This window comes from Gobio gobio (genome assembly GCF_949357685.1).
Source record: "Gobio gobio genome assembly, chromosome: 21".
In the NCBI taxonomy this organism is placed as follows: Eukaryota; Metazoa; Chordata; class Actinopteri; order Cypriniformes; family Gobionidae; genus Gobio; species Gobio gobio.
Window position 1 is genome coordinate 19687599 of NC_137117.1, and position 144179 is coordinate 19831777.

Here is a 144179-nt window from a genome sequence, read left to right on the forward strand (position 1 = left end):
CTTTAATGACATCCCATTCTTAATCCGTAGGGTTTAATATGGAGTTGGCCAACCCTTTGCAGCTATAACAGCTTCAACTCTTCTGGGAAGGCTTTCCACAAGGTTTAGGAGTGTGTTTATGGGAATTTTTGACCATTCCTCTTGAAGCGCATTTGTGATGTCAGACACTGATGTTGGATGAGAAGGCCTGGCTCACAGTCTCCACTCTAATTCATCCCAAAGGTGTTCTATCGGGTCGAGGTCAGCAGGACAGTCAAGTTCCTCCACACCAAACTCTTTATGGACCTTGCTTTGTGCACTGGTGCGCAGTCATGTTGGAACAGGAAGGGGCCATCCCACAAAGTTGGGAGCATGAAATTGTCCAAAATGTCTTGATATGCTGAAGCATTAAGAGTTCCTTTCACTGGAACTAAGGGGCCAAGCCCAACCCCCGAAAAACAACCCCCCCCCCTCCACCAAACACACACCATAATCCCCCCTCCACCAAACTTTACACTTGGCACAATGCAGTCAGGCAAGTACCGTTCTCCTGGCAACCGGAAAACCCAGACTCGTCCATTGGATTGCCACACAGAGAAGCTTGATTCGTCACTCCAGAGAACACGTCTCCACTGCTCTAGAGTCCAGTGGCGGCATGCTTTACACCATTGCATCTGACACTTTGCATTGCACTTGGTGATGTAAGGCTTGGATGCAGCTGCTCGGCCATGGAAACCCATTCCATGAAGCTCTCCACGCACTGTTCTTGAGCTAATCTGAAGACGAAGTTTGGAGGTCTATAGCTATTGACTCTGCAGAAAGTTGGCGACTTCTGCGCACTGTGCGCCTCATCATGCGCTTACCAAATCCCAAATTTACACAGCTTTTCATGTTTTTGACATGATAATCCCCCAACGACGGATTAATGATAACAAGGATAGCCAAATCCCTTACTAAATATAGTGTACATATATATATATATATATATATATATATATATATATATATATATATATATATATATATATATATATATATATATATATATATATACCGACATAACTTTATGACCATTATATAACCCTTCCTAATATTGTGTTGGTCCCCCTTTTGCTGCCAAAACAGCCCTGACACGTCGAGGCATGGACTCCACTAGACCCCTGAAGGTGTGCTGTGGTATCTGGCACCAAGATCCTAGCAGCAGATCCTTTAAGTCCTGTAAGTTGCAGGGTAAGGGCCTTCATGGATCGGACTTGTTTGTTCAGCACATCCCACAGATGTTCGATTGGATTGAGATCTGGGGAATTTGGAGGCCAAGTCAACACCTCAAACTCATTGTTGTGCTTCTCAAACCATTCCTGAATCATGTTTGCTTTGTGGCAGGGCGCATTATCTGCTGAAAGAGGCCACAGCCACCAGGGAATACCGTTTCCATGAAAGGGTGTACATGGTCTGCAACTCAGGTACGTGTCAAAGTAACATCCACATGGATGGTAGGACCCAAGGTTTCCCAGCAGAACATTGCCCAAAGCATCACACTGCCTCCACCGGCTTGCCTTCTTCCCATAGTGCATCCTGGTGCCATGTGTTCCCCAAAATAAGCGACGCACACGCACCCGGCCATCCACGTGATGTAAAAGAAAACGTGATTCATCAGCCGGGGCCCAGTTCTGCTTGATGCTCACGAGCCCACTGTTGGCACTTTCGGTGGTGGATAGGGGTCAGCATAGGCTGGTCTGCGGCCTTCTTGAGCAATTTGAGCTACAGAAGCTTGTCTGTTTGATTGGACCACACAGCCAGCCTTTGCTCCCCACGTGCATCAATGAGCCTTGGGGCAATGACCCTGTCGTCGGTTCACCACTGTTCCTTCCTTGGACCACTTTTGATAGATACTGACCACTGCAGATCAGGAACACCCCACAAGAGCTGCAGTTTTGGAGATGCTCTGACCCAGTCCTCTAGTCTTCACAATTTGACCTTTGTCAAACTTGCTCAAATCCAGAAAACCCCCCCAAAAAACAGACACTGCGCCACTGCACGTAGATTCAGGCTTTATTTGTTTAGCATTTTATTTAGTATTATAACATTGTTCCTGTTGGAAAAAATATGATAATGATACTAAATGTATATTTTAAACATAAAAATATTGTAACTAAAATATATATATATATAAAAAAAAAAATTACTTTTTTACTGTCTTATTTCAGTTATTAATGCCAATATAACTCATGACTTGCTTTTTTGTATGTCTTTCTGAGTCAAAATTCAGAGTTTTGCTCAATATTACCGACGCCTGAAGCCTGTCTGTCAATGTAATATCAGCCGTGCTCAACAAGTGACGACGGACTGCCAGGGGCGCGCGCACGTTGCCATGGAGAAGCGTCACTATGACACCAGTCCAGTAGCAGAAGGCGAGGCGTGGATTCAGAGATTTCACCAACTCCTTCAGTAAAGCACATATTCCTCTTCAAAAGACACAATCTCCGCCATAATCGACCTCAGATGACGCTTGATTAAAGGATAGACGACCAAACAACCGCATTCGCTCTCTTTTTACCGTATCGGATAACGTTTCGCTAATCGTTTGGCGTCGACTCTACAGTTGAGAGTGTTGTGTGTTGTCCTAGTTGCACGATATAATCCAGCTAGCTTATCATGTGGCTGGCTAGCCGTTAATCGAGCCATGTTATGAAGAAACTGACTGAAGAACAAGAAACTGGTAAGTAACGTTACTTTTAAGACAGTTGTTACGCGCGTTGTTGCTGTGTAACGTTACGGTCAGCGTTTGCTATTCTTTTTGTCACTCGGAAAACACTAAATAATACCAACAACCAACCATTTAGTAAATAAGAAACACAAGCAGCTTTTTCCTTGATACAATGATATATAACGTTACACGTGTTGAGATGCAGCCAGACATTGTTTGGTTTTGAATGAAGACATGTTGACCGACTTCATGTTGTTTATGGACACCTGTAGTTGGACTAACCTGAGTTCTGTAACGTTATTCATAAAGCTCTTTTGTTATGATATTTGGCAACAATACATATACTGTCTCCAACGTTGTAAGTTCATGACAATTGTATGCTATATATTTCTGAATTATAGCCTATATATTTTTAAATCACTTTAGGTAATTATTTACTCAAGTTTGAGTGATTTTATAAGAATGTCAACCAAACTGATTGACATATGTTGTTGACAAACTGGCCTGTCATGTGCAGGTGTGTGTAAAAAGAAAAACCTGGTAAAAACACTTTCTGCTTGTGTGCTATTGTATCAGCTTTATATTTGCATACGATTCCTTACCCAAAGTCAAAAGGTCTGTGGCAGAATATGACAAAATTGATTTCAATTACACATTAATTCTAAACTAATTTATTAGGGCTTTTTTTGGGCTAAGTAATAATTCACATTTCAAACAGGCCTGTAATTTGCTAGTAGCAAATATGGCTGATATGTATTTGTTGAAGGCCTTATAAAACTATATTTTTTATATATTAACTTTAAATATTTACAGATTCTGACACCTCTTAATGGATGCCATAGAAACATTTTACCAAAACAGAGGGAGGTGAAAGGTGAGGCAGTAATTGAATGTGTTTAGCATGCCATTAAGGAGTGAATTATATTATTGGCCACTTACAAAGGCCAGACTCAATCTCCATGGTGACCGAGACCAGAGAGGATATCAGGATTCTGCAGGTTCAGGGACAGAAAGAGGAGGACTTGTCAGAAGCCTTACAAAAGGGTCATAAATCTTGCTTATTTATATGACCATACGCAACAGATCTGCTGTAGTTAATTTTTGTCTTGTATCCAGCTCTATTAACGCTTTATTCTTAGTGACTCTTGGTGATTTCTGATTTGTACCCAAATTAAGAGCGTCATCAACACATCACAATTTATGCCATGATTTGGTGATGATTTTTGGTCTCGTAAGAACATATTCTTAACAAAGCCACACATCTAAATGCTTTAATGTTTGAGATTTGCTCATTCATGCTTATAATAATAATAGTTATGTACCTAATTTTATGGCTGAATACATCATATTTGTTAGTGTCTGGGCTCGCCTCGCTGGACTGTATCTCTGTATCAGAGTGCTAGTTGAGAATTAATAACACGGTACTGCCGTGAATGAGCATCTCAGACAGCTTGAGTGTTTGGTGTCTGGATTTATGTCACGATTTGCTCAAGGCTCACAGCTTGATTTGCAAACATACCGTGCCTTTTTTTGATTCGTGTGTTTGGAGGTATGTGTGCTGTTTATTAATTGTGATTGAAGCGCATAGTTCAGTCTCAGTCTGATGTTGTCTTGATCTTTTGTGAACTGTTTTGCAGGTGAAAACATGGACTTGCATGCAGAAAATCAGGAATCCGAGCACAGCCGATTGTCTCACCGTGGTGATGTGAAGATCGCGGAATCTCTTCTAGGTTCTGGGAAACAGGAGAAAAACCGGAAAGACAGTGAGAACTCGGCTGGGGATCATGTGCGAACCAGAACACAAGAGCCGGCTGGAGACCCTGACCGCGATCGGTGTTCGGATGGAGATCACAGCAGTGCCTCTTTCTACTCGGATGATTATGAAAACGCCTCACACTCGGATCGGTCTCTCTCGCCAGCCTCTCTATCTCCATACAGAAAAGGGAGATCTAGGAGAGTGTCCAGCAGCCCCTTACACCGAGCAGGTACACACACACACACACACACACACACACACACACACACACACACACACACACACACTCACACACACTTTTGAAATCCCATTGAAAATCTAGGAAGAAAAATCTAATTTAAACCCAGAAATAAAGCTTTTGGATTTTGAAAAAAACCCCAGAAACATTATGATGTAAAATGAAGAAGAAATATTTAAAGGGATAGTTCACCCTGAAATGAAAATAAAGTAATCTTTTACTCACTCTGCTGTTGTTCCAATGCCTCATGTCCTTCTATCTTTTTCGGATCTCAAAATGAGAAATTTTAAAACACATCCTGCACGCGCTCCTCCATTTAATGGCAGTGAATGGCAACCAGGCTAAAACTTTACAAAAATTATACAAAAGTATCACGCAATGATACAGTGAGACGTGTGCCATAAATGGAAAGTTTTCAGGACGACATTCTTTAAGGTTTTGCGAGAAAGAAACCGTATTATTCAGTCAAAATACTGATCTCGACTGTTACTCTGTGCACGTTCCTGTGAGTGCGTCCGAGCCGGCAGCAGCCGCTCACGCTTACTATAACTCGCACTGTTGTCATGGTTCCCAGGATAAGCACATACACGCACCATTGTGAGACATCATGTTCAAAAAAACAAACGTGAAGCTCTTCTTTTCTATAATGTAAATAATCACTTTCCATATATGGCGAGCGTCTCACTGTATCATTGCGTGATACTTTTGTATCCTTTTTGTAAAGTTTTAGCCTGGTCGCCATTCACTGCCATTAAATGGGGCACCGCGTGCAGGACATGTTTTAAAATTTCTCCATTTGAGATCCGAAAAAGATAGAAAGACATAAGCCATTGGAACAACAGCAGGCCAGGGTGAGTAAAAGATGACTTTATCTTCATTATTTGCATAAAATTATTTTCAAGTCACTGATCAAATAAGTAAATTTGTAGCATTGACCATGTGCATAATAATAATTAAATAATGTACTATAAAGTCACATGTTTCATTGAAGCACAAGATGCTCATTTAATTGTTCCCAAATCATGTTGGAGAACATGATCATCAGGTTTTGCACTTGTGGAGTGCATTTAACTCAACATTTAACTTTTTATGCAAAACCTTGTTTGCCTCTCCTTTGCACTCAATTTATTACAAGCCAGCAACCATAATGGAGCAAATTCATCAGCAATCCAGAAGGTCAAATCATTTGCCTACAGCCCTACACCTTCTGAAGCACATGGAATTAGTCTCCTCTTATCCACCAGTTACAGCTGTAACGTAATTAACATGATCAAGGCCATCAGCATCTACATCTTGTGGTGATTGTGCATGGCCAGTATTTTTTTTCTTCAGTCAATTTTCTTGAGACACTCTGATTGCTGTGAATCATCCTAATCTGAATGATGGGTGGCAATGTGATGTGCAGTCTTATAAATTAATGCTTTATCAATGAGTTTCACGAAACCTGTCAAGGACATGGCCAGGTCATATTTCAGTCTAAAAACAAAAAGTAATAAGAATTAATAATTCTATAGTTTTACTTTAATATGAAGCCTATTTTGAAGACTATGCTTTTTGCATTCTGACATTATTTTCATGACATTTTAATGCATTTCTTGACCAATTCTCATTACCATGATGATTTTGAAAAATAACATACACAAATAAAACAAAATAAAATGAGATATTATTTATAATATATTTTAAATGGTAAATATGTATACACCATAATTGTATTTGTATTAAAGTATGTTTTACTGTTAATAGAGTAAAAATACTGTATTACAGTAATGAGAATTATTGAGAATAATGATAATTACAAAAAATTCTTAAGTAAAATATCTAAATGTGCTTAATTGTCATAATTCAAAATATCCTATAATAGGTTTACATTTTTTATATTAAATGTAATTTCATGTTTCTTTTCCCCCCATTTTAATATTTGGAATATAATCTGGATATTAACCCTTAAACAGAAAAGCATCTTTTATGAAATAACTGTTATGTCCTGCAGTACCAATAATGACCAGCAGACTGCACAAGAGATATTTAGCATCAAGCATCATTTGAATAGAAAATTACTTAATTTGTTTTACCACAATCATTGTCAATATATTAATAGGAATGGTGGGTTGTACACAACTGTTCAAAAGTTTGGGGACAGTACGTTTTAAAAAAAAAGAAATTTTATTCAGGAAGGTTACATTAAAATGATCCAATAATAATGTAATAAACACTTTTACTTTGTTAAAATAAACGCTGTTCTTTTTAACTGTTTATTCATCGAAGAATCCTGAAAAAATGTATCATGCTTTCCACAAAAATATTAAGTAGCACAAACCGTTTTCAACATTGATAATAAGAAATTATTATTAAAATTTGTTTATCTTAAACAAGTATCCTTTTGGTACAGAGACTTCAGAACTCTGAAACCAGAATGAAAAATTATTTTTGCTCAAATCGTTTTTGCTCAGAATGTTGTTTCCAAACAAAGGGAAAAAAATAAATGTATATCGCTATCGGCTATAGACCAATTTACTGTTTGTAAACACACAGGATGCGCAGGATGATTTAATCAAATATTTAATCAAATTGAACTGCTTATTTGCTGAAATCATTCAACTGTTGTTATATGTATAGCCTTAAACCAATGTGTTTCATACATTATGACACATTCCAGACAGTCTTTTGCAACCGACATGTGCAGTTGAACCTGCAAATTGGTCTATCGGCCAAAATTAGTTGAAAAATATCGGCATATCGGATATCGTCAATATTCTTTAGGCTACATACTTATTTGTACTTATATTTGTTGTTCTTTTCAGGTGTACATAAAGGTGTGTCACGCCGTCTCCCACCCCATTCCCATCATCCTCAGCAGCGATCAGGAGGTATCCGATCCCAAAGTTTGAGTAAAGATGCTCCATCCAAAGAAGTGGACCCTGTCACCAAGCGCATGCTGTCTGCACGTCTGCTAAAGATCAACGAGTTGAAGAACGCATTGTCTGAGCTGAGGCTGCATGCTGATGAGCTGCAGCGTGAGAACCGTTTACTGCGACAGCTACAGCTGCGGCAAGAGAAAGCTCTGCATCGCTACGATGACACAGAGAGCGAGATCTCGCAGCTGCTGTCTCGTCACAACAATGAGACTCACGTGCTGCGCGAGAGGCTGCGACGCAGTCAGGAGAACCAGCGCACAGCTGAACGCAGCCTCAGGGAAACAGACGTCCAGCTCCAGCGCTGTCGCAGCCAGCTGCAGAAACTGCAGCAACTTGCAGATGACCAGAATCTTGGAGAGAGGGAGGAACTGACGCGAAAACTGACGTACGCTCAAGGCAAATTGCAAGAAAGTGAACGCAGAGTAAAGGTAAAAAAAATGACAAGCAAGCAACAGTAAAGGGCTCAACAATAAGGATAGCCAGCTGTCCCGGGGCGAACTGTCACTTGTTGGGCTAGCGCTATATCTTACATGTTTTGATCATGTAAATGCATTTCTATGCCTTGCAAACTTAAACATATGGTTGTGAATTCTACTTGTCAACTTTTTATCATCTCAGCTAGGTCAAATTATCTACTGGCTAACAATAAAATTAGATAAAAAATTACAAACCAAACAGTAATGTTTGACCATGTATGCAGTAAAAATTCAGTAAAAATATTTATGAATTTACTTGTATAATTGGCATAAATCTATTATTTGTTTTTTTCTTAACTTTTTTAAACAATTTTTATTTATATTTCTGTAATATGTTATATTATATAATTATTTTTATAGTCGTATAATAATAAAATAAATAATAATGAAGATAATTTTCAAATGTATACTTTAAAAAAGTAAACATAAAATTTGCAACTTTATGATTTTAAATTGATAAATGTTAATTATAACAATAATCAAGATTGAATGTTGCCCTAGTTTCACACTTATTTTCCTCAGTTTTTCCTCTTTCCATCCTTATATTGTTGGATATATGTTGGATACACAGTCTGTGTGTGTGTAATGTGTCATCAGGAATTGGAGAAGAACATGGAGCTGAGTAGCGGGAGCTTTCAAAGGCAGCTAGCTAATGAGAGGAGGAGATCTCATGATGCACAACAGGAAGTTAAAGCACTACAGGAGGAAGTGGAGAGACTTTGCACTAAACTAAAGGTACCAAATACTGTACTTGGAACACCCACAAGCCGTATGCAGTGTTAGATGTATATTAATTTAATCACAAACCCATCAAACCATGTTCATATTTGCATCTAATTTTAGGAGAAAGAAAAGGAGCTGGATACTCGGAACATCTACGCTAACAGAAGGCTTAAAGCTTCTTCCAGAAAAGAAGTAGAGAATGGCAGCAATCGGAAAGGTAGATCAGCGTTTGTTCATAGGCTCATCTAAGTCTAATAGCACAACTGTATTATTCACCTTCCTCCCAGGACACTAACTACTACTAGCAGACAAGTAATGACTCCATAACAAACATATTCCTATGGTGATTACTGTATATTCCCATGTGCTTCAGCTTTGTTTTACAGTGGTTCTATGGATGAGATATAAGAGTATTTGAAGAGATGTTGAAAGGACTGAAGGGAACAGTATTATTTATAATGAATGTGTGTTTGTGCCAGTAATCTATGTATTGTGTATCATGTTTGTGTTTGTATATATGTTGAAGGCTCCAATACAACCAGCACTAAAGCAGTACAGACAGAGGATAGAACGTCCTCATTGGACTTCCCTTCGCCACCTCCAGCTCTTACCAACGGACTCCCTCCTGACGACCAGGCCGATGACTACCTCTCTCTGAAGGCACGTACAGCCAGCTTAATAAAGGAGTGACATGTCTTTTTGTATTTGTAGGAAGCAACTCACAAATATAACCCCATTGAGATTTTGATATTAAATGGATAATAATAGTGATAGTGCATACATCACACCCAGATGTTGGGTAAAATAATACATTTGCAATTATTATTACTAATGAACTATTTTTTTTATTATTTAATTATTTCTAAATGAAACAAACAAATATCATATAAATAATAATAATTAAATTTAATGTTTATTATTGACACATCTGCCTTTGTCTGCCATTTTGGATTTTTTAAAATTAAAATAATGAAAAATAATTAATTAAATAAAATATTCTTAAATTTGATACTCTGTTATGTTAGCAGTTATTCTTTTGTTGATGTTTGATTTAGCTCATGCTTAATTTACACTTTCCCTGTCTTTCTTTCTCATTCAGGTTAGCTTTCATACCCGTGAATTTCCATGTTAATTAATCTCTGAGTAATTTTTAATTGTTGACTTTCAGGTTCAAAAGCCTGCTGTGAACCACAGAGTAAAAAAGGTTGGCATTGAAAGTCTGTCCTTCTGTATACTAAGGGTGCTCCGATCAGTATTTTTGGGGCCGATTACGATCACTGGAAGCAGAATTGGGCGATACCGAAACTGATACCGATCACCGAAATAAATAATAGGCCCACTATTTTTAACAACATAAAAAAATTAAAAGATGAAAAAGTATTATGAATCGTCAACTCATTATTCATTGGCAAGCAACAGGTGCAACATACAGTATTGAGTATTCCATTCCCAAAGCGATGATACACGCTTTTTGAGCAATGTTGCAAGGCAATTTTGCCGAGCAATGTTGCTTGGGCACTTTCCCGCTGAGAATGGCCAACAAATTTCTGGATACTTTAGATCAGTCGTGGGCCATGTGTCTCACCTGGTTGCCCGTTGGCAGCAACATTGCCCAGCAACATCACTCAAAAAGTAGCCCTGTGTATCATCACCATTAGAGGTGATTAGCTTAACAAATAACATTCCGGTGAAATAACAAATAAAAATAAAACAACAGAACAGTCTTTATCAACGGAAAGTAATCAAACGTAAAACAATATTGCATAGTCTTCACTGTATAGATTAAATCTAGATTATATATAATAAGAAATATATATTTTTTGTCTTTTGTTGTTTGATTAACATTAATGAGACAGACAGCAGCTGTAATATTAGGCTGCTGTCACTTTTAAGGCCAAATATTCAGATCCAATATACTGTTAAACTTGCAACTTATTTCCCAACTGTTTATGTTCACATAAACAACGGTGTTTAAGCAAATACTCACCAAGCCAGGCAAGTTTTTTCACGGCCTAATGCAGTTTTAATAACTCTTTTTATTATCGAGCACATCCTGCAGTTTAGCAACAATAGACTGTATTTTACAACTATCACTGATCTAGCTGATTTGGACGTTAATTTTGAGCTTTTAGCGAGGAACGAAAGTGCACCGCTGTGAAGGATAGAAATGCTTTCAAATCACACAGCCCTAGCTTCTTGCTGTCATTGCTGTAGGATTGCTGTCATTGCAATGTCTCTGCAAAGACACCTGGTAGAACTGCCAGGCATGTAAAAGAAGAAATTTGTCAGAATGTAGTGAAGAAATTTTAGCTGTGCATAGAGAAATTGACTCACAAGTTTTGGGTCATCTGATCGGCTCTTCTGATCTGCTTTTTTAGAGACGACTGATCACTATTACAACTACAGTGCATCCGGAAAGTATTCACAGTGCTTCACTTTTTCCACATTTTGCTATGCTGTTATGCTTATTTTTTTCACGATTCTACAAACAATACTCCATAATTTCCACTGATCATCCTTGAGATGTTTCTACAACTTGATTGGAGTCCACCTGTGGTAAATTTAGTTGATTGGATATGATTTGGAAAGGCACACACCTGTCTATAAGGTCCCACAGTTAAAAGTGCATGTCAGAGCACAAACCAAGCCATGAAGTCCAGGGAATTGTCTGTAGACATGATTGTATCGAGGCACAGATCTGGGGAAGGGTACAGAAACATTTCTGCAGTATTGAAGGTGCCAATGAGCACAGTGGCCTCCATCATCCGTAAATGGAAGAAGTTTGGAACCACCAGGACTCTTCCTAGAGCTGGCCGCCCGGCCAAACTGAGCGATCGGGGGAGAAGGGCCTTAGTCAGGGAGGTGACAAAGAACCCAATGTTCACTCTGACAGAGCTCCAGCATTTCTCTGTGGAGAGAGGAGAACCTTCCAGAAGAACAACCATCTCTGCAGCACTCCACCAATCAGGCCTGTATGGTAGAGTCAGACGGAAGCCACTTTTCAGTAAAAGGCACATGACAAGCCTGCCTGGAGTTTGCCAAAAGGCACCAGAAGAACTCTCAGACCATGAGAAACAAAATTCTCTGGTCTGATGAAACAAAGATTGAACTCTTTGGCCTGAATGGCAAGCGTCATGTCTGGAGGAAACCAGGCACCGCTCATCACCTGGCCAATACCATCCCTACAGTGAAGCCTGGTGGTGGCAGCATCATGCTGTGGGGATGTTTTTCAGCGGCAGGAACTGGCAGACTAGTCAGGATTGAGGGAAAGATGAATTCAGCAATGTACAGAGACATCCTTGATGAAAACCTGCTCCAGAGTGCTCTGGACTTCAGACTGGAAAAAAGTGAAGCGCTGTGAATACTTTCCAGATCCACTGTATATAAAGCTATTATCGGCTGATAACCATCGGTGCACAATCGGAGCAGCCTTACTGTATACCAGCATGCAGAACACAATAGAATAGTAGTTCATATGCTCCCAAAGCAAATATTCACATCTTTAATTCGGTATTGCATTGCTGCATGAAGTTCTGACCTCTTAACCTCTGCCAAATAGTCTAAATAAACAGAAGAACACTAGTAACCTGGCTGATTATTTTTTACAGCTTGAGTGTTCATGATTCTTAAAGGTCCCATGGCATGGCATTTTTCTATTATTTTATAATGTTTCCTGAGGTGTACTTATTTTGTTAGTATGATTTTTACATCATAATTTAGAAATAAAAGGCATTTTTTCTATACTGCTGTTTGCCCTGTGGCTGAATGCCCTGTTTCAAGAGGCGTGTCTGCTGTGAGACTTCAGTAAAAACGCCCACTGTTGTGATTGGCTGACATCTTTGCATTTGAAATGAGTATCAGATCTTGTAGCGGAGGGGGCGTGGTTTAACGAGGTCTACGAGGCACGAGCTGCTGCCAGAGAGACAGATGAACCTGAGTTCACTTCACATCAGTTCTCAGCATGTCTCAGTTCAGTGAACTGTAGTTACTAGAATATACTTCAGGTTATTAGTTTATTTCTAGTCGGAGGGGCTGTAACTCATGTCAGAAAGTTAGTAACTTTAGTAAATTATGGATCAGCGCTGACTAGAGACGCGAACCATTTAGAGCGATTCAGTCCGATTTGGTGAACTGATTCGGTTCACTAAAAAGAACAGATTCAAAAGAATGATTCGTTCGCGAACCGGACATCACGGAGACGGAGCGATTGCTAACAAAGTTATTTATAGTAACTACTGAGTTGTGAGAGCGCTGTCTGTCAGCGCGAGTTTATTGTGTTTGTATCTGATTGTTCTGAATAAACACGAGTCCCAGTCACGCCGAGTCCGTCTTCATCATTATTCTACCAACTTTGTAACACATGCAATGTACCATTACAGCTGTCGAGATGAACGAGTTAGTAAGTGTTGATTATAGCATTATTTTTAGATATGCTCCAATCATATGAAAGGCGTCAGTGACGCGCATTGAGTACACAGCGCAAACAAAGACACAACAGTAGTAATCGAATGTAATCCAGTTTATTGTGGGGATAGGCTGGCTAGCCTAGCCAGAGACCCTCACGCTTACCCCCTTCTGCTTAATCTCACGCCGCGTTTGGTGCCTCCGCTGTGGGCCAGATGCAGTACTGGGGATGTTGGGGATGTTGGGGATGTTGGGGATGTTGGGGATGTTGAAGGCCGACCGGTCAGTGCAGCCCGAGCCTCCGCATGCGTTAGTTTTATCTCTAAAGAGATGTGAGTCTGCCGATGTTGAGCAGAAACTCATGACTGTATGCACATTGTAGAACAGATAGACGCGACGAAGACGTACAAAAACACTGACTCACAAGATAGAAAACACGAAAACACCATTCTGTCGGGAGAGAGAGAAGCCGCAGTGTGTGCACGAATAATAAATAATTAGCTACACATAAGAAATCACTGATCACAGATAAGAAGGAACTAGGCTTGCTACGATAGTCGGTGTTGCCGGTGTTACCGGTGTCCAGACTCAACACCAGTTACATCACTTGCCCACCGTGGCACCGCCCACCGTCTTTTTGAATTTTTTTTTATAGTAATAAAATAATTTAGTTCAGTTAGAGAACAGACAATACAAATAAAAACTGAACGTATCTGCTTAATAAAGCAGGATCCGACCGTGAGTCTCGGAGGCGGCAGGAGTCATTCATCAGATTTAAGAGTGAGGAGCTGACGGAGATGATCGCGGAAGATTTGGTTTCAAAGCGAAACGTAAAAGCGCCTATTTAAGGGAGTTTGTCATTTGTTTTGTTGTTGTGTTTTTCATTAAAAATAATAGGCTAATGAACCCACAATTGAAGCAACCCGCAGCCGAATTGGCGCTAATTAAAAACCGAAAGTAAAATGTGCACGGCCGCACAGAGCGCGCATTGTTTACTTTCGCCTAGCTCCGCAGTGCGAGCCTCCGCGCTACGCTGACTGCGCGCATTTATTTTTGCCGCGCGCACCCTCGCGCTCGTGCGGGCGCGTCGAGTATAAACGAGGCTTTACGGGCGAACTAACAGGTGCATTCATGGCGTGCATCTCAATCATAGACTGATCAATGCTTGATCAGTGCCCTGACTACTGATTCTGAAGTAGGGAAATGATTGAGACGCGCCCATGGCCTCACAGAGCACGCATTTACAGACAAGCTGTCATTCACGGTGTTTTCAGTTCAGAACGGTCGTGTGCATGTTACTTTCGGTTAGATAGAATTAGTGATTTAAAAGCCTCCGCCGGTGACACCGGTATTACCGGTGTTGTCACACATCAATTAACCGGTGGGAAAATTTCCTCACCGTACCATCCCTAGAAGGAACTGAAAAAAGACTTCATTTGTACATCCAAACACTGAGAAACTGCCAGCATTCACTCGTTCACAAGCCATGATCTCTCGAGCGTTTGCATGGGCGTGCCAGATTCTCTGAGTGGAGGAAAGGGAGGTAACCGTTCCTGTGTGGACGTCATAACAGGAGACTTCAGGATTGGCTAGTCTGGCCTGTCATTTTCTCAAAGGCAGAGAAAGACAGCCAGAACTCGGTTTTACACCGATCAACATTTCTATCCACTTGGGGACAATATTCAGGCTAGGGGAACTCATATTAATGTTGAAAAACCTCATAAAATGAAAATTTCATGCCATGGGACCTTTAAAGATCATTTTGAATTAAGAATGATCCCAGGTCAGGTTTTAAGAGTTGCTATTGTCTATGGTAAAGATGTTTTATACAAGTTTGAAGGTTTATTTAATTAAAAAAATTTAAATTCGGTCATCATTTACTCACACTCATGTCATTTAAAACGCATTCTTTCTTTTGTGGAACTTCTCCCATAGTGTGAAATTCAATGGTGATCAGGAGCAGTCGAGCTCTAAAAATGAAATAAATAACACCATACAGCATCAAAAAAGTGGATCAAATTCTCCACAATAGCTGCTGTTAATGTATATTCAAATATTTTGTGTCTGGTTTGACGTCAGTGATGCCAAATGTTATTGGTTCTTGTGTCTTTTAACTGATTGAGAAAATCAACATCATGAGGGTGAAAAAATACTGACAATTTTTATTTTATGGGAAATATCACTTTAAGCGCATAGTTCATAACATTTCAGTGAGCAAGCCATACAGAAATTATGAACTTTGATTTTTACTCTCTTTGTTTGTCATCCATTTTCTTTTTCTACAATACATCAGCATGATCAACACGGCAGAGAGCAGAGACTGAGAGAAGCAAAGGAATGGAAGATCCAACAGTTTTGGAAGGAAAGGGAGAACGAAAGAGTCACGGAATCTGTGATGGAACAGACAAGGGAGAAGGAGAGAGAAAACAAGAGACTGCATGACAGAGAAAGAGAAACAGAGCTGCTGAAAGTCAAGGAGAGGCAAAGTCTAGATCAACAGCCCAGCTCAAATGAGAAGAACAGAGGTAGGAATTTAACCGGTCATAGATGCCATTTTGTTGTCTCAGTTAAAGGGTTAGTTCACCCAAAAATGAAAATTAGCCCATGATTTACTCACCCTCAAGTCATTTTAGGTGTACATGACCTAAATATAACAGAGTTATATTAAAAAAGCCCTGGCTCTTCCAAGCTTTATAATGTCAGTGAATCGTTTTTAAAGTCCATAAAAGTGCATATATCCATCATACAACTGCTCCACACGGCTCCGGTTAATAAAGGCCTTCTGAAGTGAAGCGATGCGTTTGTGTAACAAAAATATCCATGTTTAAAACTTTATAAAGTAAAATATCTAGCTTCCACCAGATCGCCTTCCATATTCAATTTACGGAAAAAGTGTAGTGCCTCTTGCACTTCAAAATGCTTATGTCTGACGACATTGCACACCAGTTACGTTTTTTTCTGATCTGGCGGAGGCTAGATATTTTATTTTATAAAGTTATAAATATGGATATTTTTACTTACACAAACGCATCGCTTCGCTTCAGAACGCCTTTATTAATCCCCCGGAGCCGTTTGGAGCAGTTATATGATGGATAGATGCTCTTTTATGGACTTTTTTTAATTTAACTCTGATTTTATTTGTCTGAAAGAAGAATGTCGTATACACCTAGGATGACTTGAGGGTGAGTAAATCATGGGCTAATTTTCATTTTTGGGTGAACTAACCCTTCAAGGACATACAGACATACAAAAGTTAAATTCTATTACTAGCATAACAGTGATAACCCCATGATTAAATTAAGTACTGATACTATAGCTAAAACCAGAAGCTTCCAATCATGTACAGATGTATAGGATAGATATCTATCAAATCTTTTAAAGGGTTTGTTCATCCAAAAAATGAAAATTCTGTCATCAATTACTCACACTCATGTCGCTCCAAACCCGTAAGACTTTCATTCATCTTCAGAACACAAATTAAGATATTTTTGATGAAATCCAAGCGCTTTCTGACCCCACATAGACTGCAACGTTATTACCAATTTCACGGCCCAGAAAGGTAGTAAAGACAAATAGTATTAAAGACAAATGTTAAAATACATTGCATCACTTCCGGGTTTTACACCAGAACGCCGGCTCACCATTGACCGACGATGTTCATGTGAGCACAACGACACATACGTGTGATGCTGACACAGGTGCTGGCCAATGGTGAGCCGGCTTTCTGACGTAGAACCCAGAAGCGCTGCACTGTTTACAATGTCGACAGCATAGGAGACTGGCAGAGAAGATCAATTATTGAATAAAGTTTTTTTACACACAAAAAGTATTCTTGTTGCTTCATAACATTTAAGGTTGACCCACTGGAGTCACATGGACTATTTTAACAATGTCTTTACTACCTTTCTGGGCCTTGAAAGTGGTAATAATGTTGCAGTAAGCTCTCAGATTTCATCAAAAATATCTTAATTTGTGTTCCAAAGATGAACGAAGGTCTTACAGGTTTGGAACGACATGAGGGTGAGCAATTAATGACAGAATTTTCATTTTTGGGTGAACTAACCCTTTAAGTACACTACACTTCAAAAGTTTGGAAGGGTTTTGAAAGAAGTCTGTAATGCTCAACAAGGCTGTGTTTATGTGATCAAAAATACTGTAAAAATAGTAATAGTTTCCCTATAGGTCTATTTCCTTACTGCATTTTGTCATATAATATCTATTTTAGTATATTTTAACATGTAATGTATTCTTGTGATGGCATGATTTAGTGGTCAAGAAACATTTCTTAATTTTTGATCAATGTTAAAAACAGCTAAAGAGTGCTGATTTATTATTTATTATTATTAATTATTGTGGAAAACATGATACATTTTCAGGGTTCTTTGATGAGTAGAAAGCTCAAAAGAACAGCAATTTAATGCATCTTTGCTGAATAAAAATATTAATTTCTTTCATAAAAGAACTCTTACTGACTCCAAACTTTTTGAACTGTTGTGTAATTGTTGAAATGCGTGTTTGCAACTGCAGCGATTAATCTTTCATTAATCTTCTCATTTTTCTTATTAAATAGGCCTGGACAGAGAGAAAGAAGATTGGAGGAATGGCCTGTCTATATCTCAAAAGGAGGAAGAGAGTAGGAAGCAGCGTGAACTGGAAGAGTTACAACATAAAGCGAGAAATCTGGAGATCCAGGCCAATCAAGAGTGTACGGAAGAGGAACGCCAGCGCAAAGAGCAGCTATTGCTTAAGATGCAGGAGATCGACATGCAGACTCAGGGGCAGGACTCAGACTTCTTCTCTGATGACACAGGAAGTGTCCGCTCTCCTCCACGGCTGTCCGAGAAACGTAACCACAACGGTATTTTAAAATTTACTGAGCCAGAAGAGAACACAAACACATTTGGGAGTGGGAGAAGAGGAGGTGGTCACAGAGCACAAGCACCTAGTGAGGATCTTGATCTTGCTTTTGGCAGCTACGCCCCTTCTTTCGGTAAATCTGCCCCCCGTACAGGGTTGGGCACACGAAACACAAATCATTCACCTCGAGAACCGGATGAAGGGCTGGATCTGAGTGGCCTGGTCAAAGAGAGGAAGTCCAACCTCATGCAGCAGCTTTTTGGGGCCACTGCCACTCCAGCTTCAGCTTCTTCTGATCCATCCAGCAAGATGGAGATTCTAGACTCCCCTCTTACAACCCAGTTCCCATCCGGACCAGTGGGTGGACGGAGGAGGGACTCAGACACACCAAATGGACTGAACATCAGTTCTCTTCCCAACAATAGAAGCACTCTACAGGTCTCTGAGAGCCGACCCTCGGTCAGGGCCATTACATCATTTGATGATGACATAGAGGAAGTCACACTCTGAATAGGGCACCTTTATAGTCAATATGAAGGAATCTGTTTCTTGAAAGCAGAAGGAGAGAATCCAAAACACATCTGATTTTTGTTTTTTTGCTCCCTTATGAAGTAATCTGATTAAACAGATTACTTAGTTTGCTAACCTGCTTCTTTTTTAACACTTCCGGCAAAATCATAGAGAAAGACTTTCTCAATTACGCTATTTTCATGGTTGGGTATACAAAGGGACCAAAATGAACACTCGCTATGCACCAAATGTGGAAGAAAAAAAACCTCGCCTGTTGGGCGGAAACTCTTTTTAGGACAGATGGTTAAAGTCAAACTGTTAGAATTATGTAATCAGGCGAGTGATTCAAATCAAGAACATACGACCTGTCTAGTAGGGAATACATCCATTGTGACTTGCACATCTTCTAAACAACTTAATCAAAGACGCCAAAAGGTTTTTAGGCATTTAGGATTTTACTTATCAACTTATGTGGAATTTATCTCATTTTAAGCCATCAAAAAAAATCATGATCAGCAAGGTCACAATGTGACAAAATATTTCAGGTATTTTGTTTAATAAATATAACACAATGCACCATTTGTTACATATGGGTGACTAGGTCATTTTGGATTCTACCTCTGTGTGTTGTTATTATTGCTGAGAAACTCCCATGCATACCACATGGAAAGTAGCTATAGTTAATGTTGTATTCAGATTTTCTTACTAATTTATAAGGCCGTGATAAGTAGCGATAGAGGGTGGTGTGCATTAGCCGATAGTCTTGTGTGAGTGTCAGTTTATGTGTTTGTCTGAAAGGAAAAGGCTCTGCACTTTCAGTACTGATATGACAGAGCTTTGCCATCTCAGAGAGCCACGCTGCGGCATGGCTGACTCAGGTCTGGGCTGCGTCTTCTCTAACCAGTCCTCCCACACAGCACTTTTTAGTCTCTTCCCCTTCACCTTACTTTAGGTAAATGTTAATGTCTATTATCTGGCAAAGGAGAGAGTCTGGTTTATAAAATATAGTCACTTTATAGATTAAACTATTAGCCAAATACTCCAATTATCTCTATATGGGGCACCCCAGAATTATGGACAATTAAAAATATCAGAATTTCATTGCATTAGATAACAAAATGTCCAGCCAAGTGGCATTTTCTCAGATCTAACTAACTGGTCCCAATGTGAACAATAGATTATATCTGTTGCATTATCATTTTACATTTATTTTTCTTAAATTGTACTTGTGCTACCAGATAAATGTAATTTGATTTGAATTTGATATGTTGTTATTTAACGCAGTGTTACTTATATTTCTATGTGGTATAAGTGGTATCACTGTATATGTTTTTGTTATTGTGTGCACAGTATGATCCTTGTTACTTTAACCATTTAGTAACCAGAAAACTCTGACATGATTTGAATTCCACTTAAATTTGCAGCTAATACAGTGTCTTTATTTGCCTGCTTACACAGAATGAGATGTTTTATTTTTTTTATATATGAATATGTAGGTAATGTATACTTCGCCATTTTGTATGTACCGTAAAGCCCAGGCTCATCAATGTAAAACTACTCATGAGTACTTATCTGTGCGATTTTGTGGTTGTGTTAAGCAAATTATGTTTTACTAGCTCTATACAAATTGTAGTGATTTGGTCTTTATTTATAAAAGCATTTCAGGGTTCATTTAAATCTGAGTTACTGATCTGTTGTGAAATACTAAAAACAATTTGCTTGATATTGTTGCTTACTGTGACTTTTTAATGACTCATGAAGTGGACCATAAACCAAATCAAAATTTTAACTATGTTTTAATTACAAAAGATGTTTTCACTTCAGGGCCACGTTTACTTTTTTTTATATATAAAATCTGGCACCCACTTGAACACATCAATAAGATGAAAATGATCTAGTACTCGCCTTGCATTTAAAAATGTAGGTGGGTTTTGGTGTCCCATAATTCTCACTGCTTTCTACGCTTCTATGGTTGATATTGCAATCTTTTCCAAAGCACTGCAAAATCTTACTGTAGCACTAAAATGGTTCATTGTGAAAAATTCTATTATTTTATGATATTACAATGGCTTGAGGTGGATTTTGTGGCTTTATTCTGTTTCATTTGTCTGTCTCTGTTATCAGACTTTGTATTGTACAGTTGAATTTTAAATATAAATAATCAATGATCATTCAAATACAGTTTTGATGGTTTAAGTGTCTTTGTTACATCTTTCCACATGCTTTTGAAAGTGCAAAGTCAGAAACATCATACACACTGGAATATGCAAGACCATTAGTCAGCAGCACATGACGTTGTGTATGGAGTGATCTCCAGAATCAGTGTGGCCTAGAAATGTATGCTTGCTACATGAACACCTTCTATCATTATCATGATTGTCTTCTCTTGAGTGCAGCAAGCTTCCAGAGATACATGTGTGTTGTGAAGCATGGTTAACTATTGTGCACTTACTATAGAGCGTCATCCATTGTAAGGTCGTGGCAGAGATGTGGCCTTTGTGAGGTCATTGTGGAGGGATGCTATTGTGAGCTTGCGTGCAAATGTGTTTAACCTTGAAATCACATGGCTGTCACATGTGAGTCGGTTATATCAATAATGAATCTGTTATAGGTTTATAGCATGCATCTGATGAAACTTGTCAAGGCAATGGAAAAAGTCATTTCCCCCATAATGAAAACAATTTTAGTATCATGTTTTTTGTTTGTTTGTGGAAATTATATGTATTTACATTGGTAGTATTGGTAGTGCTAATAATTAATGTCATTTTTACAGCAGTTTAAGGTTATTTGTCTTTTGATTTTGGGGTGAAATGTGACCTGGACTTTTCTGAGGTATGTATAATGTACTTTAGGTTGTAAAGTTCCAGATTCGCATTTCTTATCCAGCCACACTGTAGTAGATGGTGTTAACTGAAGTAAGTAAAGGTTATTCTAATGGAGTAAATCTTCTGCCGTTCGCTACGTTTTTTATTTATTTTTTTAAAATGGCCGCCATTTCTCTTTTTCGTGTAGGCTATATACATGTCTTTTGAGGCGCGCGCATACGTTTCCCATACAGCCGAGCGTGTGGTGTCAAGCGGGGATTGGTTTGTCGTCACTTTATCCCCCCCTCACGCGGACCTTTAAACCCATCCAATACAAAGCGCTCTGATTTGCATACAGAGAGCGCGTAACCAATGAGGGTGACATGCTGAAGAGCTTTCCTCGATTTGAACCAATGTCTGAACGCGCCATATTAACATATTTGCCTCGCAGACCAATCGCTTTGAAGAATGGCGTTTGAGTGTGGACCGAACTGACCAATGGACAAAGACGAGGGTAGCGTCTGAGGTCTGCATAATATTAACATGTTATTACCAGAGGTGTTTTAGATATTGATCCTGTATTCGGCGGTAGTTAAACTCATTCCCCCATCTCACAGGTCCATACCTGCTTTTCTAATTTAATAAAGACAAGTAACAGGAACATTTGTAAAAATGCCCAAGAGGAAGGTAAGTCAGTTTATATTTTAATTTCCTCACATATCCTCGATTTTCCCCCCATTTTTTTTTTTAAGAAATAGCGGCTCGCGTTTCAACGATGAGAACGTCGAGCAGGTAAAACGAGGATCAAGTTTTTAAAGCGTTCTATCCTAATCCGCCGGTTGGATAATGGAATCCTGCAAAAGCAATGGAACGTTCGGTCTTCTTTGCATTCGATCATCGTCGCTTGCTGATTTCCTCCATGATAGTTGGCGGGTTAATCACACGGTGTCTCTTTCGCAGTGGATTTGCCACTCTGTGCGCACTTGTGCTGAATGTCACGTTGCGGTGATGCTTCAGTCGCTTTCGGTTAGACTCAAAACCGAGCGCGTCTGACACTCGCTAACCTCCATTTTAAGATGTTCGGGTTTTTTTTATTAGCTCACTTTCGTCGATCGATAGAGGTCCCCATTATTTTTGCATAGCCATGTTTGAACCGACAGGCTCTTCCTCCACCCCCATTGCGGAGCGGCAGACCCGTATGTAACAAAGCGCTCTGTCAGTCACACTCAACTCTTTCTCGCATATGTTGAGGCAATTGTGACGGTAGACATTACAAAACTGCTAAACTGTGGAATTCTTAGGGAAAAGGACTAATGAACAATAGTACTAATATAACAGCACGTTTGCACGTAAAATAATGCTTTATCGATAGTGAAACAAAGTCCGCCGAGCTTCCAGCATCAGTGGGGGGCGTCGACTAATGCCTAACAATGTGGGGGTTTAAGCCGTTTTTCTTTCCCCCCCAAGTTTTGTGGTAATCAGACATAAAAAAAAAAAATTTTGAAATTACACTCCAGTTATCAGCCAGATATGTTCATGATAGAGGCACTGAAGCGGGAGTTTCTCTAGAGGGAGTCTCTCAATTAGTGAGGCTAAACAAACAATGGACACTTTCCAAGAATAGGGTCCAAAACTTCTCAAAGAAAAATTTAATAATATTCCATAAATAAATACAAATTCAACAAATGGCCAGTGTCAGTGAAATGAAGTACCTGTTATTTTTCAGAAAATGTTCAACCACAGAAAGTCACATTTCTATTCAGTTTATAGTATTAAAATAGAAAGTCGAAATTTATTCCAATAAATTAATTTGTCCCTTATTATAGGTTATCTAGTTTGGGACCACCAAATATTGTTTTTTAAGTTGTTATAGTAACTTATTTATTATTATTATATTATTTAATTTGTTAATTAACACTGCTTGAGTAATGATTGAACAAATGCAGCCAACACTAACATTTGTGAACAAATGTAATGATATAATTTAAATGATTTTCTGCCGTGCTATAAATATTTTAGTGCGTTTTTTCATGTTTTTGCAAGATTGTGTGTAGCATTATTGCAGCTAAAATGTGGAACACAAATAAATAGAATGTTGTGGTCATTATAATGCGCTCATAAAAATAAAAAAAAATTACTACAATGAATTGCATATCAACAGGTTTTGTCAAAACAACATTGTTGCATGATTGTAATTGTTGGAAACAGAGAAGGTCTCTAGAGTCTAGACCCTGGAAGTCAAGCTACTTTGTTAAATAATGGTTCTATCATATCGAATAGTTCTCACAACAATAAAACATGGGATGTGTGTCTATTTTTAAATAATTAAATATTTGTGGAAAGTGCTTTTTTTAAAAATCAAAAGAATTTTCAGGCTTTCACATTTGCATACATTGAGTATACTATGAAATGCATTATACACAGATCTAAATCTGTGCATCCAGTTTATTAGAGTGTGTAAATGTGGCATATTAAATTGTGCCAATAGAACGAGTAAACAAGAAGTCAAACTACCAGAGCTAAATTACCATATATATCAAAATATATATATTTATATTATATTTAAAATACTTGTAATCAGACTACAGTTACTTTTCTATTGATTATGATTACATGTTATTCTCACACTGGCAGTAAATTATTTATTGCATATTGTTTTTATTTTAAAATGTATTTATTTATTTTTATTTATATTTACATACATTTTTACTTATTTCATTAAACGCACAAACCCTAGTCTGGGAAACCCTGACATGTAATATTAAATGCACTTCATGTTGTTGATAAAGAACGGAATTTTTTTTTTCCTCTTTGTATTTGTATATCAATATGGTACATATTATCCTAATCAAATCGATGTGATAAACAAGTTAGGTCAAAAGTGATCAAAAAGTAGGCAGAAAACATTACCTAAAATGATTAATCTAGATTACATTACTAACTATGTAATTTAGAATCAGTAACTGACTACGATTTGTAAGTAATCTACCCAGCACTGACCATAGGCCTATGGCCAACGCAGTGTATCTGATTATAATGAAGTCTGACAAGCCAAAGCTACTTATTAATGAGCATTGTGTGTGAACTGAGATAAATTTAGCTGATTTTTTGCAAGTGTCACTTTATCAGTAAAAGATAACCTAAAAGGGTGGCATGTCCTCAAAGTACTTAGTCTTAGAAGTATTTTTGAAATTCTGTACCTGTCACATATGAAATAAAAGGTCTGTTTGTGTGAAGAAATGTCCGTAAATTTTGCATGTTTGTTGTGTCTGTGCAGTCACCTGAGGGAGCGGAGGCCAAAGACGCCACCAAAGTCACTAAGCATGAGGTAATTCAAATAAATGTCTTTTTCAAATGTAAAACTGCTAACAGCACAGTTGTAATAATCATATATTATGTACATTTTTGTTTGATTGACAGTCCTAATAATACCATTAAAATAATTTAAATTTTTATTTACATGGTTTAGCTATGAGTAACTTTATCCGCACACTCTCAATGTTTTTCCTTCTTATAGCCCACTCGGAGGTCAGAGCGTCTTTCCTCAGTAAGTATCTTTGCTCTCTTTCCATATGCCCAGATGTCATTTGCATATTCTGTATAAGGGTTAGTGAGCGTTAGAAACCAGTCTTAGGAACGGGTTTGACATAAACATATAGGGCTGCTATCACACGCCCTATGGGTATGCTGACCTTCAAACCCATTGATAGAGTCTATGTATTATCCACTTATACATTTTAGATGTGTTTAGTTTAATTTAAATTGTTCTTAAACTTCTATTGTGTCAGAAAATAATGTATGACTTATTGTGGCCTTTGCTTCAATCCTGTTGTCTCAGAAACCAGCTCCTAAACCTGAACCAAAGGCCAAAAAACCAGCTGCCAAGGTAACAGCACGCTCTTTCTTACGATCCATCTCTATCCTTGTGACATTTTTAGCATGTTTTTGCATGTGCTTTGCATTGTAGGTAATGTCTTTCCTCCATACATGAAAGCATTTGACACATTTGGTGGTTTGTGTATTGTGTGAACTTTTTTGAAGACTATTTAAGTAGCAGTTTTGCAGTAGAAAGAGCTGGTGCTGGCCGGTATGTTTTGGAGCAATTCAATTGGTTTAGTAAAGAATTATTGAACTCATTGTTCCATTTGTGTTCTATGCACAGAAGCCATCCAATGACAAAGCGGTAAAGGAGAAGAAGGGCGGAGCCAAAGGAAAGAAAGAGGAGAAAGAATCTGCGCTCACTGCGAATGGAGAGACCAAGACAGAGGAGGTGCGCTAACTTTTTTGGTTGCTAATATCATTGCCTAGCATTTTTAGTACTTCTCTACGTGATATTAATAGAGGCAAAAATGTTAAGGGGCTAATTGCAGAGCACACATTAAGTATCAATACCTACGTATATACACTACCGCTCAAAAGTTTGTGGTTGGTAAGATTTTTCAATGTTTTTGAATGCACCAAGGCTGCATTTATTTGATCAAACAATATTGTGAAATATTACAATTTAAAATACTTTTTTATTATATTGCAAAAAGTAATTTATTCCTGTGATGGTTACTCCAGTCTTCAGTGTCACATGATCCTTCAGAAATCATTCTAATATGTCAATTAGATGCTCAAAAACATGTCTTATTATTATCAATGTGGAAAACAGTTGTGCTACTTATATTTTTGTAAAAATTGTGATACTTTTTTCAGGATTCTTTGAATAGAAGCATTTATTTATCATTGTACATGTCTTTACTGTCACTTTTGACCAATTTAATGCATCCTTGATGAATAAAGTATTCAATTCTTTAAAAAAAAAATCTTACTGACCCCAAAATTTGAACAGTGGAATATGTCTACTTTTAAGTCCAGCATTGGTCATTTTAGTATTGCATAACGCACATCAAGTTGCTAAATCCATCTCGGGTCGTGGAAAAGGTACATTTTGCATCCATTTTGTCACTAGAGCCGTCTCCCCTTCCTCAAAAGGCTCTGAGATTACTCAAATTATCCTTCAGGACACGAACATGTTTTCATAGAACATTTGCTGTGTGAAAAAGAATGAAAGAGCAGACGTGAGGTGGGAAAGAATGACCTAGTTACAGGCATGTTGTGGTGCATTCTGGACCGTTTGTACTAAAATGACTGGGTGTGAATTGGTGGTGGCATTTATGTAAAGTTTAGAAGGGCTGACGCCGGTGACAATGCTTTAAAAAATAATACAACTTAAGGATAATATTCTTTGTTATTTTTATTAAATGTGGTGTTGTGTCAAATTAATACTGTAAACTAGCTTGTACTCTTGTTATATTAATCATAAATCTTTTACCTTTAGATAATGGTCGATTTCGTTGGATAGTCACGATTAGTGTATCTCCATCTTAATATAATTGGTCCTTTTTCCTACTTGCTTTTTTAAACCTCTGATTTTTTTCTAAACAAAATGATTTAGGAAATATGAAAAATCATTATTGTTCAGCGCTCTGTACTAACATGGATTACATTTTACTGGCCAATATCTAATGATCTTCTCCTGTATCCCTTCCCATGGCTTCTCAAACACCTGCATGTGCCCTCACACACACACACACACACACACACACACACACACACACACACACAGATCTGTGTCTCACGCTCATCTGTCAGTGTGTCATCATGGAGAAGTTCCGCTCCCTCCTTCCTGTCCATCCGAGGGCAGAGTGAGAGTGTTAGAGTAAAGGGTACGAGAGTTTGAAGAGTGCAGTGTGTGCTTGTGTGCTCGTCACTGTACAGTCTAGATCTATTCGGCCATCTCTTTATGTTATACTATACAAAAAAAACATTTGAATTACATTGTGAATGATTGGTAACCAATGTTAACCGAATGCTCAGTACATACAACATCATTTTGATATTGTAAGTGTTATTTCAGAGCCACTATCTTCACCGAATGGTACAAAACATTTTTTGCACCAAAGTGCAAAAATAATCACTATTTTCAAACAGGTTTCCTGAATATTCTTGGGTCAGATAAACATCATTGATCAGTCTATCCACGTTAGGTTGGGATAAAAAAGTATAAAAAAAAAAACAGACTTTCCTTGAATTTAATTCATTAAAATTTAAATGGATTTCCTTTGAGGAAAGGATATAAGGATGGCTCTGCCATCTTTTTTGTCATCATGTATATTATTAAGGATGCTAAAAATTTAAATTATCTCAATTTACTCACCCTCAAGCCATCCTAGGTGTATATGACTTTCTTTCAGCCAAAAACAATTGGAGTTATATTACAAAATATCCTGGTTATTCCAAGCTTTGTAATGGGAGTAATTAGTAACTTAGATTTTTGAACCCCAAAAATGTGCATCCATCCATCATAAAAGTCTCCAGGTTAATAAAGACTTTCTGAAGCGAAGCAATGAGTTTTTGTTAGAAAAATATTCATATTTATAACTTTATAATCTATCTTCCGGTAACGGCCGTGCACAAGTCTAGTTCTGGCCGAAGAGTGACCTCTGACCCGATGCATGACGTATAGACGAACGCAAAAGCGCAGAGAATAGAGCAAAACAAAACACCGGTCACAAATTAGAAGTTTAAAATGAGAATTAAAGCTTGAGTTTGTTTGAACCATGAGAGGCGTCTACTCTCACCTATGCTTACGCTACGCCTATATCATACAACGGAACTCGAGTCTTGTGAACGGGCGGCCGGACGTTACCGGAAGCTAGTGATTACGGTTTATAAAGTTATAATTATGGATATTTTTCGTACAAAACGCATCACTTCGCTTCAGAAGGTCTTTATTAACCCCCTGGATCCGTATGGATTACTTTTATGATGGATGGATGCACTTTTTTGGGCTTCAAAATCTCAGGTACTATTCACTCCCATTATAAAGCTTAACATTTTTTAATAAAACTCAGATTGTGTTTGGCTGAATGACGGCTTGGGGGTGAGTAAATTTTGGGATAATTTTCATTTTTGGGTGAACTAACCCTTTAAGTTGAATAAATCATCATGATTTCCAATTTGAGGGAAATCGTGGTCATCATTTGTATGTGGGCTTGTACTAACTGAGTGGTTTTGGATGTGTCTGTCTGACTTCCCTAACATAATCTAACCGTTTTTAGAAAAACTAAATAAATCATATCATGTCCTACATTTACGAAGTCATATACTTTTTTCTTTTGTGCTTTTTTCTCTGTGTAGGAAACTGAGACGGCCGATACCGAGGCTGAGGCGAAAGAGTGATTGAAGTTGTTTTCTGGAATAACAAAGAACATTTTTTATTCCTATTGAGTATTTTGTAAAATGCAAACTTTTTTTAGACTTACCGTACTAGATTTCCTTAGCTAAAAGTCGACTCACACTCCCCACTGAAGCACCGTACCTGTCTCCTTCTCTTTCATCCGACAGAAGGATAGATTCATTTCAAGGAAAAGCAACAATTATTCTTGAATATTTCACCAGCAGCTCGCCTGCCAAATGCAGCCACTTGGAACATGTCACATCCTATGATGTAAAAGCAACCGGTTCATCTTTTGCCACCAGAGTGCATAGCCTTAGCTCCATGTATTTGGTTACTAAGGTATAGGTGTGTATTGTCTTTGAGTCTTGTTATTTAATTGGTTGAATATCTTTAAAAAGAGAGAGAGAGAAAGAGAGAGAGGGAGCAAATGGGGACGAGAGATTTGAGTTGTAACCCTTCGCCTTTTTTTTTAATCTCCTTTGTAGCATTTTAAGATTCAAGTGTTCTTTTAAAATTGCTGAATTAAACATGACCCTTAACGGTGGCAGATATCCATAGCAATAAACAAGTGGTGCTTTGTGCTAGAAGGTTAGGAAAACTCTACAAGAATTGAATCTCAGACAAATGTAAAAGTCCACAGAACTGGTTTGAGATGCTCTCTGTAAAATGTTTTCAAATAAAAGATGAATAAACGGTCAATAGACTCTGGTGTGCTTGTTACTTGTCGTTTCTTTAATGCTCCATAAGTACTGGGTTGTCTTTATTCTCACAAAAGTTTAAAGCAGCCGTAACGGTACGGACAATATTGTTCTGTTTATTCTAAGCGCACACTGCAGTTAGCATTTGAAATGCTAGAGCTCTTTAAAGCTGGATGGATTCTGATTGGATGTCAATGATTTTATCGTTCATCCACTGGAAAAAATCGTTCTGAAAGTGATTCCAGTGATATTGTTTCTTTGTGCCGTTATCGTTATAGTTGTGGTGTGGACTCTGCCATTCTTTTATATTTAGAATGATTTTTAGAACTTTATCGTTATAGTTATCGCCCTTGGTGTGAACAGGCCTTTAGTGTTGGTATACATGTTAACCCTCTATGACACTGTAATAATAATGCAAAATGTATTTTCTTTTTTTTGACAAAATAGCTCGAATTAAAGTTTTGGGGGAAGAATATACATATATTTTAAATAAAACAATAAATATGTAAAAAAAATAAAATACAGCAATGAAAAATGTTCAAAAACTAGTACCAGTGTGTCTTTCATAAACTGATATATACATTTAAAATTAGAATGTAATGAAACATGATTTATCCTTTAATATAAAGCCATATAGTTAGCCAGTCATAGCCATGGCCATCTTTTTTTTTTTTTTTTTACATGAAATATAAATCATAATTGTGTTATTTATGCATAAACATAATTCAATTACTAAGCACATTTGCAAATAAAATAATTTCAGTAACATAACTGATGCCACTATATAAAAAAATGCAGATATGTCATCAAATTAATATTTTTCCATTGGGGTTGTTTCCTCAATTTATTGTAAAATTACGTTTGATAAACATCTGTGAACAAAAACATATAGGTTCTCGATGCTTTAAAAATCCAGGTGTAAAAGAAGCACTTCAGAATGTTTTCCTCTTAGAGATTCTATGTCTCGTGACTTAAAACAGCATATTATTGCTTTCTTTTAAGACTATACTTTTAATTCCAACAATGCGATTTGTAGTTTTCTGATTAGTGAAGAAAAATATTGACAACACTGTACCATAAAGAGTTCACTTTGTGGAAAACTCTTGAGGGTCTAGGGTGTTTAGTCCAAAGCTACAAAAGCCTTTCAGTGTAGTTCTTTATACACAGACAAGTGACCCTAAACACACACACACACACACACACACACACTAAATACAACTGCTGATGTCAGAAAGTGAAAGGTCAGCAATGCCGCGGGGAGGCAGGAACAGAGATGAGGAAATGAATGGACTGACAACCCTCGTTGGTCTGGCCTGCTGTCTTTCTGCAGGCCCAACCAATAGATAAAAAGCCCCATATAGTAATAAAACGGTTTAATGGTCACACACAAGCAACTTAATTCTGAAATGTTGAAATGAAAGCGCTTCTTTCTCTCAAACTGATAGATCCCCCCCGAGGATCTATACACTTGTCAGGAATGTTGGGCATTTTATAGATTTACTGTTGCTTATTTATGATAAGGATGTCTTTAGAAAGCAAGCACAATGAAATTCATGAACACAAATATACATTAAAGCATTGAATATTAGTCTACATAAGGTCTGAATAAGATGAGACAGGAAACTGATTAGTATATGATTATTACATTATAATTATTATCCATGCGTAAGTTCAAATAAATACCATGAAAGCGCCCATACATTTGAGTCCAAATTGTCACTAATTCTATATCAAAACTGGCCTTAATTCTAAGATTCAGTTTACAATACATATATCTATGTTGTTGATGCATTATATAATTCAGGAGTTGTATCCCTTACTTACTTAGTCCAATTGTATTCTATTTTATACTGATTATTATTAGGTTACACTTTCAGAAATCTTTTTAAATTATAAAGCTTTTGTCCATAATTACTATTATGTGAAAGTATAACAATCTGAAAGGTTCAGATGAATCTAGAATGATCCAATGAGGCAAAAACTTGATTTATTTACCCTTATAACCTTTGACCCATGTTTGGCCCCTGAACTCATCATCTGAAATGTTAGTCCTGACCTCCAGTGGCAAGAAGAAATACTGCACTCCACTGATCACAAAATAACACCGTGTTCTTCCAATTTATTATCTTTAATCCAATATATTTTTAACTGTTGTTTAAGATTTTTATTTTTAGTATTTTGTATCAAAATAAGTCATTCTTTCAGTGGGGTTTTGTCTTTGTCTGAACCTAGTTATGAAGTTTTGTGCCTACTCAGCCACTTCACCAGATCATCACCGTTTCTCAAAAGTGTGATAAGTTGCATCAGTTTTGCTTAAGTAGCCTCGAAGCCAAAGCTACTATATTCATGTACTTCTCAAGTATCTGACTGCTTTTCTCCTCCACGTTTACTCTTAGTGTCAGTAGTTTAGCAATTGTTACATCACCAAATGCAGTTAAGACTGACTGTTGAACTGGGGATTTTCCTAGCAAGGGCACATAACAATTTGCCTCATCCTTGTAAACAGTCACAGATTGTATCAAAGTCACCTTTTTAGCTCAGAGAAAAAAGAAAAGACAAACCTCAAACACTTCCCTTGTTTAATGCCTCACGTTGATGCACCCCTTAAAACAAGATACTACAGTACATTTATCTTTGTGGTTGTAATGTCAATTACAACAAAAACAAACGCTTATTTCTTTATAAGACTATAGATAATAGATAGATATAGATTATAATAAATAAAACAACTAATAAATACGTTAAGTAAGGGATCTTATATTTAGATTGTTCGGCCCATAAAGTAATAATAATAAAATAATAATAATAAGAAGAAGTAAACATGTAAATAAACTAGTATAATAGTATACATTGCAGAAGTTTAGAACTTAGTCATAGGTTTGGCATTTTTAATGTTGTATGACTGCCTCCTAAACCAGTTTAACAATTTAACAAGGTTTAATTTGTTAACTACATTAGTTAACATGAACTAATAATGAAATGCACTTCTACAGCATTTATTAATATTTGGTAAAGTCAACATTTACTAATACATTATTAAAATCAGTTGTTGTATGTGTTAACAGTTAATGCACTGTAAACATGAACAAACATTGAACAGCTGCATTTTTATTAACTAACGTTAACAAAGATGAACAAATACAGTAATAAGTGTATTACTCACAGTTAGTTCATGTTAGTATAAGTTAACAAATGAAACCTTATTGTAAAGTGTTACCAGTTTACTTAATTTAAGGCCGTAGGATGAGACTTCATCAAACGGGCTCATTTAAAGTCAACATCCTCACTCCTTATGTTGCCAATTGCTTACCATTCAGATAAAAAAGAAAGTATATGTACAATACTTGTATGTAATGAGTACGATGTTTTGGACAGAAGTATAGGAAACTGTTTTACACAATATTTAATAGACGTGGACACACAATATGCATGATGTTTATTTAATAGATATGAAGTGTTTGAGTGACATATAAATAAAATCACCAATGGCCTATTTGTCTGGTGTTGCCATTAGTCACTGGATTCCTGTAACTCACAAGGTTTAATTCATTACATTCTCCCTGTTTACTACCCTTCCCCCATTTTACTGCCCGCTCGCTTTTGGGAAAGAAATGGAGGACTTCCCAATCCAAATCACAACCAAGAGAGGGGGTGGGTTCCTTGGAGTAAGTGCGGTGTATGATTGAAATGAAATGATTTTATACACATCGCAACCACACAAATACGGTGGTTACATTCGGGTGTTTGTTAGTAAGCTTCAATATGCTGTTGTGGAAGAAACATGGTGTCAGATCCGAGCTTCGCTGCCTGCAAGGTCGACAGACCGAGGAACAAGAGGCGCCATTAAAGCTCTGGGTCCGGGATTTAGCAAACAAGTAACCGTAGCCCGAATAAATAGTTACGTTTTTTGCATAAAAACGAGCCACCATTGCCTTATTTTCCCCCTTCAGGCTTCAGCGTTAGCATCACAGCCTCCCTGACAGCACAGTCCTGCGCGTACGTACTAGACTCTACTCGTGTATTCCTGCGCAAAGGGGTTGTGCTTTTTAGAGGGAGGAGGGGGGTGTGGAGCGTAAACTGAAACCCAAAATATTCACGAACATCCTTAAGGCGCATTAAACTACATTTTTTAGAAACATCGTTTCTTGTCAACCCCAAACGCCCCACTGCTCGGGATTTTTGTCCGCATCGATGCATAGCACGTTGAGCCTAAAATGTGACTATTTTGCGAGAGCGCGGAAGGCTCGAGCGACGTGCCGGATCTACTTTCTGTGTGTGTTCGGTGAATGGAGGCGCAGCTCTTCCTGGTGAACAAACACTGACAACTATAGGGCAGCCCAGCGATACCCGCTTCCCCGAACGGCCACACACACCTTCTCCTTCACCCCCAAAACAACCCTAAACATGGCTGCTGAGCGTAAACACGTCGCGCAGTTGAAATCCGGTGAGTAAAAGGGATTGAGAAAGATGACGCTGGAGTATTTTTATATACATCTGCCTTTCCCACCACGTCCTTCTTGAAAGCTAATGTAGCTCATTCTCCCCCATCTCGCAGAACTGTACTTCCTAATAGCCCGATTTTTAGAAGCTGGACCTTGTCAGGACGCGGCAGAGGTGGGTGATTTTGTTCAATAGGACTGTAAACGACATTTCTGGAGAAGATTGAACCGTAATTTGCTATTTTTGTGCTTTTTTCAGACCTTGATACGGGAGGTTCAGGAGAAGGAGGTAAGCAGCGCGAGCCCTCCTCGCGTCGCATCTCACTGCGCTGCACTTTAGGCTGCTAATTTAACGCAGATTTCACATTTAAGGTTTAAAAACACAAACTTGACCCCTTAGAATTTACCCAAACCTATTTAACACCATTTCCCCATTGCAGCTCTTACCCAAAAGGATTGACTGGACTGGCAAAGAACACCCAGGGAGTTACGAAAATTTGGTAAGGGATCCCTATAACCGAGAGAAAACTTTTTAGAGAGCAAAATAAGAAATTGAATTTCCCGCAATTTTTAAATCAGGAAAAAACTTAGCCCGAGCACACGGGGGAAAACCAACCTTAGGGTTAGAAAGGACTGCCATCGGATGAACCCAGAGCCTGGCCTGACCCCAGGGATGTGAGTTTGGACACAGTGGTGTGCACAAGGTGTAAATAGATGTTAAATTTGATGTAGAAATAAAGAGACGTCATGAATGTGGTGCTATAAGGGGAAGGGAGCGGAGGGAGGAGGGACCAGTGCGCACAGACTGAAAGCGGGGCGGGATGGAGGCGCTCTGCTCCATAATACAACCATAGTCAGGGTAAAATACTCCTTTTACCTTACTTTATTACACTTAAACTAAGCGTTTTGAGCAGGAAACACCACAACCAGAGACCTAGAGGATCTTAAGAGGGTAATGGGACTTTTAAGTTGCCCTGACAATATTTTTTTCGGAGGAAATAATTTTTGAACAGACAGTGCTGTGAAACTTGAGGTCGGTAATACAAACGAGAGGTACATCGAAATGAGTACGTATTGATTAATTTATTAATTACGATATTTAGAGAGGTAAATAAATTATTAATCGGACTATTTACATTTCTCAGTAGCTCGCTATTCCACGTGGGAATATCACTCGGGAAGACGATTTGAATCCGCATTTGAAGTGAGAGACGCCGAAATATCTTGATTTTAAAAACTTAGTGTGTTTTGATCCAGCCCCTGTTATGGCCACCCCCAATATATATCAGTTGCGTAACTAATAGACTCAACAGTGTGTTAATCACACAGCCTGTTACCGTTGTATCTCCGTCGTCTCTTGTACACGGCGACATTCTACACACATTGTAGCGATAATCTGTTATATTGTATCCGCGATTGTCTCGCGGAGGATCTCGCGCGCCGCTACGCCATTAGATCCCCGTATTATATTGAGTGAATGCGTTTGTGTGTGTGTGTGTGTGTGTGTGTGTGTGATCGTTCGTGGATGATTTCACTACCGTGTGTGAAGATGTTAAAGCCCGTGCCTGCAGATTGTGTGTAGGAATAACGCTCACGAGACATCACCGCCTGATGTTGGCGCTGTCAATTACATTTTTTTTTGTTAGGTCTCGAGTCCCTCGATCAATATGTTAATGAGCTATGCAATCTGCATTAATTATCATTATTCATACGATTAGTTAAATAGTGCTAATAATAACAACACTAAGTGATATTTTCACGTTTGTAAAATAAATACACGTATTTTAAATAAAGTGTTTATTCAAATAATAGAAGTAATTATTTTATTTTAATTACTATTTTTTTCGCAATATAATTTAAATGTAATGTAATAATTAGGAATAATTAATTAACAAAACTGTAGGCTATATTTAGATACTGATTTTAATTTCATAATTAATGTTTTTAATGCATATACCCTGATTCACTCACTGTTAAACATGGCTTATAAAATCATTAGCTAAGCGGTGTGTGTGTGGCTAGATATGGTGTGTGTGTGTGTGTGTGTGTGTGTGTGTGTGTGTGTGTGTGTGTGTGTGTGTGTGTCGACCAATAGGATGACGCTAAATGCAATTAAAGCCACATTAATTACTGGCCTGCAGTGGAAGCTGGATCTGCTGAACAGGCTTGATAAAAGATGCCCGTACTGACGCGTTGCGCATGGGGACGCACATTTTACACTGTAGATTAGATTCATCTCTCGGGAGAATATGGAAAGATGAAGAAAACCGCAGTAAAACTGGATTGATTTGAAACGAAGTGTCGTCTATAATCCTCTAAAGGTTTTAATTATGCTATTATGTAAATGCATTGACAATGTCTGGTAAATGGCTGTATTTAAATATATACTTTTATTTTATTATCTAATTATTTTTAGTACACGTTCATTATATTAAATTATTTCATGGTGATGCTGATCATTTTTAATTAGCTACACATTGCATGCTTTGATTAAATTGGAATGTTGTTGTAGAAAATGTCATTAATTAATTTAATCATATAATTGTGATTATATTTTTAAAAAGGTATTCATGTAGATTAATGTTAAGACTGTAAATTGAAAAAAAACGTGCATTCATGCTCACACAAAAGCATGTTGGTGCTTTTTTATTTTCTACTTTTTTGTTTAAATCTACTTTCTATGCATACACTGTTGCAACACAACAATTTAGGTTATTGAACCTTATATGAAATACCTCATGTATTAAACCGATCCATTTGCCTTAATACATGTTTGTGATTGTGTGTATAGGTCAAATTGTACAGGCACATTTCTTCAGATCACCTGTTGCAGGTGTGTGAACGAGTGAGCCCTCTTTTAGAGAGGGAAGTGTCAGCCAGCGTACCTGGAGTCAACTCGCTGCTGGGAGCCGGACGACAGTCAGTGCTACGTACAAACAAAAGTGAGTGTTTCTGTTTCAATATTCATCGTCCATTTTTAAAATAAATAAATGAACCAGTTAACAGCCAAGTGAAGCAAAAAGGTATGATTTAAATAATGTAAAGCAATGTAAGATCAGATGTGTATTTTGAGTGATACTGTTTTTTTTAATGCAAAAGTTGAAGATGGCTGAAAACTTTCACATTTGTGAAAGTCATTCTAAAGGATTTAACTGGGAATATTTTTAATACTTACAAATGGCATCTCACTATTGCATCTGATGTGTATGCAAAAGAAAGATAAATGTTATTTGATCAATAATGGTGGAATTTTCCTCCATAATGCTGCCTTCAAAATAAAATATATTTCATAGCAATTAAAACTTTCGGTAACACTTTACACTTTACAATTAGTTAACTACATTAGTTAACATGAACTAATCATGAACTGTGCTTCTACAACATTTATGGTAACACTTTACAATAAGGTTGTATTAGTTAACATTAGTTAATGCATTCGTTAACATGAACTAACCATGTTGTTGTTCACCTCTGTTCAGCATTACTTAATCTGTGTTAACTTTAGTGGACAAAAATCCAGCTGTTCATGGTTTGTTCATGTTAGTTCACAGTGCATTAACTAATGTTAGCAAGATTTTAATAATGCATTAGTAAATGTTGAAATTAACATTAACAAAGATAAATAAATGGTTTATAAATGCAGTTCATTATTAGTTCATGTTAACTAATGTAGTTTACTAATGTTAACTAATGAACCTTATTGTAAAGTGTTACCACATTTATTAATCTTTGTTAATGTTAATTTTTTATATTTACTATTTACTTTATTCAAATCTTGTTAACATAGTTAATGCACTGTGAACTAACATGAACAAACAATGAACAGCTGCATTTTTATCAACTAAAGTTAACAAAGATGAACAAATACAGTAACAAATGTATTGCTCATGGTTAGTTCGTGTAGTAATACATTAACTAATGTTTATTAAAAATGAACCTTATTGTAAAGTGTTACCAAACTTTCAATAACATTATCAACAATATTTCTAGTGCCCTTCCAAGAAATAACACAATAATATATAATGCATTTTGTTTTTCAGTGTATATCTATATGCGTTTTACATCAATGCCAGTTTGTGTATGTGTGCCTAGGAATTCAATCACTTCTACAGTGTATATTTAATGACAGTCCCACGTGTTTGTTGGCAGGTTGTAAGCACGTGGTATGGAAGGGGTCCGCCCTCGCAGCCCTGCACTGTGGCAGGCCACCGGAGCCGCCAGTCATCTATGGAAGCCCGCCCAATATTGGTAAGTTGCCTTTTATTGGTTGCTATGATCATGTAATCCAGTGGAAGAAACAACATCCATCCAAATCCTTAGACCTTTATAAAAGCTCTTTTGTATGAATTTGATGGTTGAAATATGTACATTTAGCTTATATATGCGTTTTAGAAATTGTGGACCATACATTAAAAATAGTTTTTGCTGTAAATGAAATGATTATAATAAGAATGTGCTTCGGATGCTGTAGATTCAAATATAGCATATTTGCTCTCATGTTGTTTTTCTGGATATGTCTTGTGTGCTATAGTGGAAACGGTATACAGTCGGAGGCTGAATGGCTCATATCGGTTGGGTCAGCTGGTTCCTACAGCTGTTTACCAACATATGAAGATGCACAAGAGAATTCTGGGCCACCTGTCATCTGTGTACTGTGTCACCTTCGACCGGACCGGTCGCCGCATCTTCACAGTAAGACATCTGGTTTTATGACATTATTTATTTTATATGATATATAATGAATATTATTATTTTTTTTAATGTATGAATGAATCATAAAACTGAATTGTGCAGGCTTTTAGAACACTGTATGTGTCTGAAACATATTTATGAACATTTGTGTTGTGTGCCCTCCCTTGGCTGTTTTTTGAGTATAGTATTCTGGAGTGTATTACATCAGGTTATGGAATTTTAATTTGTTCGTTATGTTCTTGTGCTGTCAGACTGTGTGTGTGTGTGTGTGTGCTTGCATGTGTATCTGGGAATGTATTTGCTTTGACCACAGGGAGAAGATGCAATATTAATTTATTGTTGAGTTTTATTTATTGCGAGTGTTAATTGGATGGATTAAAGACTAAGAGGTGACTTCAATATCAGCTTATCAAAAAAGATTTAAAGAAATTGGCAAATTAATGGAAAAAAATAAAAACATTCAGAAAATGATTGCTAACTTTTGAATCTGTTTGAAAGCACTATGAATAGGAAGTGTTGTTTTTAAATCGAAGTCTCAAGGACATGGAAAATCTGGGAGGGAAAACTTGCAATTTGACAGTTGTAATTTCGAGGTCTAGATTTGATTGAATTAATATATATTTTTCTAGCTATTCTCAACTAATTGACTAGAAGTTGCTGTATATTTGATATATCTATATAATATATATAGAATCTCTCTATATATATTTAAAATCCTTATCCAGAGATCACAAATGACTAGGAAAGAAATAAAAATGTGTGTGAACCTTTACAGTGTGTGTGGTGGAGGGCAACTTCATATATCCCATATTATAAATTTGCATTTTGCACTCTTTACTGTAATGAGAAGTACCATGACCATGCGTTTGCTTTTTAACATATTTAATATTCAGTATATATAATATTTAAATACATTCAGAAATATCTATGTATTCTACATAAATGTAGTAAATTAAGCAGTCAGAACATACAGATACTGACAAGTACAATGTTTAAACCACTTAGTGGTGAAGCTTTTGTGGCTTTAATTAGACTGTATGCCTCATTAAACTGTACACATACAACTGTATGCCTACCCATTAAGGAATTTAAAGGGATGCCACTAAACTTTTTAGGGTGCTGTTAAAGTGTCATAATAAAAAAATTTAGGTCAAGAGCTTTAACATTGCAAAATCCCCCAACGAACATGACAGTCTCAAATGACCTATTGAATGGAGGGATCTGATCGCTGTTTGGTCCAGATGTTTGAGTGGGTTTGAGGTTCTGAAAGCAGCTGTGGTTTTATGAGTTGAGCAGGGACTTGCCTGTAAGAGAGTTATATGTTCACACTGTATGTTGTTACAGTGCTTCAAAAGAACTCTTCTGTAGTTTATCATTGATAGTACCATTAACAGTTAAATTGTGTTTATTTTACATGGCGAGATGCTTTGCATAAAAGCATAAAGAATACATGTAAATGTGGCGCTCGATATCGATTTTATGGCCTGTTTTGATGTGACCGAGTAATTCATCATGTCCGGAAAGTGTTTTCAATACGTTTTGATTTAAAGGGTTTGGGACCACTAGTAAAAAATATTTAGCTTTTTTTTATTTAGTGGAACATTTGTGTAAAACATGATGATCATGTTCCCTCTTGCATGATTTGAGGATGATCCAAAGAGCGTCAGTGGAAGCAAGAATATCTGAATGTCTGTCTGTACCAAGACTCACATGATCAGTCACAGTTTACTTAGTTTGATTAGTGACCTAGAAATAGTGAAGAATATTTCATGTTCATTTTACATCATAATGTTTTTTTACATTTTGAGACTTTTTAAATACTTTTTAATTGGTCTTTTTGATGCCTATGTACACTATCGTTCAAAATTTGAGTCAGAAAGATAAAAAAACGTCTATTTTCAGCAAGGATGCATTAATATGGTCAAAACTGACAGTAAAGACATTAACAATGTTAAAAAAAATCCCTTTTGATCGTTTTAATCAATCATCAAAGAATTCTGAAAAAACACATTTTCACATTTTCCAAAAATAAATTGTTGTGTTTGTTATAATTATTGTACTGTTATAAATTATTATAATAAAATAAATTGTAAACATAAATTATTGTTTTTAACATTGATAATAAAAAATGTTGGGGGGCCTAAAAATGCAAACTTTTGAAAACGTGTTTCAGGTTTTTGAAAACGATAGCGTTATTGTCTCCACGTAAAAAAAAAAGAAGGCACATTTGTGAGAATTGTGACGTCATGCGCATACGTATTATCTGTTCAGTCTATATACGCACATAGTTTTTTGTGACTTATTGCTTTAATCGAAAAATATTACTTATTTTTAACTTTTATTTTTAATCAGATAAATGCTGCCTTGCTGAGCATAAGAGGCTTCTTATGAAAACATCAAAAAAATCTTACTGACCCTAAACTTTTGAGCAGTAGTGCATGTCCTTAATAAATCGGACTCTGCTCTATGGCCTTTTGTTGGATTTTCAGTGAGTAGTTCTTTTCTTTTGTCCAATGTTGTGCTTCACTGGAAACTCTTAATTTCCTAGTGACTAAAAGGGTATTTTTAGACAGTGAGCCTTCTGAGCTCACAGAGACAGATAATGTTTTGACTCTGGGATAAGTGTAGAGGTCAAAGGTCATGTCATGTTCCATCTGGACAAGCATACTGTTGCTTTGTGACATCATCATGCCCACAAACTTGTTAAAGATTCTGGGTGTGTGTGTATGAGTGGACGTGTTTTGATTCAGGCATTTCTCTGACACTATCTCACTCAGCCTGTGGCGTGAGCTTTTGTTAACATTTGTCAGCGCTCTGGTTTTAAGCGGCCTGTAGGATTGTGCTTGTGTGTGTTTCGCTGATGTGTGTTTTTGAGTGTGCACTCTTGGGTTCCATTTTACTCTGCAAGTTTTAATGCTCCAAAAATGGCTGAACAGCAAGGATTACTCCCCCTCTTTCTCCCTCTCCCTCCCTTTTCCTTCAATCTCTCTCTCTTACTCCTGTTCTCTTTGTCTTTTCCTCTTTCAATCTGGGTCTCTCTGTGTATTTCCTCCTCTTTTTTTTCTTTCTATAGGTCTTTTTCTCCCGGCGTAGGGGGGCGTGTCTGTGCGCGCATGTTGAAAAAAGTGTTTCTTTTGTGGATTTGGCTGCAAGCCACGAATAAAATAATCTTTTTCATATTCCTGAGCCATTAGCCAGTGTGTCATTGGCATTCCGTCTGTGTTTAACAGATTTCGGGAATGTTCGTCTCTGTGTGTGGCTTGGGGATCATTTTTCTCTGCTCAATTCGATATGCATGTGTGGCCTGCATATTAACGGTTGTCTTACAGCAGTTAATTCTAGTGTTTCTGGAAACAACAGTGATATTTTCATGTTGGTAAATTTGAGTTTCACGAAATGAGGAGGTAAATGGCAAGCTGATTATTTGAGTAAAATAAGCATCTTTCAATCAAGCTGTTATTTGAAAGACTGCTTTAGGTAGCACTTGCTTTTTATGATCCTCTGCTTGTTGTCATGGAAATGCAATGCCACAGTGCTGCATTTTTAGCATGTTTGATTCACCTTGAAATAAATTCACATTGGACTCTCTAGATGTACTATTAGTAAAGAATAGTGTGTTAGAAGACATTTGTAATGTTTCTGCAGGAAGCATTCGTATGATGTACACTCTACCATTCAAACGTTTGGGGTCAAACATTTTTTTTACTGCTTTTAAAAGAAGTCTCTTTATGCTCACCAAGACTGCATTTATTTAATATATTTTAAAAGTGAAGGCCAACCTGAATTTTCAGCATAATTACTCCAGTCTTCAGTGTCACATGATCCTTCAGATTTAATTCTCAAGAAACATTTATTATTACCAATGTTGAAAACAGTTGTACTACTTGTTAATATTTTTGTGGAAGGCATAATACAGTTTTTTATCAGGATTATTTGATGAATAGGAATTTTGAAGAGCAACTTTTATTTGAAAAGGAAAATCTATTGTAACATTATAGATGTCCTTTAATGTAATTTTGATCAATTTAATGCAGACTTTCAGAATAAAAGCATCAATTTCAAAATTTAACAGCAATTTAATACTTGTCCCACTACATACTGTACAATATGTATAAATATTCAGGATCGATCAGAAAGTTTTCTTTTAAAACAATAATCAATTGTAAGTAGTATTAGATATGTTTCATAATAAATAATAAGAAATTTTCCACAGGCCCAGGCTATTGTAGAAAGCTAAATATCTAAAGTAGGAAAGGAAAGTTATTTATTTGGAATAACATGCACTGAAGAATTGTTCTCAATAAGACTAGGAACATTAATTAAAGTCATTAAGTAAATAGTCATTTTGATTTCATGTTGACTTTATGACCAAGGTAAGTTTCCAAAAGTGGTTTGGATACATAAAACAATGGGTTGTTTTAGGGTAACATCAACTTTGTGTTTGTTTTTTGGTTATTGTTACTCACTCTTAGGTAATGTGCTTCTCTTGGTGCAGACCGAGCTTGTTATCTGAGCCTATTTAATTGTATTAAGTGCATTTGACTCGATACGTCCATCTTTACAGACCCAGCGGGCATTGGTTTAGCTTCAGACAATTGGCTGGAATCTCTGCATGAGTTAATTAATTTGCAAAACACTTGATTCTACATTGGAACTACATTCTTGTGGATTTTATTTGGCTGCACAGAGACCAAACTTTCTGATGAGATCTTCGGAAAGAAGACTCCATCTGAAAAGCAGCTCATTCTGACGTATGACTTTAGCAGGGTCCGAGGGGTTACCGTTTGTGGTGTGTTTCCTCAGGGTTCAGACGACTGTTTGGTGAAGATCTGGGCGACGGATAACGGGCGTTTGCTGGCGACACTGAGAGGTCATGCGGCAGAGATTTCAGACATGGCTGTGAATTATGAGAACACACTGCTGGCAGCCGGCAGCTGTGATAAAATGATCAGAGTGTGGTGCCTGCAGACCTGCGCCCCGCTGGCGGTACTGGAGGGCCACGCTGCTTCCATCACGTCATTACAGGTGTGCAATACATTTACATTCACATTTTAACAGACACACAGAGATATGCATGAGAAATTCCCCACTATAAAGAATTCTATTTAAGATTTAACAGTGGTTTTTTCCCTACAATAACATAGCCTATTTAGATTTTTACTGTGTAATCAATTCCATTCTAGGTCCTTTTCTGCGGTTGTACACTAAATTAGTGTAAAAGACAACCATATTGAACACCACTGTAGGATAATAGTATAAATAGTCAACATTATGGTGATTAATAGTCCTTTTGGCTGGAAACTTGGACCTTTAAATTAATTATCTTCCTGCCGATATCACAGAACACAATTGGATGTACATGGAGAAAATAAACTAGGCATTATGACTGATTGTTCTGTGTTATGGTGCAAACATATCTATTATAAACAATTAATAGTACATTGTGTGAAATAGTACTGTGGTAAGAAGGTGCACTTTTATTATGTACAAGAAGGCCAACAAAATAGTATTAAAACAAAGTAGTGCATATAAATATTGAGATTATTGTAATGCAGACACATTATTGTAAGTACAGCACAAATTGTGCTTCTGTTTTACAGTCATTTCCTTGATTGTAAGAAACTGCAGAACTATTACTGCCAAAATGACTGTGAAACTAGTAGCCAGTAGCTGCACTACCGTTCAAAAGTTTTGGGTCTGTAAGATTTTTAAATATCTCTAATGCTTTATTAAAAGTCTCTTATGCTCCCAAAGGCTGCATTTATTTGATAAGTAAAAGCAGTATTATTGAGAAATATTAATATAAATTTCAGCAGCCATTAGTCTAGTATTCAGTGTCACTTAATCCTCAATTTATTGAAGGTTGTAATTTAGCAGTTCTTCAGCAGCAATGTTAGCATGTCCTTCAAATAATCTTAAACCTGTCTTTGAGACCATACCTTTTTATCTGGTAACAAATGTGCCACAAACAATAAAATAACACCCCATGGAGAGCCAATGATACTGTAATCAGATGATGACCTGATAGGACCTCTCCCATGGAGAGCCCATGATACATTGACCAGATGCTGACCTAACTGGCTTACTTATATGGGTCTTTTGGGTCACACTTCTGTAAACAAATGATTGCATTTGAGGCACAGTCACAATGTAAATGCACCTGACTAAAGATATCTGAAGTACACGCAATCTTTCAGAGGCTCCAAGTATAAATCGAAAGCATCTGCTCTGCTCCATATACAGCACGAGCTGCAGAGTCGCAGCACAATGCTTCAGAAGTCAGATGTAACGAGAGTAAGGAGAAATGAGATGAATGACAGAACAATGACGGATAATTTGGTGTGCAACAGATACTGAGCGTCATTGACAAATATCTCATCTTGTAAAATGTGCGGTCTGTACCACTGCTCCCTATATGCAGAGTTGCCTACTCGTGATTGTGAATTCGAGCGGTTTCAATGCCCCGCATATACATAGCGGCTCCATGATGTCAGCAAGTTATAGGCCTTATACGCGAGATCGCAAACTCAGTAGCGGAAGTGAAAAGTGAGTGCACATTCATAACGATAATACCAGTTTTAATATACCGGTGTGAAGATTTCCTCACCATAACATCACTAATGGATAGAATTGAATGCATCCATGCTGAATAAAATTAATTTCTTAAAAACAAAATTGTACTTTCCCCAAACATTTGAACGGTATACATGTACATTGGCAAATATATGTGCATTGTATGGTATAGTCAAGCACAATTGCACAGCCACTCATAGAGACCATGTTTAATGTGTTGCAAACCTGTTTCAGCTGTTTGTGTGTGTGTAGTTTTCTCCTCTGTGCAGTGGCAATAAGAGGTTCCTGTCCTCCACTGGAGCTGACGGGACCATCTGTTTCTGGCAGTGGGACGCATGCACACTCAAATTTGGGTGAGTTTCCTTTATTCTTGCACACATCTGTGGGACTTTAAGATTTAGAGTGTTTTCATTTGAAGCTCTTTTTGTTTAGTTGAATTAATATAAAGGAGAAACATGTCATTTTCTTTTGAACAGAGCTGAAATGTCATATTTTTCTGTGCTAAAAACTTTCTCTTTGCCCAACTTAATGTGCTGAGACTATTATTTCTTCAACCATTGTTTTTGCAAATCCATTTGGTACAGAAATGACACCCTTCACCTTTAATAAGGGTCATGAAAGACCAATAAGAGCCTATATTCTGGCACTCATCATGCTTCTGTGTGTTTTGTATGTGTGTGCAGGCAGCGGCCCAGCAAATTCGTTGAACGGCCCAGACCAGGCGTGCAGATGATCTGTTCCTCTTTTAGTGCAGGTAGGCCAGAAGTGTCAAAGCTCTTTTCTCACCTCTACCTGCTCCCATTTTATTAGGTTTCTTTTACCATTCACAGCCTCTCCCATCAGGAACCTATCTGACAAAATGCTTTTGTTCCAACACTGCACTTGCAGTAAAATGTGATGTGTTCGAAAATGAGACACTTGGGACACTGATCAGTTGTATCTGCCAGTTTTTTTAACTGCTTTCCCATATGACATGATACAGATGTGATCTTTTATATACGATAGAAAATGGAATATAACTTTTGTTTGAATTGAGAAAATCTATATTGATTACGGCTGTTAATGAAATGCACAGTCTTGTCTAAATCTTTACTGGACAGATTGACAAATTTGATTTAATGTATTACTGTGGACAGTTGGCCAGTGATAGAATTAAGCTCAATAATATGGAAATAAAACAAACAAGATTAACTTCTAAGCTTGCTTTTTCACTGTTTTTGTTTGACATTATTACCTTAATTTGTGGGTTTTTCTAATCAAATATTTATATATATGATTATTTGCAGTTAATTTGATTTATTTCACCTGCAAATCATGTAATTCAACTACAAATTGTTGTCATTTGACAGCCATATATCTAAGACTGTGTGTGCTTACATAGAAATGTGATATTAAGTGACTATTCCCATGTTTTCATTGTTCTGAAAGCTTATAAGCAGATTATAGAGTGACAGCGGATCGTTTTGGCTTAAACATTTTCTACAAAGTGAGGCTATAAATATCTTGTTGTCAGACAGATATCACAGACTTTTTTAAAAAGAGTGTTCATCGCTGCAGGAGCTCTTCAAACACACATTACTGAAGAAAAGAAACGCTCGACTGGCATTCACCCAGATAGACATGCACACACAGATTCTATTTTTTTCCTCTACATTTCTTTGGTATTACACAGTCTAAATTAGTTTGAACTTTTTGAGTTCTTGTTCATTAACACCATATTGTGGTTATTGCTTATTTGTGAGATTCCCTCTACATGAAAATGATGACAAAGCTTTTGTTAATGAGGGATTTTTTCTGATTTGTATGCACATTAATGCTGTGTTAGTGATTATAATTTATGTAATGCTAAGTGATTTTTGATGATATTTCAGGTGGGATGTTCCTCGCAACAGGCAGCACTGATCACATCATTAGAGTTTATTACTTTGGAGGTGGTCAACCAGAGAAGATATCTGAGCTGGAGTCTCACACAGTATGTAATGCGTTTGTTTGCATTTTGTGACCATTTACACCTTAATAAACAAAATGTAATTTAGATGTCGAAAAAGTTAGAGGTAGAGCATGCGTATTGACTTTTTGTTTCTTGCACAAATGGCCCAAGTTTGAATCTGTGTTTGTGACCCTTTTCTAAAAAAAAAAAAAAAAAAGCATTAATAATTATGATTAATTATTCTATTTTGTAAGTTAGTATATAATATACTATATAATTATACTATATATGACCCTGGACCACCAAACCAGTCATAAGTCACACAGGTATATTTGTGGCAATAGCCAACAACACATTGTATGGGTCATAATGATCAATTTTTCTTTTATGCCAAAAATCATTAGGATATTAAGTAAAGATCATGTTCCATGAAGATATGATGTAAATTTCCTACTGTAAATGTATAAAACAAAAATTAGTAGTAGTAGTAATATACATTGCTAAGGACTTCATTTGGACAATTTTAAAGGCGATTTTCTTAATATTTAGATTTTTTTGCACCCTCAGATTCCAGATTTTCAAATAGTTGTATATCGACCAAATATTGGCCTATCCTAACAAACCATACATCATTGGAACACTTATTTATTCAGCTTTGAGGTGATGTATAAATCTCAATTACGACTGGTTTTGTGGTTCAGAGACAAATATAATAAACTGCTTTTATACTATTATATTTCATAATGGTCTAATATAATATTTGCATTATATAAGATAATTCATTTGATCATGTTACAACTATTATGTTATACAACCCCCCAATGTGTATATATGTGTGTAATAGTGTCCACCTAAAAAAAAATTCTCAATGTTAATCTAATGTTGATCTATTGTTTTAAAGCACCTCATTTTCATTCTCTTTTCTTGCTTTATTGTTGCAGGAATACATTATTGTTTTGAGGTTCCCCTCATGTTTTTTAATGACTTCATATTTTTCCTCAGGATAAAGTCGACAGCATCCAGTTCTCCCATAGTGGAGATAGGTGAGCAACACTAGCTCCATTTATCTGTGTACATGTGCAAATTTGAGAGAGAGAGTGTGTGTTCGTATGTCAGGTTTGTTGGATTAATGGGATGTGGGGGTTCTTATAATTATTATGAGCTGATGTTGTCGGCAGAAAAAATACCCTTGTTCCTATCACACACAAACATGCGTGTCAGATGCCTACGATACACATCGTACAAGAATTCTGGTGCGTGAAATGTCTTTCTACTTAAACAACAGGCATATGACAGTTACCCACACACACCAATTCTTTATTCAGTCTCTGCAATCTCTTTTATGTTCCTCACTCGCTCTACTTTAATGAGCAAATGTTTTTGCATTGGGGGAAGGGGAAATAGAGAGTGTGACAGGAGAAGAAGGAGAGGGAAGGAGAGTAGTAGGATGGAGAGGTCTGTAACAGGTCCCTAAGGAATTAAAAAGATGGATGTTCACATGAACATTTTTTTTTTACCGGAGGAGACAGCATCCAGTGTTGCATATATAAGAAGGGAAGAAATCTCACAAATCAATAGAACTGCAGAAGAGTATACTGTCAAAAAGAAGATGTCCATGCCACAAATGAGTAGACTGTGTGTGCATTGTGTGTTACTGGTTCGGTCTTATTTAATGGGGTAACACTCTGACTCATTTTTAGAGCCATACTACCTCATAGAGTAATGCACTCTTATGTTTATGCAAACTTATCAGCTCGTCACGACCTTGCAGTTTAATGCAATTTTTGTCTTTAATTCACATTAATGCTATGCCACTGCTTTGTAGACTGCAAAAATCATTTTCTTAGTAATTATTTTTCTTGTTTTCCAGCAAAAATATATAAACATCCCAAAATACATTTACTTGAGAATCAAAATTGCATAATATATTAAGATTAAGATGAGTCAGAATGCACACAGGCTAATTCCGAGCTACAAGCAAAGCAAGTGAAAAATTAAAATTTTGGTCGAATTTGAGGTTTTCATTTGAGGTTTTCATAAAAATTAGTTAAGCCCTCGTCTTCCGATCCCAGTGCTCAAAATAGCAATTTAACATTTTAAATTTATTTGTCCATTTTCAGAGAGGAGTACCGTTCCTTTGTTCATGAAAAATGCAGTTATAAAAATGCAGTGCTTGCTTCTCGGCCACTGGTGCTTCCCCTCTGCACAAGTTTGGTATAGTTTTAAAGTGCAGCATTCCAACTTTGTGAATATTCATAGCGAATTCTCGATGGCATGAGTCTGAACCATGCACACATATACATAGAATTACAGTATTTCAAAATATCTGTCTTGGCGAGTATTCACATCTGTTATGTCTGAAAGAAACGTTTGGTTAAGTGTTGGGGGAAAACATCTGATGTGGAATACGGTATTATAATAGATCCGCGCGGGACTGTATCTTAATTGTTATTGTACTGTATCTTACCAAGTTTGGTGTTATTACCAGGGATTTTAAGGTATAGTTGCTAGGTGATTTTGTTTAGGAACCTTCAGAACTAGATTTTTCTCAAAACTGAATTTGAGATTCCGTCGACTTCAAATAGGTATAGCTCAGTAAATTTTTGTCTGATTCCAACAAATCATACATCATTTTGAAGGTTTTTTAATAGAAACTGTGAAAATAAAAATAACAAATTTTTGAAAATTTGCTCATTGTGACTCATTTTGCCAGCACGGGGCAAAAACTATTTGAATGCACAACGTGGAGGTAAAAAAACGCCTGACAGGAATCGATGGGTGCTTGCTTCCGTGGAGTGTGTTTAAATAGTTTAATGCACAGCTAGCCGTGGATTATCCTGCTTATACTATGATAATTTGCCAGCATTGACAAGTTAAAGCTCTCATTGATGTTTGCAGAGCTAAATTTGACTGGAAGGGTTAAAATGATGGTTATGTTAGATCTAGTGTTCTGTCTGCTCTAAATCAGGCACAGTGATCAAGTAGTGTGGTAAGGTTACATTTATTTGATTGAATTATTCCATTTATTTGAATGAATTAGCCTATTGAGAAAGAGCGAGTGAGAGAAAGAGATGCATGTGAATTACCTGTGTCTGCAGCGTCTCTACTAGCAGTGAAGCTGTGAGTTTAATTACTTCAAAAACAGCAACGTTACAAACTCCTTGCTGAGTAATATAATGTTGCGAATCAGTAGTGAAGTAAATGTATTAATAAAAGTCACAGGGCAGCAAGTTTCTGTGCTTCTGTTTCTGTGTGTGAGCAGCACGATCTCTGTGCTAGTGACTTATGTGTGTGTGCGCTTCAATTAAAGTAGCGCATTAATATTGAACGATGATTAAACTGACTTGGAACTACCAGTGCATTAAACATATTCCCTTTCGTTCAGTCACTACGACGTAACGTTAGTGACTAACGAATGGGGGTTTCGCTTAGAAGCCTATCAACTTCGAGTTTAGAGAAAACGCCCAATGGCGTGCCAATGCCATGGGGCATGCGGAATTTGCATACGTAACTCCGCCTCACCGCGTGAGTATATAAGGAAGTACGTGGCAATATCGCATTATGTTCTGCTTTCGGAGCCAAGAGTACCTACCTCTTCACTCCTACAGCCTTCTGAGACTCTGTCAGCTTCTTCGAGATCTACGGTGTCCACAGAGGGCTTTGACGTGGCGTGGTGTGGCTGTCCTAAGCACCCTCCCAAAGCCTGTGGGCTCGTCTACTTCGGTGGCGTGGTCCCGCAGAGCTACGGGCAGGCCGCCGCCCCTTTGCACATGCACAAGGGTGGAGCCGACCCAGGGCTCTTCATTGAGCTGCGTGCCGCAACTGACCCCGCCCCCGGGCGGTGAAGGTGGCCACATGCTCCCTGGGTTGGGCGATGTCCACAGCTGTGGTCCGGGAGAACACCTGGCCTTACCTGGTGATGTGGAGGACGTTGAGCGGACCGTCGGGCTCGGCTACGCGATTCAGTTCGCGCAGGCTCCTCCCCGTTACAGGGGAGTCCGCTATACCGTGACCAGGGCCCATGCCCCCGTCATGCGTGCGGAGATTGCCACTCTACTGGCGAAGGGTGCGATCGAGCCTGTCCCTCCGGCCGAGATGAAGTCGGGGTTCTACAGCCCCTACTTCATTGTACTCAAGAAAACCGGTGGGTTACGACCAATCCTGGACCTTCGCATCTTGAACCGATCCCTTCACCGGCTTCCGTTCAAGATGTTGACTGCGAAACGCCTTTTCGAATGCGTTCGTCCTTACGATTGGTTTGCAGCGATCGACCTGAAGGACGCCTACTTCCATGTCTCCATCCTTCCTCGACACAGACCGTTCCTACGGTTTGCTTTCGAGGGGCGGGCATATCAGTACGCGGTTCTCCCATTCGGGCTATCTCTGTCCCCTCGCGTCTTCACGAAGATTGCCGAGGCAGCCCTTGCGCCCCTTCGGCAGCACGGGGTCCGCATCCTGAACTACCTCGACGACTGGCTCATACTGGGCCACTCTCGAGAGCAGGTGTGCGGACACAGAGATCTGGTTCTCCACCACTTAGCCCGTCTGGGCCTTCGGGTCAACTGGGAAAAGAGCAAACTTTGCCCCGTGCAGAGGATCTCTTTTCTCGGTATGGAGATCGACTCGGTCGCCATGTGCGCGCAGCTTACGAGCGAGCGCGCGCAGTCTCTGCTGGCTTGCCTCCGTCAAATCGAGAGCAAGAGTGCGGTTCCACCGAAACTATTTCAGAGGCTCCTGGGGCATATGGCATCTGCAGCCGCGGTAATGCCGCTCGGATTGCTTCATATGAGACCGCTTCAGCACTGGCTTCGCGATCGAGTCCCGAGATGGGCATGGCTGTCTGGCATGCCCCGGATCCAAGTGACTCGGGCCTGCTTACAGACGCTCACCCCGTGGTCGAACCTCAGTTTTCTACGGGCCGGTGTGCCCTTAGAACGAGTTTCCAGGCATGTTGTCGTATCGACGGATGCCTCTGCCACGGGCTGGGGTGCCATGTGCAATGGACAAGCAGCCGCGGGCTCCTGGACAGGACCCCAGCGCCTCCTGCATGTCAATTGCCTCGAGTTGCTGGCAGTACGGTTCGCCCTGCACCGCTTCCGAGCGCTGCTGAAGAGTCAACATGTGCTTGTCCGGTCAGACAACACGGCCGTAGTAGCGTACATCAACCACCAGGGCGGTCTACGCTCCCGTCGTATGTCTCAACTCGCCCGCCATCTCGTTTTATGGAGTTAGAAGCGCCTGAGGTCCCTTCGTGCTGTCCATATTCCGGGGGTCCTGAACCACGCAGCCGACGAGCTCTCGCGGTTTCAGCCTCTCCCGGGAGAATGGAGACTCCATCCCCAGACGGTCCAGCTGATTTGGGAACAGTTCGGCGACGCACAGGTAGATCTGTTTGCCTCCCACGACTCTTCCCACTGCAGCCTGTTCTTTTCCCTGACCGAGGGCACGCTCGGCACGGATGCACTGGCGCACAGCTGGCCGCGGGGCCTACGCAAATATGCGTTCCCCCCAGTGAGCCTACTCGCACAGCTCCTGTGCAAGATCAGGGAGGACAAGGAGCAGGTCCTTTTGGTCGCCCCGTACTGGCACGGCCGGACCTGGTTCCCCGAACTCATACTCCTTGCGACAGCCCCTCCCTGGCCTATTCCTCTGAGACCGGACCTCCTTACTCAGAGACGGGGCACCCTTTGGCACCCGCGTCCCGACCTCTGGAACCTCCACGGGTGGCTCCTAGACGGGACGCGGCAGGTTTGAGTGGCCTGCCACCTACGGTGGTCGCCACCATCACTTCCGCTAGGGCAGAGTCCACTCGGCATGCCTATGCGTTGAAGTGGAACCTCTTCGTCACCTGGTGCTCTTCCCGCCAGAAGACCCCTGGAAATGCCCGATCGGGTCCGTGTTTGAGTTTCTCCAAGAGGGGTTGGAGCGTGGGCTGTCTCCCACCACCCTCAAAGTTTATGTGGCCGCTATATCTGCCCACCACGATCTCTTGGAGAACAAAAAGGTAAGTCAGCACGACCTGATCATCAGGTTCCTGAGGGGGGCGAGGAGACTGAATCCTCCTCGCTCTCCTCTCGTACCCTCTTGGGATCTCTCAGTAGTTTTAAGTGCTCTGCAGAGGCCTCCCTTTGAGCCTTTGCGGTCGGTTGATATTAAGTTCCTGTCGATGAAGACGGCTCTGCTGACCGCGTTGGCCTCTCTTAAGAGGGTCGGGGACCTGCAGGCATTTTCAGTTGACGAAGCGTGCCTGGAATTCGGGCCGGCTAACTCTCACGTGATCCTGAGACCCCGGCCTGGATATGTGCCCAAGGTTCCTACCACTCCCTTCAGAGACAGGTAGTGAACCTGCAAGCGCTGCCTTGGAGGAGGCAGACCCAGCCTTGGCATTGCTCTGTCCAGTACGCGCCCTCCGCGCCTACGTAGACATGACGCAGTGTTCAGGACCTCAGACCAGCTCTTTGTCTGTTATGGTGGAGAGTGGAAGGGAAGTGCTCTCTCAAAGCAAAGGTTGTCTCGCTGGATAGTGGACACCATTGTTTTGGCTTACCAGCAGCAAGGTCGACCATGTCCCCTTGGTGTGAGGGCACACTCCACTCGGAGTGTGGCCTCCTCTTGGGCTTTAGCGCATGGTGCCTCGCTAGCAGACATCTGCAGAGCTGCAGGCTGGGCGACACCCAACTCGTTCGGGTGTCTTCGCTTGCTCGCCACTCCACTCCACGGACTGGATACGTGCGATATTTCCTCAGGTGAGCTCCCCCGAGAGCCCTGAGCTCCTCCAGCACTACTTACGCCGATACCTGTGTGTCTGCCCTCTAGCGAGCCCAGACCCTCGTCTCCGGCCAGGTGCCCCGTGTGCATGGTTCCCCTCCGGCGACCCCCACACGAGTATTTCACCGTAAGTCTCCGCAGTGAGCAGGTTTCTTCCCTTGGCGTGTCCCCGCCAACCCTAGGGTTAAAAATCCACCTTCGGCTGGTACCCTAGAGATCTCCATATGCAGCCCCTAGCCGGCTCATATGTGTCTCTTAAGTCCTCCCCACGGGTAGGCATCCTTGGCATTCCCTCACTGGGATATGCTTCCCAGTGTACCTTGGTAATCCTGTGATAACTGGGAGTCCTTCGTCCGTACTAGTCTTACGACAGGGTACTCACACTTACGCAGGGCACTGGAAGACAGCTGAGTGGCGGGATTATATTGGGACCCCCATTCGTTAGTCACTAACGTTACGTCGTAGTGACTGAACGAAAGGGAACGTCTCGGTTACGGATGTAACCCTCGTTCCCTGAGGAGGGAACGGAGACGTAACGTCCCGTTGCCACATCAGCTGTGCTACCTGGAACGCAGGAGTTCAGTCTTGGCTCCTCAAGCAGGTAACATAATGCGATATTGCCACGTACTTCCTTATATACTCACGCGGTGAGGCGGAGTTACGTATGCAAATTCCGCATGCCCCATGGCATTGGCACGCCATTGGGCGTTTTCTCTAAACTCGAAGTTGATAGGCTTCTAAGCGAAACCCCCATTCGTTAGTCACTAACGTTACGTCTCCGTTCCCTCCTCAGGGAACGAGGGTTACATCCGTAACCGAGACGTTACGCATCCTCTAGCCAATCAGAATCAAGTATTCAGACAGACCATGGTATAATTCAGAATATATTCTCTGAAAATGTTAATGTAAAATTATATAATACGGTTAAAGAAAATAATTTTTTGCTGTGTAATTCACATACAGCACACATCAATAAACCTCATACGCATACACAAAATAGGTAACACTTTACAATAAGGTCTCATTTGTTAATGCATTAACTAACATGAACTAACTATGAGCAATAGATTTATTATAGTATTATTTATTATTCTTTGTTAATGTTAGTTAATTAAAATCCAGCTGTTCATTGTTTGTTCATGTTACTTCACAGTATATATAATGTTAACAACTTTTGATTTTAATAATGTATTATTCATGTTGAAATTAACATTAGCTAAGATTAGTAAATGCTTTAAAAGTGCAGTTCATGTTAACTAAAGTAGTTAACTAATTGAACCTTATTGTAAAGTGTTACCACAAAACGTACACTTTTACTCATTTTATATGCAAAGCGTGTTTACATAGAAGTCAAAAACCTTGACTGTGATTTTGTTCTTTTTTCAATCTGGGAAAATAAACTGATACAAATTGTGACCTTAACACATAACTGTTTTTTAGAGTAATACATAGTCAACAATACTAGAGCCACATTCAGTGCACATAAAACAAAACCCTTTATTAAAACCTATTATAAACACTTATATATACTCAAGGAATGGCAAGCCAAATGAGATCAGTGTAATAGAAATAAACTTAACAAAATCAATCCTGTGGTTGATTGTGCATTTTGAAAATCACTAGGAGGACCATATTAACTACACTCACTGTCGCATTGGCCACTCCAGACTAACCCATAAGTTTTCTCATTTTATCGAGTTTGACTAAACGCTTTAAGGATTTTAGTAGATACTTAAAATTGATTACAGTATGCCTCATTGATTCATTTCTTTTCATGAAGCTTCAGAGTATACATTCTTTTAGATTATATTATTGGACATATACCTAAACCCATAAATGTGTGTGTAGGTTTGTGAGTGGCAGTAGAGATGGCACAGCACGGATATGGCAGCTGCAGCAGCAAGACTGGCGGAGCATTCTCCTGGACATGGCCACGAAATTGCCTGGGTACGACAAACATTAATCACTGTTTAAAAGTATGGCTCTATTAATTGTGCATTAATGTAACATTTTCTTTGCTAAACAATTGGTCGTTAGTAACATAATTACTTTGGAGTCCTGCAAGGTCAATTGATTCTGACCACACAGCAGAGACTGTGATGCAACACTGTAAAGCCTTTTTTTGTGCTCTTTTCTCCATCATTTACTGGTAAAGGTCCTGTAATAACATGAACATATTTAATCATGTGAACGTTAAAGTTAACTTTGGCAGCTTTTGTCAAATTGTTGTGGGGTCCAAAAGTCTGAGGCCAAATTTAAATTCTGGAATGCCACATAAAATTTTATGCTGGAATATATTCCAGCTTTCCACATAATTCTAGTTTTAAATTACATTTTGAATCCCAGAATTTCAGTTCATTTTTTAAAATGTCAATGTTAATTAAGACAATTCTTATTCAATTCAATATTTTACTCAAATTGTTATTCTGTTAATATCATTCGTATACATTTTTTAGAAATAAGAAAAATAGAAACATTCAGTCTTTCGGTATATTAGTTTGTCTCTCTGCAAACTTAGAAAATGTCATTCCTATATGTTCTTTTGAAAATGTTTCTTATGTTCTGTCTTTTTTAGCAAATACAACCCTCCACCTTTAGAGGACAAAGTTACCAAACTGAAGGTGACTATGGTGGCCTGGGATTGCAATGACAACACAGTCATCACAGCTGCGAACAACTTGACATTGAAAGTGTGGAACTCTTATACAGGGAACCTTATTCATGTATTGATGGTAAGAATGTGAAGATTTCTCCAGAATGATTGTAAGGAGACAAAATGTGATGAATCATGTTGTCATCATGGCCCTTCACCCCCAGGGCCATGAGGATGAGGTGTTTGTGTTGGAGCCACATCCATTTGATTCAAGAGTGCTTTTCTCTGCTGGTCACGATGGGAATGCCATCGTCTGGGATCTGGCAAGAGGGGTCAAAATACGCTCTTACTTCAACATGGTAAAACAACCAGCTACACTCCCATTTCTTTTATCAGATCCTATCACATGTTTGACCAAAATAAATATGCTTATAAATACAATTAACTTATTAACTGTTCACTATTGATTAATTGGTTTTCATTGTGTTTCTCTATTTTGATGTGTAGATCGAGGGTCAGGGCCACGGTGCAGTCTTTGACTGTAAGTGTTCTCCAGACGGGCAACACTTTGCTTGTACTGACTCTCACGGTCACCTGCTCATCTTCGGCTTTGGCTCTAGCAGCAGATACGACAAGGTACTGAAAGCCTATGGGCCCTATGGGTCTGAGCACATGGTCTGAAGCACATGGCGAAGGTGCTCTCAGGGCGTCTCCGAAACCACTTTTGCTAGTTTAACGACAGAAAAAAACGGTCGGCGCCAGGCGCATGGTCCAAAAGGTTGTACCTTGTCTCTTAATGAGTCATGGGTGTGTTTTGGGCGTAACGTGCAATAAACAAATCAGAGTCTCATCTCCCATTAGACATGTGCCGGTACACGGTAATACGATATATCACAATAATGAACATGCACGATATTGTTACCGTGGGCACTTAAAAATACCGTGAATTATTACAAATTATTTAGATTTCTTAGAATGCATTTTAAGAATACTTGCCCCATCAACCGTTTAAAATAAACAACATGTCAAAGAGGTGCTGTCAGGGTTGGTGAAGGGAAAGGAGCGAGGACTCAATGATGCAGAGGAATGGGCTTTTTAATGATAATAATAAAACAAAAAAACAAGACAAAACAAACTACCCCGAGGGGGAAAAACAGACTTGGCTAGGCTTGACTTGACTTGACTGGAGCAGGAAAACATGAGGTTAATACGACGACGATTCCGCACTGGACTGCAAACACAAGGAGATTAAATAGGGAACAAACAAAAGAGGGTAACGAGGGAAGACAGGTGGGGCAAATGAACCAATAATCAGGAAACAAGGTGGGCGGGGTTAGACAATGGACACGAGCACATGGCACAAAGAAACACTTAACAAGACATGTGCTCACACACCAAACATGACATGAACATGCAGCTAATGAGAACTCATCAGCTGCATGTTCACACAAAACATGACAACATGACGTAGCACGTAGCCAGTGAAAAACACCAACCACGTGCTACACAACATAAGATGAAAGCACACGGCCGATGAAAACATGAACCGTGTGCTACACAGACAGAAGAGCACACGCTCACGTGACAAGACAGAGTGACAAAACAAACACGCGGAGCATGAATGTCCGAATCCCAACACAAAACTGAAACCCAAACAAGACCGAAGTGCTGGGATCCGAACACCACGCCCGCACACAAAACACAAGGACAGAAGAGCACGCAGCTCGAGCATGCTCAAAGCTGCGCGCTCACACAAGACAAGACAAACAATACAGGAGTGTCAGGGCTCTGTCACAAAACCATGAATAAACTAGACAGAAGTGACAGAACCCTGACAGGTGCACTGATGTAAACAAACTCAACGTGCATGAGCACATCGCGGAATGTGTAGGAGACGCGCATTCACTCTTTGACAGTAGAGGGCGCTGACGGAACTACAGAAAAGGCAGCCATTTCCCCGGTAATCCTCATAAACAAAACAGTTTTCTGTATTCGCTACGGTGCTCATCACATAACCAAATACTTAATACTTAAAGACTTAAGGCTATTCATTTTCAAACTTAAACATTTTATATTTTAATCTGGACTACATACCCTAGATATTGTTTGAATATGTTCTGATTCTTTGTTGTTCAGTCACACACTTTACAATAAAGCTCTATTATTTAACATTAGTTCATTCATTAACAAACTGACAATGACTAATACTTATAAAACATTTATTAATCTTAGTTTAATTTAAATTTCAGCATTTAATAACACATAATTAAAATCCAAACTGTATTATTTAATGGACCTAAGCTAACACTAACTAACAGTTGCTTTTTTTACTAACGTAATCAAAGAAGAATAACTTCTATAAAAATGTAGCTATTCATTCTTTGTTAATGTTAATGCATTAACTAGTGAGACCTTATTGTGTAACCTATCGTTCTTTATAATTCTTTTGCACTTTAATCTGTTTTAAATATTGTTTACTTTATACATTTGTGTGTATTGCTTTATTGTATTTAAATGTTTGGTTATTTTGTTATAAGAAAGTTATTTAACCTGTTATAGTATGACAAAAATTTTTTTGCAACTTATTACAATATCGCGATAATACCGTATACCGTGATAAAAGCTTCAGCAATTAATTGCAACATGAAAATGTGATACCGGCACATGCCTATCTCCCTTTCCCTTTCATGGCAGAATTTGCGTGCGGAAAGACCGAATGCTTCTCCAGAGAGGAATCGTTTTATTTGAATATTTAAAAATGTTTGTGTGCTGCTGTGTGTGTGTGTGTGTGTGTGTATATGTGTGTGTGTGTGTGTGTACTAAGCGTGTACGTGCGGTGTGCACCCGCATATATGCACATATTACTAATGTGCCCTTTAAATAACACAAAAAATACTACAGTCGTTTTCAGTTGCCCCAAAATAGCAATGCGTCAACAATCCGCCTGAACACACCTCGTTTTCATACCAGCATGCCCATGGGCGAACAAATGGGCGTGAGTACATTTGCTATTTAAACAACGTGAAACTGGATGTAAAAAATTATAACTGCGTCAGGCTAAAACTATTCAATCTGTGATTTAATTTTAATTCTAGTTTTAGTAATCTAGCTTCAAATAATTTTTGTTTTAGTAATTTTAGAATTTAAACTTATTAATTTAAGTTAGTTTCCAAGGCAACACTTTTTTGTCAAATTTTTTGTTTTACGTTTTTTTCCCTCATCTAATTTTTTCATCTAAACGTTTTTTAAATTGCTAAATTATATTTTAGTTAACAATAACAACACTGCACAGTATACATAGTGTTTATTGCAAAAATGCGGAATGCACCAATATTAAAATTCAGGCCAATATTTTCTAAATAAAAAACAAAAACAAAAAAAACGAAATAAAAACTATTACATTTTAAATGCTACAAGTAAATTTAGATTTTATAATGTAAAGTATGATAATTGATATTCATTGTGAGATTTGATAGAGATTATATTTAACAGTGTTATTAAATTGTTTTTAAAGATTAAGTGAGTGTTAGATGACAGAAAATAGGGGAAATGAGAATGCACAATAAAAAATGCAATATTGTCCAATACTGATATTGAAAAAAATAAAAAAATCTGTAACTGATATGATGTTATTATGCAGCTTCTGTCTGTTTGTCTTTATTAAGTTTTAGTCTATGTGTATTTACTCTGAATGTATCTATTGATCCGTTATTCAGATAGCAGATCAGATGTTCTTCCACACTGATTATCGGCCACTGATCCGTGATGCCCATAACTTTGTGCTGGATGAACAGACCCAGCAAGCACCGCACCTCATGCCTCCGCCGTTCCTGGTGGACGTGGATGGGAACCCTCACCCTCCACGCTACCAAAGGCTGGTTCCCGGCAGAGAGAACTGCAGAGAGGAGCAGCTCATACCCCAGATGGGACTCACGTCATCGGGTAAGAAATGCAAACAGGCAGTTTACTGTGAAGATTAATTTTTGACACTTGTTTATAATCACAGCTTTCACAAACATACAACTACAATCTGTCACTGGACACTAATAAGGTGCTCAAATATCTCAGTATTTGTTTCTAATTTCCTCACACAGGGTTGAATCAGGTGGTTAGTCAGCAGGCTGCAGAAGGCTCGAGTCCTCTTGATAATATGATCCAGAGACTACAGCAAGAGCAGGACCAGAGGCTGGGGTCTGACAACAGAGCCAATAGAGGTAATGCACAATCTCAGTTTTTTAGGTTGATTTTTGTAAAGCATGCCAACCGATATTAATACCAGTGACATTTCAGTGGTTTCTTGATACCTCTGTAAACAATTTAGTATTCTTTATATATTATATACTTTTTTATTTTTTTATTATTTATTTTTTTACATCTAATGTATATATTATTATTCAAACAGTGCTTGAAGTTTTTCATCCATATCAGTTATTCATGTAAATACTCTAAAATAGCATCATATGACCCCTTTATTTTAAAGTTCATTATTATGTTAATCGGGTTAATAGAATAGGTTAACATGCTTTAAAGTTCATAAAACATTATTTTGCACATACTGTACATTATAGCAGTACCTCTATTCCCAGTCTGTCTGAAATGTGCTGATTTATACAAAGCCCCTTCTTCCGAAAAGCTCAGAGTGCTCTGATTGGCCAGTTGACCCAGTGCTTTTTGATTGGCCAGCAGACCCAGTGCTTTGGCCAAACACCTCAAGTTTGTGTCGGAATTGTAATGTCCCTTACCATAACCGTGAGCTTTAGCTTCCAATGCTTTAAGCAACTGTAAACACGTGATAAATGTTGTCTCGTTGGTCCTCTGTAAAATGCGCTGTGTACAAGCAGACGTTTGGTTTGTACTGCTTAAGAACAGCTTTATAAATGAATCTTAACCTCTGATTCCTAATTTTATCCTTCTTCGGAAAATCTGAAAATCCTTTTTCAGTTTGCTCTGCTAGAATAAATCCCTAGACTATGAGCTTTGTAACTTTGCAGATCGTATACATGCACAAAAAACAAATGCATTACATAAGGAAGGAAAAGGAAAACATTAAAAAGTATTATATGACCCCTTTTAAAGAAAATACCTAAATGTAAAATAAAATAAGACAAAAACGAATTCAAAAGTTGAAACCATGGAAAGCCTGTATTTTTTACAGTCCATGTTGTTTCAAAGCAACTTTACAATGATGAATAATGCCTAACAAACCTCCCAGTGGGCAAGATCAAATATCTAGAGTAATTATCTCTACTGTAATGTGTAAAAATGTCATCAGATGATCTCTATAAACTGGTGGGTGGTGATTGTAATTCTGGTGACAGTAATGCTAATGCAGGTTGCATGTCTGGTTTGTGTGCGTAGGATCTGTCAGTTCTCCCACAGAAGTCTCTTCTCCACCTAACGTGGGTCTGAGACGAAGTGGACAGATCGAAGGTGTTCGGCAGATGCACAGTAACGCTCCTCGCAGTGAGATCGCTACCGAGAGAGACTTGGTGGCGTGGAGTCGACGGGTCCTCGTTCCTGAACTATCACCAGCCATAGCTTGGTAAAACACACACACACACACAAATACAGTAGAACCAAAAGTCTGAGACCACACTGCAAATCTGGCTTTTAAAACTTAATTTAAGGTTTTAAAACCTTATGATGCATAATGAAGTTGAAACATTCATATATCTGTTATTGGTAATATTTTGATACCTGCTACTCAAACAAGACCTTCTCATGTATTTCTTTCTATTGTTTTATACAATATAATGCAGTTTGTTCCAGTTAGACATAGATGAGGTGTTTGTGACATTTCTGTGTGTCTGTTTGTGAATGTAGTAAGCAGGAGACCTGGCGTACAGCTAAAGGGGAGGAGGAGATAAACATCTACAGATCAGAGAGGAGGAGACGCAGCTTACACAGCCAGTACCACAGAGAAAACCGGGTAAATCACCATATCTGATCATCAATTTGAAAATGTATTAAAATGTAGATAAACTAATCACGCTCACTAATTGATTAGTCAGAGGTTGGATGAAATACTGTATGGTACCGCATTGTTGCTGTTTAACATGCAAATTCAGGGCTCCAGACTAACTTTCCACTGGTTGCACTGGTGCTGCCAACTTTCTCAGTTGGTCTCACCAGCACATGATTTGGTCATACTTTTTTTCTTTTTTGCTAACATGGGATTAATCAATACATGCTGATGAATAGTTGTCTTAATCTGCATACCCTAGTTTTGCACTGATGTAAAAAGACACGAGACCTCATGTTGGCAAAATGTTTTAATCTTTTAACTATCAAATGAAAACCATAAAAAACACCATATGTGTTTTTTTTTAATGTTTGATTATATTTTTACAGTCTTCACAGCTGTACAACCCATTGTCCCCTTGGGACACATCAGTTGTATCTGAGTCTATTTTGCTGTGCCGCTCATGTTGAATTAAGCCACAGTATATTGTTCTTGATCAAAATTGATCTGAGTAACATGAAAAATAGACAAATTTCACCATAAATCATGCAAGTGAAGTGTTTTGTGTTTCAGAATCACCATATGACATTCAGCGCTGTGAAAAAAAAACAAAAAAACAAACACAAAAACACATTGCCAGGAGATTTCGCCTAAACTTCAAAGGCCTGTTTAAATGATTAAAACTAGAGGCATATTTAAACTTTAAGATTAAGATTACTTTTATCATGTAAACTACCTATATACAGCATGTTAAATGCATATGTGTGTTTGGGACAGAGGGGAACACTGTCACATCGCAGCAGAGTATGCTGCTCATCATAAATCAAAGCATGTGACAGATGGGTCAAAGAAGAACAGAATGGACGATACACACCTGTATTTGCAGTACACACGCCACGGTTCAGCTACGCACGACAAACACTGCCAGTGTGAAAGCACAATGGAAGCATGCTGCTCCCGCTCTGCTTATGCACAGCTTCTGCACTGATAATAGGGACTTTAAGCAGCAGCTGCTGATACTGGCGTTCTGTTGTGCATGCACAAATTTAACTGCTACTTCTTGACGTTCTACTGTAACCGTCTACTACGGGAGAATAGCTGATTTGCTGTAGTCGATAATGCATGACAGATTAGAAAAGTCCCTAATGCAAGTGCAGGTAGGCACTACTAGGCAGACACCAATTGAGTCAAATTTTAACTCGCACATTCTCAAAAAATGGTCGCAGTCTGGAGCCCTGAAATTACAGTGCATCCGGAAAGTATTCACAGCGCTTCACTTTTTCCACATTTTATGTTACAGCCTTATTCCAAAATGGATAAAAATCTTGTTTGAAATCTTTGCATAAAAAAACTGAAGCGCTGTGAATACTTTCTGGATGCACTGTAAATGCAGTATGTGTACTGAGGTTTTTTTTTTCCCTCCTTATACCCAGCATGCTATAGAAAGTGCTGTGGAGGAGGGGCGCCGTTACCAGGGTAACCAGCATAACTACCATACACGTTTGGCCGTGGAGGAAACGAGTCGTCAAAGTGAACCCAACGAGGAAGAACACAGTGCCTCTGAGGTACTGTCAAAACATGCAATGTCCCTTTTAAGGAAAAGTAAAATCAATGTAACCACCCATAATAGGCTGTATTTATTTAATCAAATTCACTTATATTTTGAAGTTTAAAATTGTAAAGTTTGAAGTGTTTTTTATTTGAATATATTTTAAAATGTAATATATTCCTTAAAAGGAATTTTCAGCAGCCATTACTCCAGTCTTCATTTTCAATGTAATCCTGTTGAAAACACTTGTGCCGCTTAATATTTTGTGAAAACCGGAAGACTTTTTTTTTTCAGGATTCTTTGATATAATATAAAGTTCCAAAGAACAGCATTTATTTGAAATAGAAATCTTTTGAAACAGTGTAAAAGTCTTTTACTGTCATTTTTGCATCCATTTTATGCATCTTTGCAGAATAAAAGTATTAGTATCTTTCAGAAAAGAAAAAAAAAGTACTGCCCACGATCTTTTGAACGGTAGTGTACATGTAGACTATACTAACTAACAGAATATATGTACTATATTTGACTTTTATCAGGAATTGAATCATAAAAAGTGGTTTCTGTATGACCGGTGGTTGAGAACTACACCTGGTGACACTGATCGAAAAGGAAAGTCATTTCAGAAGAGGTGCAAGTTAATACCTTTTGTTAAAAGCAATATATGCAATATATAACTGCAATATATTAATCATTCACTATACAGGAATGTGTGTTAAGCAAGTACATAGGGTCAATTTTGAGTTCATGTTGACTTGAACATATAAAAATGAAATTGTTTCATTTATTGTGGGGATTGTCTTTTTTTTATTGCCGTTGTGTATGAAGTGTTATTGTTCCATCTGTAGTGTTAAAATCCCTGTTAGAAGTGTGAATTGTCCATTTGTAGTGTCAGTGTAGCATACATAACAGGTTTCTCAATCTATAGAAAGAGTATTCCAGATTCATACTGTCAACTGCAGTGTAAGTGCCAACTAACACCAAATCATAATTTACACCATGAAAAACATGCATAAACTCCTGTCCTTCAAACTGCAACTCTTAATATCCATTGTTTAAAAAAAAAATTGCAGTCATTGGTCAGTTTGGACAACAGTCATTCTGATTTAATTAATGTTTGATGTCAGAAAGGGGAAAAATTGTTTGTGAATATTTTGTGCTTTCTCCTGCTTTTAGTAAAATCATGATTTGCTGCCAACAGGCTTGTTTGTGAACATTTTATACTTTCCAGTTGTTTACACCGCAAATCTTTTTTTTTCTTGATCAGTAATATAGCAAGATAAAAAAAATACTGATTTATAAAATGATTTTTGATGAGTAGTGACATCAGACTTGATGTTGAATTCAAACCCAAAATATATAAATTTTTGTATGTAAAATATATCACAATTTTATGTTTCAACCATTGGAGTGTTCTGGGAATGGCAAAAAAGAGTGTAATCCTCAGTCTCTTTGTACCTGTTGTTTTTTGTAGGGAGAGACAGAAGCAAGACCTCCAAGCAGAGAATCATCAGATGAAGAGAGAGAGGAAAAAGAACCCTGGCCTGATGATAACAGCAGCTCAAGGTAAATGTTTATTAGCCTCAAACTTCATATGACATAGTGCTGTATATCGGACATAGTCCTTATACACATACATCAGACAGATCCACACATATATACTGGGTCTGTTTGTATTTACAGCGATTACTCCAGTGATTACTCAGACTGGACAGCAGATGCTGGCATAAACCTCGAACCGCCCAAGAAGACCAGCGTGAAGAAAAAGAAGAAGAATGCCAGCAGCTCGGAAGAAGATGGAGAGAAGAAAAAAGACTCCAAGAAGGAGAGGAGGAAAGAAAAGCAGGACAAAGATGGAGCCCTACCAAAGAAGAAGAAGCCAAAGGAGAAACGGAAGGTCAGTGGTCCTTTGTGTGTTATTTTAACATGGACACTTGTAGAAATTTAACTCCCTTAAAACACTTATAAAGCTTATTAGTTTATTGAATGTGGCCACTGACAACATTCAGAAGAGGTTTGTCAATCTTTTTCTTTTTCATGAACCGTTATAAACAAATCTAATTTCCACCATATCATCATTGATTTTTAAGGTGGAAATGTTTGGAATAAAATTACAGATTCCTTTCTCTTGCCAAGGCTAATTTCATAAATAGCATTTAATTTATCCAACGTGCAAACAATTTAATATTTTCAATATTTTTGCATAATTTTACAATCACATTTTGACTTAACTCAAAAATAATTTTCACAAGTGAAAACCTTTTTTTTGTGTTCTTCACACATTTAATTTAATCACAAGCTCTTCACTGACACTGTTGTCTATGCAAGTGCACAAACTTTATTAAAGGCATAGTTCACCCAAATATGATATTTCTCATCATTTACTCACACTCATGCCATCCACAATGTATATGATTTTTTTTATTCAGACTTGCTTTCTTTCTTCAAACACAAATCTCTGAGTCCACATAATGGCATTGAATGAGCGCCGCTCGGTTGATGCTTGAAAAACCACACACAGCGATCGTAACGGTAATCAATATGACCCCAGTGGATGAATCAATGTCTTCTGAAGTGAAACGTTAGGTGTAAGAAAAATACTAATACTTTTAACCCTTAACTAAACCGTCACTTTCAGCCAACTGTCCTAGGTGCATTCACAAGTTCAGTTTGACATAAACATAAGTTTGCACGAGAAGTAATGCAGAAGCACAGAGGACTGCCACTTCTCACATGAGCTTCACAACGCACTTACGTCACAGCGTCTCAGTGTCCCTCTCATGAACGCTTGTATGGAACGCGCTTGAGGCCAGAGGAGTGAGGTTTACATGCACAGCTCTTACTGGCCTACGTCCGTTATTACTGGCCTACATTTATCTGAAGAAAGAAATCATATACATCAGGGATGGAGATTAAAAGTCTACATCTGAGACAAGGGTACAACAAGAAAAGCTATAGATAAATTGCATTTAAAATAGCACAAATAAATTGATGTTGAAATCTGTTTATAATTGATGTAAAATAAAGATTAATCAATGGAACATAAAAGTATCTCCCTTTAAATTCCATCAGTTCACTTTCAGATGTGTGTGATTTGTTTTGTGTGATTTGTATGTTCAGAGGATACCTGAATTGCAGAACCAGGGTTTGACATTAGAGGAATGGCTGCCCTCATCCTGGATCACTGACACCATGCCACGGAGATGCCCCTTCAGCCCACAGATGGGTGATGAGGTAAAAAATACATTCCTCGGTGCAACAATCTGCTAAAGAATAATTAAAATGTGAAAAAGTTGTATTTATTAATTAATTGTTGTGTTTGTGAACAGGTATATTATTTCCGTCAAGGCCATGAAGCTTACGTGGAGATGGCCAAAAAAAACAAGATCTTCAGTATAAATCCTAAAAAACAGCCCTGGCACAAGTTAGAGCTTAGGGTAGGTCTTCAATAAAATTAATTTTAACCTCACACTATTTTTCATACACATGATGAAACGTAAAGAAAATTATTTGTGATTGTGTGCCTACAGGAGCAGGAGCTGTTGAAGGTAGTGGGCATCAAATATGAGGTTGGTTTGCCAACTCTGTGCTGTCTGAAGCTGGCCTTCCTGGACCCAGACACTGGCAAACTGACGGGCGGCTCCTTCTCTATGAAGTGAGTGCAGTCTGCGTGAGTCACGGTGACTTATTCACGACGATCTTCACTGTGTGGCTTTTAACCTGCGACTCGCATTTCTATTGTTGTCTTAGATACCACGACATGCCTGACGTCATCGACTTTCTGGTACTTCGGCAGCAGTTTGATAATGCAAGACAGAGGAACTGGATGATAGGTTAGTGTGTGAATTGAGTGTGTTTCTGGACAGATGTTTATTTATATGGGTTTAAATGGGTCGATGGCTCACAGGGATGTTCGAGATGATGAAAAGGATAAATCTTTGGAAAATTTTGTTGAAAATGCTAGTGCTAAATTCTTAGAAATGTCATCTTTGTGATTTTATGCATGTTGAAAAATTATTTTAATGATAAAAAATGTCAAAGTATTCAAACACCTTGAACACGCATGCTTTTTCACACTCCATTTGACCTGATTTTGACAAATTGCTCTTTCATAAAAAAGAAAAAAAGCTTACCGACCTTAACAGTCATAAAGGATCAGAGGATCTATTTTCTGTGATATTTTCTATTAAATGGCTTTTTTGTTACATTCAACAAAATTGTTGAATTTTTTTTTTTTCTGTTAAAAAAAATACTTATTTTTTCACTTATACAAAACTTATATAAAAAATATGTATTCAAGTAATTGTCTAAATTTATTGTTTTTTTAATGTATCTTTGAAATAGCTTAATTTGTTGCTTTCTATTAATGACTGCTTCCTAATACAGAGTTGATGAGCATGTGTAATTGTGTCTGAATTGACAGGTGATCGTTTCCGAGCAGTGATAGATGATGCCTGGTGGTTTGGTACGATTGAGAGTCAGGAGCCTTATCAGGCCGAGTATCCGGACTCTCTTTTCCAGTGCTACAACGTCTGGTCAGTTCTCCGTGTCCATCTACACATTTTACACATTATACAGTAATTCAATTATTGTTACACCGTGTCTTAACCAGGCGTGAAGCCATTAGGCCACAAGCAATACAACCTATTGGTTCTATGTTAACCTCTATTGTAAGTTGCTTTAACACATAGTGGGCCCTATTTTAACGATCTGAAACGCAAGTGTCAAAGCGCGAACCGCAAGTAACTTTGTGGGCGGGTCTCGGCGCTGTTGCTATTTTCCCGGCGGGATAAATGGCTCTTGCGCCCGGCGCAAATCTAAAATGGGTTGGTCTGAAGTAGCTTCATTATTCATAGGTGTGGTTTGGGCGTAACGTGAATAAACCAATCCGAGCGTCATCCAACATTCCCTTTAAAAGCAGGTGCGCAAGTTCCATTATGGATTGCTATTATTATGGCGTATTTACCAGGCGCACGCCAGGAGCGGTTCACAGCCGAGGAGACTGATGTTCTTGTAAGAGCAGTGAAAGACAGAGAAGTGAAGTTGTAATGTTGTACATTATGGTAAAGGTGATTTCACAGTCTTTTTTTTTTCAGTCTTTCAGTTTTTTCAGTTTTTCAGTCGATTTTTTTTCCTGGTTCTTGACGGACAAACCAATTTGTCAGATGTCCTTATATACATATATGTCTTGCCACTATTGGGCAAACAGGTCTTATCCTTAATTATTACAATTAGCCTGAATCATTTGTAAGCTAGATTTATGCCTATTTTTTCACATCTTCGTGGCACACCACAATGATTTCCGTCATCTCATGTGTTAATATTTTTTTAGTGTAACAATTTATGATTTGCAAAAATAACTGTTGCATCTGTGTAGATTACATGAGCAAAGTGTATGCGCGTTGTGCACGCTATACATTATGGTCAAGCATGTGCCCTTAAAATAGCATAATGAACAACGCGCAACGCGCCACTGACTTTAGACTAGGTTTTTTCTGGTCAGTGGCGCAATTGTTTAATGGAACAGCAAAATAGCACCAGGGATTGTTTGCGCCGGAACACGCCTCCTTTTTTGCGCTGAACCGCCCAGGGAGCGCAAGTGCATTCACTAGTTTAGCGACGTGCTTCTGTGGAGGGAAAAGCGCGCTTTGCGCGGGTGCAAAATAGGAATGACACATGCGTCGGTGTACAAAGTCAGTTGCGCTGGGTGCAAGATAGGGCCCAGTGAGTTTAAAACCCACTAATCTTTCTGATTTTAATTGCTGTATAACTTTACTCACTCTTTGATTTTTAAGTTAAAGACTAAACATGGTTTATAGGTATATAGGTTTAGAAATTTATCTTTTGTGAGCTTAGTGTGGTGTTACATGTTTTTTGGGTAATAGTAGATAGAGATGGGCATTTTTTTTCAGTTTCATTTTGAGTACTGCTAGATTTTTAAATACGAGTACTCGGGGTGGGGTGTATCCATCACGTTGATAATGAAAATATTTGCATTAAGACACTGTTACGAAAATGTATTTTGACAAATGAAGACATGACATGAAAATATGACTAGAAGAAAAAACACTAGATTATCAATAATGCATCAATGTTTTCGAAAAAGAAACATCTAAAAGGAATAGCTGCATGAGATGAAGCTGAAGAGTGAATGAAGGCCAGTAAACTGAAGCCCTTTCTGTTTGACACAACCTGAGATGAATCAGATATCAGATACACAACATAAACGTAACATATCTACACAAAAGGACGCAAATGCAATTGAACTTGAATGAAGTACGTGCTAGCCAGATAGTGTTACCGTTGTAGATGCACTCTTCGCATACCAACGTGCTGAAACACGGGCAGCTTAAGCACAAGGAGTTCAACATTCTAGTGTTCTCATTATAATGTTATGTATATGGCAGATTGGCATTAAATCTGTATTTGTATGTACTTTTAGCAAGTGATCCTAGACATCCCTGTGTGTTTTTGAAGCCATGATGATTTTACCAAGGCTTACTGTTGAAAAAAAAAAAACGATGATAAAAAATAACACTGCTGGATTATTAATAATATCATAAATGTTTTTGAAATATGAAGTATGACTGTCTCAAATAACCCAATGATGTCTGTCATTTCCGTTGGACTGACGCTGAAGAGTTAATGAACACTGGTAAACTGAAGCACTTTACTATAAGGTTAATAAACTCAACCAAATGCATTCTATATGAAACTAATCAGATATATACAACATAAAAGTCATATTACGACTTAACATCTGCACAAAAAGATGCTAATGCGCACGTGAACTTGACTGTGCTTGTCTGAATGTATAACTCCCGTTGTGGATGCGTTGAAACGCTGAAACACGGGTAAGTAAAGTACAAATACTTAACATTCTATTACAATAGTGTTCTTAGTATAATGTTATTTATATGGCTTATTGGCTCTGTACATCATGCATTTTTCATATTTTCATGATCAGTGTAATTCCAGGCATAACTGCGCACTTTCAAATTCATAGTTTCACTTTATTTCACCTGTCTGGAAGGCACGCTGTCCTAACGCTAACCAATCAGACCTCAGGTAGCTCCCCAAAATGCCGCAATAACCAATCAGAAAAAATAACTATATTTTTTAAAGTCACAGCGATCACAGTTTTCTTGATCGCTGTCACGTCCGAGTACTCGGGTACTTGTGCATATCTCTAATAGTAGATGTGTTTTTGTGTGATGCAGCTGGGATAATGGAGATACAGAAAAGATGAGCCCATGGGACATGGAAGAGATTCCCAATGAAGGTATGATGTGTTTTTCCAAACACCACAGCTCTCTATAGAATAAAATATAAATAACATTTTGATTAGTCAATTTAGGATTCAGTTAATACCTTAAGATTTTTTTTGTAGTTAACACAATTAATTTAAACAGCTTTTAATTTGCCTAGAATATATGTATATTTTAATTTGGCAAGGATGCATTACATTTATAAAAAGTGACATTTAAAATTTCTGTTTCAAATAAATAATTTGAACATTGTATTCATCAAAGAATCCTGAAAAAAAAAAAACTGTATCACGGTTTCCACAAAAATATTAAAAGCTTTGAAATATTCCGCTTTGATCACAGAAATAAATAATATTTTAATATATATCAAAATAGAATCATATGTTTTCACTGTATTTTAGATTTCTTTCAAAAACACAATAAACTATTGCTGACCACAAACTGTTGAACAGTAGTGTATATTTCAACTAAATAATTTGCCTAAACTAAATTTCTTTTCCCATCATTTACAAGTAAAACATTGTTTTGGCTTTGCATTGAAACAAATATGCTAAAGCATTTTTCCTAATAAGTCTTTAGAAATCTCACAAAACAGAATGAATCTGCTGTAAGATCGCATTAGGTAAATGCATTTACATGCTAAAATTAATGATGCTAAACATATTTAATTAATCTCATAGCTAATTCATTTTCACAGCACTAATGAAAGCAAGCAAATGATCACATGTTGAATAATATAAAACTACTTTGATTTCATACATAAGGTATTTTTTATCTCTGATTAAAGACCTTGAGTCCAGTTCCTTACATAATTGGCTTTGTGACCTTTGATGTTTTGTTTATTATTTGTTACATTTCCATTAAAACATATTTGAGTGTTTATTGAGCATACTTTTCATATTGGGAACTGTTGACTGGTCCCCACACTGTTGGAGGTTTCAGGTTTTTTACTGTTCTTGTGGCGACATTGCCAACAAAGTAGGCAAAACCTGGTCTGCACTCACAAACGTGTTAGTCGTCATGGCAACCAACAACTGAGCGAGTATCAACTGTTCTGATGTCCAGCTGGCATTGTTTTAATAACCAATACAAACTGAGCTGTGCTTGTATGTTTCTTCTTTTCCTCCATCTCATTTTCTCTGTCTGTCTGCAGCAGTATTTCCTGACGAGTTAGGCCTGAGTGTGCCTCTAACTGAGGAGGAGCAGAAGGCCTTGTTGTACAAGCCCCTAGAAGGAGAGTGGGGTTCACGCACACGCGACGAAGAGTGTGAACGTATCATCAGGAGCATCGACCAGCTTTGCACTTTGGGTATGATATTATCATTTAGCATTGCATGATAACTGAGAATCCTAACTTTGGCTGTCCGAAATTGAAATGATATACCTAGGGGTTTGCAATAGACTTAGTTCACAAGACAAGGCGATACACGATATTGCGTTCACGAGGACGAGACTAGACAATATTTTAACGCTATTTTTAAGAAATCGTCAATGACAATATATATATATATATATATATATATATATATATATATATATATATATATATATATATATATATATATATATATATATATATATATATATATATATATATATATATATATATATATATATATATATATATATATATATATATATATGACTAGAAAAACATATTACTCAACTGAAAGGCACATAATGCAAAACAATGCAGGATACAGGACTGACTAACGATTTATTTGGTAATCGAGTAACCGGGCGATTATTTTGATGATTTTATTTTGATTATATATATAGAATTTCAGTAAAAATAAACCTAAGTCAGCAATAGCCTTTAAAATGACTTAAAATACATATTATAATAACAATGAGGCGATAAAGTATCAAAAGCAAGTAATTATATAGTTTTCTTGAACAACACCATTAAAGGCCCCCCTGAAATCAAAATGTAAGTCGTGTTCTCCAGTATTCTCAGGTGAGCGTTATTTATAAGCAACCCAAACTCATAGCATATACAGAAATGTAGTTTGTTGACCAAGCTGCTGAGTTGCTGAGCTCCACGCATGTACATGATAACAGTGCAGACTTTATATGCATTCCCAAATGCACATTATATTGGAAAAAAACAGCACACTCAGAGATCGAGTTTGTGTGGAGCAGCATTTTCTGTGAACATATATTTCACAATAGCACTATGCTATATTATTTTTTAGACGGTTTTACTAGAAAACGATAGAGTTAGAAAAAGGTCTAATAATGCGTTTCATGGATTCTTGTCCGTGGAATGCGCCAGTTCCGGTCTTTTACCAGTCTTGAATAGATTGTGCTACCAACCCTATATTTGTATTGTTTTAAGGTAGGTTTAGTTTTTGGAGTAGGTATGGATGTTAATAAACCTCGACAAGAAATCTCGTCACAACCCTAGATATAACTGAGGTTTTTTTTTCTCCTCCAGACGTGGCTGTGCCATTTGAATTGCCAGTGGACTTGCAGGCATATCCAACGTACTGCACCGTGGTTGCCTACGTCACAGATCTGAGCACCATCCGACACAGACTAGAGAACCGTTTCTATAGGTCAGCATGAATTCTGAATGGACAATCAAACACTTGATTTATTCCAGAAAATCAGTGTGAACTAATGTTGATGATATTGAATTTACATGTGCATGTGTTGTTTGCTGATGATCTTTTGTCAGGCGAATGTCGTCGTTGATGTGGGAGGTACGCTACATCGAACACAATGCTCAAACCTTCAATGAACCAGGCGCGTTCATTGTCAGAACTGCCAAATTCGTATCTGACCTCATACTACAATTTATCAAGTAAGTGAGTCACTAATAAAACTGAACCAGCAGCATTTAATTTAGATGCGCAATATAGCGTTAGTATATTGATTATTGATATCTGTATAAGCATTTTACTTCGTCTGTATCATCCGATATTGGATATTCAATTTCTGTATTTTTACATTTATATTGCTTTTGCCATCATCTAATACTCACTTTAAAAACGCTAATGATTTAACACTGTTCAATTTATTATTTAGGAAGTTTAAAATGTTTTACAATGCTGTGATGCTTAAATTCACTTGTAGCATTTGAATCGATTGCTTTTCACACAAAAAAATGTGCCACCTTTTTTTTTAAATTTTTTAGACAAAATAGTATACATTTTAATATTGCCCATTTATTAGTTAAAAATAATTATTGGTTTGTCAGACATTTTTTTATCTGTGCATCCCTAGCATTTAGTTTTAAGTCATGCATGTTTTTTTCACTTTGTCTGTGTTCTTCAGGGACCAAAGTTGTGCAGATATTATTCCACTATATAACAGTATGAAGAAAACTGCATTCTCGGATTCAAGTGATGTAAGTGTCATTAAAACACGCACACACTCATAACCACTCATATTGAACAATATGTAATACATTATTTCAGTGCCTTTAACAAATGTTCTTTTGCTGCCTTGCAAGCACTTGGTATTCAGGAAATGTAAATGTGTATATTTTATATGTCAGTGGGTAACATGCTCTGACACTTTTTTTTCCCCAACTCAGGATGAAGATGAGGATGAAGAGCATGAGGCACCTTGTACATCTAGCCGCAATAAGAAGGTATACATTTAAGTGATTGTTTACCTTTCTAACCATGCCAGAGAAAAGAGGATTGATTATGTATGCAAGAACTGTTTACGCCTGGCAATAACATTACATGCACATCATAACCAAGAGTGTGGTGCTGTTTCAGAAGCAGCGGCAGCAGCCCATCCTGAGGAGTCTGCGCAGTAAACCGTCATCAGACCCTCAGGCCTGGAAGGGGCGCTGCAGAGAGCTGCTGGAGCTCATCTTTCAATGTGAAGATTCAGAGCCTTTCAGACAACCTGTTGATCTGGAGGAGTATCCGGTAACACACAGACACATGGAGAAAATACACACACACAGATCTGTAGATCATACCTGTAGCATCGGGTGGGAATTATGAAGGATGGAACACGTTAAAAATATTTAACGCAATTAATGCAGCATCAGTTTTTTTCTGTCATCCTTTGGCTGCACTACAGTATATGATCACACTATCATTCATTTAAGTGCTATTAAACCATTCAAGCGGGATAAGACACAAAATAACTCAAATCTATACTGGCTACTGTCAGGGAATCTTCTCTCTGTGTGACATGCGCACAGAAAGCCGCTTCAGACAGTGCGCGGCTGCGTTGAGTTCTCTTTCGCACTTGAACGGACAAAAACACACAAAAGTATGCCAAAATGTCCACTTTGTCGAGTATCCTCGTAAGCACAGTCTTAAATGAGTTAAATAGTGTTAAATGAATGCAAAGAGTTGTGAGGACATCGGATGCGTGTCAGATCTGGATCCATGTCATGTGCTTCAAATCTTAAAGTGACAACAGGAGATTAAATGTGAAATTATTACAATATAGCAATAGATGATATTTACACTAAGTGCAAATAGCTGTAGATGATATTTACTAAGTGAAATGGCATACTAAGTCAAAATAGTGATCAATGCTATTTACACAATGTAAAAGTAGCAGTTCTCTGCAATATGTGTAAATAGTAATTACATGCAATTTATACTTTATTTTGACAGATACATACTATTTGCACCTCAGTATTGTTGTACACTAACAGGATGCAATAATAACATAGTGTAAATTATTATATTTATAAAAATTATTAAAAGGATGCTGCCTTAATTTTTTATTGAAAGTAAATGCCTTTCCGATGTGTTATGTAATGGGAAAAGGGAGAAAAGCGAGCTCGGCAAAAGGCGGATTCAAACCCTTGTCGATCGCGTCAAAATCTAGATCCTTAAGCTTTACTGACTGCGCCACTGAAGACATTGAAATTCATGTGTTTTTTTTTTCTTGTTTGGCCCAACCAGGCATTGTTAGGCAAAGTAAGTACTAGGGGTGTGCGATATTGACAAAAAAAAGAAATCTCAATATTTTCTGGGATTTTCTCGATAACGATAATTAGACGATATTTTGCTGAGTGTGTTATTGTGCTGCTACTTTGGCAGGTTTAGGACTGCCATGGTCAGCTGACTCCTAAAGTTTATGATATTCTTCATATTTTGTGTGGTGGTCAGTTCACAGAAGTGACAGAAATCTGTTTGATCATTTACACAGCTCAGAAGTGACAAATTAATAACCTGCAGTTATGCATAAATAATGTTTTGATGTTTAAAACATAAAATGTTAAATAATATTGATATTTGAAATTATTTAAAAGATGAAAAGATACTTTAACTGTGAAATTAAAACCGCCAGTAGGTGCCAGCAATTCACTTTTAACGAGTAAGTCATTGAGATTCAAACTATTCATTCAAACAGCTGATTCATTCAAGGAATTAAGCATTTTAATATCTTAATCTATATTAGTCATTGAATCATTGATTCATTCAAAGCTGATTCATTCAGTATGAAAACACCGCTGTGTTTTGCTCAGAGACGCAGATACAGTGCTGTGTCTTTGTTTTGAACTATTTTTCGGTGGCGAAATAGAGCAAAAACAGGCAATATGGAAGTCTAAACTTTAAGTCACTTAATATTAACTTCTTGTTTAGTAAACTTGCATAAAATCAATATCACATTTGAAAAACTGCAATCTTTGTGTGATATCTTATTAACTATATTATATGATATAAATATAGCACGCAGTGAAAGCGTGTACTCTAATGCGCACCTGCACTAGTCTAATCAACAAAACTACATCACGTAGTGTGCGTGCACTCTCTGGGTGTGTGTGAGGGATATACTCGATAATGTCAGATCGCACATCGTTAAAACAACAATTACGATATTATCGCAGACGACATTTATTGCACACCCCTAGCTAGTACTTATAGCACTTGCCAACAAGGCACGCTGTTTGCACTTGGTGTAAATAGACACTCCGTTATAAGAAATGTTTCTTGAGCACCAAATCATCATATTAGAATGATTTCTGAAGGTTCACATGACACTGAAGACTAGAGTAATGACGCTGAAAGTTCAGCTTCGCCATCACAGGAATAAATGACATTTTAAAATATATTAAAATAGAATACGGTTATTTTATAATTATATTTCACACTGTATTTTTTAAAGGGGTGGTAAAACACATTCTTTTGAAGGCTTGACTGTGTTTGTGGGCTGCACTGTAACATGTGTTCATGCTTCGTTTTAAAAAAAATTGCCTTATTTTTCATATATTTGACCTTTATTCTACACTGCTCTGTCCCTCCTTGTAAAACGGTCTGATGCTTTCCGGGTTGTATGAAGCCAGTCCCTCAAAAATACGCAGTGGGCTCTGATTGGTTAGCTGGCCCAGTGTGTTGTGATTCGCTAACCGCAGTGCACGTCGGAAACGTCACGCCCCTTACCTTACCGGAGGCTGTTCAGTATTAGAAACAACGGCGTCAATAAAACCATATGAGCTCGAATCAGACCCAGAACATTTGAGTGAAGATGATCGAGCAGAACCTGTTCAGTCCTCGAGAGTAAAGACTGCAGATCTATAATCGCTACTGAATGGCACTTTAACTTTTGTATTTTTAGAACGATTATAGCCAAATATCTGTCGCAAGAACTAACCCAAAACAAACACTAAGCACTGGCTTTAACTAGTAAGTTAGCCAAATCACACACAGAACCATGTTTAGCATGCCTGTAGATAAACAATACATAAAAGCTCTAATCAAAGAATCATTTACACTAATGCCAGGTTCGCTGTTGAGATTTTAACGTTAGTGTTTGTAACGATAGGTGTTCGTCGGATAACGTTAAGTATGAATGAGCATTTAACAGACTGGTTTGCAGAACAGCGCTGTCATCTGTTTACTTCCTTGCTACAACCTATTACAGGAAAACACATCGATGAAATATAAATCAGACTTACAGGTTGTGGCCCGTAAACAGCTTCTGTTTGTAAATCCAGCTTTCAGGACAAGCCGTTGTGCATATCCTGTATTGAACTCGCGAAGTTTGTGGAAGATTGTGTTGTCCTCCGTGAAATGTGCAGCGCGCGCGTCGTGCATCCACGCACCGGCAGTGTTTTTTTCACGCAGCTGACGTTGTGCAAATCTGGTATTGAAATCGCGAAGACGGTGGATGCAGGGAGCCCTGCGCGCGCCTGATTCCCCGCTGACTCAAACACACGTGCATATAACATGCTGTATGTTAAACGCTCTGCAACGCACCCCCGTCCCTATGAAGGCTGAACAGAGCAAGTGCCCCAGACCTGCAATCCGGATGAAAATAACAGCGTTTCTTCGGCATTGCGGCAAAAACACAGCCTACTAACGCTTCCCCGCGGCGATACAAAATGGCCTCACCCCCCCTTATTTCATATTCCCCGGAGGAGGGGTTTATGTAAATATTGGGCCTGGTGATGTCAGCAAAACCTGGGTGAATGTGTAGTAGTCCCTAGCGGCCGTTTGCTGTAGTCCTTAGAAACTGATTTCTTTAAAAGCAAATATCTCCCTTTGCTTTAAACTTTGAACGTTGTAACTTTGCAGATGTTGTTTATGCTCAAGCAGCAACATTACACGTTAGCTAAAGTTAGAATAGTGAAATCGTGGTTAACCACCCCTTTAATCAAAAAAATGCAGCCTTGTTGAGCATAGGAGACTTCTTTCAAAAACTTTTGAACAGGAATGTAAAAAACTAGTTTTAGCGATGTTTAGTCATTTATTATGGAAAACAAGACAGAAATACTGATTAAGAAAATGATTTTTTGCAGTGCACTGTCTGCTTATATGCCCTGTTCATCAAAAATACCTCTCTCAGGACTACTTGGACATTGTGGAGACTCCTATGGACTTTGGGACTGTCTTGAACCGCCTGTTAGCAGGAGAGTATGACACTCCCATGGATCTTTGTAAAGATGTACGTCTCATCTTCAGCAACTCCAAAGCCTACACACCCAGCAAAAAGTCCAGGGTATGAGATCATGTCCAATTATTATCATTTCATTTTTAAAACATTGTAATCTCAGTAGTCAAACCAGCCCATCTAGTTTATTTATTTACTAGTTTTTTTTTTTTGCTTCTGTGTTTTTGTGCATGCAGATCTACAGTATGAGTCTGCGATTGTCCGCTCTCTTTGAAGAACATATCAGTTCGATCCTAACTGATTTTAAAGCTGCTCAAAGTTTACACAGTGAGCGATTCACCCGTCAGCGGCTACACACAGAGCGCTTGACCAGGCAGTCTGTGAAGAGGAGAAGGAGCTCTTCACCTTCAAGCTCCGCCTCTAGGTCATTGAAAAATATTATCCTCTAGAATTGGTCACTGTTTCTAAACTTTGCATACACATTTTTACTTCAGAAAAGTAAAGCATTTTACTTAATCACAGCAAAACTAAAATAAAACAATTGCTTCATTTTCTGATTTGCAGTCCAGAAAGGAAGCGACGGGTCTCCTCTCGCTCTGCTCACCGATCGGACAATGCAACTCCGCCCACTCCCGCTGGACCTTCCCGGGCTCCTTCCTTACGGCAAACACATCCACAAATCAACGGCAAGGCTGAGCCTCCTGTTGTCCCTGGTCGGACCCGCAGCTCGGCCCGCTTTGGAACCCAACTCACAGATGCACCCTCTGCACAGTCAGCTCCTCCCCCTCCCGCCGCCCACAGTAAGGTGGCAGAGCCCTCTTCCAGAGTCCTGCGCACCCAGAACTCGCAATCCATTGGTGTCTCCAGGGAAACTGAGCGTTCTGCGGTTCCTCACAGCAATGAGGGCGGGGCCAGAGAGTCTCGTAGGAAGCTTCGGACACCTGTTAAACTCACACCAGGTCAGTAACAGATGATCAAAGCTTTTATTTGATGTCAAAAGCTGATGTTATTACATGGAAGGGAATTTTGAATGTTTTCTGGAAATTAACTTTCAGTTCCTGTAGCTCTACTGAAAGCCCAAAGTAAATCAGTGATCTTTTTTCAGTAGATTTAAACTTTTTCCTAAATGGATTTTTATTTTTCTGTACTAATTTAGAATTTATTTTAACTTTTTTTTCTTTAATTTTCTGCAATATTTTTTTTTTTTTAAGATTTAAATGAACTTTAAGTACTCCTGTGTTTCATTTTTTTCTTAAATGTTTTAATATATAAAATACATTTTATATGTATGTGTATGTATATATATATTCCTTTTCTGCACTAATATTAGGGGAAATCTGTGGATTTGTCTAGATTTAAACATGGTAAAATGATTTAAACTGAACTTTAAAATTCTTCAGCTGATTTAAACTTTTTTTCTTTCCATGGGTCATGGGATTGATTCGCAGGGTGCATATATAAAATGAGTATATGTTTGTTCTGTACTTATATGTTCATTCCCTCTTAGGTCCAGTTGATCACAACTCTCCTCCTCAGGACAGTTTGCATTTGAATGGTCATAGTCAAGTGACTGTTGGAGTTGTACGAAGAGGCCGGGGCAGACCTAGACTAGATGCACAAATACCGACACCAGTAGTGGTACCGTCACCCCCATTGCCCCAGGCCTCTGGAAAAAAGAGAGGGAGGAAAAGCAAGAAAGACCTGGAGGGCCTACAAAGAGACTCCGACCATGAGGAGGAGCTTCTTCTGTCTACTGGTGATGAGGGCGGGGCTTCTTCTACAGCCCAGGACAGTAGTCTTTCAGATTCAGGTGTAGTGACTCCTGAGTATCAGAAACCACGAGGTAGACCACGAATCACCAGAACAACAGATACTCCACCTCCTTCGAGCCCCAAAACTCTCAGAAGGAGCAGTCGGCGTGGCAATGAAGAGACCACGCCCCCTACATCAGGTCCCGCCCTAAGGGAGGAGCCTGAAATGTATATGGAAGGGGATGGGAGTTCGAAAGGGCAGATGAGAACGCGTAACCAGGGCCGAAGGACAGCTTTCTATAACGAAGAAGACTCTGAGGAAGAGCAAAGACAGCTTTTGTTTGAGGATGCCTCGATTACTTTCGGCACGTCAAGCAAGGGGAGAGTCCGCAAGCTCACCGAGAAGGCCAAAGCCAACCTTATTGGCTGGTAACAATGCCAACTTTGCATGTCCTATGCGACACAACCCCTTATCCTCGCCCCGCTGGGGAGGGGAAACCATTCCTGCTGCTATCAGACTTTCATGATTATCTGAATCTTTCATTCTGACTCTAAATTGGTTATCACGTTTTGAATCTTTGATTCTTTTAGTGACTTCAAGAGTCACAGCCCCTTGAGATCCCCTAACATATACATTTTCTTCCACAGAAAAATCACATGCAGTTAAATACTGATTTTCATATGCACTATATTGAATGCCAGTGAAGAAAGGTACTTACACAGTCTTATAAATCCAAATACCTGATTTCATCTCTCAAGAAAGCACTTACATGAGGATTGTTGAGTGTGTGAGTGTGTGTGTGTGTGTGTGTGTGTGTGTGTGTGTGTGTGTGTGTGTGTGTGTGTGTGTGTGTGTGTGTGTGTGTGTGTGTGTGTGTGTGTGTGTGTGTGTGTGTGTGTGTGTGTGTGAGAGAGTGAAATAACTTGAGCTTTTACTCTGTCTTGTTTCTTTAAACTGTTAATTTTATGCATTGTTTTTACACAGTTGTTGCTAAGGGCAACAAATCAAACACTTGTTAAAAAAAATCTATTTTTAACAGATCATTGTGTAAGTGGCTGTAAAGCTGTAGTGGAGTGCAGAGAAGGATCTCATAAATTTCCTGTGTTGTCTTTTTAATGTCTTTCTCTGCAAGTCAAGATCAGTGGCAGTGGTAATTCACGCATGTTTTTATATAATTAGCAATACCTTGTGCCTTTTCATACTTTCAATACATTAAGGCTCCTTTGTACTCCCTGATTTGTGTGTGTGAGAGTGTTTGATGCTTTGGCGTACTGATTTATTCAGTACAAGCGTGTGTTATTGATCTGTTGGGATAGAGATTAGTGAGCAGCATATTTCCAAATGACCACTGTGTGTGTGTGTGTGTGTGTGTGTGTGTGTGTGTGTGTGTGTGTGTGTGTGTGTGTGTGTGTGTGTGTGTGTGTGTGTGTGTGTGTGTGTGTGTGTGTGTGTGTGTGTGTGTGTGTGTGTACACGCGCGCGCGTGTGTGCGTTGAGGTGTGTTATAATAGTGACATCATCACTCCTTGCCTGTTTTATCTGGCTCCCAGAATGCACTGTGATCCTAACTAGAACCATGACTTATAAATACAGTGACTACAAAAAGTGTTTAGGCACTTAAGCCACAGTTTTAAAATGTCTGAATGTCATTGCATTAGAGAATGAAATATCAAATCATCTTAGCAATCTTTGAAACTATGGTTAACAATGTAATATGTAAATTTTGAATATTTTATCATATTAATGATTAATAATTATTACTAATGATTAATTTAAAAAAACATTTAAAAAATGAATGCAAACATTGAACACGATAGTGTTTACGATAGTAAACAAGCAACACATTCATTTGTAGGCTTTACTCAACAAATATTAATATATAAAATACTGTTTGGGATCTGTAAGATTTTTTTTCATGTTTTTGAAGTCTTATGCTCACCAAGGCTTAATTTATTTAACCAAAAATACAGTGAAAACAGTTGTGAAATAGTATTACAATTTAAAATATATTTTAAAATGATTTCTGATGGCAAAGCTGAATTTTCAGCATCATAACTCTAGTCTTCAGTGTCACATGATCCATGAAATTGAATATGCTGCTACACGAGAAATGTCTTATCATTGTCATATTATATATATATATATATATATATATATATATATATATATATATATATATATATATATATATATATATAATACAATCATTTATAAATATAATAAAATATTTATATAATTTTTTTTGTGATACAATTTTATCAGGATTCTTAAAATTCAAAATGTTCAAAAGACCAGCATTTATTTAAAAAAAAAAAAAAACACAAATCTTTTAACAGCAGTGTAGTTAATTGTGACTATTTAAATTTATTAGAAAATCATGAGAATAATTTAATTTGTATAAAATTACAATTCATCTTTAATCCAAATGACAGCCCTACTTTGTGATTTTTAGTGGATATTCCCCTCAAATTCACTCAGGTATCCTAGCAGAGTAACTACAGTCATTAACTACCAACATGCTGAACAACCAGAAAGTGTCCAAATATTACGAAATATTTTGCTTAACCATTTGCTTTCTTTAAAATAGATGCCACTTAGTTTGATATTTAATGCAATGACATTTAATACATTTTTAGATGTTTTTTCAAGTGTCCAAATACTTTTGACGGCACTGTATACTCTTACAAACCACTATTGACAGAATTATTAATGTGTGTAGCCACGTTCATTGCCTCACCTTTTCAACAGTCTACCTGTAGTTTCATCTAGCCCGGAGAGCAGGCCTCTTTTTCCGTATTAGGTTAACTCATTGAATTACTATGGAACTGCTCATTTCATTAGCATTTGTTTTTGCCCTATCGCATTGAAACACTGTGTCCGATATTTCCCATTCTGATGCATAGACTCGGTAGACACCACAGGGCAGCGAATCACACAAGAGGCAGTGTGCATGTCGTATTCTGTGTTTTGAATGTGCCTTGACTTTTTGTGCGTTTGTACTTGTCTGTCTGTGTGATATACAACTGAAGAGTTAATGTGTTGTATCCCACCTTAAAGTCCGGACTCACATATGCAGCGTAGTCTCCTTTAAAAGGGAGGCATTCAGTCTGGTTTGTTGCCATGTGATTTTTGTAGGTTCTTGCGTACTCTCAGCAGTTGTGGTCTGGGTCATCCATTACGACAGAGCTAATCCAGCCCATAGCTTTAAAACTGGTTTGATGAACCAAAGCCTTTGAATGTTTTTGGTTGTGGAAGTTTATGTAGGAGACTGTTTGGTGGGTATGTATGTGGCGGTTTTATATGCAGTTGATGCATGTCTGAGTCCGTTTCCGTATTTGTGTTTATGTACAAGCCCCATGTTTTATTGAGCTGGTGTTTATAATCTGTTGCTACATGAAAACTGTATTATATCTGACTCACGACCCCTCTATTACCACCATACTGCACAGGAAGTGACATCGTATGAACTGATTGACAGGTTTTAGAGGGGAGATCAAAGATGGATGCATGTTAGTATATTCTCCAGTCTTTTAAATCTGAAGGTACAGTCATGTTTGTGGGGTCAGGGTCTTTTTCCCCTCTCCGGTCTTGTATCCTCAGACTGAGAGGTCTTTCTATGTTAGTTTGTATACTTTTATATAAAGGAAAAAGTGTAAATAAAGACGTTAAATAGGATGTATGTGTAGGGTGTACTGCTGTCACATTAGTTCATACTGATATTTTAAGGAAATAAACATTTGTGTTTCCACAAACTCCTTTTCTTTCATTCTTTCACATACTTTTTTGCATTTATTTCGGTCATGGGAAACCTGGAAGTATCAGGCAAAATGTATAAATGGTCAACAATCATGGTAATTTCTGTTGTGGAGTTAGAACTTAACTCTACCAAATTTCTTCAGCTATATACTGTATTGATTGGAGTGGAGTGAAATATAATATGTAAATATATTAATTGGATTGGTAGGCTACCTTACATGCATCAGATTGATATGATATGACCATTCATTAATTATGACTACTAAAAATAAACAAAATGTTACTTTATGAAGGTTAAAATACTACTTAAAACATTGGATGGTTTATGATAAACTACTTCCTGGAGAGCAGCGCCCTCTATCGTGCAATATTTGGAAGTGCGCGTCAAATAAAAAAAATGTGCTAGAAAAGGCTAAATGATATATGTATATTTAAAAAGTATATTTTAAGATAAAAATAGTAATGCAACTGGTATAAATATTATATATTTATACACCAATCAGACATAACATTATGACCACCGTATTATTGTGTTGGTTCCCCTTTTGCTGCCAAAACAGCCATTGAGGCATGGACTCCACTAGACCCCTGAAGGCGCAATATCCTGCTGAAAGAGGCCACAGCCACCAGAGAATACTGTTTCCATGAAAGGGTGTACATGGTCTGCAACAATGGTCAGGTGTGTGTCAAAGTAACATCCACATGGAGGACCTTTCCCAGCAGAACATTACCCAAAGCATCACACTGCCTCCGCCGGGCTTGCCTTCTTCCCATAGTGTATCCTGGTGCCATGTGTTCCTCCGCACACGCACCCGGCCATCCACGTGCTGTAAAAGAAAATGTTCACTTGCTGCCTAATATATCCCACCCACTATATACATGCATGTCAAATCTTAACAACAACAAAAAACAACTGCTAAGACACTTATAACACAATTCTCAGAACTATGACCACATTTTTTTAATTAACCTACTAAATAAACTATAAACCAGACTTGTGAACGCGAATGCCCACTACTAACAGTGCTTATTGTTTTGAAAGATGTGTGTGTGTGTGTGTGTGTGTGTGTGTGTGTGTGTGTGTGTGTGTGTGTGTGTGTGTGTGTGTGTGTGTGTGTGTGTGTGTGTGTGTGTGTGTGTGTGTGTGTGTTTTAAATGACTTAAGATTCAGGATATTTGACTTACGATTAAGGATATTTGGCTTACAAAACAAAACATGCGAGCCCCGCGTCCTTTCCTGACGTGGCGGCGCGAGGCGCGTACACACCTCTTCTCGTGGGCAGCCGCTATTGGACGCGCACTGTCAGCTTGTTCAACTTGAAGCCGCAGGTGTCTAACCGAAACTGCCCGCATGTAAATTTCATATTCAGTTTTCAAGGCAATGCTTAAACAACGCATAACAAGCTAAGAGTTTCGGCGAGCTCTTCCTGTTATCAAGTTAAAAATAGTATCTCTGACTCTCTGACAAAAGTGAATTCAGTGCTTATTCACTGAAGTTCTTGCATAAGGTAAGGTAGGCTACTTTTAACTGTGCAATGTGTTGAAGAAATATTGGAGAATATATATAGTGTACATACAGGCATATTTTATACTTTTAAAACTTCAACAGTAACATATGTTCATACAGGCTACTAATGTGAAATATCTGTCATGTTAAATGTGCAGGCAGTGATGCCTCAAATCACGTCAGGTGTGATCCTGCAGCTGACTCTGCTGCTGTCAGCTTTACCTGCGCAGTATATCATCTCCAGATGGACAAGCGGCACCGCCACACAACGTCACATCGCTACTCAGAGGTAAACACACACAAACATAAAAGAAGAGATATAGGACACTCGGACGCCATACGTTTGACACAATATATATTTTGGTTTATATGTACAAAGTTTGGAAACACTATTTTTAATGTTTTTGAAAACGTCTCTATGCTCATCTAGCCTGCATTTATTTGATCAAAAATACATTTAAAAAAAAGTAATTGTGAAATATTATTACGATTTTAAATAATGATTGTGTATTTTAATATACCTGATCAAAGCTGAATTTGCAGCATCATTACTCCAGTCTTCAGTGTCACATATCCTTCAGAAATCCTTCTAGATATACTGATTTGACACATTATCAATGTTGGGAACAGTTTAATATTTAATATAGTTTAATATAACCTTAATATTTTTTGGAACCTTTTTTTTTTTTAGGATTCATTGATGAATAAAAAATTTAAAAGAACAGCATTTATTCAAAACAGAAATCTTTTCTAACAATGTAAATCTTTTACTATCACTTTTAGCAATTTACAATTATCAAATTTTTTATCACATCCTTGCTGAATACAAGAATTAATTTATTTTAAAATAACAACGGTACTGTATATAGTTACAAAAGATTTTTATTTGAAATAAATGCTTTTTTTTATTTTTTACTTTTTATTCATCAAAGAATCCTGAAAATGTACAACTGTTTCCAACATTGATAATAAATTAGCATATTAGAATGATTTCTGAAAGATCATGTGACATTGAAGATTGGAGGAATGGGAGATGAAAATTCAGCTTTGCCATCACAGAAATTAATTATATTTTAAAGTATATTAAAATAGAAAACTATTATTTTAAATTGTAATAATATTTCAAAATATTGCAGTTTTTCTGTATTTCAAATAATTGCAGCATAAACAAAAACATTCTTTCAGAAAAAATAGTAATGTTTCCAAACTTTTGACCGGTACTGTATATGAAGACATAAACACACACAGATATAGGCCTACATTTATATTACATTACATTAGAAAAGTTGGTGTCTGTAAGATTTTTTTTAATTAATAGCTTACTTTTTATTCAGCAACTGTGCAAAAAAAATTATCAAAAGTAACAGTGAAGACTTTACATTGTTACAAAAAAAGTAATTTCAAATGTAATTTTGTTTTTAAAAGAACTTTCTATTCATTAAAGAATCCTGAAAAAAAAAAATTTCAACATTGATAATAAGAAATTATTTCTGAAGGATTATTTGACACTGAAGACTGGAGTAATGATGCTGAAAATCGCAGGAATAAATAACATTTTAAAATATATTAAAGTAGAAAACATGGCCATGCGGAGTGACAAATTAATTTTAACTACAAAAGCATTACTAGTCAGAGGTTTGAAAATAAAATAAATGTATATTTATCTACTAAAGCAATCTCAAGCATTAAAGCTTAAGCTACAATAACAGCATGTCCAAATTTGTTGCTGTACTTCATAGTCTCTCAATTAAAGTGACAGAATGTTCAATAGTATCACTCTTTGAAATATTCCATTACGTATTACATATTCAGTATCCTTGACACATGGAACTCCATGAGAAGATCCTACTTGAACCCGACTGCTTGGGTCGACTGGCTAAATACCTGGATTCCTAAACTACCGTAAGAGTATGCGATTTCTTTCTTTAAGTCATTCTGAATGCACTCAAAGGCTGAGGTGTGATGTTGTGTCACTTTACAGGTATTTCGGAGTGGAAGAGGAACAGTACCAAACTCTGGAAGAAGCACTCGAAATCGAGCTGTTGATGCATGATAATGAGCAAGGGTACTTTGGAGGTACATGTAATGATCTCACAGCAATTATTTAGATACACTATATTGCCAAAAGTATTAGGACACCCCTTCGAATTATTGAATGCAGGTGTTCCAACCACAGCAGGTGTATCAAGCACCTAGGAATGCAGACTGCTTCTACAAACATTTGTGAATTCAAGCAGACGTGCACTTTTGGCAACCGTGATAGGTTGCCAACAGTGCAATAAGTCCATTCGTGAAATTTCCTCACTACTAGTATATTCCACGGTCAACTGTTAGTGGTATTATAACAAAGTGGAAGCAATTGGGAACAACAGCAACTCAGCCACGAAGAAATAGGCCACGTAAAATCACAGAGCGGGGGCAGCGCATGCTGAGGCGCACAGTGTGCAGAAGAGAAAATAGCTATAGACCTCCAAACTTCATGTGGCCTTCAGATTAGCTCAAGAACAGTTTGTAGAGAGCTTCATGGAATGGGTTTCCATGGCTGAGCAGCTCATCCAAGCCTTACATCACCAAGTGCAATGCAAAGCGTCGGATGCAGTGGTGTAAAGCATGCCGCCACTGGACTCTAGAGCAGTGGAGACGTGTTCTCTGGAGTGACGAATCACGCTTCTCTGTCTGGTAGGACAATCTGATGGACGAGTCTGGGTTTGGCGGTTGCCAGGAGAACGGGACTTACCTGACTGCATTGTGCCAAGTGTAATGTTTGGTGGAGGGGGGATTATGGTTTGGGGTCATTTTTCAGGGGTCGGGCTTGGCCCCTTAGGTCCAGTGAAAGGAACTCTTAAAGGGATAGTTCACCCAAAAATGAGAAGTACCCCTTGATTTACTCACCCTCAAGTCATCCTAGGTGCATATGACTTTCTTCTTTCAGACGAATAAAATCGGAGTTATATTACAAAAGTCCTGGCTCTTCCAAGCTTTATAATGGCAGTGACTGTCTTCCGTATTCAATTTATGGAAAAAGTGTTGAAAGTGCCTCTGCTGATCAAAGGCTTACGTTACCATGTACGCTCATCAGACGTCGCGCACACATCATGAATTGCGAGAAGGCACTTTCAACACTTTTCCACGGAAGACGATCGGCTGGAGCTTTACTTTATAAAGTATTAAATATGGATATTTTTCTTACACAAACGCATCGATTTGCTTCAGAAGGCCTTTATTAACCCCCCAGAGCCGCGTGGTGCGTTATTTGAGGGACAGATGCAGTTTTTATGGACTTCAAAAACAGAGCAATAGTCACTGCCATTATAAAGCTTGGAAGAGACAGGACTTTTTTAATATAACTTTTATTTGGGTGAACTATCCCTTTAATGCTTCAGCATACCAAGACATTTTGGACAATTTCATGCTCCCAACTTTGTGGGAACAGTTTGGGGATGGCCCTTTCCTGTTCCAACATGACTGCGCACCAGTGCACAAAGCAAGGTCCAAAGAAATGTATGAGTTTGGTGTGGAGGAACTTGACTGGCCTGCACAGAGTCCTGACCTCGACCCGATAGAACACCTTTGGGATGAATTAGAGCGGAGACTGCGAGCCAGGCCTTCTCGTCCAACATCAGTCCCTGACCTCACAAATGTGCTTCTAGAAGAATGGTCTAAAATTCCCATAAACACACTCCTAAACCTTGTGGAAAGCCTTCCCAGAAGAGTTTAAGCTGTTATAGCTGCAAAGGGTTGGCCAACTCCATATTAAACCCTACGGATTAAGAATAAGATGTCATTAAAGTTCATGAGCATGTAAAGGCAGGCATCCCACAACTTTTGACAATGTAGTGTATATTCATGTAATCTGGTATTTACAGTTAGAAGTAACAGAACATGAAATGTGTTTATTTGTGAACAGTCTCAAGGGAGGTGCGAAGCCCCAGGCCGGCATACGTGCTGCACCGTGTAGGTCAAGTTATCATGGAGATGCAGAATAAAATGGTTGGAGTGATAGTGGGCTGGGATGCAGGACTCCGAGCCCCCCCAGAGTGGATCAAGAGAAAGAAATTCTCAGACTCTGAGGTTTGTGAAACAGATAAACGCTCTTTGTAATCAATGGCATAACCTGAAACCACAGAAATATAACAGTAGTCAATTAAAAATGTGTATTTGTGTGTAGCTGGAGAGAGCCAAGGACACTCCTCATTACAGAATTCTGTTCAGTGGGCCTGATTCCTTATCAATACTGATCGGATACATCCCCCAGAATAACGTGAAGCTCTTTCAAGGCATTGAGGTGCAGAGAAATCCTTTGTCCACCCCCCCCTATTTTTAACTTTTGTGTTCACCTTGTCTTCTAGGTTGTTTAGGTTGTTTGGACTTAATCAGTCTTAATCTTAATCAGTGTTTGTGTCTGTCTTGTGCCACAGCCGGACATTCCTACTCTAGAGCGCTATTTTTCACACTTCGATGGGGAAAAGTTTGTTATGGAGGAATGGTTGCAAGAAATCTACCCTCACGACGGAAAAACCGAGAGGTTTTAAAAACACCCGGAATCACAGACATGAAGCTGCTATTCTTCATTGACAGTATTCTTTTAAAGCAATGAAAAAATGATCTTGTTTACATACCCCATATGCATATAGGCTACACTGAGCAATTTCAGTTATTAAACTGAAGAACTAAAAAAAACAAAATGCTATTTGATTATCACTTTTATATTTAAAAAATGATAAACGTCTTAAAGATTTTGCAAGGGATATGTAGAGGAGAACTATGTGATTTGTGACTATTAAATGTTTTTATAAAATGCCTATGGATCAAAATGCATGCATGTTGATCTGACTCAAATGGGTTCCAGGATATGAATGAATTTAGATGTCAATATGATATAGCTTATTTATTTAGATGAACAAAACAAAAGGATTTGTTGTGAAAAACAGTGTTCAAAGTAAAGCCATAAATACTTCTCTCTTATTAAAGTTTAATTTATTTAAATTATGCCTTCTTGAAACGTTCATTCTTGTTGTGTCCATCAGTCTATGTGTCATATAAAACCTTGGTAGCCACCGAGTAGAGTGTGTTTAGACAGTTCTCCTCTAAAAACACAATATAATATTAATAATAATAATAAATATCGCTGCGAGCAGTAAACAGGTATTATGTTTTATTTAGCAAGCATGTAGCCACTTAGATTATAGATGGAAAAGACCATTTACAGCCGATACAGGCAATTTACTAGGGAAATCTCCATAAAAGTTTGCATGCTAGTTTAGAGAAACAGGTTGCATGTGTGCTCACCTATTTTCGTGAAGCTCTGAATTTTCAATTAGGATTTATAGGCTTTTGAGTATATTTTGCCCCGGCCCTTTTCTAAATTACCCTGTTATAAATATATTTAAAAAATATTTAACAAACTATTTGATTGACAGCAGTGGTTTTTGAGGCAAAGTTGTTCAATGAGTCAAACAGGCCCACCAAGTTTTGTTCCAATCGGCCTCCATTAACCTTGTCTATTAGGTGCTCAAACTTCATTTGGCTGATGGCGGCCATGTTTTTTGAGATGCACTGCATGCCAATTTTCAAGTAAATCGGACTACGGTTGGGTGGTTATAGCCATTTTCATGTTTTTTACCTGTTATACTATTTTTTCTTCACGTGACCAAAGATTGAGCCCATACATATGTGTACCAAATTTGGTGAAAATATATCATTCTGTTCAAGAGTTACACATTTTACGTATACCCCTCGCCCACTTCGAACACTTTGGCGCCCCTTAGCAACAGTGAATCGAAATGTCAAGTTCTTTTCTCGATAATTATTGAGATTCAGACTACAGAGTATATTTCTGCACTGGTTTGGTTCTGATCGTGCGGAAAAACCTAGGACTAGTTTGCAAAAGTAGGTTTTAAACAAAATTCTAAATGGTGAGAACTAAAACAAATGGAACAAGACACAGGAAGATGAGATCCGCGTATGTTGCAGGCGATCGGCACGTGCTCGGCAGGTGCAGGTATGTGGCGTCTTTTTTTCTTCAAGTGAGATGTTTTTGCAGTGATGAATCATAGCAGTCATAAGAGTAGTGTGGTCGATCGTTATGATGGTGTGCTGTTCTCAAACGCTTGTTAAAATGTTAATTAGGAGCAGGTGGTTGTTATCTCGCTGTTTGTCACCCAAAAGCACAGATTCGATTAGCCTAGTTGTGTGCCGACAGGTTCAAACGCTCGTCCTCGTCAAACTCTTTGGAAATATGCTTATGACGGCCAAATCAGTGTTGTTTGATAAATATTTTTGCGTTTATTTTTAAAACTTCCAACGAGTAAGTTAACGTTAGGCCGACACAAGCTGTGCACATTTTGAAGGCTTAACGGTTTGACTGGCAGTATTATACTTCAGTCAATCTGACAGCTTCGCAAGTCATCAAACTAGGCCTATTAGGATAAATCAAATAAAACTTAATTTTAAGATTAAACTGGAAAAACGTAAACAACTTGAAATTATTATTTAAGCGAGCAAACACATGGGAAGTCATATAATTCTCTTTTTAAAGGATGGGTCCATATTAAGGCTTTATAAAAAAAAAAGGGGTCAAGGTAGGCTACGCACATCCATTCTCATTGGACAAAGGCAGGGCTTAATTTGAGCCGGAACACGCCGGAACATGTTCCGGCACCTCCGATGTTGGATCCGGAACCTTTTTTATTGAATCCGGCACCTCAAATGTCACTATTCAAATTAATCGTCTAAAAAAAAAAAAAAATACTATTTGTGTATTGTTCAATGTTATTGGTTGTGTTCGTATTTATTCCCTATGAAAGTTCCATACATTTTTTTGTTTTTTTTATGGAAGGGGAGGGGAGAGGGACGACGAAAGGTGAAGCGCTTAAAGTGACACATGCTATTCGCGCTTGTTGTCGAGTCTTGAGATCGCTGTTAGAAAAATGCACTGGACACGAGGTGTAGAGAAAGAAGCAGAATCGAGGCCGGGGGCACTATCGATGCTGTATGGGCCGTTCTGGATAAATAGGATAACGACCTGATGTGTTTGTGTTGATTATTGGTGCATCATTAAAATAGCCTACTATATAGTTTTATATGAAATGTAGTTTTATATATATATATATATATATATATATATATATATATATATATATATATATATATATATATATATATATATATATATAATATTCTACTATATGAAATTTAATTGTGTTTATTTAAGTCCCACAATAGCCTGTTGCTGTTTATCTGGATGGAGTGTTTTTCTTCTTTTTTTTTCTTGGTTAATTTAATATTCCGAAAAATAACTGCTTGTGAAAACAATTCATGCAGTGTATTTTTTTAAATTTCGCACCCGTGCAGTGCATGTTCTGAAATAAAAATAAAAATTGCCTTGAATAGGCTACATAGGCGGCCTTGTTTGTTTTGCGGTCTATTGACGCAATGCTCTTCTGATGCGAGCCGCGAGAAATCCCTGGTCTGTTGTAGAAAGGATACCATCCAATGCAACAAATATATTTAATGGCTAATGTATGCATAGGCCTATGCTGAGTTTAATTTATTTATGATTAGATGCGCTGCAGTTCACGCGCAATGCAACTGAACGCGGCGCACCGGTGCCTCCATTTCACGGTTATTATATTGTCTGTTATATTTGCTTTTTATTTATTAAATACAAGCAATTAGTTAATGCAACATTTACTAAAATTAATATACAATTTATACAAAACGAAATTCGTTTCAAAGAAAGGCTTTTTCTACAAAGCAAAATTTAATGAAAGTGGTAAAAAAAATAATGTCACCCGAATATATATATATATATATATATATATATATATATATATATATATATATATATATATATATATATATATATATATATATATATATATATATATATTTAAAATATAGGCCTATATTTTATTTATATATGATGCTCGTTATCGGTAGTGATATTGTTTATTATTGCAAATGTTGTTTATTATTGCTAATAATTCTGACTGGGCATATCACTATAGTCATAACTTTTATTTCTATCTCAAATGATTTTTAATAACTTGGCTGAGAAAAAAAATGATAGGGGGTACGTTATTGAAAAAAGATTGAGAAGCACTGCTATAGGCAGTGTAAAAAATGTTGTTCCGTTACCTCCAACCTGCGTTTTGAGTCGCCGGATCCACCCCCCCTCTGCGCTCCGGGACCTCCCACTTTACAAATTAAGCACTGGACAAAGGTCTTTGACCGAAACGTTGCCACTTTTAATTATTTCTAAATAAAGGGAGAAAAACAGTGTGCATATCTTTTTCATATTAAGGCTTTCCAATCCAGACATTTTCAAATCCACATTTTTTTTTGTAGGAGTTCACTTGTATTTATTCACCCTGCTTATACTATGTTTTTAAATGCCTTATTTTAGTCTTTATATTTCTCAGTCTTTGAGTCTTTCATTTTCAGTACCCAGGCCTCTTGTCTGCTGTTTTGAGATTCTTCGTTATTAATATCATGGATTTGTGCTCATGCTTTTTGACTGTGGGTTATGTAATAATGTATTTATATTTACCCTCTTTTGTTACATTGTTTGATCAGCAGGCTTTTCCGTTTTCCGCTTGCCTTTCTTTTTTCTTTTAGACAGTCAAATCAAGTTAACTTAATAACCCGTGGAAGCCTATCCTAAAAATAATAGTCCGACTCCCAAGGCTTTAAATGACCTCAGGCCAGTTGCCCTCACTTCTCTTGTAATGAAATCTTTTGAAAAGCTTGTGAAGAGATTGTAAAGTAAACCTGCAGTTTGCCTATAGGGCACATAGAGGAGTTGAGGACGCTATAATTACTCTACTTAATCTTTTGTTTAAGCACTTAGAAGGGAGAAATACTCATGCTAGACTGTTGTTTATTAACTTTTCCTCAGCTTTTAAATCTATCCTATCTCACATTTTAACCATGAGACTGATAGAGAATTTTAAGCTGAGCAACAATTTGGGGGGGTTGGATATTGGATTTTTTTGACAAACAGAACACAAGTGGCACTTTATCAGATTTATGTTCATCCACTGGCTCACCCCAGGGTAGGGTGGCCATTTCCATAACACCAAAAAGGAGGACACTTTGCAGCATTTAGCGAGGCAAGAATAATTGCATAGGACTCTGGTGTACTCGCAACTACAATACAATTTTGTCCAACATATCGATGGTATCATGATACAGTGATTCTGAAATAGCCTACTCTATTCATTGCCAGACAAATTTGATCTACGATATATATCTTGATGTAGACCTATGTGTAACAGAAGAGGCAAAAAAGTGTTTGTTCACAGCATTTGTATTTATTCAAGATATTGTGATGTATGTTTAAAAAAACTGACCACTGACAGGAACCTGTCTTGCAAAGTGCACAGTGCCTGAAAACATAACATTTCTGGAAATAAAAGAAATACATAAATAAACAAATAATCTGGCACAGTGCCAGAAAACCTAACATTTCACAGCGACACAGTGTGCAAAATCCATGAAAAGCTTCTCTAATGCTTTTTGATATAAATTCGTGCTCTTTTGTCCATTCCGGATTAAACGAGGTCTGACGTTTCGGCATGTTAACGTTATGATATGACGTAGCCAGCACGTGGCCGTAGAGGCTTGTTTACGCTTTTAACCAATGATAGGCTGTATCAGATATTTATTTGACACCGCTTTCAGCCAATCATTTGTTTGACCAGAGATCTTACGGCATTAGATGCTATGCTGCTGCGTCCCAATAAAGATTCAATAGCAGGGTTTTTTTAGGCCGATTCAGCGTAACTCCAAAAAGGAGGACAAATTAGTGTCCGGCTTGAGGCTGTGCCGGACAGGGGGCTTAAAATCCGGACTGTCTGGCAAAATCTGGACGTATGGCCAGTTGGCCACCCTACCCCAGGGCTGTGTTCTCTCCCGTTACTTTATATTCTGGACACTAATATAAGCATGTGAATAGGACTATATTGAAATTTGCTGATGATACAGTCATTGTGAGTCTGCTACGCGACAATGAGTCCGGTCATGGTCCTATTATTGAGGAGTTTGTCACCTGGTGTGATGAATCTTATTTGGATTTAAACATAACTAAAACAAAGGACACGATTATAGATGTTAGAACTCGTGCTTCACATCACGACACTACGATCATTAAAGACCAGGCGGATTGTGTAGAAAGCCACAAATACCTTGGGACAGTCATGCTGTAGATTTTTGAAAAGAACTGTGAGACTGTATGTAAGAGACATCAGCATCTGTTTTGCCTTCAGAAAGCTGTCCAGATTTCACATTGATAAATCCATGATGACCCTTTTCTATCAGACTTTTATTTAGTCAATCTTGTCACCCTCCCTTGTGTCGTGGTTTGTTAATTTGTCTTTGTACAAAAATTCTTTAAACCAAACTGTTAAATGGGCCAGTAAGATTATAGGTGAATCACAACTTAACCTAACAGGTCTTTACTCCAACCAGCAGCAGTGTAAGGCGAGTTTTATTATTAGAGATTGTTCCCACCTGTTACATGAGTTTCAGCTCCTCTGCTCTGATGGTCGGTTTGTGGCCCCTAGGTGGAGAACTAAACGATATAGGAATACTTTTGTACCTGCTACTATAGAATTATTAAATAAAAATAGCAGGAGATGATGGGTGTGTAGAAGCCATTGCCATTAACTTTTTCTTAGAAGGTTTTTTATATTTTGTAATATTTCATGTTTGTTTGTTGTATGTTTCTTGTGTTCCTCCTCTCCTTGTTTATTACAATCATTAGGTCTGTTCTTTTCTCTATGCAGTCATCTTTGCCTTTAGTTTATTTCCTCTTCCGTCTAGAGAAGTAATCGCTACAAACCCTAGTGTTATATCTAGCTTTTTCTCCTGATGGATTTTCACAAAGCCTAAAATGAATCTGTTTAGGTCATGCAAGAATGGACATCTATTACCAGGGCAGGTGGTAAACACTATCCTTCATATTTTAAAGGAGGCAGAGCTGGATATGAGTGGCTGCCCAGTGACTCAGTGGGTAGCACCGTCGCCTCACCAAGAATATGAAGACAGATCAAGAAAAGAGTACCATATTCCACATTATTTTACCAGCTATAACAAGCAACATAGGGAGATCCTATTTCATGAAAGAAGTCTGCCTTGTCTTGCTAATATCGGCAAGGCAAGTTTATTTGTATAGCACATTTCATACAGTGGCAATTCAAAGTGCTTTACACAGAAATGGAATTAAAATATTCGTAAGTGAATAAAATAAAATATATATATAGTATAATCCCTAGCTGGAGTGGAATAAAATGGAGAGTCAGGTTTACTTTAAAAATATTTGTCAGGTAACTGTACATTTAAACATTACCCTTACAGACAAATCTTCCTGGACTGGCCCACCAGGGCTATCTCTACCTGGGATGGAGGATGACTTCTCTGTCCCGTGTTTCTTGGGATATCCCGGTAAGTTATGATTACATTTGTGTTTGGCACTATAATTAGCACAAGTCATCAAATATGTGTGCAAGATGCGTACATGCATCATTATACGAGTATGTATTCCCTATTCAAACACAGGCTCATCTTAACTCATTTATTAGACTTTCAGAGTGTTTTCTAACATGAAAATATGATCTTACCAGTATGTTTGAGTACTACTCAATTTTTATCATTATCTTTTGAGTTGCACACAGTGCAATTCAATATACTCTGGATTGGAGAATTTAATTAAAACATCAGTAGGAAAGTGTGGTATCTTTATTTTAGGCCCTTTTGTGAATATTGGTGGTTCTGGTGCTCTGCTCACTTCATAGGACTATGTGTTAACAGGTTAAGTCAGCAGATTCTTGAAAAATCAACATGTAATTTTATTATTGCTAAACAAAAAACTTCAACATTTCCTCCTGTTGCCATCCTTTGGTCGTAATTCAAAGGTCACAAACATGCGTGAAGAGGCAGAGACTAATGTAACCCCAGTCCTCTGATGTAGTGTTAGAGGAGAGCCAGTGACTTCATGCTGGCCGCTGGTCCACTCTCGTGATTCCTCCTCGCGTACAAGCAGCGGACGTCCCAGAGCTTGTCCCAGAATGCCACACGCCTCGCTGGCTTTTAGCCGAGCGTTGTCCACGGCTTCCAAACACACTCGCCGTCTGCATTCAAATCATTACAAACAGGCATATTAATTCATTGTACATGGCAGATGGATGTTCAGGCTTGCAGTGGAGCTTTGCATGAAGACTGACATTGGCCAAGCATTGTTCGTTCACCTTAACAAATTGAGGCTTTCAGCACTGTGACTGTAGTAAGGGTCACCAACACACACGCTTTTGTCTAGTTTTTCAATCAAAACCGAGCGTGCATGCTGCATCTTCTCAAAGTCTGAAAACACAACAAGCACCTGCAAAGACAAAATAGATAAATAAAGAGTAAACATATCATAGCCTGACAAAATAGGACACATCTTTCCATCTTACCTCGGCTTGCATGTGGAAGAGCTCCTCCTCTCTTTGTAAATGCTTGGCCACAGTGACGTTTTCTTCCTGTTTGGAAAGAAGATACTTATATAGCTTGTTCTTTGTTTTTTGAAATATGCACATTTTAATAAATTATCACCTTGACATCATGCTGCCTCGCAGTCTGTAGTATATATTCCAGTCTTCGCGTAACGCTGTTAGTCACGTCGTTAACATTTTCTTTACTGTTTTTGACGCTGATGGTAACGGTCGCGCGGTCCGGAGGACACGACAACTCCGCGCAGCCCGTGACCTGAACCACTCTTGCGTTGCTTTGAATGTGTAAAGATGTTTGCTTGCGGCCCCGACTGAACACCGATTCGTTTTCGTCTCGGTAAACATCACCAGCAGTCGCTGAAACTGCTGCAAAGACACGAGACGGGCTGTGCGCCATATTTGTTGGTAAACCAACGTGGCGCTATGGCAACTTGTTCAGTGCATGTTGGGAAATGTAGTTATAGGCATTTTTTTATACGTTTTATAATGTCCCGAGTTTTTGTGTTGGCGCCAAATTATTTCAATCTTTATATTTCCAAATATTTAGAATCGTTCGAATAGTTTAAAATATGTTTAATTTTACTCTAATAGTTTTTGAAATCAAGTTATTTCTTGAGAACTGACCAGCAGAGGGAAGCACAGATCAACAAACTGGCTTGACTATACATAGACTGACACCGTTTGCACAGATCGTTTGAGAGCAGATAGACCTAATTTTGTTACATTAAACATAAAATAAAATTTGTTAATTGCATAGCATTATATGATTTGAAATTTAGTTTTTAATCGAATTGTATTTATGATCACCATAGGAAAATGTATGCATAATAATAATAATAATAATAATAGGGAATTATTATTATTTATTAATATTCAACCATAAAAAGTCAATTCATTTTTTAGACTGACCTGTTTGATGTAAGAAATATTTTTTCATATTTTATTAGACATTTTAGTAATACTAATATTGAAAACACCAGTGATTAATAGCAGTAAAACAGCTGATTTCATTATGATTTTTTTAAAAGATTAAATAAACCATAACATTTATATATATATAGTATAAGTTATTTTGATGTGCATTTAATAAGTGTGTGTGTGTGCATGCATTTGTGCGTGTATAAATATAGGCCTATATATTTATAATGTATAGATTTTTTTTATACTAAACTTATGGACATTGTAGACTGTTGCCTACAAATATTGTTTGTTTTATAACTAAACTATTTATTTACTGATTTATTTCTAAAACAGACAGTTGACCTAACAGCTTGCCTACTCCTACCTTTAATAGTTTACCCAATTCAAAATGTAAAAATGTCATCCCAATACACAAATTCAAAAGATATTTCATAAATGTTTTTATGTATTTTTATGCACATAATTAAAAAAATATATATTTTAATGTGACACACACACACACACACATAATTATACGTACCATATATATATATATATATATATATATATATATTTTATATTCTGCTTATTATTATACATATTAGAGAGAATTAAAGGCAGACTACGATTCATGCATGGCCACTCAAGGCCCGTTTGTTTGTTTGTATTAAACCGTGAAGCCCTCTGTCTAATCCTACTCTGAAAATGCGCAGGACGTATTTGTTGATATTGTATCGGGTTGCGCATAGTTCCATGTTGGCTTTTTGAAACTGTTTATCTGATGATGTGTCTTTGCCAAGATACATGCAATGGCTTCTTTTATTTGCTTAGCCATGTAGGCTTTGACTCTGGAACTCCGCCATTCTGTTGAAGGAAGGAATATTTAATGTTCAAGCTGGGATCGTGGGTGCAGGCGTGGGGTTTGGAGACACTGAGCGCTTCAAACGGACTGATAAGCGATCCGATAAGTTGCGTACGGAAGCACAGCAGTCGAGCTGTGGAAACAAGGAAACAAGGCCAATTCCCAGGAAATGAAAAATAACATAAACTCTTTATCCCTCTCTCTCTGTGGCCTACGTGGAGTTAAAAGGAATGACCTCAGTGTCAGCCATAGTGAACGTGTTCTATTTAAGGGCGTTTTATTTTATTGCACTGCATTGCATTCATTTTGCTCTTATATTTGATACACTGGTTTCTTTTCCCTCATTTATAAATCTACCGAGGTACATAAATTCACCAACAAATGTTTTAATTTTCATCAGAGATCACCTGCGTAGTCCACCTGTCTGTGATGTCATGTGACACCTCAGGCCACCTGACCCCTCTCTCATTGATTGGCAGTGGTTGGTCTCGCTTGCTGTGAACCCTGGGAAAATGCGTTTTGACTTGTCTCTCGTGTTCCTGGACATGATTAGAGACTTCAGCAGGGGAGAGGGTGTGCTGAGTCTGCCCGAGGGCATGAATGTATATGTATTTGTGTGTCTTTTCCCATGTGTTAGCCCTGTGGCGCTCCAGTTTAACTCGGATATGTCAGTGGCATTGGGAGGCTCTAAAATCTGACTAGTTTGGACCGTTTCAAATGAAGCTAAAGTATCTTATCTGAATTTGTAAAATGCAGATTTTGGCATTTACATAGGTGTACATATTATGTTTTACTTCAACATGTGCGTCAACAAAGAAAACTATAAAAAAAAAAACACGGTTAACTTATATTTAGAGACTATATATGCTAGAAAATGTATCAAGTGATTCTTCTCAGCTTATAACTTTTCTCTATGGCCTGTAAATACCTATTAGCTCAAATAAACAAACTTGCACACTGTTCAGTGGAGCATGTCATTTGGTCAAGCTTTATATACATCTCAATTTTCACTCAATTATTGCCCCCTTTTTTGTTTACATTTTCAGAAATGTGAATGACAGTCTTCATATACATTATAACCTTACAATATACATATTACCTCAAGATATCAAATTCAGATCAAAGTCCTATATTGTTCTACATAACAATTGTTAATTTTGTGACAAAGGGTTACAAGGGTACATGTTGAAGTTATTAAAATACTGTTGGTTTATGCACCAGATTATCCATCCTTTTTTGGAACGCGGAAGTAAACTAGTTTCTTTGAATGTGCAAGACTTCCAATTCATTAACCACTATAACTAACTAGTAATGCAATAAACAGTAAAACTTTTTTATGCTACAAACCAGTGTGCTTATGGTTATTATAATAAATTCAAATAATGTGTTAAACACCAGCTAAAATACCTGGAAGCGAATGACAACGTATGCCTTGCACATTCAAGTTACAAATGGCTGCCCTGCTTTTCTGCTTCCCCATTTAAAAAAAAGTTTACTTGGAAGGTTTTTACCCCTAAACAGGCTTGTTGACTTCTCATACAATCATGCTAATTCATGCTAAAGCTTGAAAATAATTTTGTACGTACTGAAGTTTTGCTTCTCAGTATGTGAAATGAAAGCAACAATATCTTTGTATCTTTTGCAGTATCATGTCAGTCATGTCAAGCTGTCAATCATGATTAATACAATTGTTTATCCAGTTCTGCCTCATTAGAACTGGTTTGTTAAGGCCTCACCTTTGGTTCTGACCCACAGGGCTCTCTATCGAGGGCCACTGCCGAGCCACATCTGGGCGGACCGCCGATGCGAAATGATGTGCTCTTGGGACTTCTGACTATTGAGTATTCAAGTGGTTTAAGATCTATGAAATCTCTTTTAGTTAGCTCTCAGCTTTCTGTCCCGCGGACGTTTAGTCCTCCCTTGTGCTTTCTCCGTCTCTGTCGCCCTCGTTCTCTCAGTCTTTCTTTCAATCTCTTTCTGTTATGCAGAAATGTGTATTTTAAAGGCTGCTTGGATTTCAGAGCTCTATTAAAAGTTCAAAGCTGCAGTTTACTGCTGTAACAAGAGCTACTCCTGATCCAAACACTTGGCTAATGAGAGAGAGCCAGCTGCACCCCCACCTCCCACCCTGTGGCCTGTGGCACCCATATATGAGTGTGTTTTGATGCAGTATTGTGTGGATAAAGGAACCATTTTATAGATCGTAATCGTTTTTTTTCCCTTTGACTTGATGATCCGTCAATCTTTAAATAGTTCTTTCACCATGTCCCCCATCTGACTCTGTCTCTCTTCTGTTCTGCTGATAGACTGAAGTTGTAAATCCTTTTGATAATGGAAAATCTTTGCAGGACTCCCTCTTTCTTTTTGAAACATTTCAACCACAGAAAGAATCCCGTGTGTTGTGGTAGGAGATTTATTAATAGTTTAACAGTATGTATTATTCCAGTACCCATCTATAACAAGAGGGAATTATTGTTCTTCGGAACTCCAGAACGGCACAAACAAATAAATAAACATTTTAAAGGGGCCTTGTGATTATTTGGCAGCCATCTTGGAGGATGATAAGATGAGAACCGTGTGATCTGGCTGGCCTCGATTCTATTGGAAAAAATTGAGCGTGACCCGCTGAGTGAGGAATGGAATTAAAGAGGCCGTTTTGAGATTCTCCGGCCCCGTAACCTCATAAGACTGGTTCACCACACTAAGCTTTTTTTATGTGATTATTAAATATAAAAATAAAATGTTAGAGAGGAAAATACACATGTGAACCCATCTGGGCTGAGAGGAATGGTCTTCTGGACTTCTCTTTAGGACTGCGCCATTTTTAATGACAGAATTTATTTTATCAACTAAGGAGAGTTTAGTACTTTCACTCTCTAGCAAAAGGTCCAGTAAGAGTCATATTGATTTATTACCCACACTTTTTTTTTGATTACTTGAATACTTGATTCTGGATTGGTCATTCATTGCGTTCTGTGTTCAAATGTTTTTGTATAATGACAAACGATTTCTGGCTTTGTGCTAGTTTCATGTCTCTTGCATCACTCCATGCTCCCTTTGTTGTCACATAATGAAATAATTTCAACTTAAAGATATATTTAATGTTCATTTATTTATTATGTGGCAAGTAACCAAGTAATAAAAAGAACAATGAGCGATCAGCTGGTCATTATGGCGAAATAATCACATTGTTCTTAGGCTTATTTTTTTGATAATTCTTTTTCAGCATTATTTGGCAGGTTTAATTTTTTCACTTTTATTATTTTTTTAATATGTATTATTATATTTTAATATATATATATATATTTTTTCTTAACTTGTTTGTAAATTCAAAACATTTATTAACATATATTGATTTATTATCATTATTTATAAACATAATTTTTTTGTTTGTTTTCTGTTATTTAGCAGGTTTCAATTTTCTTTCTTTTTTAACATTTATTATTATTATTATTATTATTATTATTATTATTAGTAGTAGTAGTAGTGATTAATATTACCATATATTTTTATATTCATCTTTTTTTATTTACCTTTTTGAGATTGTGTAACTTGCCATTTAAAGTAAGAGTTTTAGGTGGCATTTTCTAAGAGTAACACTTGCAGTATTTCCAAACCCTATAAACATACATGTTAAATGATCATTGCTGCCCTGAGTGCTCATTCACAAGCTAATGTTCATTTTTCAACCGCATATCCTGACCTTGCCTCGGCCAAAAATGTCCAGCTCCTCTCATCTCGCTCTCATTTAAACGCTTTGGGTTTAGCCTGACTGAGCAATTGGCTCTACAGGGCAGCGCATGCCTGTTCTAAAACCCAGACCTCCGTGAGCTACAGGAAACTGCCACAGTCGAGTCGAGCCAACACATATCTGCTCTGGGACACGGTGAGGCTTTAGCCCAGACTCCCCAAGCCAAGATGGCGCCCCTGCAGTAGAAATGAGCCTCTACTGGGGTCTCATTTAAACAGGCCCCGGTATGTTGTAATGGATCTGGGCGAAACTTAGAGGATGAGTCGTGATATTTCTGCCCACAGATTGAGGAGAGAGGAATGGGAGTGTGTGTGTTTGGGTAAGTTGTGGCAGTCTAGGAGGGAGATTAATGTGTGGAGTTATTGGTGTAATGATGGAGTCAGCTCTCTGGGCTTCAGCTTTGAACAGATGAAATTAATGAAGTACCTATTCACATCCAGGACACACAGGAGACCGAGTAGACAGGAAAATGGCCTTGTGTGTGTGTGGGTGTGTGTGTTTGTACTTTGTGACTGGTGAGGTTGCAGTGAATGAGTGGCGTATTTTGGACAGGGGTTGGCGGAGATGTTTGAGTTGGCTTTTGGATAAAAGTGTACCTAAGAATGCTGCTAAAATATATCTGTTTACGTGTACAGTAGTGTCTTTGAATATCAAGGAGAGAGTATAGTGAATCGCAGATAATTTAAGGATTCAGGTTACTTTTAATGCTTCCAGGTCCTTAATTCTTTTGTTTAATGGTTATTTTAGTACTTTTGTTTAGTAAGTTCTATTTTCTAAAATCTATTTTCTAAGTGCATGTTATTAGTCAAAAATTCATCCTTGCATGTATTTTTTCTTAATCAAATTGTCATTGTCATTACTCTATCTTTTGGTGAAACAACAGACTTCTGTTTTACTACTTCAGTCATTTACTCCACTTAAACCCTGCCCCTTTCTTACAATTGACTGCAAGCTCACATTCAGATTTGATGGATAAAACCAAGTTCCACCCTATATTTTTTTTCACTCAAATGTACATCACAATACGTAAGAAAGAATCTTTTCACTACCATTTCATTGCAACTTTAAAGATTAAATATAAGAAAAATATATATTAAAATAATACAAAATAATATGTATTAAACATCAATATGAAACAAAATAAAACTCAACAGTGCCATATAAACAACCAGTCAATAACATCACTGATTAGTTATGTGTGTTTGATTCAGGAGTCGGGACTACAATGGTTACAATGCTTTTGATTCGCTAAAAAGAACCGTCTCATAAAAAAAACATTTGTTCTCTAATCAGACTACACTGACCATGCTTTCTGTTTCATGCTGTAAGTTTGTGTATTGATTTTGTGGTGCCTGTGCCGCTCAATAAATAGTGCAGGAAACTGTCACATATTTTTAGTGCTGTATTCAATTAGCAGTAGCAGAAAAATGTATGTATGAGAACCGTTAATGGAACTGAACATCATTACGGTATTTAAAAAAATTGAACTGGCTCTGAATAAGTGTGTGTGTGTGTGGTAAGAATATTCTCCTGTGAGTAGACCAATCGGGTGTTGACAGAAATGCCTTCTCCCCCAATGCACACCTAGTAGTCTACCCATCAAAATGAGTTCTCCTCCCTCTGGTCTTTGAACCCTTAAGTGTCAGCTGACCCCAACTGAAGCCGCCCCTCAAAAGAATGATTGGCAGTTAGATGCCGGGGCAGAATTAAAAGCAGTTGGGCCCAGGACCAGAAAAACACTGAGAGAACGCAAGAGATTATTGGAAATACTATTGTGAAAAAAATATCATATGAGGGTTATTGTAAGTTTCCAAGCTGTTTTAGAACTGTGTAAATTTAGGCTACTTTCTTCTATATATGCAAAGACAACTCTAAAGCCAATAATATCTAGTTTGATATCCCCATACATTTGGTGCTATCAAGACATCCATTTTGAACTCAGAAAAATAACTTCTCCCAAAGGAACAGCATCTATACAATTCACTTTTTATTTTATGCCAATCTCTCAGGTCCTCAAATGTCCTTAAAGATCAGTGTGGTTGTATTCACCAAACCACACCGAGGGCGAGTGCGTGGAGCACGGCCAGCCTCGCTAAGCAGGCGTTTTAAACGGCCGAGGTGCAAATCTACTGCCCATGCGCCAAGCGGGTGTCAATTTTTCCTTGGCTGACTGGCGGACTAGCAGATCAATAAAGTTAATTTAAAACATTCACACTCTGCCATCTGAAATCAACCATTTAATGACTCTCTGTTCCAGTAAAACTGCAAAAGGGCCCTTCGGATTTACAGCAACAATAAGAGGGAAGAGAGAGTGAGAGGGGGAAAAAACACGGTCACCGAATGCAGTCGGAAAATGCGAGCATAAAAAGACAAAAGAGCGGAAACCATGGCTCTTTGTTTTGTTTTCACCGCAGGCCGAGTGGTTTAGGAGCTCATTATTGACAGTAAAGGAACAAACGTAGATGAAAGGTACAAACACGATTCTCTTGATCTCGGTTTTAAGAAGAAATAGACCAAATGGAGGGATAAACTTGTGTTGTAGACTGTAAAGGAGTTTATTGATGTGACTTTATATACTTTTTAAATGTTCATTTCTGTGCCACTAGCATCAGCAACTTGAACTGGAAAGAGTAGTTTCAAACCGGTTTCCTTGAACACACCCTTTTTGCCATTGGTCAAGTTAATAGGTAGTCCCACCTCCAAACTCACACCATTGGTTGAGTCAGTGTTGATGTGTCAGGCGTCGATTTAATGTTTTATTGGTGCCAAAGAGAGCCTCAGGGTTTGCACTTTTTGGGGAAGTCATCATATAGCCTAGAAAATGGTTTGCTTATCTATAAAGCTGGGTCAATTCTTTCTTTCTTTCTTTGCAACCCTCTATGCACACCTTTGCAACACAATCGCCATTGGCTAGTCAATTGTTTTTGTTTACTCTCCAGACGGATATACTATTTTATTTATATTAGTGCTGTCAAATCAATTAATCGCAATTAACCGCATCCAATATTAATAGATAATAGTTAATTATTAATAAGATACTAATTCTACTACTAATAACAATATACAACGCATTAGGTATTGATGAGCTGCTGTGTTCATGGATATTAATCACGTTGTATGCATTTGCTCGAACTGATTTGCTGAAATCAAAACAGGGACGGTAATAGATGAGCACCAGCCAATGAGATTGCCGTTTGCACATTCGTTCCGCCCACTACCGGAGGAACCAGCATATCTTCTGCTTGTTCTTAAAAGCTCAATAATTCCAAATGAACTCTGTTGTTTTGACAGGAAAATACAACAAAGAATGTGGATTACATGTAGTGCGTCGATTCTGCGTGGTATGTAAGACTCTCCCTCTCTCTCTGTGTCTTTCTCCTTGCGTGTGTATATGTGCGAGTTGTGCACCTTCACACTAGAGTTTACGGTACGTCAAATACAGGGACGCTGCACATCCGTTGAGCTGAACTGAAATAGACCGATCACTTGACGGTGAGCGAAACTGTTTCTCAGAGTGTTCAGCGAGTGAAAATATATCTAGGCTAAACTTATTCTTAGCCTCTAAGACACACACTGGCGAGTAAAATCTAAGCATTTATTAGCCAATAGCTAATAATATATATTATTTAGTCGCCCAGAGTGAAGATTTACTTTGTTTCTTTGTGTCTTTCAAAAACTGAAGTTTACGCTGAGGCACTAACAATTGAAGTCAATTTTAGAGGATTTAAAAGCAGAAAAGTCATGCTTATAATTTTATAAAAGCACCTATATTGATTAGTATCATTTGAGTTGTAAAATTGTATATAAAGTGATATTACACAGAGAAGGTTAGTTTTTAGTTCTTTTTTCACACTAATGTAAACCATGAGTGTATTTATATTTACAGATTGGTGGTATTCATTTCCATTGTAAGTATCTCACTGTCATTTTTTTTAAAGGAATGGAAGGACAAAATGCAGAAACAAATGATCTTAATTTATTCTGAACCCAGAATATATTTTTCTAGCATTGTTGCAACACTTAATGAAGCATATGCCTCTGGTCAATTCAGACTACCATAAAGCTCGAAACCGTGCACCTTACTGATCCCACTGACACACTCCATGTGTTTCCTCCTTGCAAAGTGAGTGCAGAAACCCTGTGTGTTTTATCTTAACATTTTCACTATGTGCAAATACACCTGCGGTCGGCACGTTAAAGACCTCACATCTTTACAATGCTCTAATTGGACCTTGCCTTCGTAAAACACTGTGAGAATGAATTACTTACCTACACACTCGTGCCTTTGGCGTCATTTGCTCTGGCCCTCGGTTGTTTCTAATTACTTGTGTGTTACTTTGAAATGATTCGTCTCTCTTCTAAAACAGTGAAGTCATATTCTAGACTCCTCTGGTTTTCCAGTGAACCTTCCTACATGAGTGTCTGTGGCCGGAACAGGCACGGTTTGCCGTGATCGCCCCCTGGAGAAGACCCTACCTCCTGCAAACTCTTTTCCTAATACTGAAGACCACACGACATGCACCATAAACACTCGTTACACCATCCGTCATACACAAAAAACACACACGCTCTCTCGCTCGCACATATTCTCTACAGGACCTCAGGGAGACACGCATTCATCATCATACGCAACAAGCCGGAGATAAGCCTCTGCTAATACACACTAGCCGATGACTGGTCGAAGTTTATGAAGCGAAACGACAGAACTTCCCGTTTTCACCTTGACAATTAAATTAGCCGAACGAGGGATCGGAGGAGGAGGAGGGGGTGAAAGATGGATGATATCATCTGCCTCCCTCTCGCTCTTTTTACAGTGATGTCTTACTTTGGCTTTACATTAAGAGAAAATTCATTTAACAGCTGTGCCTTCTTGGTGGAGTGGACTTTTCAGAGATAGCATTACCAGCTCTCTTTATTTTATGTGTCAGCAGAAGAAAAGCAGCGTATCTTAACAAGCAGGGATGGAATCGATTAGACCTGGGGTCCGTCTCCTCCTTGCGCTCTCTCTCGCTCTCTTTTTCCTCGCGTTTCCACCCTCTCCCACAACAATAATGTGTCAATTTTCACTTTCCTCTTCTGTTCTTTTAATGCAATATTCCCCATGACTCCTCGCTGACAGCACACATCCCCCTCAGACGGACGTGTGTGTTTTGATTTGTCACAGGTTTATTTGAAGAGCCTTTGCAGGGTTCTCAAGTCAGTTCGAAAGTGTATGTGTATTGTGGGGAGCTGTTATCTCACTAATTTGGTTTAATTTGATAACCGTTTGGCAGATTTGTCCGAGCTTAGTTGGACCAGCTGTGCCTGCCCTGTATATTTTGTTTGAATCGCAGGAAATGCACACCAGGTTTTTGCATGCTGCCTTGTCTGAGACTACCGAAAATGTCGACAAAGTATACTCTAGAGAGAGAAAAATTCTTAATCATCTTCAAGTAAAAACATCCTTAATACAAGAGAAATGTTGGTAACACTTTAGTTTTGGTCCAATTCTCACTATTAACTAGTTTATTAGCTTATTAGCATGCATATTACTAGGATATTGGCTATTTATTAGTAGCTACTTATTAAGCACATATGAATGCCCTATTCTGCATGACCATATTCTACATCCCTTAAAGGATTAGGTCATCTCAAAATGAAAATTTCCTGATAATTTACTCACTCCAATGCCATCCAAGATGTCCATGTCTTTCTTTCTTCAGTGGAAAAGAAATTAAGGAAAACATTTCAGGATTTTTCTCCACACAATGGACTTCAATTGCAACCAAAATGTTGAATGTCCACATCAATGCAATTTCAAAGGGCTTCGAAGGGCTTCAAATGGTACTGCGCAATCCCAGCTGAGGAATAGGGTCTTATCTAGCGAAACGATCTGTCATTTTCTAAAAAAAATGTAACATATATACTTTTTAACCACAATTGATCGTATTGTGCTGGTCTGCAACGAGCCAGGCATTACGTAACGTATGTTGAAAAGGTCACGCCGAACATGGGCGGAAGTACCACCCCATTGTTTACAAAGCGAACGTTTGAAGACTAATACAAACGCTTTTTTAACAAAACCGGTAAAACAATGATCAATTAAATAATAAATATGTCATCCAACATGCAATAAAATATGTATAGTGTGACCCCCCCCTCAAATAACATCCAGAAACCACTAACAGTACTAATATAGAAAGTCATTGGCTTCAATATGTAGTCCATGGCTGTCATTATCCTTTTTCATTTAATTCTGAGGTCTGAAGCACATCCAGACATTATATTTTGATCTAAATGATTGTTAAATAAGACGGTCTGAGATGAAAATAAATTTGAATCTGTAGTGCAGCCAGAGACAGGGAGTGGATTAAGAAAGAAAGAGAAACGGGGAGGAACAAGAGCGACTCAAGCATCTGTTTTTCGTTACGGTCCACCTCACTCAAGTTTTCAACATTGAGCTTCAAATCATCTGTTTCCTTCAGCTTCTCTCGGTGAGACTGGTCAACTGAAAGAAATGAGGACATTGAGTCTCCAACTGTATTTAATAAATGATGGAGAACGGTAGAGTGAAAAATTGGAGACATTTTTTGTTGCTGACTAATTTACAACGGGTTTTATTTATAAACACTTAAGTTATTCGTGTTTTTCTCTTTTTCATAAAGAAATTCCCATCTCTATTGGGATTCTGTGAACTGATGAATTTGCATGTGTGTGTGGTCTGAGATAGTGATTGGTTCTGTCATTCTGTGTAGGAAGTTGACTCGCCCCCTGTTTCCTCTTGTCCTGTCATTCTCGATTTTGACCACACAACACCTCTTCAGAATGAACACTACTCAAACACGCACATCAATGAGCTTTTACACACACATATCCGGCGAGAATCCGCACACAGCAGAAATAATATTTTTATGGACAACTGAAAGACAGTTAGTGGTAATTGAATGCAGGATCAGACAGGAAAACATAAATAAGGAGAGCAGAGATAATTTTTGGCTTTTGCTCTTTTGTTCGGCACACAGCGCTGTTAAATGTCCTCAAACATCTTTGAAATGTTAGAAGCCTATCTTAATGAAACTTAATTAAATGTGGCTACAATAAAATATAGAATTAATCAAATGCTGGTGTTTTTTGTAACATCCATGCTATATAATTGTAATGGTGATATAATGGTAATAATTAGAATTTGTATTTTGTATTTTGTGCATAATGTTAGTTTATACACAGCACATATTCAAACAATTGACTTGTATTAATATCAATGACTTCGTTTCAATCAATGTTATTCTGAGATGTTTGAAGATTGAATTGTGGGTGCACATATCTTGTATGTCCACTGTGAGTTTGTTGCATTAAGTTTTTGACATTTATTGCACATTACAGTTTTCTCCCTTCAGCAAAAGATGCTTCAAATACTTCAAAGAAACCATGCTGAAAAACTTCAGACATCTGATTTAACAAGCATCCAGCATCTGAGGAGGAAGGTCTCATTACAAGCAAATTCTTACTCTGCCACTAGAGCTGCCATTTGTTTCTTTGTGGCCTTTAGGTCCTCCTGGATGACCTATGACCTCAGCTATCCACACCATTTGGTGCTGGTGTACTGGAGGTCTCAATGCTTGGACACACACAGACTCTTGAAAAATATTTTACAGGAGAATGCATATAAATAGGCTATATATATTGACAATCTTTTTGACGAAAGACATTGATAATCACAATGTCGCAGAAGTAGTTTTTCTTTCATAGCTAAGGAGTCATGATGGAATTATTAGTTATGTTTTATCAAAGTTTCAACATCGTCTAAGATGTTTCTCATAATTCCTTTGGAGAAATAAAATAGACACAAATGAGACAAATGTTTACTTCCAGTAGGGCTGCAGGAGTTGAGGAAAAACAATCAAACTGCAATTTGTCTCATTGTAGTTGCGTTTTTAAATGCAAAAAAATATATTGGTCTCACTTTATATTAGGTGGCTTTAACTACTATGTACTTGGATAAAAACAAATAAGTACAATGTGCTTATTGTGTTTATATTGTATTGCAAAACACTTTTGCTGATATTGAGGTGGGATACGGGTAAAGTTAGGGATAGGTGTGGTGGTATGGGTAGGTTTAAGGGTAGGGTTAGGTGCAAGGGAAGTGTCAACATTGCATCTGTAATTAATTTCTGTAGTTAAATTTGTAATTGCATGCAGGTATTTTTTTTAAATGTTAGTACAATGTAAAAACATGTATGTACACAATAAGTACATTGTATCAAATGATTAATTTAAATGTTAGTACATAGTAGTTAAGGCCACCTAATATAAAGCTGTCTTAATTTTTTTCCCAAATGTTAAACTATCAAACTCTTACTCTGAAACAAGCAGCATATTAAGTTCAAAATTATCATTATGTTTGATTCCAATTAATCATACAGCCTCAAACTGCAGTAAGATTATAGAGCTATAAAAATGAATGTGAATAGCCACTCAGATCATTTGGTTTTGGAAGAATTGGATGAGAAATATTTATAGAGGGTTCAGAGTAGATCTTTTAGTAGACTTTGGCAAATCTGAGCACAGTTTGTAATGATGAGTCTTTTTTAAAAGAAAAATTAGAGACTCAAGTAAACATAAGTCTCAATTTACTTTCTGTTTAGCTCTCCTAGAAGGAACAATTAAGATATTAAAGTGATTTCATTTTCATTTCCATCAGAGTTGGTCAAGTGTGCCGATATCTGAAATTGTGTGCATGTGTGGATTTGTGCACCCACTATGATGAGGGTCTGAGTTTGTGTGGTTATGTTTGGTGAGTACGGTGGCAGGTGTGTAAGAGCGAATGGCGATCTGAAGAGAAAGACGAACATACAGACACACACATAAAGGGAAGCTTTGATATATTATACCAGGGAAATCAGAGGGAGGTAAAGTCAAGCTCAGTGTTCACAAACACACACACACACATACTCGCACTCCGGCTCTGATCTGATTCTGTTGGATGTTTTTAGAGCTTACACTCACTTCCTTGTAAACATACCCAAGGCTCCCGTGGTGATAGCAGGCTTTGACGCGCCGCCAGAAGAGGGCCTCACTGTCTTCACGGGGACGGAGAACAGCGGGGCACATGCACATACGTGCACACACACGTGCACGCTCGCACACCCTTTCAACTTTACATATGGCTTCAGTGTGTGCGTGTGATTGCCATGGATACAGAACGGGTCCCGTTATATGGCTCTACCGCTGCTACAGATATAAAATCAAATCCCATTAAAACACCTGGAGAGGGAGAGAGAGCGCTCGAGCGAGGGAGGCTGGGAGAAATGTAGGGCACACCCTGATGATTAAGCATGGCTGGTGCAGGGTTTGCTACGGTCCACTGAACACACAAAATCCACACATACTCACCCTATACCCAACAAGTTTATGAGAGGGGGACTTACTGACAGCTTCACTATACAGAGTGTGGGAACGGCAGACCAAATGGAGGAAAGTACACAGTGGAGGGAGGCTACGGGGAAATAAAAGCTGAAAAGGAGAAAGTCGGTTGAAAGCAATTGTTAACATTAATGTCATTCCAAAACTGTATGACTTACTTTCTTTTGTGGAAGGCGAATGGAGAGAATGTCCTATTTGCTCTTGTCCATGCAAAACAAGATTGACAGTGAACAGGGGTTGTAAAGCTCCAAAAAGAACAAAAGTTGTACCATAAACAATGTCCAAAAACTATATTTGAAGATTTCTGAGGCCATTCTTGCTTTGTGTGAGGAAAATATCAAAATTTAAGTTCTGTCATGACAACTCTCAGAGTGTTTAGCATGGAATGGATACGACAATGCCGATATGTTTGTTCTTGGCGGAATAGATCGGCTACGCTGCTGCTTTTGGTTATTGCTGTTGCAGAGCAAGTACGGGACTTGCTACTGCCCATACTTACATGACATGCTGCAAAAAAATATTGCATACATGAATTACCCATAGCAGATCTATACAGGTGGAGCTGGGGAGGGTGGAGGGTGTATGAAAGCACACTGCACTACTAAATTGGCTCATTGGCTAGTGATACAGCAGGAACCAATCAGCTGTGCCCTTTTGAGAATGATGTGATTGCAAGTAGATTGAGCTATCTAAATGACCTATCGGCCATCTAGAGTTTCTTGACAGAACTTTGAGAAGATTTGAAATCTTACCCTCCATCATAGATCTCAAATTGTATTCCTTGCTTTCCAGACAAAGTCATGCTGGTTTTAAACGATATGAGGTTGAGTAAATCCTGACATGAAAATTAGTTTTTTTATTTTGGGTGAACCATTAGTATTTGTGTTTCTATCCCTTTAATGTTTGAAAACCATAAAGAATTTACCAATGGTACAATGGTACTATTAACAATTATTTTGTAATATTTTTAAGAAGAAAGTGAGGAAATGGAAAAAAGTAAGGAAAAAGTGTGTCATGATGAGCACATTTCAGTTATAGGAACTGATTCATGAGAGTCATTTGTGCCGGAATCAGTTCACTCATCGGTTTCACACTGTAGTTTCAGTAGCGGTGTTGCAGTGCCACTGAATAAGTATTGTAGGAAACACTGTCAGAGTATTTTGGTCGAATGCACATGTGAGAATCGTTCAAAACGCATTATCAAAAAGCAACCGAACATTATTCTATTCTAAACATAAAAAAAAAAAAAAAATGGAACCAATCCTAAGTAAGAATTGACAGTGGAGTAAGTATTTGACAATTAGTTATTGTACTTAAGTATCGTTTTGGCTATGTCGTTTTACTGAGTATCAAAGATGTTAACAATTTTTACTCTCTACTTGACACATTTTTTTAATAAGTATATGTATTCTTTTCTCCAGTACATTTGTGATGAGTAATGCTAGAGATGGTCTTATTATAGGGAGATGTCTGTGTCTCTACTATTGGTGAAAGCGTAACGGCTAACTTGGATCACATGATGTGCCTTGATAATCAATCACATTACAGCCTTGACGTCATTGAATTTCATTGAGTTGTGCGACAGTCAATCACTGTTTGCGGATACCATAGAAATAAATTGTGCTGTAAAACTGAAACATACCTGTCATAACTCTAAAAATAGATAATTCCAAATTAATGTTTGAGAGCAAACATGTTTAAGATTAGCTGATGGGCTGTCGATTCATTAAATGATAAGCTATATCCTCACAAAAGCGGTTTATCAGCGTAGTGAAGACTCTCCTCCATTGACATTCATTAAAAAAATACAGCCTCTTGTCTCCTTCCCTGCGTACCGCAGCACTAGCAGCCGTTATGCTTTTTCAGCTAAGGTTGAAGGCTTGTCTTCACAGGGCTCTCAAGTTTTGAAGACAGGCAAGAGTGACATCTCCAACCCCCCACCCAAACACAACAATGGGGGTGTTGTTGTGTTTGGTAAGGATCACTAAGCACAATTGGCGGGACGCCTGGCGCTCTTTTATTGATCACCTTTTTTTCGTATCATATATTTGAGTAATTATCATAAGTTAGGTATCATTCGAAAGCTTACAAACTCAAAATTCATCCTGTGAAAACCGTTTTGAAATCGGACATTGTGTTACCATGGAAACAGTACTCTAAATTCTTCTAGCAGGCTCCTCCCCCTAGTGGGCGGTGTCATATTTCATATTACAAAATGTATTTTAACCACTTTATAATCAAAGTCTTTTCTAATCTTGACAAAACACATATCATCCGAAAGGTCTGGTGACTGGTATTTGGTGACTGTTTTGTTATGGAAGTGATATTTGGACAGAAATTTACAGGAAAATGCATAAAAAAAACTACCAATGAAATGTGGATAACACCCGGTGGCTATTTTTGGTATAGCGCCTAAACAAAATCTCATGGGAACTTCAATTTTTGTGATATCAACTTCAACAACTATCTTCAAATCTTTGAATTGCTTTCACTTCGTGTCTTCTTTAAAACAAGACCAGACTTAAATTTCCATTTATTCATGTGTGTGTGAGTGTGTGAGTGTGTGTGTGAGTGAGAGAGAGAGAGAGAGAGAGAGGATGCAATACACTTTAATTTATTTAGTGCTAATAAAATTATTAAGCCTATTTGGAGAGAGAGATGTTTAATATGACAAAATGTCAGTCATCATGTGATAACGAAAAAATAACTAGGCCTAGACTACTTTTATTCTGAGCAGGTGTTGTCAGTGAACAGGCTGTAAAACTGTTGGCTAAGTTAAAGACACTCATGAAAAACTGACGCTGATTATCTGGGAAACATTCTCTAACAGCAGTCAAGTTGTCATTGTTTGTGTCAAACAAGTTGTAACATTAAAACAGGAGATCATGACTGAAGGCCGCAACATACTCCGCAAGAACCGAGAAAAAAGTTCTCGCTCCCAGGGCTGCGAGAACAAAATGACGTCATTTTGTTTTCTGAGCCCTGGTTTGGGAGTTCTCGCAGCTCGTTCTCAACACATCGTCTGAGCAGAACTTTTTTCTTGTGGGTGTCCGAGAACTATTGTGTGATTGGTCAGAATTTGAAAGTGAGCGGGGTTAATGCGGAGAAACGGAGATGTTCGGCACCTGCTTTTCTCGTGAAGTATGGAATGCCCTGGCCAGAACGAACTTTGTTCTTACCACCTCGAGAAACGAACAAATTTCTTTGTTCTTGCAGAGTATGTTCCAAGCTTTACTCTGTGCTCAAAGTGATGCTCGGAGCTCCTGTGGTTTCTCTGTGGGAGAACGAGGATATGCGTTGCGTTAAATCTTACCCAAATACAATAATGCTGTTTTCTGATTGGCTATTGTGTAGCCTCTTTCTTTTTTTTTTGATTGGCTGATAAGTGGCTGGCTCGACTAAGAACTCCAGGGGAGACACGCTTTATTCCTGCCCGGTTCCATAGAGAAGGCGGCGTGGCCAGATACATTTTGGCCGCTGCGGCATATTAAATATATGATAAATAGTTTTTCTGTGTGAGAAATACAATGTGTGGCGGGAGTGTGTGACTAAAGACCGAAATGAGTGACTGTCACGCTCAATGCATGACACTTGAGAGCCCTGTCTTCAAGTGGTTTTGTTAATGCAATGGCACCTAACTTTTTCTGCAGCAGTTTATTTCTGCTACAAAAGAAGCGATATCGCCATCCACAGGGCATTGAATGTACTTTATCTTATGCGTTTTGCCTTACCCAAACTTGTCTACAAGACTACTTTACGTGAATGTGAGTGCATTAACAGGTAGTTATTGAATCGCAGATGTTTCATATATGAGATGAGGACATGAGGCTGAAACCACGTCCAATGCAAGTAGACTTTCACTATTTAAGTTTACATTTTTTGTTATATTGAAGAGACCTAGAGTGTTTGTAGACGTTTAAGAGGCTGTTGTGTCGACCTTGATTTATTGCAATATTTAAAGGTTTAGTTCACCCAAAAATGAAAATTCTGTCATTAATTACTCACCCTCATGTCGTTCGACACCCGTAAGTCCTCCGTTCATATTCGGAACACAAATGAAGATATTTTTGTTGAAAGCTGATGGCTGAGAAAGGCTTCAGATAGGCATCCATTGGCATTCAGTACATTTACACTCCCAAGATCCATAAAAGGCACTTAAAACGTTGTTACAAAGTCCATCTCACCACAGTGACTCTACAATAATTTTACGATGCGACGACAATAGCTTTTGTGCGCAAAAAAAATCAAAATAACACCTTTATCCAACTTGTTCTTGTCTTCCGTGTGTGCCTCCACGACGCATGCGCGAGAATATGACGCAGATCCGGCGTTCGGACACATGACCCAGAAGCAATTTGTTTACAAGCAGAGGAAGACGCGCGTGTCTAAGCTGTTGAATTCTACATTGATCATGCTTTAGGTCTCGGCGTAGTTCTCAAAATGGGAGTGTGCATTTCATGGATTCCCGAACCCCGGCGCTACGTCATATTCTCGCGCATGCGTCGTGGAGGCACACACGGAAGACAAGAACAAGTTGGATAAAGGTGTTATTTAGATTTTTTTTTTGCGCACAAAAACTATTGTCGTCGCATCGTAAAATTATTGTAGAGCCACTGTGGTGAGATGGACTTTGTAACGACGTTTTAAGTGCCTTTTATGCGTCTTGGGAGTGTAAATGTACTGAATGCCAATGGAGGCCTATCTGAAGCCTTTCTCAGCCATCAGCTTTCAACAAAAATATCTTCATTTGTGTTCCGAATATGAACGGAGGTCTTACGGGTGTCGAACGACATGAGGGTGAGTAATTAATGACAGAATTTTCATTTTTGGGTGAACTAACCCTTTAAGTGTTCAGTTTTACAGGTATTTAGATTTTAGAAAATAAACGTGATTGTTCTCCTTGCATATCAGCAGTTTCTTGTTTTTCACTGGCATGTCTCTTAGATGTTGAGGACTAGTGCATCTTTGAGCCTATATTCAGTACGAGTAAAATACTTGAGTACTGTTAAAATCAGATACTTTTACTTAAGTTGTATTGGAACTGGTGACTTGTAGCTCCAAATGGAGTCATTTTCGCTGCAAGATATCTGTACTTTTATTTATTTCCTTTCTGTTAGAATGCTGAAAGTATTGTAAATGCTATCATAAATACAAACTCTCTATTTTTTGCAAACTGCAATAATGTAATTCAGTTCCAATGTAGGCGTCTGTCTTAAACAAATGTGTAATTTCTTTTAAACCCTGGTTTGGATTAATCATTTATCTCAGCATTAAATCCAATGAGTTTCAGATTATCAAATATATAAATTACATTTCATGCAGTCTTCAGTTTTCCGCAGATCCAGATGACAGAGGTGTTGATGGGTCATATTTGGCTCAGACAGGCCTTGCGTTCTCCAACTCTCTAACACTCATTTTGTCCTCCTTTCTTTCCTTCCACCCTGCGCATACCCCTCCAGCGGCAGTTGCGGCTGTTAGACATATGGAGAAAATTGAGGGAAGTTGAAAATAAAAGGAAAAATGTGAAATAAAACGTGTGAGTGGAACCCTCTCCTCAGGGCAGAGTAGACCTCTGCTGGCTCTCAGATCATACAAAACCTTTCTAACAACGGCAAAAGAATTGGTTTAAAGTGCAGAGAAATGTCAGATACTTGGACAAGTTTGATTGAATGATAAAATGCATGCACCTCTTTTAACTTATTTAAAGGATGTGCATGCATTTGATTTGTTGGTGTTCCAGTGTTGTTATTGCAAACTAAAACCAAAACTATTAAAAGTCATTTTAAGTAATTAAAAGGTACACTATGTAACTTTTTGGTTCAAAATCAACAAAATATAAATGTAAATACCTCACCGATCCTTGTTTCAAAACGTGTTTTTGTCTTACCCTGATTCACTATTAAAAGCCTATTATTAGTGTTTGTACTTTAGACCTAGCGGGATGGTTTTTGTGGGAAATTGTGTGAAGGACACACCAGTTAAATTTTGCATTAAAGCTACACTGTGTGATATTTTCCCCCATCTAGTGGTGAAAAGGTATATGACCATCCAGTGAACTTTAGTTTCTGTTCCTCTCAATTCCGATTTCGTTTCAACTCCTACGGTGGCCGATTTAGTCCAAGATTAACATGGCTTCCAGTTCGACCTCGTCCACATTGGACAAGGTGCCTGTGGGATATTCTGTGCCCAGTGGGATGGTTGGAACTCAACTGGCCTAATTATTCGGCTAGAAAGAACTGCAGCTAATCCAGAGTGAACTTTGATGCTAGTAATGTTTATTCAGTCATCCAATTGCAAGGCATAAACAGGTTTGCGTAGATATGTACATAAATGTGGTTTCTGTGAGAGAACAAATAAGGATGGTAAATATACATACACAGTTAAGAACTGTATAACTATACTTATAAGTTACATTTGTATAATGTAACCGTAAACCAGAGCTTATTGTACCATATATAGGCGCTAAATGCAGCTGCATTAAAAGGAGCGGAGCTGCCGCTGCTAACAAGCGGTGTCCGGTTACAAAAGTGTGTGCGCAGCTTTAACGTTAGCACTGCAGTGCGCTCTGTATAACAATTGTTAATATGCCGATCAGACCTGATACATATTTCCATCAACATACATTACAAGCAAATATTTTCTATAAACGAATAAACATTGTTGATAACAAAATAACTGAATGATTATTCTAATAGGTGAGCATTATGCTATTGTATGTTGACACAAAAATACTTCTGAGGTGACATCAACTGAATTACGCGATGACACACTCTGAAACACATCTACAATGACAATAACTATTATTACTTACGGAGTTATTAACGCACAGAAATACCACACAAGGAAAAACAGACTTTTGAGGAATAAACAAGCCAGGAAAACTCTGTATAACTGTTACTGGACGCTGCTGAGATGAAAACTCTCTGCACATGCACCAGACAAGTCTGTACAAGTTGACGCGCACACGCGCGAGGCAGAGAATTTTGTACAGTGCCATCGAGTATTAAAACCGGTTAAAACGCGAAAAGCGAAGCTTGAATTTACGGGTATGTCCCTCTTTGGCTAATGTACTTTCAAGATGGAGGGGCAACATGGCGACCACCGTTAGATCCCATTACCTTATGTATTTTCAATGGCATATTATAAACTTACGAGAATACTTTATTACTTGAAAGAAGTAAATATACATCAATGAGCACATATATTTTTGAAAGAACTAAGTGTTTTTAGCTAAGAATAGACTAAAAAAGTTACACAGTGTAGCTTTAAAAAAACACGTTCACTGTCAATAGCATAGAAATGTAGTAATCACAGGTCAAGTAGTACACGTAACTTTCAAACCAAACAACACTCAGTTGGTCAGTAGTATGGTGAATTTGCATGACCAACTTGAACCTGAGTGAAATCTGCGTGGTGAACCTTTTTCCACCATCATCATGTGGAACTAAATCTTTGTTTTAGAAAATCCGCCATGGGAAATGTGACAGCACCCTAATGAATAAAACTGGCATAAGACCTTTCTCATAGCTAGTAATTTGATGTCCAGCAATAATCTTCCTGAATTATTGTTTAAAGGGATAGTTCACCCAAAAATGAAAATTCTGTCATTAATTATTCACCCTCATGTCGTTCCAAACCCGTAAGACTTTCGTTCATCTTCAGAACGGAAATGAAGATATTTTTGATGAAATCTGAGAATTTTCTGTCCTTTCACTGACAGCTAAGCAACTACCAATTTGACGAAAGTTCATAAAGAGATCATAAAACGAATCCATATGAATTGAGCAGTTTAGTCCAAATATTCGGAAGAGACTTGGTTGCTTGAATATGATGAACAGATTGAATTTAGGCTTTTATTCACATATAAACATTGATCTGTGAACATAAACAGAAGCTCAAACGATCCTGCTTGACGCACTAGAACAAACCCTTTTGCGAAGTTCAAACGTGCTGCGTAACGCACAGTGTTGGGAAGGTTACTTTGGAAATGTAATGGGTTGCAGATTACAAGTTACCCTATTTAAAATGTAATAAGTAGTGTAACTATTTCAATTACTTTTTTATAATTTTTATCACTCGCCATGGTGGCAACTCTCAGACATGTTGTAGCCTAAAGCTTTCGGCGGTAATGTGGATTGAATTGCCAGACATGGTGCGCTGCAAATTCAAACGAGAACCAATCAAAAGTATCAGAATAGCATCGATTCCTAGTTTTTTACAGAAAATATTCAGATGCAACCCCCTTTGTAATCATTAACATTTTCATAAGTAACTACTTTTTTTCACTCCATTAACTGTAACTGGTTATAGTTACATTTATTTTGTAATTAAATTACGTAATCTAGTTACATGTAACTAGTTACTCCCTAACACTGGTAACACACGAGAGTGAACCTCATTGGTTCTCGCGTGTCAAGCGAACATGCTTGAGCCTCGACTGATGTGTAAATTGATAAATGTTTATATGTCAATAAAAGCCTACATTCAATCTGTTCATTCAATCATATAAAATGATCAAGTCTCTTCAGAAAGTTTTCGACTAAACCGCTGAATTCATAGTTTTCTGATCTCTTTATGAACTTTCAATCTCTTAATGAACGTCAAAGTGGTAGTTGCATAGCTGTCTATGGAGCTCTCATATTTAATCAAAAATATCTTAATTTGTGTTCCGAAGATGAATGAAAGTCTAGCTTGGAGCGACATGAGGGTGAGTAATTAATGACAGGATTTTTTGGGTGAACTATCCCTTTAAGACATTGAGTGAAAGCGCTATTTTAATAGATGTAGTAGTTGTGGTGCTAACAAGGATGAGTTTAAAAAAAACACAGATTCGATTTGAGAAGCTGTTAACACGTTGTGTTAACTCTAAATTCATTCACCACCATTGAAAATGTCACTCACCAGCTGACCTTGCCAACTAGTTTTTTTGGTTGTTAGATCACTAAACCATCCTGACACATTAGCATTTATCCTCTTTAAGGGTGAGATTATATTTCTACATGCTAGTAGATAAGAGAAATGAGAAGCTAACAGCAGCTCTCACATCTACAGGTGGGTGACGCGAGTGTGAGGGGTTAGGCCATGTTCGCTCTCTCTCGGTTTTACACACCCTCTCAAACACACACAGGCAATCTGCGGTTACTCAGCAGGATGCAGAGATTATTTTATCACTGCAGGATGCCGGGGCATTCCTGCTGGACTTCCGAGCGTTGGTGGGATAAAAGCATAAGCGAATCCCGCTGCTCTGACTTGGATTTCACTCCCTGGGCAACACTTCTGTTTGGCCAACAGGCCGCGGGCCCCAGGCCGGTGGTGAGCGGCAGGTTTTAAAGGCCTCAGTGTATTTATAGTCATTTCCCAACATCGCTGCACAACTCCAGCACAAATACATTACAAATTCACACTCCCAGAACGCTGAACACACACACACACCAAAATTTTACATACAATCAGCACAGAGTGAAAAGATTTGGAGAAAAATAGCGCAGTGTGTATTTGAGATTGTGTGTTCCGTGGAGACAGGAAGAGAATGAGACTGAAATGGTGAGAAATTCTGCAAACCTCGATGGGCTCCTACAATAACAATATTAAAGTTTTGGGCTCTCTGATCATTCTTCATTTGCACATCAGCCTCTTTCAACCGGGTAAAGCGAGTCAGCTTCAAAGGCACGGTGCAGATGAATAGAAGCATAGAGAGAGACCGCTGACCCAGCAGTGTCAAACAGAACAACACTATACTTCACCTCTGACTCAATGCTATTCACTATAGTCCTGCCATATGCTGCTCTGACATGATACAGGACAGTTGAATAAATTATATATGTTATTATTATATTAATTATATTAAATCTTTCATGGGATCTAAGTGGTCACTACTGTTAAGGCCCAAACCATGGCTGTGTGAATGGGTTTTAAGTTGCGTATTTTATTTCATTTGTTATATACCGTGTTGGGGAGTAACTAGTTACATGTAACTAGATTACATAATTTAATTACAAATAAATGTAATCGTAGTCAGTTACAGTTACTAATTTTATTAATTACTTATGAAAATGTTAATGATTAAAAAAGGGGATTACATCTGAATATTTTCTGTAAAAAGCTAGGATATGTTGAATAATATTGATTGGTTGCTTTGCCTGTTTTTGCACGATGCCATTTAAAGGCCATTTAGTAAAGCAATGCTATTCTGATGCTTTTGATTGGTTCTCTTGTTTGAATTTGCAGAGCACCACGTCTGCCAATTACATTTTGTCAAACCACATTGCCGCTGAAAGCTTTAAAGGGTTAGTTCACCCAAAAATGAAAATAATGTCATTTATTACTCACCCTCATGCCTTTCCACAGCCGTAAGACCTCCGTTCATCTTCGGAACACAAATTAAGATATTTTTGTTGAAATCTGAAGGCTCAGTGAGGCCTCCATTGGGAGCAAAGCAATTTACACTCTCAAGATCCATTAATGTACTAAAAACATATTTAAATCAGTCCATGTGAGTACAGTGGTTCAATATTAATATTATAAAACGATAATATTTTTGGTGCGCCAAAAAAATAAAATAATGACTTATATAGTCAGGGTTCCTACAGGGTTTGGAAAAGTATGGAATTTGATTTGAGTAATTTCCAGGTCTGGAAAAGTATGAAAAAAATAAATCAGAGTATGGAAAAATATTTATGTTTCCAGACTATTGTCCCTATTTCGTTTTCTTAATATAAAATTAAGAATTTCTAAATGTATATAATAAATATATAATATATACAATCAGTTTTTTTTCATGTCATTTGGATCAGTCTGCCAGCGCTGATCGTTTTTACACTTGATCTGCTGGAGTTTAGGTCTGCAGTGATTGGTTGTTACGTTGTTAGGCGGCAGTTGCCATCACAGCGCCCCTACCTCAAACTGCTTCACTAAAAACACCTGGAATGTTGTCCTTGATTTTTACATTTGAGTGTGGACTTCACGGCAAACAAAATGGTAAAATGCAAGTTTTCCGAGGGCTGGCTTGCCAATCCTAAATATAAAGCCTGGTTAGCCAAAGATTTCAAATTTACAAAGAAAGCTATTTGCAAACTTTGTGTCAAATCATTTGACATCTCCAACATGGGGGAGGTGGCAATTGTAAGCCATATGCTAGGCCAAAAGCATAGTCGTCTCATCACACCATCCACCACATAAAGTCTCACAACGTTAATGGCCCAGACCAAGGTGGGACCAAGACTGACCACATCAAGTCACGAAGTCCATAATGTACCGATTGATCAAAGGTGAGCATTTGAACTAGTCAGTCTAACATTATCCTTTAATTAACTTAACTTACTACATAACATTAGCAGGAAGTCTAGAAAGCTGACGATCTAAAGGTAACGTCAGCTTATCAATTCAGTAATGTTACCACACCTAGATAATTATGTGAATATGGTGTTGGTGAGAAGATAAAGGCCATTTCTAGAGGGAATATGGAGTATTTGGAGCTGCAGCAGTAGTCACATCGGTCAATTTATCACACTTATCAGGTGCATTCACAGAGTACAATTGCGTTTTCGCGTGACGCGGTGTGAGTGTTGTTTCTTTTTAACATTACTGTTATATTTTATATTTTCTCAGTGTTACAAATTAAAGTTGTGTATTTCCATTTCCATGGGCGTTGGAACCAAGGCGTGGGACAAGACCCAACCACTTTTTACGATCAATGATATTGGACCCACTCACTTTTACCGTCAGCACATGTCTGTTTACTTACCCCTAACCGATAAACACTTATTATTAAACACATGTTTGATGCTTTATTTACACTTTTCTAATATTTTCTTCATTTAAAAAAAAGAAAGAAATGCCTTTCTGATCTGATATGTGATGGGAAAATGGAGCGAGTTCGGCAAAAGGCGGATTCCAACCGCGGATAGATTTGCGTCAAAACTTGATGCCATGCGTCTTACCCCTACACTATTGCCTCTCTCTGTGATAACGCGATTTCCATAATTTTGTCTTTCCCAACCAGACGTTTAGCAAACAAAGCCGTATATTTGTACAGTACTTAATGTAAATGCATCTAGGCTCCAGTAAAAAAAAATTCTGAGAGAGGACCCACCCACATTTTTTTTCCTTCCAACGCCCATGTCCATTTCGCAAAACTTCGATATTTACTAGAGTATCCAATCTGGGGCGTTGAATGAGCACGTGTATCCGCGTCACAATCAAATAAACAAAATATCGAGGGAGCACGCAATCATTAAGATTAGATTGTGTTTTGTTGTTAAAGGGTTAGTTCACCCAAAAATGAAAATTCTGTCATTAATTACTCACCCTCATGTCGTTGGACACCCGTAAGACCTCCGTTCATATTCGGAACACAAATGAAGATATTTTAGTTGAAAGCTGATGGCTGAGAAAGGCTTCACACAGGCCTCCATTGGCATTCAGTACATTGACACTTCCAAGATCCATGAAAGGCACTTAAAACGTCGTTACAAAGTCTATCTCACCACAGTGGCTCTACAATAATCATACAATGCGACGACAATAGTTTTTGTGCGCAAAAAAAAATCAAAATAACACCTTTATCCAACTTGTTCTCGACTTCCGTGTGCGCCTCCACGACGCATGCGCGAGAATATGACGCAGATCCGGCGTTCGGACATATGACCCAGAAGCGATTTGTTTACGAGCAGAGGAAGACGCGCGTGTCTAAGCTGTTGGATTCTACATTGATCGTGCTTTAGGTCTCGGCGTAGTGCTCAAAATGGAGCTTAAGTGTGTATTTCATCGATTCCCGAACACCGGCGCTACGTCATATTCTCGCGCATGCGTCGTGGAGGCGCACACGGAAGACAAGAACAAGTTGGATAAAGGTGTTATTTTGATTTTTTTTTGCGCACAAAAACTATTGTCGTCGCATTGTATGATTATTGTAGAGCCACTGTGGTGAGATAGACTTTGTAACGACGTTTTAAGTGCCTTTCATGGATCTTGGAAGTGTCAATGTACTGAATGCCAATGGAGGCCTGTGTGAAGCCTTTCTCAGCCATCAGCTTTCAACTAAAATATCTTCATTTGTGTTCCGAATATGAACGGAGGTCTTACGGGTGTCCAACGACATGAGGGTGAGTAATTAATGACAGAATTTTCATTTTTGGGTGAACTAACCCTTTAAGTGATCTATTGTGACGAGGATAACATACTTGTCTGCGCCGATAGCATTGTGGGTAAGTGCGTCGCCATGTAGTGCTGTTGTGCTTCGGGAGACCTGAGTTCGAGTCCTGCCTCATGGACTTTTCCCAATCCTGCCCCCCTCTCTCTCCCACCTTACTTCCTGTCTAGCTACTTGTTGAATTTTAAAACAATTTATCAGAACAAGTTAAATATGGTCGGAAAAATCTGTAGGGATGTCTGGAAATTTGAGTCTGGAAAAGTATGGAATTTTGAAATGAAAATTGTGTACGAACCATCTATAGTGATAATCGATTTAAAAACACTGCTGCATGAAGCTTCGGAGCGTATCGAATCAGCGAGTCGATTCAGTGGTTCGGAGCGCCAAAGTCACATGATTTCAGCAGTTTGGCGGTTTGACACGCGATCCGAAATCATGATTCGACTCGCTGATTCGATATGCTCCGAAGCTTCATGCAGCAGTGTTTTGAAATCAGTTATCACTATATAAGTCGTTATTTAGTTTTTTTGGCGCACCAAAAGTATTGTCGTCGCTTTATAATATTAATATTGAACCACTGTACTCACATGGACTGATTTAAATATGTTTTTAGTACATTAATGGATCTTGAGAGTGTAAATTGCTTTGCTCTCTATGGAGGCCTCACTGAGCCTTCAGATTTCAACAAAAATATCTTAATTTGTGTTCCGAAGATGAACGGAGGTCTTACGGGTGTGGAAAGGCATGAGGGTGAGTAATAAATGACATTATTTTCATTTTTGGGTTAACTAACCCTTTAAGCTTCAACCTGTCTGAGAGTTGCCACCATGGCAAGTGATAAAAAGGCGGTTTATTGCTGGAAATTAGAAAAGTAATCAAATGTAATCAGTTACATTACTTTAAAGGGGCTATATGCAACTTTTTCCCCAAAATAAACGTAACAATAGCCTTTTTATTTTACCATTTATGACTCAAACATCTCCTGATGAGCATACTGACACCTTGTCCGCTCACAGTGGGTGCACCTATAAGCCTGTATCCTATTTTTCCTATTTTCTGGCGGGTCGTCTTTTCCCGCGCTGTCTGCGGATGTGACGTCACCACCGCTGCGAGAGCGAGCAGAAAATGAGAGCAGTTCTGTTTTTTGGCCACAGGTGTCAGTCGCGAGTTTAAATTTCAGAAAAACGCATATAGCCCCTTTAATAAAGTAATTGAAATAGTTACACTACTTATTAGTAACTTTCCCAACTCTGGTTATATATAACAGATCTATTGGTGCAAGTTGTAAAACAATTAACACTGTTTGTCAATCAGATGCTTGTGTACGTTTGTTTGTCCGTGTTTGTATGCGTGCGCCTTGTTATCTAGTTTTGAATAATGGTCATGGTTAGCTAGCCATTAGAGGAATTGGACCGAATCGGTGAGATTACGCTTCTAGCTCGCTGCGAACACGCACAGAGAAAACGCACATTCTTAGCATAATATATACTCAAACTAGATCTGAGGACAGATCAACACCCTAGCAAAGTATTCTGTAGCAGCCTGTGATTTCCTTAGGCATTGTTCCACAAAGGCAGATGCTTTTCTCAGGCATTATTCTAGGCTTGGGGATGAGAAAAGGTTCTTATTCAGAAGCGGTGCCCGCTAACCAATGATCGTTAACCGTTAATAAAATATTTTCCATCAGTTTAGCTTTTGATTGTTAATCATTCAAACACTTTGATCTCCGCCAGTGCAGTCTGATTCCAGAACGAATGACTCTTATGATCTGGTTCTTTTGAGTGAATTTAAGCTGTGCAGCGCCACCAGTGTAGTCCGTTTCCCGAACAAATGATTTTTTAGTAAGACAGCTCTTTTTAGTGAATCAAACACAGACAACTAACTGTGATATGTTACTGTAACTAACTATAACTTGTGCATGTTGTCGGTAGTATTTTACAAATATAAATGAATGAGTGAATGATATTTTACCATACTATATCATGTACCGTATGTTTGGTTATATTACTGTATTGCATTATGAAAAGTCACTCAAAAGTCTGTGTAATCCTTAACAGTATTAAACAAATCATTAATGGAACTATTAAGGAACTGGAATCGTTGAGTACTTCATTATTCCCATTGCTATTTTAGAACAATCCATGCTTTAGATGGGTACTACATATGAATTAATTATGCATAAAAGTATGCAAACACAAATCCTGAAACGGATCATCCAGACATGAGCACTCTCCCAGTCCCTCACACACACACACGCACATATAGAGCCGGTGTGGCCAGGCTTGGTCAGAGTGACACATAGTAAAGTTTTACAGGTGCAGTGAGGCGGGTAATTGGTGTGTTAATTCGTCCACGAGCGATCAGTGCAGTCTAATGAAATTTCCACTGGTGTTCTCTTACATCCTGCAGGTCAGGAGGCAACTTCCTGTTTGGATAAGAAACGCTTTAAAGAGAGCGAGGAAGGAGAGAGAGAAAAGGGCACACTTTGACTTTCAGCTGTGCTGGACTGGGCTGGGGGTAAAGGGGATGAATGGAATTTCAATTTGCCGCTAACCACCCGCATAACTACCTACATACACACTCACTCACACACAGACACACACACATGCTTTTTGGATCTCTGTCTGCAGGGGCTGAAAAGATCACAAAAGGAAAGTTTGTACGAATGTCTGCATGAGTCAGTGAGCATCCAACCAATTAATGTTGCAGGTGGACAAACGCACCTGAGGGCTTGACACGCATGCTCCACTTGACCTCCCAAATATGCATACCAAACTATCTTATTCGTGAAACAAAGAATGGCACGACTGCCTCTAAAAAGCTTTTGTTTTCAAGTTGAAATTGGACTTGTCAGCAAATCACTCTCAGAAACTGTGTTTGTGCGTATGTGTGTGATCATCTGAGAGGAGTTGAGAGGCTCCTGTTGAGAAGACATATGTGTAAGAGCCTGACATTTGACCCTTGATCTTTGGATGGAATTTACACACACACACTCATTCCAGCTGCTGAGGAGAGATCATTGCCACTGTTACGCTGCCTCAGTATTGATTGATTCTGATTGATGAGTTTTAAAGTTGTGCTGCTCTTATGCTAAAGACAATCTAAGATAGAAGGGACAATATACTTGTTGAAAAATTAATATAAAAAAAAATAAATAAATAAATAATATATATATATATATATATATATATATATATATATATATATATATATATATATATATATATATATATATATATATATATATATATATATATATATATATATATATATATATATATATATATATATATATATATATATATATATATATATATATATATAAAGTGTAACCCATATTTCAAATCAGCAATAAAATCTGATAATAATGCTATCAAGAATTTTAAAAAGTATATATTTAAAATTCTATTGGATGGATGGATAGATATTCTGTCATGGTTATTTTGTTACTTTAGGTATTAGTTATGATTAAATATTAACCTCACTTTTACAGTACATATTAATGTAGGTTAATGTTTATTTATAAATATTCTAGTAGTTCTCTTTAATTCAGTTTATTTATTTTATTAAAAAATCAGTAATACAATCTGACAATAATACTAATCAAATATACCATTATTATATATATATATATATAATGTGTATATATATATATATATATATATATATATATGTGTATATATATATGTATGTATGTGTGTGTATATATGTATGTATATATATATATATATATATATATATATATATATATATATAATGTATATGTATATGTATATATGTATATATATATATATATGTGTATATATATATATATATATATATATATATATATATATATATATATATATATATACACACACACGTAATGTAGCATAATGTATATAAAATTTCATGCTGCTTAATCCTTTCATTTTTATTTATAACTTGAAACTAACCCTAACAACTTGAAATTACAAATGTATTATATATATTTTAACTATTTTAGGCTTAATAAATGCTGTAGAAATATTGTCCATTGTTATTTAATGATACCTAATTAATGTTAACAAACTGCTCCTAATCTAAGTTTTTCCCATGTGCAATTTGAGTGTGTTTGTGTGTTTATTTGCATCTCGATACCTGCCGGTGAAACCATTTACACGCTTCAGAGTTCCTCTTGCCTTAAATCCATTTACAATATGAGACTTCATGTAACTTGTGCTGCCGTAATGGGTGATGTGACTTTGCGTTCAAGGGTGCAGTGCTGAAAAGCTGTTGTTCCTGTGCTGTCGATCAGATCCTGTGATGTGTGGACCATTCTTTCACGCTCAAACACACACGGTTAACTGCTACAGTCAGTGACATTGACATGTATGGAGTCAAAATTTACCAGATCAGCTTTCCCCTCTGGGAGGAAACTTTATAGGAGTGGTCGCTTTTCCCTCTCCGTCTCACTCCTGAAGAGGAACAGTAAGAGCGACAGAAGGGATTTAATATAAATATGATGGAGATATCATGTGTGTAACCAAGCCCAGTGGAACAGTAATCAGGGAGATCTGGTCAACCAACACACACCTGCAACTTGAAACGCTAATACGCTCACACACTTACAAAAGGTCCTGCTGCATCAGTTTGATGAAATGATGTAGCATTTGCAAGTGTGCTGAATTGTATGTATTTTAATGGAACATAATTTATTTTAATTATAATATATGACTTTTCTATAATTGGCTTCTATAGTTCCCGCTGAAAGCGATAGTTTAGCTAAATGATAATTCATTTCAATAATTTGATAATGATAATTCTGTCATAATTTGCTCACCCTCATGTCATTTCCAACGTGTATGACTGACATTCATCACTGGAAATTTTCACATTCACAGTAAATTAGTCTTTCAAGCTTCAAAAAGGATGCAATAGCACCATAAAAGTATTATTATTAATATAAGTAGTAATGAAAGCATGTCAATTTCGGTCCTTTTTGTATGTATATTTTGTAAATTCTGTAAAATATTGTACGTATTCATATACTGTAACTTGTATGTGAGTCATATGGACCACTTTTGATGGTGCATCATTTATAAGCTTGAAAACTTAAATATAATTACACTCAAAAGAAAAACTTTATGAACCTTATGAATTCCTCCTTTTGTGTTCAAAACAGTCAAATGAGTTCAGAACGGCATGATGGTGAGTAAAAATGTCAGGAATACGAGTTCTGGAAGAATTAGGCCTATGTAATGTCACAAATATGACGAATGAACGCATTTGTTGTAAGTTGCTTTAGTAAATAATGTTATGTGTCCAGATAGTTTTGGCCATGTCTGTATGAACACAGTGGCCTGGGAGTGTTGTTAATTTATCTCTGATAGTTTTGGGACTAGCTTTGCCTGTGTCCATCTATCAACTGAAGGTAAAATTCATAAAGAAACACTAGGGGGAGCCAGGCACCATTGTCTCTGTCTTTCTCTCTCTTGTTCACAAATAGACTCTTGGTACTATAATGAGATGCCCTGGATTGGCAGCATTACATTTATTTACATGTATTAAACTGGACTATACTGGAAAGAATGTACTTATTTGCCATTTTAAGCTGTAACTTGTGCAGTGTTTTAACAATATAAATAATTAATTAATTAATTAATTAAGTAGTTTTATCTTTTGTAGGTTTGAGGACGATCTTATGACTGTCTTAAATTACCACAGAGTTAATAAACATCTGAGATTTACAGTTTGCTTTGGGATTTAATGAATATAAAGCATTTCCTTTGTCTGCTTCTTTTGAACCAGGAAACACGGTTGTACAATCCAACAAGCACAAAAGGGATCTCCTTCATCTGAAACTTCATTAAATGTAGGCGGTTTAAAAAAGACTGAAAGGAACATGAGGTTGCGTTTGAAGAAAGACTGTTAAAATGTTTGGGATATTTTTCACTGCGTTGGATTCAGAAATACCCTAAACCAAAAGCCACATTCTATGGAAAGCTTTCGACCCGTAGAGAAATCAAACATTTGCAAAAACATGGGAACATAATCATGCTAATCATAAAATCAGGACCAAAATGTCAATCAATTCTTTTTAAAGCGCCGCTCTAAAAACGGTTCATTTCATAAAGTAATTGGAAAGACTGACTTTTTTGTTTTGTTTTTTGTAATTAGCTGTTTTTGATAATGAGCATTATTAGATTTGTCACATTTCCGTTAAATATAAATGTATGTATATAGACTTATCTGTCCTTTTGCATGTTATTTTGTTGATTCATCTTCTTATGAGAGAGAGAGAATGAGAGAGGGTTAAATCTCAAATCGATTCTCCACACATTCACTTTAACTTTGTTTTGGACAATCATATATGAAATGCATGAAAATTGTTGATAGTCATGTATGAAAATACTTCAACATTGTAAATTATCCTGTCCAACGGAATCTAACGTCCTGTTTGCCCCTCAGTCTGGCCTCTCTCTCTCCTTTATCTGGACAGAGCTGGGTATACACTGGCCCGCAAAGCCCTGCAGGGCTGTTTGGACATCCTGTGTGTGTGTGCAGAGGAAGAGAGAGTGTGTATGTGTGTGGTGTGCAGATTTGTCAAAGCCACAGACTAAATAACAAATATTGGACAGACAGGATTGGAGAGACAGGGTGAGAGCGCATACATACAAACTCACACTGGTCTCTGGATGACTTAAAATAGGCTATTTCTGGAGGCTTAGTGTGTCTGACAAAATGTACATGCATTTTGCAAGCCATGGCAGAGACCACATAAGATCATATAAGCATAAGACCCAAAACTGAAAATTGTCATCTTTTACTCACCCTCTTGTTGTTCCAAAACTGTATGCATTTCATTCTTTCATTCAACACAAAAGGAAAGCTTTCACATGCAATTACAATAAATGGTGAATTTAGCTTTCAACAATTCAAAAGTACCATAAAAGTGGCCCATATGACTTCAGCACTATATTCAATACATTTTGTGTGAGGAACAGATTCAACTTTAAGTGATTATTCACTGTTAAATGCTGTCAGGAACTTTGAATCAGTGAGTGGAACAGATTAGTCTGATTTGGAAATGAATCACTCAGATCAGTGTGAACCGGATCAATCGTTTCATTGAAAAGAATCATTTGTTGACAAATTTGACATCTCTTCTTCTCTCATGAACATGTTAGGGCAAATTTTCAATGAATAACAACTTACATGCTGGTCTCTTCCTCACAAATTTGTCAAATGACTTCAGAACATTTGGAATAGCACATAAGTCAAACCAATAATTATTTTTACTAGATACATTTTTTAACTAGTGGGTGCAGGACACTATAGTTCATGTAAGTGAGGAGAGCAAAATAAAGTAAACTGTGACATATTATACCCAAATATTCTTCATGGACTAACTCATTTTAAAATTGATACAAATCTGGGACCAAAATTATTCAGATACTTTGACCTGACTGTCTTTTGCTAAAAGGGTTAGTTCACCCAAAAATGAAAATTCTGTCATTAATTACTTACCCTCATGTCGTTCGACACCTGTAAGACCTCTGTTCATCTTCGGAACACAAAGGAAGATATTTTAGTTGAAATCCGATCGCTCAGAAAGGCCTCCATTGGCACAATGCACGGTACACTCTCAAGACCCATAAAAGGTACTAAAGACGTCGTTACAAAGTCCATCTCACTACAGTGGTTCTACAATAACTTTATAAAGCGGCGAGAATAGTTTTTGTGCGCAAAAAAACCCTAAATAACGACTTATATAGTGATGACCGATTTCAAAATAATGCATCATGAAACTTCAAAGCGTTATGAATCAGCGAGTCGAATCATGATTCGGATCGCGTGTCAAACCGCCAAACTGCTGAAATCACGTGACTTTGGCGATTCAAACCGCTGAATCGTCTCACTGATTCATAACGCTTCGAAGCTTCATGATGCCTAGTTTTGAAATCGGTCATCATGAAATAAGTCGTTATTTAGGGTTTTTTTTGCGCACAAAAACTATTCTCGTCACTTTATAAAGTTATTGTAGAACCACTGTAATGAGATGGACTTTGTAACAACGTCTTTAGTACCTTTTAAGGGTCTTGAGAGTGTAAAGTACAAAGTGCCAATGGAGGCCTTTCTGAGCCATCGGATTTCAACTAAAATATCTTCATTTGTGTTCCGAAGATGAATGGAGGTCTTACGGGTGTCGAACGACATGAGGATAAGTAATTAATGACATAATTTTCATTTTTGAGTGAACTAACCCTTTAACTGTTTTTCTTTAATTGCTAATGCGACCTTTTACACCACAGACTGAACAAAATTAAGCATTGCTTGGTCATTGGTTGACTTAAATTGGTATCATCTAATTGTGTACTTAAATTAACAGCTGATTGGTTGATTGTAATCCATACCTTTCTATCAATGTTATCTGACATTATCAAGATTAATTTATACTAACGATAAGGTATTGTCATGTTTTATTACCATTTTCTAAACTATAGCGAATAAACTGTGATAATGTGAGAAAATGTTGAAGGTGTCTGAATAAATTTTGGTTTGACTGTATGAACCGTTTTTCTCTTGAATTCTTCAGTTCCCATTCTTTGCTGATAGAGAAAGAAAAAGATTGACTTAAACATTATGCAAAATGTTTTTTTTTTTGTTCCACCGAATAAAGAAAGCTGTAGGTTTTGAAATGAGTAAAAACGTTTAAAATTTTTATAATTTTTTGGGTGAACTAATCTTTTAAGGGCTAATGTTTGTCCATGTCACAGATTACCAAACATATTTTCCACAAACCCCCCAGGATACACCCCCTTTCTTTCTGTCTGTGATAGTATATGTTAAATGAGTCAGAGCCAGACTCAGGCTGCAGTGGGCCGGCAGGGTCTGGTTTATTGAGGGGAAGAGACCAGTCATATGCACACACAATGGAAAACATTAAAACATTTCTGAGCTGTTGACTTTATGGGAAAAGTATGGATGTTATACATGCAGACAGCGTCATAAATACCTGTCCAGCCCACAGTGCAAGACACCCAATCACCTGCTCTCTTTACTCTCACAAAACTCCAACATGACAACAAACTTTTCTAAATCCCAACTTAATAGAACATTAAACAATAATAACAAGCCTTCTACTTTATTTATCTTGCTTAAAAACACATGAAGATAAATACATTCAATATTTTCTCTTCCAATTAGATGCAAAGCATTCTGGGAACTAGAAAGTAGAGTAAGTAGTACCTATTAAGTAGTAACAAATCCATGTTCATCAATAAGCTGAGAACCAGGACCGTTATAAACCTAAATATACTTGATTTAATCGAAAAGTGTATCCAAGTAGTAGTAGTTTGGTATTTGCTGTCGTAATGATGACAGTAGCGCGCAGCTGTTCCGTGATCCAGCGCGGTTAGCGATCACACTACATGCATACCGCGCCCGAGCCCAACCAAACCGTGCTCTGGCCCACCTCTTCCAATCGGGCCAGGGCCAGCTAAACAAAGCGCGCCCAGGCATAGTACGGAGTGTTAATAATTTGCTTTGCATTGTTTGCTTTATTTTCATTTATTATTATTATTATTATTATTCATATTCCTTTATATGATTACTTGTTTGTATTTCTGCGTGGTATTTGTTTTCCAGCTTTTCTTTGGTTTCATTTATGTTATGATAACGAAGGTCTTTTATTTTGACATCCGGTTGAGCAGAGGATGTGGATATATTGAGTGTTGTTCAAACAGTTCAGTATGGAACGAGGCCTAGATGCACAAGTCTTAGCATCGACGGTTCACGGTGCAAGGAGTTTTTAGCTTCTGGTTTAAATGGAGAACAAGGTACGGTCTTTGACTTCTGTTATCCGTGTGTTTTGATTCTGTTTCTTTGTGTAAAGATTGTTTGTTTGTAGTGTTGCAGTAGGTTTCGGTACGTTTTGAATCATTTCGTTTATTTGTTTGTTTTCATGTATGTTTGTTTCATGGTTTATTCATTTGCTGTTTTGTTTTTTGTACAAAGCTCTTACGGGTTGATTCCCTCGACGCATGATGGCGATGTTTATGGTGTCCAACGATGATCGCAATAAAGTGTGGGAATCACCAGTCCAAGACTCAATCCAATTATTAAGCCAGGTAGCTACAGTAAGAGCTTGCCATCGTCGATCCACTGTGTTGCTTCAAGGAACGCCATGGCTGAAGGAGGAGCTTTGATGTCGGAGCGCTCGTCGGGGACAGTGTGATTGCGTTCTTAATGGATCAAGTTTCAAGCAACGTTTCAGCGGATGGCTCAATGAATCTATGGGGAGCGATTGGACCGATTTAATGAACTGGCAAAGGAACTGTTACAAGTTGTTTGGTGGATCGCAGTGAGTACCAAAGACAAAGAAATTGATTCTGAAGAGACTCTTTTCTCGTTTTTCCCTGATTTAAAGGGCTATGAACATTGCTGCAATTAATTTGCCTATGTATGGACTAACGTGTATTGAAACGTTCAGTTTCACATTTAAGGGTTAATGTTTTAGCACATGTGGTAAAGGTGAATCTGCTGAACATATGTTATCAATCAACTTGAATGTTAAATGAGAAATATGTCGTTTTAATGTAATTTTAGTGAAATTTAAATACAAGAGAAAATGTCAAAGTCAGATGCAGGTGCAAAAGAGGCCGATAGGCAACTTGATGGTCAGGTAGAAACTCAAAGTGAGAGTGCACGCCGTTCAAAGCGCACGCATGTTCCTACTGAAAAAATGTTAGCTTATCAGCAAGAAGAGTTACAAAAGAAAGAGAAAAGGGTTGAATCTCTATATAATCACTGGAAAATAGAAGCTCGCAGTGCACGTGAGCATCTTAAATCAGATGCCCTACAGACTCAGTTAGCTATTTTGGTCGACACTTTAGAGGAGGCCAAGAACAAAGTTTTAAATGCCTATGATGACTTTAGAGAGCATGTCTCACCTGCTATTGAAATGAGGAGAAAAATGGACGCATGTGAAGCGGTAACAGCTGATATTGTTAAAATTGTTTATGAGAGAATATCAGGTGTAGATGGAGATTTTAATGATGTAAGGGAGAGAAGCCGTCTTCGCACCTTATTAAACCATCAATATGCCCACTCAATTTTTGGTTCAACAAGTTCACGAGTCAGTCAGAAAACTAGTAATTATTCTAGTCATCCCTCTGTCATGTCAAGCTTAGAAGTCAAGCGAGTAGATGCTGCAGCAGAAGTAGCGGCCAAGCAAGCTGCGTATAATGTTCTGCTAGAAGAAACAAAGCAAAAGGAAAAGATAAACCAGTTAGAAGAACAGCACAAAAGAGTCATTGATGGTGAGTGGAAGGAGCTAGAGCGAATTCAAGCACAAAAAGATCTAAAAGCAGCTCAAGCTAAGTTAGAAATCTATAGTCAAGAATTTGAGAAAGAAAAGATTAATTCGCCCAAAGATTGTAGTGGCATGAACAGGTCAGAGTCTGATTTCCCTCAAGAAGGTATGGCAAAGCAAGAAACGTCTCAAAGGGTGGGTCGTGAAACCAGAAGGGCGACAGTTCAAGCATCAGTGACTGACGCATCGCTTCTTGTTCAAGCATTTCAAGACGGCATGGTTATGAGCAAATTGCCAGTACCAGAACCTCCTGTCTTCACGGGTGACCCCATTCATTTCATTGAGTTTAAACAATCCTTTACGGCCCTTATTGACAAGAGAACCATTTCTTCTGCTGATAAGATGTTTTATCTCAGGAAATATGTGAGTGGTCCTGCTAGAAACGCTTTAGAAGGAACTTTCTTCAGAACAGATGACGAAGCCTATCAAGATGCATGGTGCAGATTGAACAGTCGTTATGGCCAGCCATTTGTGGTTCAAAAGGCGTTCAGAGAAAGGCTTGCAAGCTGGCCTAGAATTCAGCCAAAGGATGCCATTGGTCTTCAGACTTTCTCTGACTTTCTAAATGCATGCCAGGGTGCCATGCCACATGTCAAAGGCCTTCAAATTTTAAATGACTACCAAGAAAATCAGAAACTTGTGTTGAAATTACCTGATTGGGCAATTAGCAGATGGAATCGTCAAGTCACACAATCTCTTTCTGAAAACCATGAGTATCCCACTTTTAAAAAATTTGCTGCATTTGTGTCAACTGAAGCAGAGGTTGCTTGTAATCCAGTTACCTCCTTTCACACTCTCCGTGCTGCAGAACCTGTAAATGAGAAGGCAAGTCTGAAAGAGACCAACAGAAACAGAGTAAGAGTTTTCAGTACTCAAACGAACGTAGAGAGTCAAAAAGTTACCAAACCAGGGAATAAGATTCTGTGTGTGCTTTGTCAGAAAGATAACCATCACCTTGACAACTGTTTCAGTTTTCTCAGCAGACCATTGGAGGAGCGACGGAAATGTGTCCAGGAAAAGAGGCTTTGCTATGGATGTCTCAAGTCTGGCCACAGTGCTAAGGAATGTCGCTGCCGTCTCACTTGTAATGTGTGTAAGAGGAGACATCCAACTAGTTTGCATGATGAGAACTTTGCAATGGCAATTAAGACATCACTTCCTGCTGTTCAGTCTCAAAGTGAATCTAATGTGATGAATGCAGTGGCCTTAAGTGTAACTGGAGAAGAGCGAAGTACGTATACTTCAATGATTGTACCTGTCTGGGTGTCCACAAGGCAGAAACCAAGCTGTGAGAAACTGGTGTATGCGCTTTTGGATTCACAGAGTGATACCACATTTATTGATAAAGAAGTGTGTGATGCTTTACAGGCAACAACGTTTCCAGTGCAATTGAAGCTCACCACCATGCTTGGAAAGGATACCGTTCTGCAAAGTGACAGAGTGTCAGGACTCCGAGTCAGAGCATATAAGTCCGGTAATTATATTGACTTGCCACCTACATACACCAAGGACTGCATACCAGTTAATCGTAACCACATTCCTACTTGTGATGATGCTAAAAAGTGGAATCATCTTACAGTCATTGCGGACAAGATGCCATCATTGCAAGACTGTGATGTTGCTCTTTTAATAGGCTACAATTGCTCAAGGTCGATGACTCCCCGAGAAGTAATAACAGGAGGAGATGATGATCCCTATGCCATTCGGACAGACTTGGGATGGAGCATAGTAGGTTGTTCTTCACCACATTCCGATCTGCCTGGAATCAGTGGACTGTGTCATCGCACTACGGTTAAGGAGCTCCCTTCTATCACTCCAGGTGATGTGATTCGTGTCCTCGAGAGTGAGTTTAAAGACACTGAAGAAGAGAGTGCAAGGGTGTCTCAGGATGACATTCTTTTTCTCGAAAAATTGAAGGAAGGGATATGGAAGAATGTCCATGGCCATTATCAAATGCCACTTCCGTTTAAGGTGAGACCCAATTTGCCAAGCAACAAACAATGCGCTATGGTTAGACTCAATCATCTCAAAAGAAAGATGCTAAAGGATGAGTTGTATAAGGAACGTTACAGTGAGTTCATGAATGAGATCTTTCAGAGAGGAGATGCTGAGGAAGTGCACAGTAGTGGCAAGGAAGGAGAAACCTGGTACTTACCTCATCATGGTGTCTTCCATCCAAAGAAGGTTGACAGAGCCAACAAAGTCAAGTCTAATCACATCAGTACTGTATCAGAGCAACAAAAGGCGAAACTTTGCATAATCAAATGTCTGCAATCTAGTTCCTACAAGGATGAGCTGAAAGAGATAACGGGTGGGAGAAGCGTCTCATCTCGCAGCACCTTGTACCCTCTTGACCCTTTCATGGATGAAGATGGTGTGTTAAGGGTGGGAGGTAGGCTTTGCCGTTCAACCTTTCCAGACTCTGTGAAACATCCAATAATAATTCCTAAGAATCATCATGTCACAGAAATGATTGTTGCTCACTTTCATAACAAAGTTGCACATCAGGGGAAAGGATTCACTATAAATGAGATTCGATCTAATGGCTTTTGGATCCCAGGGATTAACAGAATTGTAGCATCTTGCATCAGGAGTTGCATTGTTTGCAGGAAACACAGGCGACCTGTTGAAGAACAGAGAATGGCTGATTTCCCCTCAGAGAGAGTGGTTCCATCATCTCCGTTTACATATACTGGAATGGACTGCTTTGGCCCATTTCTTATCAAGCAGGGCAGAAGTGTTCATAAGAGATACGGTCTTCTCCTTACTTGTTTTAGTTCTCGTGCTATACACATCGAAATGCTTACTGACATGACCACAGATTCATTTATCAATGCTCTGCGTTGTTTTATTGCCATAAGAGGTACTGTGCAACAGATAAGGTCTGATCAAGGCAGCAACTTCGTTGGCGCAAAAAATGAGTTGAAGGATGCACTTAAGGAGATGGACGTGGAAAGAGTGACAACCTTCCTACTGGAGAAGCAGTGTGACTTTCTTATGAATGCACCACGTGCAAGTCATGTTGGTGGTGTGTGGGAACGTCAAGTTAGAACTATAAGATCTGTGCTGAATGCGACTCTTGCACTTCATCCAGGAAGGCTAAATGACTCCTCTTTACGAGCTTTCTTGTATGAAGCAATGGCCATTGTGAATAGTAGACCGCTTACCGTGGATTGCTTGACTGATCCTCAGAGTCTAGCACCAATTACTCCGAATCATCTACTCACGTTAAAAACGACTGCTGCTTTGCCTCCACCAGGAAACTTTATCCGGGAGGATGTGTTTGCACGGAAAAGATGGAGACATGTGCAGTACTTGGCGGAACAATTTTGGAGTCGTTGGAGGAAAGAGTATCTTGCGAGTATAACCGCCCGACAGAAGTGGAATGTGACTAGGAGAAACCTTCAAGTCAATGACGTTGTCATTATCAAGGAAGAGGAAGTGCCTAGAAACGAATGGAGGCTTGGCAGGATAAAGGACGTTGTTGTTAGCAGTGACGGGCTTGTGAGAAGGGCCAAGATTCTTCTAGGTGACTCAAAGCTTAACGCAAAGGGCAAGCGTATTAGTAAACCGTCCATAATCGAAAGACCAGTGCAAAACTTGTTTTATTAATGGAGGGACATTAGGATCTTTCAAGGGTTTATCATTGAGACATTGTAAGATCAATGATTATTTTAATATTTCTAAACTCATGTTTCGGAATTTTAATGTTTTTTTTGGGGTCATAAAGGTCAAAAAAAAAAAAAAAAAAAAAAAAAAAAAAAAACGAAAGTAAAAGAAAAGAAAAAAAAAAGGGACAAAGGGAAATTATTCGTGCTTGTACATTTGGTGTGATGTTTGCACTCATAATTTGGTGGGAGTGTTAATAATTTGCTTTGCATTGTTTGCTTTATTTTCATTTATTATTATTATTATTATTATTCATATTCCTTTATATGATTACTTGTTTGTATTTCTGCGTGGTATTTGTTTTCCAGCTTTTCTTTGGTTTCATTTATGTTATGATAACGAAGGTCTTTTATTTTGACATCCGGTTGAGCAGAGGATGTGGATATATTGAGTGTTGTTCAAACAGTTCAGTATGGAACGAGGCCTAGATGCACAAGTCTTAGCATCGACGGTTCACGGTGCAAGGAGTTTTTAGCTTCTGGTTTAAATGGAGAACAAGGTACGGTCTTTGACTTCTGTTATCCGTGTGTTTTGATTCTGTTTCTTTGTGTAAAGATTGTTTGTTTGTAGTGTTGCAGTAGGTTTCGGTACGTTTTGAATCATTTCGTTTATTTGTTTGTTTTCATGTATGTTTGTTTCATGGTTTATTCATTTGCTGTTTTGTTTTTTGTACAAAGCTCTTACGGGTTGATTCCCTCGACGCATGATGGCGATGTTTATGGTGTCCAACGATGATCGCAATAAAGTGTGGGAATCACCAGTCCAAGACTCAATCCAATTATTAAGCCAGGTAGCTACACGGAGCACTCACACTAACACTCAACCGAACCAAACTTTGGGGGTCAAACACGGTTCAGATCGCCTAGTGTGAGTACACCCACAAGCAGCAAGCATCCTCATTTTTGAGTGAGTGCTTCCATTTCAGCAGCAAACGTGACACGTCAAAAGCAAGAAACGCTGTTATAAAATTATACCCTAAAATATGAAATATGAGAAAAATTGCTAGATTTATGTTGCAAAAATGCGTTCTCATCGTGTGAAAAGGTTTCATTGCATCAGCCAAATCCAGCAGTAAATATTTTGAGTTAATGTAACTTAAATAGTATGTTGGAAATGCACGTTTACAAAGCCTTGTCTAGATGACTCCGGATAAGAGGTGCGATTCATATTACAAAATATGTTTTTGCTACAAATCCAAATTAAGTGAGCTACTCAAATTATCCAAGTAAAGTAACAAAAAAAGATTTTTTTTTTATGTTACACTTACAGCCTGAATGATTCATCAGTCGACATCAACTACGCATGAAATTAAGAGGAGGTTAACTCCCTCAAGAACAAAAATAGCGGTAGAGTTTGTAAACTCTTTCTGCTGAAATGTGTATGTAAGAGCAGCTAATATCATCAGTTCCCCCCTGTGCCCAGTGAACTGGAGCAGACTGGATGTTAGAGGATTGTTTCTGTCTCCAGGCAGCAGAGGGGAATGTTGTAATAGTGATAATGGTAATCTGGTGGGTGCATTGAGGGTAATTGTAGATGATTTGCAGATGACAAAAAGAAAGAAGAAAAAATAAGGTTGAAACCAGTACAGGCCAAATTATGTCATTTTTTTTGGCTTTAATCTGGTTTTGTTGTAGAAGGGTGAGTTCTCTGGAAGATCTGACTACTTTTGAACTTAATCGACACTTTTGGTCCTGGACCAAACACTCTCTCCCTAATGCTCATTTCCTTTTAAAATGGAAGTGATAAAGATTATGGTGTTATAGTTGTGAATGTGTCATTGTCTGTGTGCATTTTTGTTTGAAAGTGTGTGTGTGTGGTCTTTTCTGGCATGACTGAGATGGTAAAGCCATCAGAGGGGAGTGACAGTGGGTGACACTCTACAGGGGGGTGAAGCAGTGATACAAGACAAGCTTTAATTAGCCACTTAATGGGTTTCACACCCTCCTATATGGAAACATACCATAGCACTACTACAAAAAATTGGTGTAGGTTTTACTTTGTAATTGTTTATGGAATTTCCTGGAAATTTCAAAGAAATGGCAAGTAACACGTTGAATTAAATCTAGAAAGACTGAAATAGAATTGTCTTGTAAAATGTACTAAAATAATATTCCAATTTTTTTTAAGTTCAGTTGCTTATTGTATGGTAATTTTCTTATGTGTGCGTATATACAGTGGAGTCCAAACATTAGTTAAAAAAGCTTTTTTCCCTCGAATAAAACCCCCTCATAGATTATATTAGCATATTAGAATATTTTTTTCTAATATTATATAATAATATTAGAAATATTAATATTTCTTCTTTTACATTATCTTTTTTTAACCAACTTTAAAAGGGGAAAAACTGATTTGTATTCACAAACTTTTGGACTCCACTTTATGCATGTATGTATTAATTTCATTCATTTAGCATTTTTCTGTCTTGTATTACCAGATCCAGCTTTGGTAGTCTACTGTAAAAAAAAGTCCGTAAAAATAGGGCACAATGTACTGTTTAAATATGAAGGAAATTTCCATATTGTTGTTTTTTTTTTTTTTTTTTACAGGTGTTTTACCTGTATTTTGAATTACACATTGCATTAGTTTGTGTTTTAAGGGTTAACAGAAATTTCCTTAAAATTACTGGATATTGTACTGTCAGAAAATTACCGGTACATTTTTGTACATTTGTTACAATGTACAATTGTGGCATTATCATGGTAATAATTTACCTTCCTACTC

At 37.9% G+C, this 144179-nt stretch overlaps 5 protein-coding genes across 11 annotated transcripts; 4 read left to right on the forward strand and 1 right to left on the reverse strand.

Moving 5' to 3' along the window:
• Nucleotides 1-2352: 2352 nt before the first annotated feature.
• Nucleotides 2353-20761, forward strand: lca5 (lebercilin LCA5). 2 transcript variants are annotated; one of them, XM_079801952.1, is made up of 9 exons: nt 2378-2698; nt 4324-4671; nt 7485-8026; nt 8672-8809; nt 8918-9014; nt 9324-9457; nt 9966-10001; nt 15495-15726; nt 17772-20740. In XM_079801952.1, exons 1-9 carry the CDS (start codon nt 2668-2670, stop codon nt 18566-18568), a joined length of 2355 nt encoding a protein of 784 aa, XP_079658078.1. In that variant the 5' UTR covers nt 2378-2667; the 3' UTR covers nt 18569-20740. The 2 variants fall into 2 exon arrangements, with proteins under 2 accessions (XP_079658079.1, XP_079658078.1); XM_079801953.1 differs by lacking the exon at nt 9966-10001 and having other exon boundaries at nt 2353-2698; nt 17772-20761.
• A 1088-nt stretch (nt 20762-21849) lies between these two features.
• On the forward strand, nt 21850-29305 carry hmgn3 (high mobility group nucleosomal binding domain 3). 5 transcript variants are annotated; one of them, XM_079803263.1, is made up of 7 exons: nt 21898-22059; nt 24650-24700; nt 24890-24919; nt 25211-25258; nt 25535-25642; nt 26984-27083; nt 28558-29305. In XM_079803263.1, the coding sequence occupies exons 1-7, from the start codon at nt 22045-22047 to the stop codon at nt 28563-28565; spliced, it is 360 nt and encodes a 119-aa protein (XP_079659389.1). In that variant the 5' UTR covers nt 21898-22044; the 3' UTR covers nt 28566-29305. The 5 variants fall into 5 exon arrangements, with proteins under 5 accessions (XP_079659391.1, XP_079659389.1, XP_079659388.1 ...); XM_079803262.1 differs by having other exon boundaries at nt 21905-22059; nt 25205-25258; XM_079803265.1 differs by lacking the exon at nt 26984-27083 and having other exon boundaries at nt 21850-22059.
• A 4254-nt stretch (nt 29306-33559) lies between these two features.
• phip (PHIP subunit of CUL4-Ring ligase complex) lies at nt 33560-81871 on the forward strand. Of its 2 annotated transcripts, none has more exons than XM_079801797.1 (39): nt 33560-33739; nt 33851-33909; nt 33994-34023; nt 34175-34234; nt 36526-36676; nt 37884-37982; nt 38266-38426; nt 43230-43451; nt 45252-45352; nt 45683-45753; nt 46871-46971; nt 47932-47972; nt 55546-55644; nt 56273-56429; nt 56515-56649; nt 56798-56926; nt 60007-60232; nt 60385-60504; nt 61649-61832; nt 62114-62219; nt 63686-63817; nt 65273-65364; nt 65482-65695; nt 66919-67032; nt 67128-67235; nt 67329-67453; nt 67549-67631; nt 68222-68333; nt 71019-71080; nt 72220-72375; nt 73504-73624; nt 73747-73872; nt 74346-74418; nt 74608-74664; nt 74798-74953; nt 78840-78992; nt 79121-79308; nt 79449-79843; nt 80392-81871. In XM_079801797.1, exons 1-39 carry the CDS (start codon nt 33700-33702, stop codon nt 81066-81068), a joined length of 5436 nt encoding a protein of 1811 aa, XP_079657923.1. In that variant the 5' UTR covers nt 33560-33699; the 3' UTR covers nt 81069-81871. The 2 variants fall into 2 exon arrangements, with proteins under 2 accessions (XP_079657923.1, XP_079657924.1); XM_079801798.1 differs by having other exon boundaries at nt 74801-74953.
• A 3817-nt stretch (nt 81872-85688) lies between these two features.
• On the forward strand, nt 85689-90885 carry LOC307117183 (uncharacterized protein). The gene is made up of 7 exons (XM_079801954.1): nt 85689-85899; nt 86057-86187; nt 87711-87800; nt 87880-87974; nt 89806-89969; nt 90067-90183; nt 90317-90885. Exons 2-7 carry the CDS (start codon nt 86063-86065, stop codon nt 90428-90430), a joined length of 705 nt encoding a protein of 234 aa, XP_079658080.1. The 5' UTR covers nt 85689-85899; nt 86057-86062; the 3' UTR covers nt 90431-90885.
• Nucleotides 90886-97725: 6840 nt separating this feature from the next.
• irak1bp1 (interleukin-1 receptor-associated kinase 1 binding protein 1) lies at nt 97726-98808 on the reverse strand. Its single transcript, XM_079801863.1, has 4 exons — nt 98493-98808; nt 98354-98419; nt 98147-98277; nt 97726-98029 (listed from the first exon to the last, which is right to left on the reverse strand). The coding sequence occupies exons 1-4, from the start codon at nt 98784-98786 to the stop codon at nt 97771-97773; spliced, it is 750 nt and encodes a 249-aa protein (XP_079657989.1). The 5' UTR covers nt 98787-98808; the 3' UTR covers nt 97726-97770.
• Between the last annotated feature and the right edge of the window lie 45371 nt (nt 98809-144179).

Excerpts from the sequence above, each read along its gene's own strand:
- lca5 (XM_079801952.1), top strand. The coding sequence starts at position 2,668 with ATGAAGAAACTGACTGAAGAACAAGAAACTG. Across the intron at positions 9,015-9,323 it reads GAATGGCAGCAATCGGAAAG|GCTCCAATACAACCAGCACT; the intron begins GTAGATCAGCGT and ends TATATGTTGAAG. Across the intron at positions 15,727-17,771 it reads CTCAAATGAGAAGAACAGAG|GCCTGGACAGAGAGAAAGAA; the intron begins GTAGGAATTTAA and ends CTTATTAAATAG.
- hmgn3 (XM_079803262.1), top strand. Across the intron at positions 24,920-25,204 it reads GGTCAGAGCGTCTTTCCTCA|TCTCAGAAACCAGCTCCTAA; the intron begins GTAAGTATCTTT and ends TCAATCCTGTTG. Across the intron at positions 25,259-25,534 it reads CCAAAAAACCAGCTGCCAAG|AAGCCATCCAATGACAAAGC; the intron begins GTAACAGCACGC and ends TTCTATGCACAG.
- phip (XM_079801797.1), top strand. The coding sequence starts at position 33,700 with ATGGCTGCTGAGCGTAAACACGTCGCGCAGTTGAAATCCG. Across the intron at positions 56,650-56,797 it reads TACGCTCTTACTTCAACATG|ATCGAGGGTCAGGGCCACGG; the intron begins GTAAAACAACCA and ends TTTGATGTGTAG. Across the intron at positions 62,220-63,685 it reads AGTACCACAGAGAAAACCGG|CATGCTATAGAAAGTGCTGT; the intron begins GTAAATCACCAT and ends CCTTATACCCAG.
- LOC307117183 (XM_079801954.1), top strand. The coding sequence starts at position 86,063 with ATGCCTCAAATCACGTCAGGTGTGATCCTGCAGCTGACTCTGCTGCTG. Across the intron at positions 87,801-87,879 it reads ACCTGGATTCCTAAACTACC|GTATTTCGGAGTGGAAGAGG; the intron begins GTAAGAGTATGC and ends GTCACTTTACAG. Across the intron at positions 90,184-90,316 it reads AGCTCTTTCAAGGCATTGAG|CCGGACATTCCTACTCTAGA; the intron begins GTGCAGAGAAAT and ends CTTGTGCCACAG.
- irak1bp1 (XM_079801863.1), bottom strand. The coding sequence starts at position 98,786 with ATGGCGCACAGCCCGTCTCGTGTCTTTGCAGCAGTTTCAGCGACTGCT. Across the intron at positions 98,420-98,492 it reads CGAGGCAGCATGATGTCAAG|GAAGAAAACGTCACTGTGGC; the intron begins GTGATAATTTAT and ends CTTTCCAAACAG. Across the intron at positions 98,278-98,353 it reads TCTTCCACATGCAAGCCGAG|GTGCTTGTTGTGTTTTCAGA; the intron begins GTAAGATGGAAA and ends TTGTCTTTGCAG.